The sequence below is a fragment of the Amblyomma americanum genome, chromosome 4, assembly GCF_052857255.1.
Source record: "Amblyomma americanum isolate KBUSLIRL-KWMA chromosome 4, ASM5285725v1, whole genome shotgun sequence".
Taxonomy (NCBI): Eukaryota; Metazoa; Arthropoda; class Arachnida; order Ixodida; family Ixodidae; genus Amblyomma; species Amblyomma americanum.
This window is the reverse complement of record NC_135500.1, coordinates 41,829,037-41,971,670: the sequence shown is the minus strand read 5'-3', so window position 1 is coordinate 41,971,670 and position 142,634 is coordinate 41,829,037. Positions and strand designations below refer to the sequence as shown.

At 46.0% G+C, this 142,634-nt stretch overlaps 5 protein-coding genes and 1 long non-coding RNA gene across 16 annotated transcripts; 3 read left to right on the top strand and 3 right to left on the bottom strand.

Moving 5' to 3' along the window:
• Positions 1–36,240: 36,240 nt before the first annotated feature.
• LOC144127901 (uncharacterized) lies at positions 36,241–49,455 on the bottom strand. 2 transcript variants are annotated; one of them, XM_077660880.1, is made up of 4 exons: positions 49,115–49,455; positions 48,608–48,839; positions 45,914–46,191; positions 36,241–38,358 (listed from the first exon to the last, which is right to left on the bottom strand). In XM_077660880.1, the coding sequence occupies exons 1-4, from the start codon at positions 49,262–49,264 to the stop codon at positions 37,993–37,995; spliced, it is 1,026 nt and encodes a 341-aa protein (XP_077517006.1). In that variant the 5' UTR covers positions 49,265–49,455; the 3' UTR covers positions 36,241–37,992. The 2 variants fall into 2 exon arrangements, with proteins under 2 accessions (XP_077517006.1, XP_077517007.1); XM_077660881.1 differs by lacking the exon at positions 48,608–48,839 and having other exon boundaries at positions 45,914–46,270; positions 49,082–49,455.
• A 10,067-nt stretch (positions 49,456–59,522) lies between these two features.
• Positions 59,523–60,922, bottom strand: LOC144130091 (uncharacterized). 6 transcript variants are annotated; one of them, XM_077664116.1, is made up of 4 exons: positions 60,689–60,922; positions 60,556–60,626; positions 60,314–60,484; positions 59,523–60,230 (listed from the first exon to the last, which is right to left on the bottom strand). In XM_077664116.1, the coding sequence occupies exons 3-4, from the start codon at positions 60,350–60,352 to the stop codon at positions 60,012–60,014; spliced, it is 258 nt and encodes an 85-aa protein (XP_077520242.1). In that variant the 5' UTR covers positions 60,353–60,484; positions 60,556–60,626; positions 60,689–60,922; the 3' UTR covers positions 59,523–60,011. The 6 variants fall into 6 exon arrangements, with proteins under 6 accessions (XP_077520242.1, XP_077520244.1, XP_077520241.1 ...); XM_077664118.1 differs by having other exon boundaries at positions 60,314–60,463; XM_077664115.1 differs by having other exon boundaries at positions 60,556–60,922.
• Positions 60,923–61,106: 184 nt separating this feature from the next.
• LOC144127899 (uncharacterized) lies at positions 61,107–100,808 on the top strand. 4 transcript variants are annotated; one of them, XM_077660878.1, is made up of 4 exons: positions 61,107–61,204; positions 82,652–82,812; positions 88,805–89,164; positions 94,290–100,808. In XM_077660878.1, exons 2-4 carry the CDS (start codon positions 82,652–82,654, stop codon positions 94,591–94,593), a joined length of 825 nt encoding a protein of 274 aa, XP_077517004.1. In that variant the 5' UTR covers positions 61,107–61,204; the 3' UTR covers positions 94,594–100,808. The 4 variants fall into 4 exon arrangements, with proteins under 4 accessions (XP_077517004.1, XP_077517003.1, XP_077517005.1 ...); XM_077660877.1 differs by having other exon boundaries at positions 61,113–61,247; XM_077660879.1 differs by lacking the exon at positions 61,107–61,204 and adding an exon at positions 70,563–70,611.
• On the bottom strand, positions 61,387–70,558 carry LOC144127898 (uncharacterized). The gene is made up of 8 exons (XM_077660875.1): positions 70,393–70,558; positions 68,412–68,611; positions 68,309–68,335; positions 67,297–67,359; positions 67,123–67,194; positions 66,852–66,926; positions 66,275–66,337; positions 61,387–65,765 (listed from the first exon to the last, which is right to left on the bottom strand). The coding sequence occupies exons 1-8, from the start codon at positions 70,476–70,478 to the stop codon at positions 65,437–65,439; spliced, it is 915 nt and encodes a 304-aa protein (XP_077517001.1). The 5' UTR covers positions 70,479–70,558; the 3' UTR covers positions 61,387–65,436.
• A 20-nt stretch (positions 100,809–100,828) lies between the features above and the next one.
• On the top strand, positions 100,829–101,664 carry LOC144127900 (uncharacterized). Its single transcript, XR_013313613.1, has 2 exons — positions 100,829–101,059; positions 101,596–101,664. It is a non-coding gene; the product is annotated as an uncharacterized LOC144127900 (long non-coding RNA).
• An 11,583-nt stretch (positions 101,665–113,247) lies between these two features.
• On the top strand, positions 113,248–128,736 carry LOC144127897 (uncharacterized). 2 transcript variants are annotated; one of them, XM_077660874.1, is made up of 5 exons: positions 113,647–113,903; positions 114,727–114,770; positions 116,177–116,290; positions 118,785–119,062; positions 126,619–128,736. In XM_077660874.1, exons 3-5 carry the CDS (start codon positions 116,188–116,190, stop codon positions 126,982–126,984), a joined length of 747 nt encoding a protein of 248 aa, XP_077517000.1. In that variant the 5' UTR covers positions 113,647–113,903; positions 114,727–114,770; positions 116,177–116,187; the 3' UTR covers positions 126,985–128,736. The 2 variants fall into 2 exon arrangements, with proteins under 2 accessions (XP_077516999.1, XP_077517000.1); XM_077660873.1 differs by lacking the exons at positions 113,647–113,903; positions 114,727–114,770 and adding an exon at positions 113,248–113,441.
• The last annotated feature ends 13,898 nt before the right edge of the window (positions 128,737–142,634 follow it).

Genomic DNA, 142,634 nt, shown 5'->3' with positions numbered 1-142,634 from the left:
CACCAGCATATAATAATGTCCAAATTTTTCTCTAGCTCGGAGAAATCTGAAAAAATGAAGCAATAAAAACATAATACAGGCTGAAAGTTGATGCACATTAATCAATCATTCTAAAAGGTACAAAAGCATATATGCACACGCAAAAGCAAACGCATGTAAAGAGCAACCTGGGTGCCAAAAGAAAAGACGAGGTGGGCGTACGATACAGATACGCGATTTCAGGTCACGGATTTTCTGCAGGTTGAAACCTCCCTCTCGCTTCGCCTCTCGCACGAGCCTCGGAGTAAGCTTCAGCTACGTGTTATCAGAACAGGAAGAAAAAGTTAATTCTACTAGGCGAAAATAAAAAAAATGGCCATAAACCAACATACCTTGACGACGTCGCCAACGAAAACCCTGGGATGAAATAAAATGCTGCAAGAGCTGCAACTATATATATGAATTCAACGCAGCCTTCTGTCCTGCGCCTTCTCACGGCACAGCGAACGCTCAAACATACGCGTTACAACCTCGTTACACTCCCGTTTTATTTTCTTGTGACTAAGTGTGGAGATAAGACTGCTTGGAGCCGGATGGAAAGGGGGGACGTCTTGAGGTAGGAGCCCTGTCGTGCCGCACCCATGGTACAGCAGACGGCGCGTGTGGCACAATACGGCGTGGGAGGCGAGATCAAGGTGATCAAAGCACAAGTAATCCGGTGAGGTGGGTTGGGAGTCGGCGACGCGAACACAACAAAAACTATCCCGCTGCGACAAGACGGCAATGTAGGTAGAGCAGGTTAATCCATGGGCACTCGCAGCAAGAGTGTGGTGGGCCTCCGAAGATCTCTCCCGCCTATGACCGCAGTGGACGGTCACGCTGCTACCAACAACACGCCACAGTCGTCGGAGGCGCTGAGGAATGCAAAGTGCGCGCTAGGAGTCGCCCATTGCCTTGAAATCCGCTGCCGCGAACGGCACCTGGAAGAGCGCCATTATGGTGTACGGCCGTGAAGCTGCGTAAAGGACTTGCGATGCGCCGCGCGCCGCTGCATCAGTTCCAAAAAGAATTATGGGGGCACACCGAGGTGCGCGGGAAAGCTGCCACGAATCCCTAGGTACGAAGTTCACGACATCCCAGTGATGAGAGCAAGAGCTGCCGTGCGCTGGGGTTTGCGCGCGAGCGGCTAGGGGCTGCGCAAAATACGTGTGCGCAAGATGGCTTCCGTCCAGCGAAGAAGCCGGGCGAGCGAAGGGAGGAAATTACTGCGCCTCTGCTAGACAGTGGCGCAATTAGGACTGCTGATAGCTGTAGATGCCTGCAGGGACCGCCGCACCGTGCTGAAGTTGGAAACACTGTAGAAGACGGGCACGTTGGTGACCGCCGCTTCCGGCGGCTCGATGAAAAGGCAGACCGCCGTCGCCTGCCTGCCTGCAGCATGGAGCCGACGGCCCACGAGAGAGAGATGCGGGGTTAACTGCGCTTCCTTCGGCTGTTCGAACGAAACTGTTTGATCTCTCAAAACGGCAAGTGCAAGAGCAAAACCTTCTCTCCCCGCAGCTTTTGGCGTGAGGGAGAGAGAAAAGAGAGCGAGGAGTCAATTTGTATTTTTTATTGAAAAGCATTGGTCCCAAAAACGTTCTCCCCAGTTACCTTTCTGGGACAAAAATTCTATGATTTGCTTTTGTTTCTGCTTAACACCGTCGAAAAACGTTTCTAGACCAGTAGTGGGCACACTGCCCTTAGAGCACGTGTGCGGCGTCGCAGGTGTTCCTTTGTTGTTAAAAGGCGGGTGGTGTCTAGTTCTATGGTGAAGTCTGTGGCTGAGAATATTCGAGTGTGACATTTGGCATAGCAGCTGAAAGACAATAACAATTGCAGGGGAATTGAAACCTGGAATGGTTCCCTGCCTGCACTGTTATCCATCTCGTGAAGAAAGCTGACAGATGGGGAGAAGTTCCACTTCTACTACGGCCCCAGATGACCGCTGATGTGAGCCTCTGTATCATACCTTTAAAAACAGAAAAAGATAAGACTCTGGAAGAAAGCATAAGAAGCCCTCGGTAAAACACTTCCGTAGTGGTGTAAGAAATTCCGCTTCCTTGCAACAGCATGTACAAATTATACAGAGACTGACACTCCACACTTAAGAGAAAAAGGCATGTCTCGCACTTCTGGACAGAGCATATATCTAGGTAAGACCCCCGGCAACAGCAAGCAACGCCATTCATGGCAACGCTAAAGACAAAGTGGGCGCCTAGATGATGTTGTACGACTCAGAATTCCACCTTTCAGCAAAATACCCTTTGAATAATAGCATGAAGACAGGCACTGTAGAAAGCGAAGAATAATGTGGAGCTTGCAGCTGTCATCACGCCAGTTACAGCGAAAAATTTCGAAGGAAAGGGATGCAGAAACAGAAAAATAGAATGATGTATGCAGCGACACAACTAAAAAAAAACGCAGAAAAATAGGGCTCAAAAAAAGAAATAAAAGTGGCCAACATAAAGAAGGCAAGCAGCGCTAAACGCTGCTACATCTTTAAATTCATAACAATGAAACGTTCAACACATACAAATATTTAAATCACTAAAAGCAGGAACCTCAACACAAATGACGACAAACTAGTCAACAAGAAAATCACAAAAGTATTGCTATAACTTGCTCTACCAGGTATTGCCCTTCTTAACAAAAAAAAAAAGCACCTATTCATGTTAAGATGCAGAGCAATGCGATATGAGACAGTCCTTTTAGTGAGGCACAAGTACCCCTCCTTTCTGGTAGTTCTGAACAGTTGTGCATAGTGCGTGCAAAATAAATGCCTCTTTCTTGCTATGCCGCTTTTTCCTACGTGCAATGCAGCAAGGTCCAAAAAAAAAAAGGTCACGTTTATGCATGTCTTCTTTCGGTTTTCATTACTTTGTACTTGATCTTTTATCTTTCTGAGCAAGCGCAATGCAAGCGCAATTGAGTGGGCGTGGGGACAGCGTCGTCATGCGGTTGTTTCACGGAAAGCGTTTCTTCAGGCAGATAACGGCAATGCTTCAACTCAGCGCGGGACCTATGGCACCAGCTGATGCCATTCCGGCTACGCCTGTGACTGTCAACGTTCAAGTTGGCAGCGTCGAAATTGGAGAACTCTGGCAACCCTGCTACACTATGGCTCCATCGTACAAGTCCTGCGCATCGTCCACATCACCTTTCCATCTGGATAAAAACGGGCTGCAGCGGCCTGCGCCTTTCAGTGGGCGTGGGGACAGCGTCGCAATGCGGCTGCTTCACGGAATGAGTTTCTTCATGCAGGTTGGTTGGTAATAAGGAATCCATGTTTGCTAAGAAATCGAGCAACATGTGCCTGCTCCTGTTCCCACGCCCGGGAGTGCTGCTGATTTTGCTCGCCCAGTGCTTCGATGTTTCTCGTCAACTACATTTGGTGTCGGGGGATGTTGAGCTTAACCCTGGCCCTGGGGTGGGCTCTGGCGCTGCCACGCGGTCCAAAGACAGCGCTGTTGATATTTCTCTGCAGGAACAGCTTAACGACATGTTGTCTCTGTTAGAAGGCGTTAATTCAAGGACCGCTAAAATGGAGTTAGAGCAATCACACTTAATAGCCTCTATAAGTGAAATGAAACTAAATCAGGAATCTATGATTGGAAACATATGCCGATATTGACGCGAGGCTGTCGGCAGTCGAATCTAAATAATCCGCCAGCGATGCGGCGCATGGGGAACTGCGGATTTTGCGGGAGCTAACCGATCAGCTTGTCAATGAAAATAACAAGTTACGTCTTGGACAAGCTGAGCTGGAAGACCGGCAGCGCAGGGACAATCTTCTGTTCTTTAGCGTACCCGACAATTTGTCCGAAACGTGGGATGAAACGGAAGAAAAATGATTGAACCTTGTTTCAGGCTGCTTTGATCCTGCTCTTACGAATGACATGTTTGAACGAACACACAGAATTGGTGCGTTCTCGGATGAAAAGTGTCGTCCGATCGTTGTGAAGTTCCGGTCTTTCAAAACAAAACAACAAATCTTAGTGCAGTCTGCCAAACTTATAAATAAAAGGTCACTGTAAGTGAAGATTACTCTTTGCAGACATGTGTCGCTAGAAAGAAGCTTGTGCAGTTCGCGAAGGATGCTGACTTTAAGTATAAGTTGAGGTATAACAAACTTTATTTAAACAACAACGCCGTAGAGATACAGGAGGGGCAGTTGACGGGCGACTGGAGATAAGACAGCGCTTTCAATTCTTTTCACAAACATCAGAAGCATAATATAAAAGCGGGAAGATCTAAACTCTGTCATCAACTCATGTGATGCCGATGTTGAATTGCTGACCGAAACGTGACTCTCTGCAAAGATAGAGAGCAAGGAACTGTTCGATTGCAAGAAGCGCTACAATGTTTATCGTTCTGATAGAGGTCACAGAAGTGGAGGAGGTGTTTTATTAGCCATCGCCGATAATATTGTGTCTTCACCCATAAGTTTTTCTAGCACTGTAGAGTTGGTTTGGGTAGAACTTCGTTTTCGTTTCAGGAAACTGATTCTGGGCATATGCTACCGTTCCCCGTCTTCGTGTGCAACTTTCGTTGAAGATTTGCATGATGCTCTTAACACGGTCTCAGTACGTTATCCGGGTGCGGCAATCCTTCTTGCTGGTGACTTCAATTATCCCAGCATCGTATGGGCTAATACATCGCCGTATCCTCGCCCCTTTTTTACCGAATGCAATAACTTTTTGCGAACCTGTTTGGATTTCAACCTTTCGCAGCTAGTTACTAAACCAACTCGAGTCACGCCACCATCTTCCAATATATTAGACCTTGTGTTAACCAACGCGCCGGATCTTATCCCTTCAATCTCGTACTTACCTGGTCTTAGTGATCACTCCTTGCTTCATTTCGATGTAAAAATTATAATTCCTAATCGCCGGAGCATCTTCAAGTTTATTAGAAATTACAAACGGTTGGACTATGATGCCATTAATCGTGAATTAGCTCTTTTCTTAAAAAGTTATTTACCAGAATTTTCACAGCGTTCTGTCCACACTGACTGTGAATTGTTTAGGGACACTGTTGAACGTCTCACTAATACATTTGTGCCACTAAGACTTTTGCGGTGTAATAGACAATCACGATGGTTTAATATAATTTTAAAAAGGCTATCCAATAAGAAAAAGCGTTTGTTTCGCCCGGCCAAATCATCCAATTCGCAACAAGGATGGGACGGTTACATTTCTGCGGCCGCTGAGTACCAATTAGCTTTGAAAAATGCTAAGGACTCCTTCTTTAACAGCACTTTGCCTGCTCTGCTGATTAATAACCCTAGACAGTTTTGGAACACTGTGAACATGAAAGATAGTTCGTCAATACTACTTACATCTTCTGACGGCGTTGCATATTCACCTAATGAATGCGCTAGTGTTCTTAATAGTGTTTTTGTTGCTGCTTTTTCTGGCAATGTTTGCCTTACCAATCAGGAGTGTCCGGTCTTGGATGCTTTTCCCATGGATCCAATTCTTTTTGACACAACTGGCATCCTGAGAATAATTGAGAACCTTAAGATTTCTTCCTCCTGTGGCGTCGATAACATTAATTCGAAATTTCTGGTTAATACAAAGATGTACAGTTCAATGATCCTTACCAAACTGTTTGACCAGTCTCTGGAAACAGGCTGTATTCCCAATGACTGGAAGGTTGGGAGGGTGATTCCGCTGCACAAGTCTGGCGATACCTTCGCAGAAATTTTTCTGTGCACCAAGTTTATTAAAACTACTACTTCTTCTACTAGTTCTTCCTGACGGGACTGTGCAGCCTCAGCGTCGTCCACCCCGCTCTGAGGTTGTGCACGTTGTCCGCATGAAACCCTACTTCACGCGGTAATGGATAGTACGCTCAGTGTTCTGCTAGTTTTCGCGTGGGACACCTTCGCCCACCTCCCTTGTACATTTTTGTGTGCTTGTGCTGTTTTTTTTTTCTCTTTCCACTGCCCATACTGCAACCCCGCTTTTGTTTTTCTTTTTTTTTGGAGGGGGAGTAATGCCACCTGGTGTTCTCAGGTGGCGCTGAAGTGTCTTCGAAGACGTTGAAGTGTCTCGCGCTGGCTGGCTGGCTGCTTGCTGTATTCTGCTGGTTAGCGACCTGTCTCCCTGTTTTCCGTTACAATATTCAGCACGGTCCTAGTCAACCTGTGCTTAGGTTTGATATTTTCACAAGTTTGTTTCGTCATAAGGTGCAAGAGCAAGAAAAATGCGGCCGTCACGAACGCCAGCTAAAAATTTGGCCGACTGTACAACTTCCAGCTCCTCGTTCACTGTGCGAAAAAGTGACCACGACGAGAATAATAATAATAATAATTGGTTTTTTTCGGGGAAAGGAAATGGCGCAGTATCTGTCTCATATATCGTTGGACACCTGAACCGCGCCGTAAGGGAAGGGGATAAAGGAGGGAGTGAAAGAAGATAGGAACGAATAGGTCCGTAGTGGAGGGCTCCGGAATAATTTCGACCACCTGGGGAGAAGAATGCCGGTTTTTTGCCTTAATCCTACGTTTGATTAAAACGATTGAAACCGCTGTAGCTTTTATTTTACTTGAACCTGAACATAATTAAGGAAAGCGTTTACAGCAAGGCGTCGAGTCTTCTTTTCTAGGTTAGGCCCATAATGCTGTGCAGAAAGGCGTCCAGTTTGCAACAGAACAAACGGGCAAGCAAAAAGGCTACAGGAAACAGGAGAGATGAGGCACTGTGCTGTTCATTTCCCCTCGGCATTGTGAGAGGTTCTTGCCAGAGAAGAAAAATGCATTCTACATCAAGTCGCTAACAAGCTGTCCTATCTGTGCTAACAACGAATGAGTTGAGATACTAAAGCCATGGTGTGTGCGCAGATGCGTTGTTCGACGCGATTGTGCGTTACACCCTGCACATGTTTTTCAACGCCACCATTCGCCCGCGTCGCTTTGCTCATACCGCGCAGCTTTGTTCAGCGTTGGATTATCCGCCACGCGCGTATATGCGTAAATAGCCTCTTGATGTGGCTTCTTGAGCTTAGAACACACCTATGCGAGCCGATTACACTGGCTGCTGAGATGTGGTAATGCTGTTCCCGGTATGCTTTCGATGCGGCTATCCGCTCGCCGCAGTTGCCGGTAGCGCTGGTCATTCGGTTTCTAGCGTTCCATATCAGCTACGCGAGTACGTGTCCGGGCTGGGCAGCCAATTTAATCTTCTTGCTCAAGCATAATACAAGCATAATCAGTCATATCATCATGCTAAATCGACGCGTATTTGCAGAAGCGCATTATAACATAAGAGCCCGACGACACGCGCCACTGGCTACCGTACCGGGCGATAGCCGCATTAAAATCAAAAGCACGGTAAACAGGCGGCCCTTAACGCTGGAAAGTCGGTGTAGTTGCCTCGCAGACGTTTGTTGCAGCTCCAAAAGCCGCTGCAACAAGTTATGTGGACGCACATTTGCGTATAGGAAGGAGTGATGCGGTTTCACGAGAGAGGAAAAGAAATTGAGAATTGGTTTCTAAGGAAAGTAAATGGCGCAGTAACTGTCCCATATATCTCAGTGGACACTCGAACCACGCCGTAAGGAAGCGATAAAGGAGGGAGTAAAAGAATAAAAGAAGAAAGCTGCCGTATAGGAGGTCTCCCGAATAATTTCAGCCACCTGGGGATCATTAACGTACACTGACATCCCACAGCGCACGGCCGCCTTTTGCGTTCCGCCTCCATCGAAACGCGGCCGCAATGGTCGGGATCGAACCCGCGTCTTCTGGCTTAGTAGCCTAGTGCCCTAACTACTAAGAAACCGCGGCAGGTCAAAGAGGAAAGTGCCTTCTTGATTATGTGTGTAACCTTGTTAGCGTTGCCTGCAGCTGTAAAATGCTTTAAATGACTGGGAGTTGCGAAGAAAATATCGGTACTTAATGTTAACAGAGAACTCGCATGATGAAAGCAGCGCTTTGATGCCTTTCAATACAGCCTTTTGAAATCAAATCAGGGCAGTGCTTAAAGTGGAAGCTAATGTGAGCAAGTGGGCTATGTGGTTATACTTTAGTCTGCTCAGACATTGGCTTCTGTTTGCGCAAAATGCCAGCAACGCGAATAGTCAGCTGTAAGTGTAAGGCATTCCGGGGATTTCACCTTCCGGAGCATGCACTGCTGAAATATAATATTATGCAGAAGCGCCTGCTGTTCAGAAGCGAAGAGGCCTGGAAAGCACTATTAGCAGAAAAAGAGTCTGCACTGCCCAGATGTGGGGCTGCTCTTCTTGTCTAGCTATTGCTCTTCACCGTGTACGGCAGAGCACATCTATGTATAGTGTCTTCTACCTTGTATTTTTGTAGACCTCGATGTTGAGATCAGTGTGTTGCGCCGTCTGCTCTGAACCACAATGTGGATGGCATAAGTTTTCTCTCCCCTGTACGAAATATCTATGCGTCGCTTCTCCATAGGTCGGCATCAAATACTGCCCACTTGAAGCTAAGTATGAAGTTGTGTGGAAGAGCGTAAAATGCACAGAGGGTGGGGCCATCGAGCGCCCAACATGGACGCAGGACAAGACGTAAAAGGTACAAGAAATAAATCAAATGTATGTCCAGCGGTGATGTCTGTGCGCCTTCTCTCTTTTACCCTGCCTTCGTTATCGCTAGTTCCATCTTCTATGAAGTGGCGGGCTACACGGGAGCATTTTAAGGCAATATGACAGCAAGAGGACAACCCTGTTATCTATCTACTGCAATGCTTGTGGTTCTACTCCTAGTAGAAAATTGTAACTAGTATAATCCTGTCATCCTTCTTCTGTAATGCCAGTGTCACATGGCACTCCTCAGTGACCAGTCCAACAAAGCAACTCATTTCCCTTGAGTGGAAAGATATGAGGGGTATTAGATTACAACTGTGAACGCTACTCAAAGGTGAAACAACATCCGCCGGGGTGGCTCAGTGGTTCTGGCGCTTGTCTGCTGACCTGAAAGACGCGGGTTCGATCCCGGCTGCGGCTGTCGAATTTCAATGGAGGCGAAATTTTAGAGGCCCGTGTTCTGTGCTATGACAGTGCACTTTAAAGAACCCCGGGTAGTCGAAATTTGCGGAGACCTTCACGGCGGCGTCCCTCATAGCCTGAGATACTTTGGGACGTTAAACACCGATAAACAATAAACCATAAAATCAAAGATGAAACAGTAATTGAACTCTATGCCTTACTCGGGCTTTCTTTGGTGACAACTTTCCTCGTAAGCAAGCACATATTTTATTCTGGCTACTGTCGCCGCCCATAGTAGTGGGAATAGTTTACTGCTCCTAAATCTGAATACTAAGTAAGCGCTGTCTGCTGCAAACTGCTGCATAATCAGTTCTTATATCGCTTATGCCCAAAAAGGGTAAAAGTGGTGAATGAAAATGGTGCATGTTTAGTAGCCATAACTTCATCACTGCGTGTTTTCGACGAAACATTCCCTTGGATAATTTTGAGACCTCTCTTCCCGTTTCACTTTCCTGGTGGTGACACTGTGAGTCCAGGAAATGTACTTGCCCTAATACACATATGAGAAATTTAGAGCGCGTAATGACTAACTTGACTCAGACTTACGACATGCTAGCTGCTAGCTTTGATAAAGAAAGCTAGTAAAGAACAACATAGAACACATGCCTGCATGCTGCACTCGCAAATTTTTGCATCATCAGTTTGCCTAACTACATAGCTTTTCATTTCATTTCATTTATTTACCCTCAGTGCCGTTAGGCGTTACAGAGGGGAGTGGGAATAACATACAAGTACAAAAAACAAAAACAGCAGCTAAAAAATTTGAATATAGTTACAGCACACAGTGGTTTAATATCAATAACATCACTAGCAAACGGCAGCATAACACAAAACAAACCACAAAAGAAAACAGCAGCTAATAAAATAAAACATTGATACAGACAGAGACTTATATAAAATTAGTAACAGCGTTACGAAAGGCAACAGTATCAGTAATTTCAGCAATATCGTGGGGAAGGTGATTCCAGCTGACACAAGTTCTGGGTATGAATGAATCGTGAAAACATCTCGTGCGACAAGGAGGGATCTGAACTTTGTGGCGGTGATCAATGCGTGCTGAAATATACGATGGTCTTTTTAACAACCTCTCTTTAAGATAAGGATTATGATAAATTTTATGAAAAGTACATATGCGATGGGAAAGAAGCGGGAGGCAAAGGTTAGCTTTCATGGCAGTTACACTGCTAGTACGATGATAGTTGGAAAGTATGAAACGTCAACCCCGGTTTTGAGCTAGAGATTCGACTCCATGTTTCCACACCGATGAAGCATATTCCAATTTAGAGCGGACTAAAGTTTTGTAAAGTAGTAGTTTTAATAAACTTGGTGCACAGAAAAATTTCTGCGAAGGTATCGCCAGACTTGTGCAGCGGAATCACCCTCCCAACCTTCCAGTCATTGGGAATACAGCCTGTTTCCAGAGACTGGTCAAACAGTTTGGTAAGGATCATTGAACTGTACATCTTTGTATTAACCAGAAATTTCGAATTAATGTTATCGACGCCACAGGAGGAAGAAATCTTAAGGTTCTCAATTATTCTCAGGATGCCAGTTGTGTCAAAAAGAATTGGATCCATGGGAAAAGCATCCAAGACCGGACACTCCTGATTGGTAAGGCAAACATTGCCAGAAAAAGCAGCAACAAAAACACTATTAAGAACACTAGCGCATTCATTAGGTGAATATGCAACGCCGTCAGAAGATGTAAGTAGTATTGACGAACTATCTTTCATGTTCACAGTGTTCCAAAACTGTCTAGGGTTATTAATCAGCAGAGCAGGCAAAGTGCTGTTAAAGAAGGAGTCCTTAGCATTTTTCAAAGCTAATTGGTACTCAGCGGCCGCAGAAATGTAACCGTCCCATCGTTGTTGCGAATTGGATGATTTGGCCGGGCGAAACAAACGCTTTTTCTTATTGGATAGCCTTTTTAAAATTATATTAAACCATCGTGATTGTCTATTACACCGCAAAAGTCTTAGTGGCACAAATGTATTAGTGAGACGTTCAACAGTGTCCCTAAACAATTCACAGTCAGTGTGGACAGAACGCTGTGAAAATTCTGGTAAATAACTTTTTAAGAAAAGAGCTAATTCACGATTAATGGCATCATAGTCCAACCGTTTGTAATTTCTAATAAACTTGAAGATGCTCCGGCGATTAGGAATTATAATTTTTACATCGAAATGAAGCAAGGAGTGATCACTAAGACCAGGTAAGTACGAGATTGAAGGGATAAGATCCGGCGCGTTGGTTAACACAAGGTCTAATATATTGGAAGATGGTGGCGTGACTCGAGTTGGTTTAGTAACTAGCTGCGAAAGGTTGAAATCCAAACAGGTTCGCAAAAAGTTATTGCATTCGGTAAAAAAGGGGCGAGGATACGGCGATGTATTAGCCCATACGATGCTGGGATAATTGAAGTCACCAGCAAGAAGGATTGCCGCACCCGGATAACGTACTGAGACCGTGTTAAGAGCATCATGCAAATCTTCAACGAAAGTTGCACACGAAGACGGGGAACGGTAGCATATGCCCAGAATCAGTTTCCTGAAACGAAAACGAAGTTCTACCCAAACCAACTCTACAGTGCTAGAAAAACTTATGGGTGAAGACACAATATTATCGGCGATGGCTAATAAAACACCTCCTCCACTTCTGTGACCTCTATCAGAACGATAAACATTGTAGCGCTTCTTGCAATCGAACAGTTCCTTGCTCTCTATCTTTGCAGAGAGTCACGTTTCGGTCAGCAATTCAACATCGGCATCACATGAGTTGATGACAGAGTTTAGATCTTCCCGCTTTTATATTATGCTTCTGATGTTTGTGAAAAGAATTGAAAGCGCTGTCTTATCTCCAGTCGCCCGTCAACTGCCCCTCCTGTATCTCTACGGCGTTGTTGTTTAAATAAAGTTTGTTATACCTCAACTTATACTTAAAGTCAGCATCCTTCGCGAACTGCACAAGCTTCTTTCTAGCGACACATGTCTGCAAAGAGTAATCTTCACTTACAGTGACCTTTTATTTATAAGTTTGGCAGACTGCACTAAGATTTGTTGTTTTGTTTTGAAAGACCGGAACTTCACAACGATCGGACGACACTTTTCATCCGAGAACGCACCAATTCTGTGTGTTCGTTCAAACATGTCATTCGTAAGAGCAGGATCAAAGCAGCCTGAAACAAGGTTCAATCATTTTTCTTCCGTTTCATCCCACGTTTCGGACAAATTGTCGGGTACGCTAAAGAACAGAAGATTGTCCCTGCGCTGCCGGTCTTCCAGCTCAGCTTGTCCAAGACGTAACTTGTTATTTTCATTGACAAGCTGATCGGTTAGCTCCCGCAAAATCCGCAGTTCCCCATGCGCCGCATCGCTGGCGGATTATTTAGATTCGACTGCCGACAGCCTCGCGTCAATATCGGCAATGTTTCCAATCATAGATTCCTGATTTAGTTTCATTTCACTTATAGAGGCTATTAAGTGTGATTGCTCTAACTCCATTTTAGCGGTCCTTGAATTAACGCCTTCTAACAGAGACAACATGTCGTTAAGCTGTTCCTGCAGAGAAATATCAACAGCGCTGTCTTTGGACCGCGTGGCAGCGCCAGAGCCCACCCCAGGGCCAGGGTTAAGCTCAACATCCCCCGACACCAAATGTAGTTGACGAGAAACATCGAAGCACTGGGCGAGCAAAATCAGCAGCACTCCCGGGCGTGGGAACAGGAGCAGGCACATGTTGCTCGATTTCTTAGCAAACATGGATTCCTTATTACCAACCAACCTGCATGAAGAAACTCATTCCGTGAAGCAGCCGCATTGCGACGCTGTCCCCACGCCCACTGAAAGGCGCAGGCCGCTGCAGCCCGTTTTTATCCAGATGGAAAGGTGATGTGGACGATGCGCAGGACTTGTACGATGGAGCCATAGTGTAGCAGGGTTGCCAGAGTTCTCCAATTTCGACGCTGCCAACTTGAACGTTGACAGTCACAGGCGTAGCCGGAATGGCATCAGCTGGTGCCATAGGTCCCGCGCTGAGTTGAAGCATTGCCGTTATCTGCCTGAAGAAACGCTTTCCGTGAAACAACCGCATGACGACGCTGTCCCCACGCCCACTCAATTGCGCTTGCATTGCGCTTGCTCAGAAAGATAAAAGATCAAGTACAAAGTAATGAAAACCGAAAGAAGACATGCATAAACGTGACCTTTTTTTTTTGGACCTTGCTGCATTGCACGTAGGAAAAAGCGGCATAGCAAGAAAGAGGCATTTATTTTGCACGCACTATGCACAACTGTTCAGAACTACCAGAAAGGAGGGGTACTTGTGCCTCACTAAAAGGACTGTCTCATATCGCATTGCTCTGCATCTTAACATGAATAGGTGCTTTTTTTTTTTTGTTAAGAAGGGCAATACCTGGTAGAGCAAGTTATAGCAATACTTTTGTGATTTTCTTGTTGACTAGTTTGTCGTCATTTGTGTTGAGGTTCCTGCTTTTAGTGATTTAAATATTTGTATGTGTTGAACGTTTCATTGTTATGAATTTAAAGATGTAGCAGCGTTTAGCGCTGCTTGCCTTCTTTATGTTGGCCACTTTTATTTCTTTTTTTGAGCCCTATTTTTCTGCGTTTTTTTTTAGTTGTGTCGCTGCATACATCATTCTATTTTTCTGTTTCTGCATCCCTTTCCTTCGAAATTTTTCGCTGTAACTGGCGTGATGACAGCTGCAAGCTCCACATTATTCTTCGCTTTCTACAGTGCCTGTCTTCATGCTATTATTCAAAGGGTATTTTGCTGAAAGGTGGAATTCTGAGTCGTACAACATCATCTAGGCGCCCACTTTGTCTTTAGCGTTGCCATGAATGGCGTTGCTTGCTGTTGCCGGGGGTCTTACCTAGATATATGCTCTGTCCAGAAGTGCGAGACATGCCTTTTTCTCTTAAGTGTGGAGTGTCAGTCTCTGTATAATTTGTACATGCTGTTGCAAGGAAGCGGAATTTCTTACACCACTACGGAAGTGTTTTACCGAGGGCTTCTTATGCTTTCTTCCAGAGTCTTATCTTTTTCTGTTTTTAAAGGTATGATACAGAGGCTCACATCAGCGGTCATCTGGGGCCGTAGTAGAAGTGGAACTTCTCCCCATCTGTCAGCTTTCTTCACGAGATGGATAACAGTGCAGGCAGGGAACCATTCCAGGTTTCAATTCCCCTGCAATTGTTATTGTCTTTCAGCTGCTATGCCAAATGTCACACTCGAATATTCTCAGCCACAGACTTCACCATAGAACTAGACACCACCCGCCTTTTAACAACAAAGGAACACCTGCGACGCCGCACACGTGCTCTAAGGGCAGTGTGCCCACTACTGGTCTAGAAACGTTTTTCGACGGTGTTAAGCAGAAACAAAAGCAAATCATAGAATTTTTGTCCCAGAAAGGTAACTGGGGAGAACGTTTTTGGGACCAATGCTTTTCAATAAAAAATACAAATTGACTCCTCGCTCTCTTTTCTCTCTCCCTCACGCCAAAAGCTGCGGGGAGAGAAGGTTTTGCTCTTGCACTTGCCGTTTTGAGAGATCAAACAGTTTCGTTCGAACAGCCGAAGGAAGCGCAGTTAACCCCGCATCTCTCTCTCGTGGGCCGTCGGCTCCATGCTGCAGGCAGGCAGGCGACGGCGGTCTGCCTTTTCATCGAGCCGCCGGAAGCGGCGGTCACCAACGTGCCCGTCTTCTACAGTGTTTCCAACTTCAGCACGGTGCGGCGGTCCCTGCAGGCATCTACAGCTATCAGCAGTCCTAATTGCGCCACTGTCTAGCAGAGGCGCAGTAATTTCCTCCCTTCGCTCGCCCGGCTTCTTCGCTGGACGGAAGCCATCTTGCGCACACGTATTTTGCGCAGCCCCTAGCCGCTCGCGCGCAAACCCCAGCGCACGGCAGCTCTTGCTCTCATCACTGGGATGTCGTGAACTTCGTACCTAGGGATTCGTGGCAGCTTTCCCGCGCACCTCGGTGTGCCCCCATAATTCTTTTTGGAACTGATGCAGCGGCGCGCGGCGCATCGCAAGTCCTTTACGCAGCTTCACGGCCGTACACCATAATGGCGCTCTTCCAGGTGCCGTTCGCGGCAGCGGATTTCAAGGCAATGGGCGACTCCTAGCGCGCACTTTGCATTCCTCAGCGCCTCCGACGACTGTGGCGTGTTGTTGGTAGCAGCGTGACCGTCCACTGCGGTCATAGGCGGGAGAGATCTTCGGAGGCCCACCACACTCTTGCTGCGAGTGCCCATGGATTAACCTGCTCTACCTACATTGCCGTCTTGTCGCAGCGGGATAGTTTTTGTTGTGTTCGCGTCGCCGACTCCCAACCCACCTCACCGGATTACTTGTGCTTTGATCACCTTGATCTCGCCTCCCACGCCGTATTGTGCCACACGCGCCGTCTGCTGTACCATGGGTGCGGCACGACAGGGCTCCTACCTCAAGACGTCCCCCCTTTCCATCCGGCTCCAAGCAGTCTTATCTCCACACTTAGTCACAAGAAAATAAAACGGGAGTGTAACGAGGTTGTAACGCGTATGTTTGAGCGTTCGCTGTGCCGTGAGAAGGCGCAGGACAGAAGGCTGCGTTGAATTCATATATATAGTTGCAGCTCTTGCAGCATTTTATTTCATCCCAGGGTTTTCGTTGGCGACGTCGTCAAGGTATGTTGGTTTATGGCCATTTTTTTTATTTTCGCCTAGTAGAATTAACTTTTTCTTCCTGTTCTGATAACACGTAGCTGAAGCTTACTCCGAGGCTCGTGCGAGAGGCGAAGCGAGAGGGAGGTTTCAACCTGCAGAAAATCCGTGACCTGAAATCGCGTATCTGTATCGTACGCCCACCTCGTCTTTTCTTTTGGCACCCAGGTTGCTCTTTACATGCGTTTGCTTTTGCGTGTGCATATATGCTTTTGTACCTTTTAGAATGATTGATTAATGTGCATCAACTTTCAGCCTGTATTATGTTTTTATTGCTTCATTTTTTCAGATTTCTCCGAGCTAGAGAAAAATTTGGACATTATTATATGCTGGTGCCATAATGCTACGCACATTGTGTGTTAAATGGTGCATACATATGCGTCTCCTGTTTGTATTCATTTAAATGCAAAGAGCACATCTAATAAACTAAAATTACATTTGTATTGCGCTGCTATTTCCTGTTATATGGGCGGGATCGGGCGACTTTTTGAATTCATATTTCCTTTGTGTGTGAAATTCTAGCATATTTCATGTTCTTGTGGCGGGAGCAGCGCAGCACGAAACAAAGAAGAGAGAGGCGGGAATCGACGCTGACTAACAAATTTTTAATGCACGTTCGTAGAATATATACATCCCGCTCGTGCAAGAAGGAAAGGACAGAATCATGACAAACGGGTAAGATGTACACGTGGTAAGAGATTAGGACAACGCACGCATATAATCAATTTCACTGTCACGAAACCCTATAGAAGGTATGCTGAAGCATACGTCGCTCCTTTGTCGGATGTTGACGGCTTCTTCAATCTCCCTGGTCCGTTGATCAAAATATGACGTGATGACAATTGCGATGATAAGCTGCAGGTCACATTCATGCTCTCTGCAATGTTTTGCTAGTTCACTGCTGATGGCGCCCTTTAAGGATCTTTTTTACTCTCGAAACCGTTCATTCAAACAGCGCCCTGTTTGACCAATGTAGGTGCGTCCGCATGATAGAGGTATTTCATTAACCCCACTTTTCACACATTTCACATGTTTTTTTTTCCGGTGCTTTTTCTTGCATTGGTGTTTTCTTTTCTCGCTGTTGACTTTGGTGCACAGGCTTCTTAACTTGTTGGGTGCTGACATGAGCACTTTTACACCAGCTCTTGCGCCTACCTTTTTGAGGCTGTGGGAAATGCCGTTAATGTAAGGAATGACCGCGTACGGCTTCCTTTCTTCTGATGTGGTTGTGATGTATTTCCTGCCTCTAAGTGCTTGCAGAACCCCTTCTGCGACACTGGATAGCAGTCTCGTCGGGTAACCTGCTGCTTTCAGCCGACCGTTCTGGGCGTCAAAACTCCCTTGACCTTCATGATGAGAGGATCTCGTCAATGCGGCTCTCATTGCTGCTTTTGCTAAGGACTAAAATGACTAGAACTAGGACTAGAAATAACAAGTGAACTGCCAGAAAACAACGTTATGCGATTTCTTGACTTGACGCTAACCTTTCTAGGCGCTCACATATGCTGGCGGTATGGACCACGAAGCTAGAAGAGACTGCTCCCCTACACACCTGCGCACTCCAAGGTCATCAAGCAGGGGTAGAAAAAAACAGCAATGAGAGCCGCATTGACGAGATCTTGTCAACATGAAGTTCAAGGCAGTTTTGGCACCCAGAACCGTCGGCTGAAAACAGCAGGTTGCCAGACGAAACTGCTATCCAGTGTCGCAGAAAGGATTCTGCAAGCACTAAGAGGCAGAAAATATGTCACCACCACATCAGAATAAACGAAGCCGCACGCAATCATTCCTCACATTTATGGCATTTCCCACAGTCTCAAAAAGGTAGGCGCAAGAGCTGGTGTAAAAGTGCTCATGTCAGTACCGAACAAGTTAAGAAGCCTGTGCGCCAAAGTCAACAGCGAGCAAAGAAAAAATCAATACAAGAAAAAGCACCGGAAAAAACATGTGAAATGTGTGAAAAGCGGGGTTTATGAAATACCTCTGTCATGCGGACGCACGTACATTGGTCAAACATGGCGCTGTTTGAATAAACGGCTTCGAGAGCACGAAAGATTCCTGAAGGGTGTCATCAGCAGTGAATTAGCAAAACATTGCAGAGAGCATGAATGTGCTTCTCAGCTTAGCAACACAATGGTCATCATGTCATATTTTGATCAACGGACCAGAGAGATTGAAGAAGCCTTTAACATACGACAAAATAGCGACGTATGCGTCTGCATGCCTTCAATAGCGCTTCGTGACAGAGAAATTGATTATCTGCGTGCGATGTCTTAATATTTTACCACGTGTTCATCTTATGCGTTTTTCATGTTTCTTTCCTTTCCTTCTTATACGAGCGAGATGTATATATCAATCAATCAATCAATTTATTTTTCGCATGGAAAAATACAGCGAAAAAAAGGTGACTGAAGAAAAAGCCGCTTTGTTGCGGCTTGACTAAGCTCCAGTCACCCATCACCCATTAGCAGCGACGAACAATGCTCTTATGTGAAAAAATACACAGCGGAAAGAGAGAGAGAGAGAAGCATACATCAGAAATACTGGAATGAAAAACAAAACAAAAACAGCAAAAAGCAAACAAACAAGGCATATTACATTAGTGCAATATGTAGTGGTAGCAGTATACAAAATTTATATGAACAGCTCGGTAATACGGTAATATTCGACGAATGTGCATTTAAAAAATCTGGTTGTTAGTCATTGTCGTGACCCACCTCTCTTTGTCTCTTGCTGCGCTGCTCCCGTCGCAAGATTATGCACCAACCAGTCCAACTTTTCACCTTGTTAAATCACATTTCATGTAAACAGGTAAGTCCGAATGGCCGAGCCAGCATGCATTCACGCGAGTGGATAGATGTATTACACCACCTGCAACGTAAGCATGTGCCTGAAATTTGGCACATATGTGCGCTTAGATGCCTGAAATATGCATGAAAAAGAAGAAATAATTTTATTCAGCCAGAGCCGAGAAATCGAGCATTAACCTTTTGGGGCTTTCCCTGGGACGCACAACTTTTTGAACACGGTAAGTTGCGGGGACGTTTTTGGGATGTGTTCAGGAAAAATGAGCACCGCCTGGGGAGATTCCAAATGTCCTGATGGGCTCTTTCTGGGAGATTTTGAGGAGGTTTAATGTTTGTTGGGAGGCAAGCTCAATTTGGGCTGGCCCACTCATTTCCCACAGGGGGCACAGATAGGTGGTCTAGCGGTTGCCCCAGCCCCACTTCGTCATGTGGGACCCACTACAGCCCCCACTTGTGTGCTACTTGGGGCACTTCTGCCGACCACGTATGATGTCCTTCTTGCCAAGAGAGCAATACGAATATCCATAATCTTCATAGAATTTTCTGTCTAAACTTTCAATCTGCTCACTGATATGGCGGCCCATGTTTCTTGAGCGTGCTGTAAATACTCCTCTCGTTGACCTGATTCTCAAAGCAGCGCTTGCTTGTCGCTGTGAGGAACCAAAAAACTTCATAAATTTTTCTCTGGACCGGGAATTTTCTCTGGACCAGGTGCGAAAGTAAAAATTTGTATCCTTCTCGCTGCTTTTCTTGCACAAATTTTTTTCTTTGAGATCTTGCATCAGTTATGCGTAATCACTCAAGGTAAGGTCAGCACGAATTTCAGTCGGAGATGCCGATGTGCCTGAGAGGCCAAGGTACGAATACATTTTTTTTTTCAGACGCTCCTCTGAATGCTCCTGGCTTTCTGTTTGGGGTGCACCACTCGAACCTTTCGTGCGCGTTTTCTGTTAAGAGGGCGTCCGCCGACGGCTGCTGGCTCCTGATGCATTTATTTACATATTCATCGATCACTTCAGGGTCACTGTGATTTGTGTGCTCTCCACTCTTGGGCGTGAGGGGGGGGGGGGGGGGTCAAAAGTTGCCGTCTTTTGTATTCCGCAAAGGTACGAACACACTAGCGAAAAAACGCGCGGCACTTTCTATCGCTCCCCCCTTTCTTTCCCTCTCCCTGTCCTCTTATTCCCGCTAGTCGCAGCTCAGGTGCTTCAGGTTCCGAAGGCAGATGCCGCGGCTAGCAACATATTTTCCTTCCATTGTTATTTTATTAACAAATAGCCGCTAACAACAACAAACAAGGAAAGGCGCGAAGAAGCTGAAATTCAAATTTTGACTACAGATAACTCAGCTTCTACAAAGCGCAATAAAAAATTCTTTCTGAACAATACTCGTGAAGCGGCTTGCTCTAACGTCCCAGGCATACCGCCACTTCATTAGAGCCCCTTTCAAAGCCCCTTTAACATTCTCGGTGGCAGGTCCTATCCCCTGGAATAAGGCACAACGAAGGGTGAATGCTCGCAACTGCCATTGTTGACTAATCTCTGCCCGCGGCGTTTCTTCACGTGTTAAAAAAATGGGTTGCAACACCACTTCGACGCCAGGCACGTTGTGTACTTTTTCACATAAATTTTATAGTGGTGAGTACATACGTTTACAACATCTTCTGCTTTCTTAGGCCGAAATGCCAAAAGGCGGCGGTCTCCTACTGGGAGATTTTCGAATTTCACAATGTGTTCGCCCTTTGGTATACATGGTGCTATGACACCTTCGTGGTCCTAGCTAACATGGAGGAAGGTCACAATCTGAGATCAGAAATAAAAAGTTGTGATCGAGGCGTATGTTCACCGCGTAAAAAATTCTGTAAAATATCGAAATAAATTTATTTTCACGAGCACTATCTATTCGCAGTTCAGTAGAAACTTGTGCTGCCTCAGTTTGCCATGCTTAAAATTCAACAACACACAAGAACAACAGATATACACGAATGTTGAGATAAAGGCTGACTAGTGAGGTGCCTCTTAATGCCTGCAGCATGACCGTGAAACGCTAACCACATGAGACGATAATTAGCGGCGACACGCAGTACTATGCCACAACGAGGTGGGTTGGCAGCCACGTAAGCACCGCCGATCATTGCTTCGCTCACTTTCTGGGCTTCCAGAAAATTGCGCCCATTGCCCGGAAGCAGCTGGCGAGACTAGCCAAGAGCAGAAAGTTTTGGGGCCACTTAACTTCCTATCTAGTTGTTCTGCGAACGAAGTATGTTATTTCGAGCGCCGTTTCAGTGAAGGAGCTGCCGAACAGGTCCATGCTGCCAACGCTCGCTTTGCCTCGGATAGATTGGTGGACGAGGAGCTGTCATGATGAGCCATGCATAGGAACAGCTCACTAAAAGCCTGGTTGGAATAGGAGAGCAGTTTGGTTTTGTTTACGGGGTTTAACGTCCCACAGCGCCACAGGCTATGAGAGACGCCGTAGTCGAGAGCGCCGGAATTTCCACCACCTTTACCGTGCACTGACATCGCACAGCACACGGACCTTGCATTTACCATCCATCGAAATCCGACCGCCGAGGCCAGAATCGAACCCGCTTCTGTAGGGTCAGCAGCTGCATGAGCACCATAACCACTCAGCCAATACGGCGGCTATAGTAGAAAGTGAAAAGATACGTGGCCTATACCTCGATCAGTTATTAATAGTATCAGCACCTTAAAATATATTAAGTGCCACTGCGCTTGTGCATTATCAGAGAGGTATTTTCATCATTGATTTTATCAACCGTGATGGGGTACTATAGTGGTGTCATACATTCTTGATAACGCGAGGCGACTGAGTTTTGAAGCAGTTTCAACGGATGCTACAATGAAAACGCACTTTTCTATAGCCGAGGCTCTTCGCTTCGTGGCGTGTGGCAGCGGCACACACGCACCATAGTACGTCGCGTCGCGAGGAGCACAGCCTCATGTAATTACCGTTTAACGTATGGTCTTAAATTACGCTTATAGCCGGAAAATAACTTAAATATGGTGGCTCTCCTCCATGACGATTTTCAAAGGCTGCAGACTGACTTGCTTGCATAGGTGCTTGTGTTGTCTCTATAACCACTGCCGAAGTCGTGAAGTAGCTGGTGTCTTACTTTACAGCGTGCAGCCCAAGGCGGATGCGCAGCCTACTAAAGCCACCTTGCTGCCGCTATCACAACATCGCTTCAGCGCTGCCTGGCGATCGGCCCATGTAGCAGTGGGGACGACAGAATTTCATTTCCCTACGTCACGCGTACTCAGCCACTGCGATTAAGCTGTCGCGACAGTAGTCGTGGCACCGTGGACCGATTTTGATGTTCCAGCCAGCCATCAAACAGGCTTCGTTGACGACACAAAGCCCCGGGCAGCGTATGACCCTCGGGAACCGGTGAAAGCATGCCGAGCAGTACAGTGGCGTTTCGGTGCAACCACGGCTCGAGGTGCAGCGCTGAACTTCATTTTTTTTTCTTGTTTAAAACAAAAAAAAGGCTCCGATAAAAAACACTGAGCAAAATTGAATGCAACTAGTTATCAATAGCGCTACAATTTATATTTTTACTATGAACGCCTCTGTATGAAAATTATGCTCGAAAACGCTGCACAGCGCACTTTCTTTAAGTTCCGTTGCTCCCATTTCTCCAGAATAGGCAGCCCACTCCTCACCCCCCCCCCCACCCCCCAAGTCTTCAACTTCTTGCAGTCAAATCAGATTCCTAACAAACGCTTCAATTTTAGGACGTTATTAATGTAAAGCACACTGGGGCTGAGCTTGTTGGCTTCATAGCAAGCCTTAAAACCTTTATTTCAGTAACCTAAATCAATCATGTCCCAGCAGAAACTGTTAATTGACTGAGCTTTGTTCATGAGCATGATTACTAGCTTTGAAATAGCTGTATGAACAAATTTTTTTTAATGCAGTCGATCACGTACAACTTTGTATATATTAGGTTGCCCGTGACAATTCAAGTTTTATGTCCATTACAAATACGCTTTTGAACAGCGAAGTATCAAAATATAGACAAAAAGTAAATAAAATTGAATAAACATTTAAATAAAACATAAAATAAACAACTAAAAAACTCCAAGACCAGTTTCAACAGCCGAACGGTGGCTGTGACGTCAAAGTGTGGTTATACTGAAGAAGAACAGCATATTGGGCGAGTTGGTTTTCCATAGTTACTCATAAAACAGCGCTACGGACACAGGACAGAGAAGAAAATGACCAGAGGTGGGCAAATGCCCTCATTTTCACTTTTCCTCCCTCACCCTCACTTTTGAATACACGGCCCTCCCTCGCCCTCATTTTGAAAAGTTGTCCGGCCCTCCATCGCCCTCATCCTCACTTCCAAAAATTTTCTGGCCCTCCCTTGCCCTCACCCTCACATCGTCGGCCCTGCCTCATCCTCACTAAGGGTCATTTTAAAATTCGAGTTATATTTCCTAGTCTGCAACTTCTGGCGATATTATTGAGTAATAAACAAACAAGATACGCCCTCAACGCTCTACTGAACGAGAGGCTAGACGCTTATACTGTTGTGTGTGTGCGGGTACGTGTGTGTGAGCTGTTTGAGCTAATACGTGAGACAAAGCCGAGACAGTTAAGAGATGGGCCCTAAAATATCACTCTGCCTTTACTTCTGGCAGGCACTGCATGCATGCATGTAACCTACACTTATAACATTTCATTGTTATCTATGTTTATTTTGCTTATACTGCAATCCCCACTGGGGGTTTTAGCATGCTGGGATACAGATAAGTAAACACGACGTAGTAACACAGGCAATGAGCACAAGAACAATCTAGAACAACGTCGCTTGAAAATTTTGGAAAATAAGCATACAGAACAGATTTGTAAACAATACTGGAAAGAAATGTCGACAGAGATCATTTTGAAACGTGGTCATTGGTTAGGAGATTCCGTTCGATTACTGTTCGAGGAAACAAAGAATACTTACAATGGTTATTACCCGTTGTAAATGGCGTTACTGTGCGGCTATTTCTTTGCCTAGTGGCGTGACCAGATGAAAAAGGAATTATTCTCGTGAGTTCTCTCTTATAGTGGCCGTTATTAAATTGAAAGAGGAATTTCAGTCGCGACACCCGGTTTATTTGCGATAATGGGGGCAAGGCGCTTTAGTTAACACTTCTGTCACTGACATACGTCCGAATCTATTATAATTGAAGCGAGCTGCTTTTCGTTGCACCATTTCTTTCTTATTAGTGCAAGTCTTAGTGGAAGTGTCCCAAATAACGCATGCACAGTCTAGTATCAGCAGAATTATTTTTGTATGCGAGCAGTCGGACAGAAGGAGTAGAAAGTCTCAAAGGTCTCCTCAGAAAGAACATCTTGCGATTAGCATTAGCCAGTACGTAGTCAATGTGCCTAGTCCAACTGAGGTCATTAGTCATCAAAAGTCCGAGATACATATAATGTATCTCGAGAAAAGCTCGAGAAAAGTATCGATAGGATGAATATTTAAGTTTCTTATCTAAAGCGGCGTCTGCAGTAGCGAGCAGCGCATCTTTGTGGTGCGATCTTATATCTACTATCTGGCTATTTCTTTTGGCAGTAATTGATCCGCTAACAAGAAAGAGGTCGAGCATTGATTGAGAATTGCCCTGAAATATTGTATTTTCTTCTGCATTCTGCAATAAGTCGAAGGCAAAAGCATGCTCAAAGCAGCTTCACCTGGGGGGTCATGGTTTTGAACTGAAAAATTTGACCAGTCTACTTCAGGCAAATTAAAATATCCTGACAATATAATACGATTGTCGGGTTTAACATTCGTGCACAGATATTTTTTCAGCTCGTCTAATACGGCAACGGTATAGTTGGTGGGTCTGTACATTGCTCCAATAATATATCTAACGTCTCCATAGAACGTTGTGCAAAAAATGCACTCTACATTGGATACATCAAGCACTGGTAAAATTCTTTCCCCTCTTCTTCAGCGCTTTTCCATTGTTGTTTCCGTATTTCGCTAACTCGTTTAGAAAAATCTTCAGCTAATGATTTTGAGCTTTTTTGGCATTTGGATTTTGAGCTGATTTTGGCCTTCTTGAGCCAATAGCATGACCGCCATACTGAAATTTTTTCACAGAAGTCGAGGAGTTTCAAAACGACTAGTCGCGCCTTATTTATTTTCTTTTTACCCACCCTGTGGCATCTTTCGACACCACTCACTGTTCAGCCTTGTTCCAGAAAAAAAAAAAAACACCATCAACTACTTCCTTTCCCATTTCCTCGCTAGCCTCCTCGCTAAGCTCTTTTATTCCGTAAATGATCAGGTTATTTCTCCTGCCTCTCTTCTCTAAATCGTCTATCTGGTTCCTAATTGTACTAAACTGCTCCTGAAGTTCCGATATTGCTGATTCCATGTATTCTACTTTCGTGGCTAAAACATTTAGGCCAGACAACTGTTTCTCAGTGCCATCAATTCGCTGAGTTAAACCGGAAAATTTGGTCTCAGTTATATTTTGAGACGCCTGCAGGCCCTCCGTTGTTGAATTAATCTTGCTCTGGCACTCCTTGGTGATGAGCTCAGCAAATACCTCGCGTCTACTGCTTTGTTGCTGTACTTTTGCGATGTGTTTATGTCGTATCCTAAAAGCTTGGTAAATTATTTATTTAATGCAAATAAAATATATTTTCAATCTTATAAATGTCATACTAAAAAAAAGCTGTGGCGAAGGCGTAGTGGTCTGAAGCAGCAGCCAGCGGAACTGATTTTTTAGCGCCGCCGTGGGTTCGGATCCCGGTCCCCCAGCTATGAAGTTTTTTTTTATTTCTTCAATGTCTTCCCCCTGTGCGGTGCCGGCTTTCCGCTGCAGTGAGGCTCTTAAGCGGTCGCTTAAAATAAAACATTATTGAGGGCGCTTGAAAATCAAACGGCTCGCTAAAATGCAGCATTTGAGCTGAATAATGGTAATCACTAACTCCCCGAGTCCGGAGTGAACGATTCCTGCGGTTGCCATTTTAGTGATCTAGCGCTTCCAATCCGCAGAAAAGTGATTGTTTGTTTGTCCGAAGCATGCTTCTTGCAAGTGGGCCGCCTTGGTCACGTGACGTTGTGACGTCATCATAAGTTGCCCATCGGATTGTGAGCAAACTGCCCACCGTGGCAGTTCAGTTTAATGATTAGTGTCGAGAGATTCCGCAGGAACAACATAGATCTCACAAAGCCACACCGATGGCAGCACCTGCCATTGCAGGGCAGTGGCGCGTAGCTTAACCGGTGCACCTCTGCGCGTGGAGCAGAATCAGGACTCCCAGGTATCTGTGAATGTAGGGAATGACCAATTCTACCGCAGTACAAGTCTAAAATGATGAAATAATACGCAAACTTACATCCTATGATATATCAACCAAGGTAAGCATGTTCAGGCCAAGCAACAGAATAGAAAGTCAAGATAATTAAACCATGCGAGACAGGACTAACGGTGCTAGCGCACGATGATCCATGGTTAACCCCAAGCGAAACCACCCGTGATATTTTTACTTGCACGTCCACGACTTACTCAAACGCTCTCGATTACCTACCATGCCTCCTAGAAATTTGGTTCATAAAATCAGGCTCGCGATTACGCCGTCACAGGTCTTATCAGGGACAGAAATAAACCGATAGATCTTGATGTTATGTGGAGAGCAGTACAATTTTTCCTTTTTAAGCACATCGCACAATGCAAGGCGTAACGAGCGATGATTCAGACCAAGGAGGTCAAGGTGCTGCTTTATTTTCAGGGTAAGACTACAGTGGTCGCCCTTGCCCACCGCATTGCGGCACCGCTTTCCTATACCACAGTTCCAGAGAAAATGGAATATAGAAAGAAGATATGGCTGTATTGAACTACACACAGCATGAGTAAAAAAAATCCACACCAACGCCGCCAACAGGCTTTGATTTGACAGTGGAATTTCGCAAAAGCATTTTTGCGCTGCAGCCGATTCTGTGAAACCTCACTGGACTGAAATCGGACTTCGTTCCAACAAAGAAGGCCTAGAAATAGGGAATTCAACAGCCTTACTAGGTATAATTTCTTCGTGTTTTACTCTACACTCTGATCATCCGACAGACTCGGGGCTGATAATGAAAATGTTGACTGCGGTACCATGGTTCCCATTGGACTGGCAGCCAGCCGCACGGCCTGGCCAGTGGGCTGTTGTTAGCGCACTATACAGGGTGTTTCACCGAATACTTTACACGCTTAAAAAAAAAAGTTTTTTGAGTTAGAAGAGCGCTTTTTTCGGCGGTGTAGTACATCACGGGGACCGAGATGGTGTGCTGCACCCGCATTTCGTGTTCGCCTCGTGTACATCCAGAGTGCAGAAATTACGTCTTTCCCGGGAACCCTAAGAAGTAGCGCTTTAAAGCGGGAATTTATAACGGACAAAAGTAATAGCCCGGAGTACGGTCTACCATAGTCCTCCATAAAGTTAGCGATAAAATTCCAATAAGGCAGGGCATCAGGCAGGGAGACACGATCTTGCCAATGCTATTCACCGCCTGTTTGCAGGAGTTATTCCGAGGCCTGAATTGGGAACAGTTGGGGATACGAGTTAATGGAGAATGCCTAAATATTCTGATTCGCTGATGACATTGCCTTGCTGAGTTACTCAGGAGGTGAACTGCAAATCATGACCAATGAGTTAGACAGGCAGAGCACTACGGTGGGTCTAAGAATTAACATGGAGAAAACCAAAGTAATGTTCGACAGTCTAGCCAGGGAACAGCACTCAACAAATGGCAATGAGGTGTTGGAAGTGGTAACGGAATTCGTCTACTTAGGTCAGGTGGTGACAGCTGATCTGGATCATGAGAGGAAAATAACTAGAGGGTTAAGAATGGGGTGGAGCGCATATGGCATGTTCTCTCAGGTAATGAATAGAAGGTTAGCAATGTCCCTCAAGAGAAAAGTGTACAACGTCTGTTTCTTACTGGTACTCACCTACGGGGCAGAAACGTGGAGGCTAACGAAAAGGGTTCAGCTTAAGTTAAGGACAACACAGCGTGCCATGGAAAGGATTATGATAGGTGTAACGTTAAGAGACTGGAAGCGGGCAGAGTGGGTTAGGTAACAAACGCGTGTTAATGACATCCTAGCCCTAATCAAGAGGAAGAAATGGGCTTGGGCAGGGCATGTACTTCGAAAGCAAGATAACCGATGGTCGTCAAGGGTAACGGAGTGGATCCCAAGAGAATGCAAGCGCCCCAGCGGGCGGCAGAAGGTTAGGTGGGCGAATGAGATTAGGAGGTTTGCAGGCATAGGGTGGGAGCAGCTGGCAAAGGACAGGCTTAATTGGAGACATGGGAGAGGCCATTCCACTGCAGTGGGCGTCGTGAGGCTGATGGTGATGATGGTGGTTGGGGCCACCACTCTCGCCCTCAAACAGTGAATTCTGCCCTCCATCGCCCTCGCCCCATCATGTCTTCCCTCTTTCGCCCTCACCTCACCATGTCTTCTCTCCCTCACCCTCACGTATTTTCATCCCTCCATCCTCCCTCACCTAGTGAAATCTTCATGAGGTGAGCGTGAGGGCGCCTTCATGAGGGTTCGCCCTCGTGAGGATGTCCATCTCTGAAAATGACACACACTGCTCAGCGCAGTGCGTGTCATTTTCCTCTCTGTTCCGAGTCCGTAGCGATGTTTTATGAGTAACTAGGTGTGTCCTTATCACGCGAGGCATGAAGAAAACTGCGATGTAATCGCTGCTTTATTGTTTTAATTCACTGCAGTACTCAAGTCAGCCCTCCTCAAGAGCCGGAACGACAACGAATGCAGAAGTAGCTATTAGGTATGTTGCACATCCTCATGCTTGACGTGACCTTTAACCACACTTTGACGTCCCAGTCATCGTTCGGCTGTTGAAATCGAAACCCAAACAACACGAGAAAGAAATTCAATTAAGAATGTTAGCTCTTAATACTTACGTTTGTCAAGAACGCGTGTCTGCAATGAAGGTCAAATTTACCAAAGCGACACCACGTAACAACACTAATCACATAGCAACAGTGGGTGCACAGCGCCTCAATTGATACCTATACTTTCGATCCATTACATATATACGCGTATAGCGGCCATCTAAGTGGTGTCAAATGACGGCATGTTCCTGAGGGTAAAACTACTAATTCAGATGAAGCCCGAAATATGTGTAGGAGTCGCAACGACGACCTTTCCGCCCCCAAACCGTGAATTTCGAGGACCTTCAGACGGCCATTATGGCCAAACAGTTTGTCGCAGGGGGTTCTAAATGGTTTATGGGAGTTTAATGTCCCAAAGAAACTCAGGCTATGAGGCACGCTGTTGTGAAGGCCTCCTGAAATTTCAACCACCTTGGGTTCTTTAACGTCCACTGCCATCCCACAGTACAAGGGCGTCTAGAATTTCGTCTCCATCGAAATTTGACTGCTGTAGCCGGGATCGAACCCCGTATTTCGGGTCAGAAGCCGGGCGCCATAACCACTGAGCCACCGCGACTGCGTATGATCCGGATAGTGTCAAACGATTCGACGTGTTGTGATGCACGTGTTTCAAAAATTTAACTGCTATAACGAGAAAATATGCCGGATATAGCGAAGGTGGCTGTAAATCCCAATAGTAGTGCAAAATCCATGAGGTAGATGGCGTTGTTTGTGTCTTAAAAGTTTGTGTCTTATGAAGAGACCCTGACAGTCGACAGATCGTATAAATACCTGGGCATAAATTTGTGTGCTGAGACTGACATGTTCAGACTGCACGAGGCCAAGGTCCGTCAATCTGCACTTCGAGCGCAATGCATCCTCCGACGTCGGTTGCTGTGGGGGTGCCACCAGTACACCATGGTCCGCGACCTCTGGAAGCTCGCGCACGTGCCAGGACTCACATTCGCCAACGCGGTGGTCTGCCTCCCATCAGCCACTAGAAATTGGTTAGAGCGCAGACAAACAGAGGTCGGCCGCACTGCAGTCGGATGTCATGGACGGGCGGCCAATGCATCCATTCAAGGCGACCTGGGATGGTCTAGTTTTGAGGCAAGGGAGGCATGCAGCAAGGAGTACCGCAGTCGACTGCAGTTCATGAGCCGCAACCGATGGGCAAGGCGGGTCTTTGAATACCTCGCTGCGACATGCCTACGCACTACATGGGTGAAGCGCCTCCACAAGATAGAAGGCAAGTATGGACTTTTCCAGACACCCATAAGTGCCGAATCGGCAACGGCATGGAAACAGGAGGCATGGAGACGGGTCCAGGAAAAAGAGAATCGCCAATGGCTGCAGGCGCTCGCGGAAAAACCGACACTGGCTGTGTACCGAGAGTGCAAAAACAGCATCGGACCCGAAAAGATTTTTGAAAACGGCCTGGGTAGCGCATTGCTGTTTGAGGCCCGTGCCGGAGCGCTGCGAACACTGGTGTACCGCCGTCGCTTCGATGCAACACCAGAAGCACAGGCAGCAATATGCCGAGCGTGTGGCGACGCGGAGGAGACCATCGAGCACCAGTGGTGATGTCGTGCCAGAGACTCCATCCGATGCCGACAGAGGGCACCACATTCCCACAGGCGCTCGGGTTTCACGGTCCTGCAGTGGACGACGAAGGCGACAGCTCCAAGGTCAAGAGCGAGGGGGTGCTGCGAACCAAGCGTCGACTAACACTTTGGTGGAGCACTGTGTCTAAAAGCGCGAAACCGCAGAGTCGGAAGTGAACGAGGTCGGTGAGCGAACCCCCCACCTCCTGATTAGCCTTTGCGTGTTTTTTTTTGTTTTTTTCTTCTTTTTCCTTTTTTGTGCGTTTTATCTTTCTCTCCTTGTGCGCTTCCATCTTCTTGTTATTTTTTGTTTTTGTTTTTGGTCCGGGTGCCCAACCTAGTGGTGCCCACCCGTTACAAAGGGCAAGGCCTCAAGTATCTGTCTATCTATCTAAGCAGAGATTGACATCCTCACGAGGGCGATCGAGTCCTCATGAGGGCGTCCTCAACCTCACCTCATGAGGATTTCACTCGCTGAGGTGAGGGAGGATGGGCGCGTGAAAATTCGTGAGGACGAAGGTGAGGTGAAGGCGAGGGAGTGAAGACATGGTTAGGTGAGGGCGAGGGAGGAAAGTTGTGATGAGGTGAGGGTCAGGGAGGGCAAGATACACTGTCTGAGGGCGAGAGTGGCGGCCCGCACCGTACTCCGGGCTAACTTTTTTGTCTGTGCAACCCATTATGCGTGCCCGTTTTAAAACGCTGTTTCTACGGGTGTAGGTTCCCGGGACAGACGTAGTTTCTGCAGTCTGGAGGTACACAAGGTGAACACTGAATGCAGGATCAAGCCGCACGCCTTCTTCGTCGCGATGCAGTACACCGCTGTCAATGCTATGCGGAAAAAAAGCGCTCTTTTAACTCAAGAAGCTTTTTTTTTTTAGAAACTCTGTAAGGTCTCAGGTGAAACACCCTTCATAGTGCACTAACAAGAGGTCACTGGCCGGGCCGTGCGGGTAGCTGCCGGTCCGACGGGAACCGTGGTACCGCAGTCAACATTTTCATTATCAGCCCCGAGTCTGTTAGAGTGTGGAGTAAAACATGTATAAATTATGCCTAGTAAGGCTGTTGAATTCCCAATTTATAAGCCTTGTTTCCCGAAGCGAAGTCCGGTGTCAGCTCAGTGAGGTTTCAAAGAGCGCAAAAAGTGCGTCTACGAAATTATACTACCAAATCAAAGCCAGTTGGCGGCGTTGGTGTGGAATTTTTTTCATTCACACTGTGAGCAGTTCATTACAGTCGTAGCTTCTTTCTATTTATTGCTGGAATCGCGATATAGGAAAGCGGTGCCACAATGTGGTGGGCAAAGTCTTGCCATGGAAATAAACAGCAGCTTAACAACCTCGGTCTGAATCATCGCTCGCTCCAACTTGCATTGTACGACGTGCCAAAAAAGAAATAAGTTGTACTGCTCTCCAAATAACTGGAACATCTCGGTTTATTTCTGTCCCTGGCGAGACGTGTGAGCACGTAATAGCGCTCCTGATTTTATGAAACATATTTGCAGGCATGGTATGGAATTGACACTCACCGTTCGGGCAATGCTGAGACGTGAACGAAAAAAAAAGTCACGGACACTTTAGCCAGGGGTTAACCACGAATTATCGTGCGCTAGCACCATCGGATCTGGTTTTTCATGGTTTTTCTTGACTTTTATGCTTTTGCTTGACCTGAACTGGCTTGCTTTTGTTGATATATCACAATATGTAAGTTTGAGTGATATTGCATAATTTTAGGCATGTACTGCGGTAGAATTGGTCATTGTCTGCATTCACAGATCTCAGGAAGGCCTGATTCCGCTCCTGAGCAGAGGTGCTACGCGCTACTGCCCTGCGATGGCAGGTGCCACCATCGCTGGGGCTTGTGGCACCTACGTTGTTCCTGAGGAATCTCTCGCGACTAATAATTGAACTGCCACGGTGGGCAGCTTGCTCACAATCCGGTTGGCAACTTGCGATGACATCACAACGTCAAGTGACCAAGGTGGCCCACGTGGTAGAAGCAGGCTTCTGACGGACAGACAACCGCTTTTCGACGGAATGGAAGCGCTAGGGCACTACAATGGCAACCACAAGAATCGCTTACTCCAGACTCGGAAAGTTAGTGATTACCATTATTCAGCCCAAATGCTGCATTTTAGAGACCCATTTGATTTTCAAGAGGCCTGCATAATGTTTTATTTTAAGCAGCAGCATCAGAAGCTCACTGCACCAGAAAACCGGTGTAGCAATGGAGGAAAACATTAAAGAAATAAAAACTTCATAGCTGAGGGAGCGAGATCTGAACCAGCGGTGGCGCTAAAAAATCAGTACCGCTGGCCGCTGCTCCAGACCACTACGCCATCGCCACAGCTTTTTTTAAGCATGATAGTTATTACATTGAAAATATATTCTATTCACATTAACTAAATTATTGACAAACGTTTTAATAAAGTGCACGAAACACATTGCAAAAAAAATGAGCAGACGCTGAGGAAGCGATCGAATATCGAATCCCTGCCGTGAGCTAGACCCTAACTTAACTAATAAATTTATGGTGCACGAAATGCAAAATCGTATGCCACCATCCCAAACACTCTGTGACAAACAGTTGAGCCCCAATGTTCATATGAAGATTCGTAAAGGCAGGACCAAGTGGCCCGACTTTGACGCCTGCCAAACCGGAATATATATTCATATTGCTCACAGCGCAACAAAGACGGCAGGAAAGACGAATGGGATATATATGCTAGATCGAAATAGTTTAGTTCTGAGTTCTACGGGCGTGCGAATGTTCGGAAATTTCGAATACCGAATCGAATATCCTTGTATTTGATTATTCGAACGAATCAATCAGTGTATGTTCAAAATTATTCGAAACTAATCGAATATGCACTCAAGTTTTCGAATACTTCGCGAATAATTGGCGCGAGGTTCGAATAAGGCCAGCAGTACTTTTCTTCCATGACTTTTCCAAAAACAGGGACCATACACGCCGCATTACCACGCTGCCGCGATCGGTATGCACGGGATGGAAGGTCCAGCTCCACAGTGCGGTCAATTCGCGTGGCGGTGTTCGTAATCCTCATACATGGCCTCAAAGATCAGATGATGCAGCAGGGCCCAGGCAGGTTCAGCAAACCCAGCCTTAAAGGGACACTGAGGAGAAATTGAAGTTGGCTTGTATCGATAGAATAGCAGCTCCTGATCACAAAAATGCCACTCTTACTGAAAACAAAGCTCTTGTAATGTAGAAAATAGCAAAAACCAAAATACAGGTATCGCCGCCACAGGCCAATCTCGCAAGTACAAGCGTGATGACTTCCTAGGACAAGAGGCGCCACTTTGGAGGAATTTTCCTTACTTCCTGGATGTCGCGAATCTCTGAGGCTGGCAAAGGAAGGTTGCGCACCGCACCGCTAGCCGTCAGAAATCACGGAGTCTGCGTTTACGTCACGTGTCACGTCACTCCGTTCTGAGATGTCATAAGAGTTGCCGTGGCGTCATAAGAGTTCCCTGAGTTTGAATCAGAGCGGCGGGAAAAACTTTTTCATCTTCGAATCCAAATTTCTTTGAAATAAATGCATATTTCGTGCCCGGACAAGCTGCAACGAAGCCATGAAATGCCGAATTATCAAATTTTGCTAACAAAAAAAAATTGATAGAATTCTCCTCAGTGTCCCTTTAATGTCTGACCTCGGAGGCCAAGCCTAATACGTAAGCCCTCGTCCATCTCATGCACTCAAATGTGGCGCTAGTTTATTATCTTCTGTTATCAAGAGCTAAAGGTACATTTTCTGTGCGCATACATGTCAATCATAAAGTTAACACATTTACTTTGTTGGACGAACCCCCGGATTGAGATCAGTCTTGCCTCTTTTAAAAGATACAGCTATAGCTGCGAAGGCAGCGCCGCGCAGCGCGTCGCTGTTCCTCACAATTGCTCGTTGAATATTTGCACAAGTAGCGAATATTTGTCAAAATATTCGTATTCGATTAGGTTGCCTCATTATTCAATTCGTATGCAATTCAGTTTTCTGCCAAGCTATCCGGATTCGATTCGGTAGCAATGCAACAATATATTCGATTGGGTAGCAATAGCACGGTAGAGCTATTCGCACACCCCAATTGAGTTTTGGTCCTCGGGCATCACGCGGCCGCCTGTTATTATTTGAGTCCATTATGTAATCACCTCAGTTGCCATTGCAACCACTGGGTGACGGTTTGCGTTATAACACATAACGCTGAGACCCGATACGCAAGAAGTAGAGCTTAGCGCTCTAAAAGACACAGCTCGGTAAGGCTCAGCACATCGAGAGGGAGTGCCACTCTGGTTTGAAACCGGTCAGTTCATACACTTCCCTCAGATGAACAATCAGTTGGGCGAAATCTTAACATCCTGCCTGAAAGAACTGCCGAGCGCTTGAGCTGTTGTTGAATTGTCGTCTTCGTCACACACCCGCATTCACGCATGTTAAACTACCAGTCTGTCATGCTGTAATTTGAAAGTATGGTCTTCGTGATCTTGCATCCGTGTGCCTGGAAGCGTCATCAGGCAAGCATGCAGCAAACTGCGCTAAATGGTGAGAGATTAGAAGCAGTGAAATTCAGAAGACCCAGTGCTGTAACAATATCATCATGTAATGGTAATTAAGTGAACTGCAAAATGTCCTTGCTCCGAGTCTATTCTGTGCTTAGCACTTATTGTTATTTCGTGGTAAGCGCTACTGCGATGTTTTTTAAATACTTTTGGCGTACATTAGTTTTTCTACACGCACACAAAAATGCACTGACTCATTTTAGCAGTGCATATAGATGATAAAGAAATGTTATAAGTGCAGGGCACATGTATACATTCAGTGCGTGTGCAAAGGAAAAGCAGAGTGATATTTTGGGGCTCCATTCGTAACTGTCTCGGATTTGTCTCATGCATTAGCTCAAACAGCACACATACATGCACACACACAGCAATATAAGCATCTGCCTTCTCGTGCAATAGTGCCTTGAGGGCTTGTCTTTTATGTTTATTACTCAGTAATATCGCCAGAGGTTGCCGACTACAAAAATTGACTTGTTTTTCAACGAATGTTAGTGAGGGTGAGGGAGGGCCATGGATTCAAAAGTGAGGGTGAGGGAGGAAAAGTGAAAATGAGGGCATTTGCCCACCTCTGCTTAGAAGGGATGTAAAAGGAAACATCCGCAGATGTTTGGATTTGGTCTGCTCCACGTATGCTGGGCACACCGATGTAAACACTTGAAGCTCCTGTAGCTAACGCTTTTAAGTTGAACACTGAGGCAGTGTTGGAGGAGAATTTTGAAGCAAAACTACACTATGCCAGGTAAAGCCTACGCTAGTTGAAGTCGCTCTTTGCATGGCACTGAATGTGACCTTTGACCTTGAACAGAGGAGAAACCACATGACAGCGCTAGCTATGACTTTACTCAGCCTGAGCGCTGTTTCTATAGGCAGTGGCATTCCTGTTCATTGGCATTGACGTTCTAGACTCCGATGATTTTGAGAAAAGGAAGGGCGCATAACTTGCTCTCTGGGCCAGTGGATGCCTCAATCACACTTTGAGGTACCTGGCTGGCAGTGGTAAGAGAGAGAGAGATGTGGGCAGCATGCATTAGCGCTGACATTGTGGCAGACACGCCGCGCTGCAACAATAGGCCGCAGCGTTCATTGAGTGACCAACCTCTCACGATCAAACATTAATTTAACCACCACATCCCACGGTGGCAGGGTGCGCACCACGTTGCCTATCCAGTGTGCGGGCCGCACTTAAAGTTACAGACGTGAAGCCACGTCTACTTGCCCGATTCACCACAGCTTTCACTCTCTAACCAGGTTCAGCAGTAGTTATACTGCAGCTAATTTTTTCCTTTGCTCAAAAGTGCCCCGCAGACGCCCCACGAGTGCCATAGCGCAAGATCGCCATGGCTCGCAGCTGCTGTGAAAGTTCTTCTAAACCAAATCACTCATGATGCAGTTGTTAGTCTTTTCTTTGAATTGAATCCTATGGGGAACCAACCAATTGTACTACTTCCTAACTTCAACCACCCATCTGACTCTGCTGGCCCGTGCAACTTTTGTATTCACAAGGAATATATACCTGCAGGGTATTAAACTTGAGACCTCAATCTGTCAAAGCTGCAGAAAAGGAATGACTGCTGACAATGCACAGCCAAGTTTATTCCCATGAACTTTCATATGCCATGTTGCAGAACCACTGCTGTGAAGCATTAAAACCATGGCTGCTAAAAAAACAACGGATGGTACTGCAGTGCACTGGTGGGATGCTCCATCTCCAGTAAACACTGCACGAATACCCTGATGACAACACTCTGCCAACAAAATAGAGTGGCCTACAAATGCTGAATGGCACCATGTGCTTCTACATGCCTGGACACAAATGCAATGGTACTGGGGATCCACAGGGACAAGAAAATGGTGTGGCCATCACTCTGGACTACTGATGCTTGGAACACTGGTTTCATCAGCTCTGATGTTAATGCAGGCCTAGCCAGGGCAATGGAGACTTTTGTGCACATGTCTAAATTTGCTCCATGTTCACATCATTTTATTAAACCACTTTGAGGCAATAGCTGCCAGTAAACCTGAATATGGAGTGTTCACTGGGACAACCTGAAAAGCCAAAATAAGCTAAGTTCAGCCACAAAGTGCTAGGTAATATGCTATGTGCATTTGGCATATGAAGACTTTACTTATATTTCACAGTGTTGTCACAAAGGATGCCAAACAGGAAAGTGAAAGTCGTTATGACTTGAGACAACTTCTCATTTCCCTGCATTTTGGAAACTTGGGTGTTTGATAACTCCAGCAGACATTCATTCATTTTCTATATGCCATTCTGTATTCTCTCCTAGACCCTACAAGGAACCGATTCATATTTGAACAACGCAATAAAACCACGGGACAGAACGAAGAATGGACACCACAAGCGCTGTACTCGCAGCTAGATTTTTTTATTCATGGCAAAGGTCTCTTAAATACTAGGAACAACACAAACGTTCTGTCCCATTGTTTTATTGCGCTGTGCAAATATGAATCAGTACCAACTTGCCCAGTTCGCAGCCTTAATAAGGAACCGGTATCAAGCACAGAAAGCACTGCTAGCTTTTTCTAAGCAAAACAGACAATGCTTGCATCACATTCATTGACTGAGCTCAAGCAGCCAAGCTCCAGAAATATGCTTTGCTCACAGGCACAAATTAGATCTGTATGACGCACCTTCATTCAGGCAAACACAACACTTCATACTACTTGGTTGCCACTGCAAGCCTTGCACAGGTGTACGAGAGCTGCTGTGAAGCACTTGAGTAGAGCAATTTTCTGTTGAGTGCATTAGACGCACTCTTTAACAAAGTGGCTTAGTGACTATGTGAAAAATATCTCTGTACAATACTTGTGCGTGTAGTTGTGTGCATGGAAAGGAAAAAGGTTGCAGCATCGGGAGCACACATGAACTGGGCCCTTGAAACTACCTCGTTGCACCCAACAGGCTGCAGCCGGAACCAACTTTACCCTGCCTACTTCACTGCTGAGCAAAAGCTCAGCCATGTATGCACAAAGTAATCAGTATTCAAGGCTGGCACAGCAAGTAAGCTTGTTTCACTGTACACTCATTCACATGCTGCACTTCTTTCGCTCCTAGATGAACCAACGACATTTTCAGAACTGACCTTGCAACCAAACAACACACTGCCAAAGGAGGGCAAATTCCAAAACAATGAGAACCAACGTCCAAAGTTCAGCAATGCCTGAACTGCACTACCGAAAACTTGTCTGGGACCACAGCTTCTGACGCCAGCCAATGTTCCTTCCTGGCCTCTGGCAGATGAGATGCCATAGAGAATGTGCCCAGCAAACCAGGCAGCTTTCAATGAATGTGACACAGAGCAGTCACCGATGTGCGGTAGTCACTCGTGAGTGTGCAGTGAGTGGCTGGCGTTCAAGCACACTCAGGATCCTTCGAAGCAGGTTCATCTGCTCGGCATGCCTGAGGTCTCTGCGATGCTCACGCTCGTCCCTCCGCCGTTCACGCCGCTCGTGCAGCTCCTGCAGCCGGTCCAGTAGCTGCTGCTGGTCCAGCGCTGAGCTGGCCCCCCGCTTCCTGGTGGCCCGCCGGCTCATGTGGTGCTCCTCGTCGCCCATGGCGGCCAGCTCAGCGAGAAGCTCAGGATCATTGTCCTCGGCCTCCTCCTGCTGTTGCTGCTCCGCCTGGGGCTCAGCCTCGTCCTCCTCTCCCAGCGCCATCACTTCTCTCTCCTGGGCATTTTCGAAATGCACAGGCATCACCCAAGCGGAAGAGGTCGAGGGGTGCGCTACACCCATACTGCTCAGGCGTAGAAAATGGCATTGCATTTTGGAAACGGCACAAGAGGGAACAAGACACAGAAGGCATACAAAAACGACAGGACCAGCGCCGTTTATTTACCATATTTACGCGCATAATTTGCGCCCTTGCATAATTTGCGCACCCTTAACTTATCACCGGGCTTTACAAAAAAACATTTTTTACTCGCATATTTTACGCACCACGCTGTGCTAGACCACCATCATGCACGCGGGCTCTACCCTACGGCTCTACCCAGTAGCATTCGGCTATTCCGCATGTTTGTTCGGAAGGCGTTTTGAATCTTTTGTGCACTGGGCGTTCATGGTGGTGTCAGAGGCCGCTGTCACAATCGCGGCGGCACCAGCGGCATCGCCACTCGGAACGGCCAGCAGCACTTCCGGGGAGGATTGCCAGCTGATAGAAGAGTCAACACCGCTGTTTGTTTGGCTGATGCATGTGACTTGACTGCCGGCTACGCTTTTCTTTGTGGCTCTGACTGCTTGCGTTTGGTTGTTCGGTCGTGTCTTGCGATGGGATATCACAACTAGGGCCCTAGAAATACTTGCTAGTCTGGCGTACTCCGGCTGCGGCGGGGTCTGCTGCTGAATGACCGCCGCGGTGGCGCTGCAAGCAATCGGTGTGCCTTGACAGCCACGGCGTCTGCAGTAGACGCGCACGTTTTGCCCCGCGAAACGAATTCCCTGGGTGTTTTCAGATGACTTGCGCATGCGATTGCACTGATTTTTTTTATTTCAGCTTAGCCGTGGTTTTTCAATGCGCAGTTCAGTCATCGGCGTAGCGACGCAAACGATTTTTTTTTGCGAGCAAATTTTGTGCGCGTACTCCAGAGTCTGAGGCGAAACGAACCCACTTATTTTTACACCCTATTCCCCTTTCTGAATACTGCTTCCATGCCGTATTATGTACCGTCTTCTGAGGAATTTAAATAAAAATATCCTTGCATCAAAAACGTTACCCACGATTCTAAACCACATGACCGTGTGTGCACGCAACAGAGCGCTATTGACAGCGGCATTTTCATTCATACTATTGATCCGATCTCAACTCCTACGAACTCTGAAGCTATAAAACACTGAACACTTCTAGATGCACACACAATTAAAACATGTAAGATGAGAACCTGAGTCCTGTAAATCATGTGCTTTAGGCAAACTGCAGGAACGCATTCCTTAGTGCTTAGGCAACCGAGTTACAGAAGTAATGAACACAAGCATGCATTCTAAGCAGTTCTTAGAATCCCGTGCTTGGTAAAATATCATTATTAGCCCATGCTGTGTAGGTCAAATGACCTGTCAGGGAAAAGATACTCAAGGATCAGCAATGTATAGCACAAAATAAAAATCATTGTTAAACACATTTATTTCCATCACTTTCGCACTCAGGCTGCCGACATTTTTGTTTGCACCACCTCCTGGCATCTTCTCATCTTTAACAGCTTCGGCTGCTATTTTTTGGCAGCCCTCTCAACATTGATTGACTTCATGTAGAAGCGCAGGTGAAGCAGAATATAGAATTTGATTACAGTGTTAACAATTTCACGTCCATGTTTCACACAGCCCAGAGGCGAAAAATGTACATGTGCTAAAAAATCAGCGAAGTCAACTATGCTCTTCTCGTGCAACTTGTTCAGACTAAAATAAGTAGTGAAGCTGTCTTCAAGGCCGGTGATAATTATGTTATTCAAGGGGCCAGACGGATACAGTAAGCCACCATTATCAAATTTTGCAGTGAAAGCTGCAATCCGATCATTTTCTGTATAGCCACTGCTTTTAAGTCGTCAAGGCTAAAGCACAGTCTATGCACTGGCTTTTTTTCAGTGGTTTTCTAGCCCGAGATACCATAAATTAACATCTCGTGGCTTTATTCCTGTCACACAGGCACTGTCGTCAGAGGTAATACTTGTACGTGGCGCACAAGAAACCAATGCAGTTTTTACATCATGAGCGCTCCTTTATCAATTCATCTGTCGAGTCTAGGCAGCATATTCTCGCTGCACGGCTGTTTCTTCGCCACCCAAACTAAGGAATTAAGTGACCACTTCTGGAGCACAGTTTCCCGATGGTGGTAGTTTCGCAAGATTGTAGAATGTGAGTACATTAACAGTAACCAAATACTGAGCGGCATTCCGATGGTCAAAGATCCTGATGATTGCCGAACAATGCTAAATACGCTTTCAAGTCTGTCTTGGCTCAAGTTTGCAGTCGTCACATACTTAAAACGATGTGTGCCGAGATCTGCATCTGCGACTAATTAAGTGCGCTCTGAATTGAAACACGAAGTCCCTCTGCTATGCTGTTGCTCAAAAACCCGCCGACTGTGGCCTTTGCATGAATTTCCGACTTTGTGAGGTTTTCAAGGAACTCCTTTAAAATAAAAATTTTGTTAACTGCGGGTATAACGCTGCTTTTGGCACACGCGCAGTCATTATCCTGATAAGCTTATTTATTCTTTTGCAAAGGATTCAGTGCCTTCCACGAAATCATAAGAGCGTCCTAACGGGGTGCAATAAATAAAAAGACCTTTAATCATATGATCACCAAATAGCTGGAATGCTGGAGCAACTCTCGTTTTCTCAAAAGAATTGGGATTCAGGTGCATGCTGGTGATCTTCGGCATGGCTTTAAGCTAAACACTCGATCTGGCTGTCCATTTTCTAAGCTTCTCGGATCGGTTTGAGCGTGCACCCGGCCCTTAGGTGCATTAAACCATTTGCCTGCAAATGCATTTCGCACGTTTTTAACTAGATGGTGGAAATCTGAAGGAAAGTCAGATGGCGAATTGAGCTGGCAAGATGTGGCGCTTGTCACGTTGTCTAGACATGACGCGATCACACATACATAAGAACACACAAACTAACACACACGCGAGTCAGCGTTCATGGATTTCGCAAAAAAACAAAAAAAAAACACCAGTATTATGGGCTCGCGACCAAGGAGCAGCGCGCACCACTACCGCAGCCACGGCACGACCGCTCCTGCAGGCATGACGTTCCGAATGTGTGCAGCGCCCCCTGCGCATTCATCCGAGGCGCGGCCAACTGGTTCCGTAGAGAGCCCCGCGCGAACGGCAGACTAGCAAGTATTTCTAGGGACCCTATCACAACTATACGGCAAGTTTCAAACTGCTTGCGTCGGCAAACTTGTGCGCACGTGGCTATTCTCGCTGGCTTCGTGGCTCCGCGCCGTGATAAGGCGCCGACAAGCAGTTTGGTCGACGCTCGCGCGGTATTGTTAAAGAATTGTGTGGTGTGATAATTGATTTGATTCGTGCTTGCTATCCCGGACGAAGTTGCGAAAGCAAACTTACGGAATCCGGAACTACCGAACAATTGGCTGGGCAGAAAGCAGTTTTAAAGCAGACGCTGTTTTAGCGTCTTATTCAGCTTCATGCATGCACCTTCACGCCATCCCGCAAGGGGGGGGGGGGGGGGGGGGGAAGATGTGCGGCTTTTCATTTAGAGTGAACATTTTTTTCGGGGGGCGGCCAGCGTGGGGTGCGGGTCCGGGTGCTGACGTATACGCAGCAACATACACTATACCTATATTGTGTGTTATGACTTTGTGGAGTTTTTTAAGTCGTACTCGCGAAATCCCCGCGTAATTTGCGCACCCCCTTCTTCGAACCCTAATTTCTGAATAAAAAGTGCGCAAATTATGCGCGTAAATACGGTATGTTCCTTCGGTATGTTCCTTCCACATTCTTGTTCCCTTTTGTGCCATCTCCAAAATACACTACAATGAACCAGCTAATCCAAATCAGGGTATTACAAGAAAATGGCAAGGACATCTCATGTTTGATGCCACTAAGTGTGTAATGTGAAAAACCCATAGCTGTGTGCAATCTTTTTGAAGCGTGCGTAATGTATAGGCACCCCAAAATAAAGAATAGTGCCAGATATACTTACGCATCATTGTAAGCACGCTCACAGTGTCCTGCAATTGTCCCACTAATACAGCCGCCTTCTTGTCTTGGCTGATTAGTTTGTGGGGTTCAACATCCAAAAGCTATGAATAGGCTAACAGAAATGCCACAACAGAGGGCTCAAATTAAGTTCAACCATTTGGGGTTCTTTAACTGCCATTGCACAGCACACATGCATATTTTGTATTTCACCTCCATCAAATGTGCCTTCTTCAGATCTTAGCAATACACTGCAGTGAAGTAGAGAAAATTTAGGCTTGACAGAAAATTTACACGAAAGCATATGCACACACAGCAAGCAATGTCAAACCTTTTGTAGGAATAAGGCCATCAAAATTTGTCATGCACTAGTGACACACAGTATTTCATTTCTGTATGCACATGCAGCTATTGCTTTCATTTCCATGCAAGCAGTAAGCATTGCCCATTTCTCTGCAAAGGCACCCCTTCCCCAATAGACCAAAAATTAAGATTAGGTGTTAAAAAAATTAACAAAATTTCCTCACCCAGACCCCCCAATAAACAGTGTACATCAAAACTCAGTTTTCCGTCTCACCGACAGCAAGCAGAGGTCTACCCCACTAAGCACCTATTGCAATCATATCAAACTGCTGCTGCAAGCAAATAAATGATGTTTTTTAGCAAAAAGAGTAAACAGCACACATCAAATACTAGACCAAAGAAGCAGTACCGAAAGATATGGGCAAAAAGAGACACAAAGCAAACACAGGCAATTACTAAAGGGGAGTACCGTGAAAAATCTCAACAAGAAGACAGAGCGTTAAAATGCAGTTCTGTATGTGTCATATCTTTACGCATGAGTGATTTTTAACTGAGCTCCGTCTTAAACACTTGTCAGACCAACTTGCCCAAATATATACAGTGCTAAGTCACTGACTTCCAACTACATGTCAGAAGACAAACTAGCTGCTTATAGCAGACAGCTATTATTTTCACGAGGTATACTCTTAAGCACACGAAACAAATGTAGCATGTTAAAAGTAACCATTTAAAAATGCCATTTTCTTTCCTGAAGTGTTTGCAAGGGTATCCTGAAACAGCTCAGGTCAGCCCTTTCGTCGCAAAGTCCCCCAACCAGGCTTCTCAATTTTATGGCTGTGGCTTCCCAGAAACTGGGCTTCAAGCTGCAGCTTGAGGCAGCCCCGCTCAGTGTTGCTGTTCACAGCATAGCAGCATCTGTGTGCATGCTCAGTGGAACACCAACTGATTTGGCGGATGTAAATCTGGTCACGTACCAGCGGTGGATTTGAAAATCGAGGGGAGGGGGCAGAAGGGAGAAATTTCCGGTGGAAGAACTGCACTGGCCTCCTCCCCCATTCCCCCTCCATTTGTGCTTGATGAAGGAAAACTAAGAAATGTATTGTGCAAATATGACAGCACCCTCCTCCCTCCAAAACATGCCCATTGAGCCACCCTTTCCACAAGTACAGCTATGCGGGGCGTTTCACCTAAGATATTACACAACTTTTTTAAAATAGGCTTTCTGAGTTAGAAGAGCAATTTATTCGGCATGCCATTGTCAGCGGTGTAGTACATCAGAATATAGCTAAGACGTGCTAACTAGCCGGCTGGTAAATTAAAATTGAATAGTTAGCTTTTTAACTATTACCGCAAGGCTCCTAATTACTGAGAGGATTGTGGCGCATCGTGAGTAATATGCATATCAATTTTTAGAACTTCGAAAACGCGATTACCCTCGGCGCGGTGACCAAACAAATTTTGGCTACATCGCGCCAAAATACATGCACTTTCGAGAAACTTGCAGGCAAAGCAACCTCTCCAGTGCATGTAAGTCGTCGAAATCCCAAAAATTTGTTGGGCCACAGCACACAGGGTCACCGCATTTTCGAAATTCTAAAAATGGAAATCGATATCATCAGAGTCCTTCAATAGCTATTGAAGGACTCTGAGTATTTACGGTGGGCAACATGCCCCTCAGTAGTTAAGGAGCCTAACAGTAATAATGAAAAGTTAACTATTCAATATTAGTTAACCAGCCTGCTAGTTAGCATGTCTTAGCTGTATTCTGATGTACTACGCTGGTGACAATGCTATGGCTGAAAAAACACTCTTCTAACTCAAAAAACTGAGAAGACACCCTGTATAGCTGCAAGAATAACCAACCACTCTATGGGTTCCTGAACAGTTACTCAAAACTGCAAGCTCATTTTCTTTACAGTGAAAGAGTGTTCAGTGCATGTCTCCTGCCTGGTTTTACATACTTTATGTCTTAAGAATAAACTGCACTTCTACGTTGGAAACAAGGCAACAGCGGGCCACAGTTACCTTTGCACCAAACAAATCTAATGTTATCAACAGGACAGTAGTGTTTGTGTGGTTTGGAAGGTGACAGAAATGACGACTACAATCAGGTGCACTTTGCGCTACATGTGAGCTCCCAAGGACATACTTGACTCATTTTTTTCCTTCTTTCCTTTGCTTTCCACCTGTGCTATGCATAAAATTCCACTGCCATATAAGCAAGCAAGCTGCATCGGCCAGGCAGGCCAGTGTGTCAATAAAAGAATTGCACTGATGCGGTAACTTGGTGGCATCTGTGTAGATGACAGCCAATGCTCAGAGACACTCATAGACAAAACCATGCAGCTGAAGATGGAGCCTCACCACATTACGGGATCACAGACCCATGCATCACCCAACCTCTGCTGCAATGAGCAAAAAAGGAGCTAACATTTTCTCATTACTCTTGATGCAGCGATGCGTTGCATGGTTGTTAGCTTTTTAAGGGAACTGGTTTCATACTATATAAGGGGCGTGCTTTACTACAATTTCAACACTGCCATTTGCCTGGAAAAAGAAAGTCAGTGGAGAGTCTCTCAGATTGCTAGTTAATGTTTATTCGTGCTGTTCTTTCACTCGAAGCATGTTAGCTCGCAGCTCCATGGATACAGTAGTGCACCCTTTAGCTACCATCTGCATGCACCTCCACCTGGTGTTGAAAAACCCACCAGTCAGGAGAAAGCCCTGTATGATGCCCAATGTGAAACCGCAGTAAAACAAGTAGCTTGGTTTGCTGGCATCTTGTTTTGGTCAGCATACGAACAACAAGCCTCAACAAGCCAACACGAAAAGAGTTCTTGTCTGTGCTGCGCCAAACTGTAATATACATTGAGCAGGTAAAGTGAAGGGTAGGGAGGTGATGAGCTCATTTTGATGTACAAACAAGAAAAGCCAACAGTCAACGAAACCAAAGAAGGCATAGGTGAATGTAAATGTAAGATGCATGTAACTGTAATGGTAAGCTCCCTTATGCTATCCAAAATAAGGCAAGCATAGTAGGAAGGTGGCAGGTAGTCATGTGGTTGAATGAGGCTAGAGGGTTTGTGCAGATCAGGTGGCTTCAGCTGTCAGAGAACAAGGTTGATTCGAGGTCACTGGGAGAGGCCCTCCTCCTTCAGTGGACGCAGTAAGGCTGATGTCAATGATCATCATGAAGCTTCCCTTTGTTTCAATGACTCTGGGCTTCTTTCATTGGTACAAACTACAAAAGATGGCACTCACTGTGCCCTGTTCCTCTTCCATGGTGCTGCTGAGCAGGATGTGAGTTGTGCCAAGGTTTGTGAGCTCCGCACAGCGCCGCTTCCGGCGCTTGATGGTCTTGTAGCGATTCTCGCACTGCTCTGCCGTGCGTTGCTGGCCTGTCTCTTCGAGGAGGTGCTCAGCGATGCGCTTGAACATCTCCCTCTTGCTGCGGAACTTCTTGTCTGGACCAACGTGCTGCACATAGCGCACATAGTGCTCCAGCAGGACCTTGCTCTCGTTGCTGTTCCACTCGACGCCTGCACAGAACACGCAGCCAGACATTATGGGGCGGGGGGGGTGGGGGTGAGATGCTACTAGCAGTTGGTAATTTTATGCCTGAAGGAATATTATTGCACGACTCATCATTCAGGATGGCTATAACCTCATACATGCCCTGTCATTTGGAAACAAAGAGCAGATGAATATTAACTTTCTACTGCTCAAAACACTAATCTCATCCACAGAAGAACACTTGCCAAGAAATGTACTCAACTACAGTAAAAAAAAATCCAGGTCAACTGCACTATACTCACCAGCCCGTGCATAATCTTAAAGACAGAAGATGCAAGGCCACCATGCGTAGCACAGGCATCACACACGGCACCTGAAGCAATTATCATTATCAAAGAATGACCACCAGTAAAAGGAAAAAATAGAAAATAAGCCATTCATTGCACTGCCTCCAAGTCAAGAGCTCACCTTGTGGGTGTAGCAACCCTCTCCCTATGGCAATTACGAGAACTGACAATAAGCGACAATCTCTCACACAATGCTGACACTGCACCAGAACCAGGCAAAGCTACCCCTCCTACGAATCTGTAGCCCCAACTGCTTCTCCTTTCGTTGATCCACTATGAATAGCGTTAAGAACACAAAACTGGGCAACTCGACGGCCATTAATATTTGCACAGGCCGCAAAAACACGGACAAGAGGCAGAGATATAAAGACATTACGAGTGCTGTTACAGTGGTGGCCCAGCCATTTCAAGTTCTGGAGTAATTTTTGCAGCAGAAAAATACTCATTTCGGAGCACCTTTGTATCAGAACGATAATTCAGGAGCAGCTCGAAGCAGCACGAACGGAATAAAGGAGTCACCCAGAATATTTTGTCACTAACGAGATCACATTCAGCCATGTGTAGCTAGGAAGAAAAAAAAACAGAAGAAAAGGTGCTCACAAAAAACAGTGATATTTCATTAATGCTGGCACTGTCTTGCACACAAGTTCAACCAAGCATGCTTGACTAAAAGTCCAAAGGACACATCCTTGAACCATTCTTTTTTTCATGTTGGCACTATCTCAACGCTTCTTGGAATTATTTTACAAATTCATCAAGCTCACAAAGCGAATCAGCAAGGCTGAAATTCCCTTGTTCCAACAAAGCTTGACCTCGTTGGACCTGCTCCAAGCTTTTGTTCTTCGAACCAGAAGATGTGACCCCTCCAGCCCACAACCTTTTGATGCAACTGACATCATGCGCGAACATGGAGGAAGGAAAACTCGAGAGATGTTCTCGCTATTCGAGCTGCTCTCCACAAAGTGTGCCGGAAGTCATGCGCTTTCACATGGACTATGGGAGTCTTTGTTGGGCAAAGGTGCAGCCAATAGTGACGCCGGGCGCAGTGGTGCTGTCTTCTGCATTGTCTGCTGCGCATGCACAAGCGCGCTGAGACAGCGGCCAGGTGGGGGGGGACGGGGAGTAGACTTCAAAAAATGTGACTTAACCGCCACACCCGAGTTTTTTCCTTCCTCCATGTGCGCGAATGAACTGGCTGCTAAATTCTACCACAAGCCAGCGCACCCTGGACTGACGTCCTTGTTTGCAGAAAGGAGTGATTGTACCATGAACACATGGGCTGTTGTTGCTGGTTCCGTTGAATGAACCGACGATCCTACTATTGTGCCCCCTTTGTAGTCGAAGTATGGTTTTATGTGGATCTCATCGATCATCAGGGTCACTGTCTTCTCGTGGTCTTTCATTGATTTGACTCGTTCTCGGATGTAGGAGAGACAGTGCGGTTGATTTTGCTCCACAAGAGGGTCAGCTTTGTAATTTGAGCAAACACGGCGCAGTGTGGAAGGATGGGGCAGAATGATTCTTGATGCAGCTCTTGTGAAGTGATATGCGTGAGGAGAAATTGAATTCAAAATACTGGCGAATACCAGCAGCTCTGCGCTATACACATGCTGTTTCGCGAGGAGAAGCTCTATCTGCTCAACCAGAAATTTCAGCAAAGAAGACTGTTCTTTCGTCGTATCACTGTCCTCAATGAGGTCTGCAAGCAGTGAACCGACAAACTGCAATACTTTAGTATGTTTCGACTCTTTCGTCACCTCAGGTATATTATGCAAGCCTATCTCGAGTTCTTCTAGCAGCAAGGACAGGCTGGAGGTGTCGCATACTTGAGCTGGCAGAATCCTGCCTGAAGGAAGCGACAGAAGCTTCACTCCATTCAAGAAAACAGAAAGTGACAGATCAGGGAGAACTACCAAGGCGCATTTCACATTAGGTGAAGGATCATTCTCGATGAGAAGGAACCTAACGCACTGCTCATCGACAGAAACGGTCCAGAATTTCGTGTTGCAGATTCCAGGCAACTTAGATTTGAACTCCTCGTAAGATGAAACTTTGTTTCTTTTCTGTTCAAGCTCATTAGACTGAAGTGACTTACTCATAGCCTCCTGCAAAGCAGCGTTTTCCCTTCTTGCTTTTTTCGTCTCTGGCGATTCACTCCGTCCAGGCGTTGAGGACAAGTATTTTGGGCAGTTTGGAAAAACAGAAGGCGCAGCATCAATCTTCAACTGTAGCCTGTCACGCTTCACCTCTATTATTTTCCCTGTCAGTTCATCTTGGTGTGACAACGTCGTAATGAAGTCGCCTGCGTGGAAGTGCAGTTCACACACCTGCACGAGAAAATGAAGCAAGGCCATTCGCCATGACTCTCCATTGCCTAAAACACTAAGTAAAAAGAGTCTGAATAGTGAACAGCTTTTACATATTTACACAGCTTTTACACAAGCCTTATGCACATCCACAGAACTAAATGCTTCCTGGACAATTCATACATAAGTGTAAGAAGTGATATCATTGCCTACAAAGACAGCATGCCTTTCCGGGAGCGACAGCTCACAACTAAGATAATTACCAGCGCCTATTAAGCAATATTTCAGAGTCTTACCCTCGAATGCTCTGTAGGTGTGAAATCCTTCCGTGGAATGGCTCGCAACCAGGCTTTTCTTCGTACTTCGTCTCTTGGGAAGCAATAAACACGTACTTTGGGACCATTCTGGTAGTTCCCGCGGCACCCGGGAACACAGCACCGGCCCATGTTTCACGAAGTTGCACTCGCTACACGGCAGGCAATCAGTTTCCCATTCGTGCGCTAGCACAGGTACGCACGCCACACAAGAAACGGCCACACGAAACAGACACAGCCGTGCGAGGAGCGAACGGAAATGCACCCAACGCCAGGCTGAAAGACTCAAGCAGCAGCTAGACGCTCACTGCAAGACTGCGTTCGTGTCTGTGCTTGCCCGGGCAAGCGCGAGCACATCGAGGGAGACAACCGAGCGGAGCGGAGCCGCGCTTGGTGAGCAGCCTGACCGGACACTTGGCGTGACGTAGCGCGTGTGGAAAGGAGGGCCTGGAGAGGCCTGAAGAAAGTATTTAGAGGGTGTTGCTTACAAGCGTTTCGGTGCAGGCGGGCTGGAAACGCTGATTGGTCAAACAAAATGTGACGTCACGTCTAAAACGTCACGTGACGTCATGGCCACGTGACTTTTAATGACGTCGTGTTCGGTTGGGAAGAGACATATTTTCCCTAGGTTTTTCTCGGAATTCCCCACGTTTTTGACAGCGCGCGCGGGTTCAAAAAGCGCACCTGATGCGCCGCGCTTTCACACACTGCATGCGCGTTTCTATATTTTTATTATATATGATATCCTTGAACTGCTGGTGTATTATTTTAGTGCGCTCGAACGGCGCGCTTCGTTGTGCATTTATTATAATCGCCACTGCCTGGCGGACCCGATACAGCTTTTGCAGACCTGAGAGGTTAAACACGTACTATCCATGCAAAGCCACGCAAATGCGCCTGCAGGTGACCACGCCCGTCTATCAGCGTTCCGTCGAGTGCCTGCATTTACAATCGAGTGCTGTAGGACTATGAACCTGACCTAGAGCATACATATTATAATTTTTCCTTGTATTCTATATTCTCTACATGCAGGAGACTACACTCATAGCTTTCGTTAGTGCAGAAATTTCGTACAACCGTGTCAAAATTTGGCGGTCCGGTTTTGTTCTACACGACGTTTTGGAGGAGAAAAGCATTGGGTCTTTGAAGGACGACAGTCTATATAAACTCCTATTCACTGTGTCGTCGTACCTATCGTAATTAATGACGACATATAAAGGCTTTTGATACAACTCTCGTGATTTAAAACAAAACTGTTCGTTTCACTAACCCGCGAAAAAATATTGCGCGCAATCATTCGCCACAGCCCGTTGCTGCGTAATTTTTGTTTTGTGCGGATTTTCTTTTATAATATGACAGCTGCACGCGATAGCTTATATATATAGTTGCGCAGCCGACCACTGCAGGTACCAGTAAACACGTACCCCGTTTAGAATGAATTTAAAAACGCGGTCGGGAGTTGGAATTATTTGTCCGGGACGCTGCGGTCAAAGTTCGCAGTTTTGAAAATTGAAACACGGAAATTTTTGCGCATAGCTAGTCACTCTTGCATAAGTAAATATCTTATTCCTACCCATCATCCCTTTGTCAGAACACATATATTAATGAGAAAAACGACCCATTTGATGCAATTAAGTTCACAGTCCTACAGGGTGGGTTCCACAACAAAGAGAGCAACGGGAGTCGTACTTTATTTACAAATTTGTAACAATTGCTCACGGCATTAATGAAAGTCCGGGTTTATTGACCTCCATCGCCCCTTTCAGAGCCAGTGCTGACCTTAGGAGTGCCGGCGCGTCAAACCTCGGTCGTTTGCCGCCAGCGGCATCTTTTTCAAGCTTCGCTGCCCGTCCGCTTACACAAAGCTCATAATTCATCCCCCACCCCTGTCTTCCCAGTTCGACGTACCACCTTGTCGAGCGGGGTGCAATTGAAGAACCAAGAACCCCTGATTAAATGCTCCTGCCATTCACCTTTACCCCCCCCCCCCCCCCCACAGGACACTTTCGCGAACTCGTATGTTTTGCCGCCTTTTTCTTTTTCTTTTTCTTTTGTGTGTGTGTTTCATGCACAGTGCACGTGTGTGTAGTTAAGCTAACTGCGCCGCTGATTCCGCCTTCACTATTCGTACCGAAGACGCTCCTGGAACGTTTCCTGCCCTGTCTGAATTTATTGTTTATTTGTTTGCTCGTTTTGGCCGGCGGCACGGGCAGCACATGCATCTATGATTCTTATCTGCTCCGGGACTCCGCCAAAGTCTGTCATTGTTGCTTTGAGGGCCCGGATGCCCTCCCTCCCCTCGTTATTCCTTTTTTCCCCCGAGCTGGCCTCCCGCGCAAGCTCGCTGGGCGGCAGGGACAAAGCGTTTTTCTTTTTCTCTTTATTTCTTTCTCCTTTTTCTAGTATTTTTCTTTTGTGCCCATCAAGGGTTCTTGGTCCTTCAATTGCACCCCGCTCGACAAGGTGGTACGTCGGACTGGGAAGACAGGGGTGGGGGATGAATTATGAGCTTTGTGTAAGCGGACGGGCAGCGAAGCTTGAAAAAGATGCCGCTGGCGGCAAACGACCGAGGTTTGTCGCGCCGGAATTCCTAAGGTCAGCATTGGCTCTGCAAGGGGCGATGGAGATCAATACACCCGGACTTTCATTAATGCCGTGAGGAATTGTTATTAAGTTTGTAAATAAAGTACGACTCGCGTTGCTCGAGATCTCTTTGTTGTGGAACCCACCCTGTAGGACTGTTAACTTAATTGCATCAAATGGGTCGTTTTTCTCATTAATATATGTGTTTTAACAAGGGGAGGTAGGGATAAAATATGCGCGCGGTGGTTATTAAAGCGAATTCGTATAAAGTTAACGGCCTGCCCAATGTACTGCGTACTGCACACACTGCATCCTAGGAGGTATATTACGTTGCAGAAATCCCAATCAGAGTTGTCATTAATTTTCCATTTGAATCCTGAAGCTGTGCTTATTTCACAGCTTGATGTTTGTAATGTGTTTGCAGACCTGGAATCTACTTTTTCCACAAGGTCGACACACCAAAACCGGCTCTTTATGTGACTGAGTGTATTAGAATGTTTCGAATGTTTTTCGGTCGTCTGTAGACTGCATGAGGGAGAGCAGTGAAAATTTTGGCGAGGCGCTAGCTCGCTTTGTTTGAGAATGTTGAAATGTTTTTTTGAAGATTTTGTTTACGTACGTTAGGCGGCTGGGTTACTGGTGAAGGGAAGTACGAGATTTGCCTGATGGTCTGTTTGCTCGCTGTATCAACGTCACTCCAGTATTTGCTCTCGGTTGGGTTTAGATGTCCTTTGAATGGCATCGTCGGCAATGGCGACGGGTATCGCTGCTTAATGAGGACTTCTTGCATGCGTTTGGAATTTTTTACGAAGTCTTCATCTTGGGAACATATTCCTTCAGATCGATGTGCCTGAGAGTATGGGATGCTTGTTTTAGAGTGACGAGGATGGCAGCTTTGGAAGTGTACGTATTGTTGACGGTCCGTCGGTTTTCTATATACACTGGTGGTGAGTGAGCTTTCGTTTACCAAAATCTCAACATCTAGGAAGTTAATTGTGGTGTGGGCGCACGTGTAAGTGAAAGATATGTTGGGGTGGACGAGGTGTGTCAGTCCAAATTAAAAAGATGTCATCCAAGTAGCGTTTGTATAGGGTGGGCTTAATGGGACAATCTTTCAAAAATTTAGACTTATTACTATGCATGAAGATGTTGACGTAGGTGTGGGCCATCCTTGTACCCATGGCTGTGCCGTTAATTTGTGAATAGTGTTGATTGATGAATTCGAAGTTGTTTTATTCGAGTACGATTTTCGACAGTATTTATAAAACACGTGGAGCAGGGGAGCATCAAAGCACACTCCAAGGGAATGTTGAAAATCCGCTGCAGCACGAAGAGGCTCATGACTGAAAAAATGCAGATGCAGGAACCATTGGAAGCAAGCTGTTGTCAATGCACAGTGTTTAGAGTAAATGGTACCACAGGCCCACAAAGCGCAGATTTTGTTTAAAAAATCGGCCGTCTTGTTAGCATCAATGCCGCTGTGTCCAGGTATCCAGTGAAAGCGCATTTCTTTAACATGTAGTGGAATGAAAAATCTTAGAGAATGGCCCAGAAGAGCGTCCTTCGAGCCTTCGAGTGAGTCAGGACAGAAAGGCTGTCAGCAAGTATAATGACATCAGTAACGATGCAAGAGACCTTATCTATAGGGCCAACTGAACCCCTAGAAAATGAACAGCGAATATAGGTGTATAATCAGGGGCCCGAAACGAATAACTGCAATCTAGAGCCAATAGCTGCCTATAGGCGACTTCATGCAAACATTTAAAGCGAAAGCCTTTAATGGCTCTCGTTATCCATCCGTCCGCGAAATCTGTCACACTATGACGTCATCAATGGTATAATAATTGATATAACCCATATAGTCTTAGCAATTAAGAAGTAATTGGTGATTAGAAATTGCGCATTAGTTTGTAATTACACATTAATTTGTGAAGTAAATTAATAGCTCAAAACGAAACGTTAAAAATAAAAATAAATAACAATTTTAAAGAAACAAAAATAAAAAGGAAAAATTAACTTATGTGACAATGCAGTTTCAGAAGCGAAAAATTAAAAATAATTAAATAAAAATTAAAAGAAGCAGCCACAGTGGGCGCAGAAAGGCTTTCGCCTCGCGCACTTTACATCGCCAAAGTGACCACTGAATTTAAAAAAAAAAGTGCCTCTTCGTACAAGCGATTAATCGCCTTTTCCCGGTTCGCCCTGCACCTTCGAGCAACAATTTCATCCTATGAAGTTGTCCGACGCAACGCCAGAAACGAGCTGATCACGAACAACAGTGTTCACGGAATTGTCGAAGTCGCAGTTCTACGCAGGTTCGCGTAACTGAGCAATGTAAACCTGCAGCTGACAGGCTCGCCAGGGTTCTGTAAACATATCTTGAACCGCGGCAGCGTTCCGTCGTGGCTGAGGACAGACGGTTGCAAGTGCTGAGCGCGGTTTGAAACGTATCTTCGCCTTTCGTAACTTCACTTATGGCGAATTCCACTGGTGGATCTGAAGTGAGGCGCTCGAATCGCAAAAGAGCGCCCCAAACCGCCTCGGAGCAGATCCGCCACTGGTCGGCGTATCAACCTTGTGAGCTCCGTTGGAACGGAGTTGCTCCAATCGACCAGCGGAATTCGCGCGGTCGGTCCAGGTCGACCAGTTGAACTCGAATTCGTCGTCGCGGAGCAAGAAAAGCTGCTCCAGCACGACCAGTGGAAATCGCCATTAATTTAGGTCCCTGCTCCTTCATTTTGCGCTCGTGGCAGGAGGCGTTAATTGCGGAACGACGCTGACCTTCGACGCCGCGCGACTGCAAAGGCATGGCTTTGCGCCGGGTTGCAGCAAACTCAGGCCAGACGCCTCTAAGTAGGTAGAAAACAGTGCCTTCCACTGGTTCCATGGTACTGGTGACTGGCCCGGTGTTTCTAGGAATGTACGAGGGGGCGTAAGATCCCGTGCAACTCATAGTAACTGTTTACCTCGTCGACACGTTGTTGTATTGTAGATGCAAGATCGAACGACACACCGGAGCGACCGATGTCATGATGACGCCAAGTTTCCGCCGAACCCCCCCCCCCCCCCCTCTACTTTTCTTGCGTCACGTATACGTGGTGTCAAGAGACATGCATGTGACTGAAACTCTGAAGAAGCGAAACTGAAAGTAAGACAACCGAAACTGAAAATAAGAGAAGAGAAACTGAAACTGCCGCACAGTTCATTGCCTGATGGACACATGCAGTGTCACGTATTATTTAACGTCTTCATAAAACCGCTGTTTGTTCTTCTATAGGATTAGCAGCATTAGTATATGTTTGCTATTAATGACACCCAGGTAATGAACATGATTTACCAACTTAAGTAGTGTTGGTTCTGGTGTAACACACGAAAAATTTATAGGCATGCCTTTGTGTATACGCCAGAAATGAAATTGTGAAGCAAGCCTTGAAACTGCCTGTGCATTTCTCATAAAAAAAAAAGAAAAACATTATCTTGTTTTCAAAGCATGCGTGTCATCTATATCAGATGTGACTAATGTTGAGCTATAACTTTAAATGGCTCATGCTGGCTGCCATCAAAAATCACTTTTTTTTATTCAACAAACCTCATAACTCATTTCTGTCACGAAAGCAACGAAATGCTTCACTTATATCTCATTGCTTTGGTGCAGTCATGGTTCATTATGCAATGTAAAATCTGATTCACGAATATTTTTGTTACTTGTTGCACGATACGTTTGTTCCTGAAATTCAGCACATCCACCAGTATTGCGTTCCCGCGCGGCTTTCTTTTTTTTAACTGAGTACAGGTGAATAGCCACCGGATTCTTGGCTGATCGCCCAGTGTAGGTATGTGCCATCTTTTGATAGGCTAACAACATCAACAAAATTCGTCTTTCACTTCCAATCATGTGTGCTGCGGTATACTTTTTCTTCGACTTTGTATTGATTCCATCCGTAGTAGGCATGGGAGGCATTGGCCACGCTATCAGCTTCCGCAAGTTAGGTTCACGCAGAATTTGTTAGCTCCGCTTCAAGTTGATCTGATCTCCTTGCAACGAGTTGCTGAAGAAAACGGGTGGACGGGGCAGTGCGGGAAGAAGAGTCGTCGAAGGAAGACATTTGTAATGTTTCTTGAATATAGCCAAAGTTTCTGTTACCGTTATTCAGTTTTTGTCCCCCTGTGATTTATCAGCTATTATTCGAACCCCCAAAGTTTAAAGTTCAAAGTAGTAGCATTACTTTTAAATTCAGAAGAAGCTACTAAACATTACAATTGGGATATATTCGCAGGATCTGGCTTGGAGCTATTCTGTTTGTATCCCTGATTATACTCCTATATTCTTCGTAGATTTTTTGGTTATTTTGGCTCTTCTCTTAATTCCCAGGCATGTAGCTTGAGTTCTCATTCTTGCAGACTGCCTTTCAGTTCTAGTCTCCAAAATTCCGGAAAATCGTTATTGAATTGGTCGCTTAGGTTTTATGTTCCGTGCACAGTGCGTGAGATCCACTTGGTCTGAGTACCTGCCTATTCGGGTGTTTATTTTAACGAGGTGGCTGATTTATTGGCAAGGTCAGCTCTCAGCGCTCCTGTAATCTTTCCTGTCCTTCACCTCATTATGTTGGAAACTTCACGTTTCCAGCGGTTCCAACATATTTCAGCCAGCTTGAGTGATCCGTTGCTCAATACCGTGGATTTTCACCACTTAAATTACCCATGGAATGTCCAGTGGTGTAAATCAAGGCGTTGCGAGGTGTCAGTGACGCTTCTGCGATGCAAAATCCCTCACTTAAATTTATACTTGCGCCGATGCGGGTTCGCTGCGACAAACCTTTGTGTCTCATGTGGGCAAGTTGAAACAATAGGTCATTTTCTCGTCTCTTGCCGGCGGTTCGCAGTTCAAGGAAAGCAGTATTTGGAGGTCCCTCTTTCGAGGTTAGGCCTCCCTCTATCTCTTCCAGTTCTTCTCTCGTTCGGTGCGAGCGCCAAGGAATTCCCGTTAAGCAGTGTTTGTGGCTACCTTCATGATCGCATAAGTGCGACTGATCGGTCACCTTGTTAGCTGCATACAAAATTCTGTTGCATGTCTAAAATGCTTGATTCTATTCTCGGTAATTCATATTTCTTAAATTTTATTGAATTTTCCAATTTTTATTCTGATTCAGTCTTCTACGCCGCCGCCTCACGTCTTTTTTTTCCCCCGTGCAAATATTTCATTGGCAATCTCCACTGTACCTTGGCAAATCCCCCCGCGTGGGTATGTGCCATATATATTTACTGACGTGAAGAAGAAGAGTGTGGGCTACAAACACTGTCTGTACTTGTGCTCTTCCTTTTATTTGTTGTCTGTTTGCATTGTAAGGCATTAATAGGTAGAAAGGCATGCACGTAATGGGCATACCCTGTGCGCATGAATGCGGAAGATGGTCATGGTTGTCCAAGCATTGCCATCAAAGCAACGGGACCTTCAAGAAACAGCTAGGATATGGTTGTGACCCCTCACATGCAGTGATACTCACACAATTTGAAAATGTTGCAAGTTACAGCAGTCCCGTGGTTATATTGCTGCAAAACAATTAAGCTAGCCCATTCCATTCATGCGGAAATATTTTTAGAGGCTGCCAAAAAGGAACATGTCAAAAAGTTACACGTCCTGTTTCATTGTGTTTGAAATGAGGCTTAAGATTAAATTAATGTTACAAATACGCGCTGAAGAAATGAAACGATTAAACTCTCATGTGAAGGAAATACAAAAGGGTATATTTACGAAAACTTATTTACAAGCTAAAATAGCATCGCACACACACTCTCACGGGTTCCTTGTCGTCTGTCACTTGACTGAGTCGCCTCCAAGCGCTGCAGGCTACCGCGCACCTGCAGTGCACCGGAAGCGCGCACACACACAAACACACACACTCTCACGCGCACACGTGCATGGGTCCACTTGAAAGGAGACGCCGCACGGCTCTCCGGTTCGTACTTCTGGCAGCGGCGGCATTTCCCGCGGTCCTAACGACCACACCAATAAGCTAACGAAGCGGGCGCCCATCGGTCCGTTCGCAGAACGGAGGGTGCCGCCAAGGACGCACTCCCGCACCGAAAGCACACATGCGGGCACAAAAGAACGCTCGCTGCGCAGAACGACACTCGCAGAGAAACACATGTATATGAGAAATGGCCCCTTCTTACAAATGATGGTGGTAAACGAAATGAACAAGCAACTGCTGTGCAATCCATGCACTGTCATGCAGTACTTACACAATCACAGTCCAGTGACTGCAGAGCGGTCTGCAACCAGTAACTTGCAAAAAAACTATACTATGCAGCGAGCTTGTTTGCACGGTATTTGTTACATTTATCGAACGATCACATGAAATTGGTATGGCTATTTCTACACAGTGCATTTCCTAAAGACTCCTTTCTGCCATACTGTACTTTTTACCCAAAATGCTTCTTACAGAGTCATAAATTGTTACGTACGCGTATAAAGATGTTTGTAGCAGGTGTGTGAGCCTGAACAAAAAAAAAACCTTTTATTTTCCTTAATTCTTCAGTATTCCTGATTATGACGACATATGGGCATTTATATGTTAGTACAATTTTTTTCACGCATCACAATTAACTGATGCACCGATGTGTTTGGTACACATTCATCTTCAGACATTTCATGTCTGTTTGGTCAAAAAAATACGAAATAATAGTTGACGGCATTAGTTTTGACTACCATCACACAGCATGCTCTTGAAATTCCTCTAGCTGTTGTACAGAAGTCTGTAATTGGCTTCATTGCATAGCTTCATACTTGAACCATTTAAACTCTGCAAACTGTTCTTTTTACCGCACATGGCATGCGAAGCCGCGTGGGAACGGGCGAGGAGGATTCGGAGGTACAGCTGCAACTTCGCTGGAATCCAAAGACAGCTAGGCACTTGTCACGGTTAATTTCGGAAAGGCGGCTATGCCCCAGTAAAGTTGCGTAAGGTCTTTCCTTGCAGACCTTACTAAGTTCCTTCACTTCGCACCAGAAATGCTCACCGCCCGATTTTCACGGCAATGAATAAGCTTGCAAGGAATGTTATCGGCGGTCGCACGTGCATGACAATCCTTTCGACATGCGTGACGATGCCCACCGAAGGCATTTCAGGCTGTCGAAGGGACTTGTACGCTGGCTAAGCGAAGAGCGCGGAACATGCGTCACTGACAGCCCCCTTCCTTTCGCCGTCTTGTCCATCGTGCGTCGCGCCGAGCCCGACAAAGAAAAGGCCGTCACCCCCCCCCCCCCCCCTTCCCCTTCTGAATCGAGGGGCGTGGGGGGGGGGGGGGGCGGAAATTCCGCAAATAGTTCCCCAGAGGCATCCTTTTTTTTTTCATGGGGTCAAGGAAGGTGGCCCAAACAGTGCGAGGCAACGTTCTCTGTTCATTCTAGAGAAGCAAGCTTACACTGCAAAATTAAACCTTGTCTTTCTCTTCCAAATGCAATTAACTAGGAGTCCTGTCCAAAACCATTTCAGGTTATGTGGGCACCCCCAACCTTTTTTATTTCCGTATAACTCCAGCACTTCTTCACCTTTGTCATTGTAGCCGCTATTGTTCAAGTACCATGCAACATCTTGTTATTAAAGGACCTTTTTAATTGGAAATGAGAGCATGTGCACAGGGTGGAAAGCGCGTGATCTGCCAGGAAACACTAAAGCGGCCCCGAGAAGGGATCTTTATTAAGGATGCCAGCCATCTTGGGCCTCTCCACTCGGCAACGACGACAAAGCGTGTGCGCTCCCTATGGTTAGGCCCCAGCTGTGGAAGCCATCCTCGGACACGACCATGACCTTCGACATCTGATGTTTTTATTTAAAAACACAGGGACCAAAGTCGTGCTGTATGCAGTGCAATCGCCATGTGGTTCCATAATCATCCATTTAGCCCGGCTCTTTGGACGGATTCAGGAAACGACTGAAAAGAACAAAAGTAACGAGCAAACAAAGGTGCGCTGCATAAAAGTTAGAACGTAAAGAAACGAAGGCACGCTGCGCTAATGCTGTAGCGAGGTCTAACATGTAAAATTTCGCGGCTGGCGTCGATTTCTACAAAGCGCGAGTAGTGCCTACGGAAATAAACAAAGGCGCACTGGAGATGGGTAAGTCTATACAAGCACGAGTTTTTGTCTCTACCAGCGATTTACTAGCTCACACCGCGCGATTTTGATGTCTGGCGTCGATTTCGACAGAGAGGGAATACGGGCACGAAACGGGACGCTCGCGATCTGCCAGGAAACAATGAGGTGGCCCTAAAAAGGGCCGTTTGCAGGAGCACTTCAACCGCGACCTGCAGCGGCGTGGCGGCGCGGTGAGCAGTAGGCCCAGCAGTGGTCCGTCTTGTGCCCTTTGGCTCCGCACCGACGACACCGGTGCACGACGTACACCTCTCCTGGTCTTGCCCTTGAAGCCGACGCTATCCCTGGTCCGTAGATCTTGACGAGGGCCGCGACGATAATCTTTGACATCTGGTCGATGCCCCGGTCCAGGAAACGATGCTGCAAAAAAAGTTACGTTACAAGCGCCGCAATTTGGCGAGTTCTGCACGAGAAAACTTGCGAAAACGTTGTTCAACCCTTACCTCGTGATTGAGAACGTGCACGCCAGACAAGCGCTTCATCGTGGCTGTCAGACGGCGGTTCAGATGGCGACGCCGGCGGTCCTCAAACCGCACCTTATGTGGGTCGTCGTAATGGAGTTGCAAAATTTTGAACACCAGCACGACGTGCTCCTGCAGCAAGAAAACGAGGTCCTGGAATGCGCAAGGCATGTAGGTAAGCGGTACAGCACTTCATGAAGCGAAATTTGAGATAAAATGCGTACCTTTATGTCGCTGGCGATTTCTCGCGGGTCAGCGCCTTTTGGGGGTCATCGCAATGTCGTGGAAGCAAGAACTGTACAGAAATTTCAGCTGGCTGCGCCGACGAGCGCACCACGCAAAAAAAAAAAGCCATACCTGGACAGCTTCCGAAACGCGCGCGCCGCCGCCTACGCTCACGAAGAGAATGCCCGCAGACCACGCACGCCCGGCGGCCGGCCAGCCGGCCCTAGCGATTCCCTAGGCACTCTAGGGACAGGCCGAGAGAGGCGCGGCGAACCCACGTCCGGTTGAGAACGAGGGAGAAGCAGAAAAACGTCACGGAGAAGCGCATCCCATCGACCAATCAGCGTTTCCAGCCCACCTGCACCGAAACGCTTCTGTTGCTTGAGCCACCGCCCGATTTAAACGGTTCAGCCAAGGGTGTGACATTCCCGTAGAGCCAATGGGGACGATTTTGAAATGCGACGGTGGCGGTGCCTGGGAGTTGGCGGTAAAGGCATAAATTGCTCAAAACTTTTTGAAACAAGCTCAGCCAAGCCAATCCAGAAAATCCAATATGGCGGCGTTTGTTTACCCGGCTGGTTGCGGGCGGTTGCTCGCGCGTTCGTGGTGCTGGCGGCCGCTAGCTCGATGCAAGCTTCGTAAATACTGGTGATTTGCTGCTCCCGCGCTGCATTCCCGCTTGATTTCCTAAGTACTTACGACATCTGCTTACCCGCTTTTGCATTTCGATGTGTCTGTTGAGGCAGCACGGTGCATGGTGGCGAGCGGCGCGGCCAGCGCGGCTGATTAGCAGCTGCTTAGGGCGCTCGCTCGAGTACCAAAAACGTAAATAGTTTTCTCCAAAGAACAGTTTATTAAAGGAAACATCAGTAGTGACAATCGATGTACAAAAGTGATTTTAGGCATCTTGGGCATTGCAATATCAGTGACAATCGTTCTAAAAATCAAAATTAATAAATTCCATTATGGAAACCTAGAACACATGAGCGAGTGCACAGAGAATATATACAGGGTACAAAGAGGTAAGGTACTATCAAGGTAGGTCCGGTACATATAAGCATGTGCTACATTCATGTAGCATATGCTTTTGTGCAGGTTCAGATGAACAGCAGTGAAGTACAACATCCGAGATGTATTGAAATGTATCTGTCTGTGGCTATGCATACACACATACAGAGAAGGGCAGCGAAAAGTTTCAGCCTTTCACTCGTTGCATCAGACTAAGGACAACATAATATGCTGCAGTGCTATAACTTAGTAAACAGATGCCATGAAAAGAACTTAGGTAACCTTGGGCACGTTTAGCTCTTGGCAGATGAGTTACAGGCTTGCATGCTTTAGGACACAGCTCGTCTGCCATGCCCTATTTTGGTTTCTTTGTTTTGTAGATACCAAGGGGAGGAAGATGCAACCAGGGCAGGCCGAGAATTGTGTGGAGAAGCGACTTTATGAAAATTCTCTGAACAGTTGTGGCCGTGGCTGGTGACGAACAGTAATTGGAGGTCATTAATTCAGCTTGCGATGACACATTGGGGTGTAACAAAATATGCGTGCGTATAAATAACTCATCTGAGAAATGAAAACGCACAGGGTTCGTAACAGGCCAGTAATGTTTCTCTATGTGGCGTTATACTGCATCTACCACAATGTCCAGTTATTATATTACTGAATGGTAAATTGCAAGTGGTCCGTGTACTGTACAGTATCTGCAAACGCTTATGGACGCCACACAGTTCAGCGTAATGCGCCGGCCGCTGCTATTGTGCCCCTCATGACCCATGTGTTGCTCCAAAAGGTGAAACCCCAAACGCTACAACTTCCAGAAGGAAAAAAAAAGCAACTACAAATAGCACCGCAGCATATTTCGAGCACGCTTGTATTGGACACCAGCAAACATGTCAAACATTTTTCATCTTATGCGTACACCCCTCTTAAATGTTACAGAGCCGAGCACCTGAGCCAGTCCGCGTTTGCTGCCTGTGGGTTCTGCTCTCTGTTTCATACATCAGGTGCAATGCTGTCAAAGCTAGCGCTCTTGTTTGCGCTGCCTGCATCCATGACCAAAAAGTAGTGCGTTCCTTGTGGTGAGCGAAACATGGTGAATGCTTTGCCTACAGGCTTACTACATGACGCATTTGTCATGAGCTTGATTAAATGCACTGTTATTGCTGACGACACGCTGTTGCTTTGTCAATCCTCAGACCACTCGGCCACAAAACAAGCACAGAATAACATACCTCCCTTCATTTTTCCTTGCTGATTACTTTCGTACATTTCACTGTGTTGTACCTTATGTATGAAATGAACTGTAGCTATCACCAATTTTCCCAGCAGCATAACAGAGGGCAAGCCATGACCAGAGGTTGCCAAGTTATATACCACAAGAACTCCTGGGTTCCGCAGAACACTTTTTGGTTTTTTCGAGCACCTGAATCGATGTATGCTTCAACATTATGGTGTGCTTCACAAATTTACTTTTTGCACAAATGGCACTGTTACTGATCATAAGAACTATGGTTAGCATACAGCCAGTCATTAACTGAATTCTGGCATTCCTTGAAGGGCACTGAGCCTGTATACTTGTCACGCAGGAAGAAAGAGAAGCCAAAACAAAACGGTTTCCCTAGCACCTCTTGTAAGTTGTTAGCATTCAGCAATATTAATTTGAGAACCAATGGTCATAGCAATGCTCATACTAACAAGGCACACAAGGCTTCTAGAAGGCAAACTTGTACTTTGTAAAAGAAGTAACGCAGCAGGAGCAAAAGCAGTCAGTACAGTATATGTGCAATCGGAGCAGAATTACGGATAAACAGGTACATAAATACTTATATACATAAAAAATAAATAGTACAACAAAAAGTTAAAGAGAGAGCACATGTGTAGTAAGTAGGCAGCATTAAAAATCCAAATACAATAATATCCTAACACAGTGCCTCATGAATTTAGCCGGCTAATTTGCGCCTCTTTCTGGCGGGAGCACTCTGTTTTGTTTTTGACGTCATGCTCCTGTTTAAAAAGGAAAGGTGCCAATGCAGCCTTGTGCGGCAGAATAATTTAAGGAATTTAATTTTGCAGCCTAATGAACAGAAAACAGCTTGCTGGTTAGGCATCCTCTCAACAAGATTCCTGGACACATTGGACAAATGAGCACAGCAAGAGATTTCTTTTCTGAAGGCCGAATCCAATTTCTTTATATAATTTAGACATGCCTCAGAAGTTGCGGCAATTGACTGGAAAAGGTGCTCGGGAACACCATTCTCCTTGAGTAGTGCAAAGAATTGGTGTCGTCCATGGAGAGAGCCACCGTCTGCTGCAAGGAGTGTTCCCTCACATGTGCATTCTGTGGTTCTCTGGTCAAGAAAGCTCTTCACAAGAGTGCCAGCGACATGGTACACAACATTTTCGTATACTATGTCAGGGGCATCTTGTGAAGACGCCTGCAAGTCAGATGAACCTGAGCCTTGCTGCCTGCTGTGGCTTGTGCTTGGAGTGCTGCTTGGTGACAATACTGCAGAAACACTCTCCAAGTTGGTGAGGAACGCATGTGTTGTCACTTCGCAGTTTCCTTGCGAAAGTTTGAAAAGTTGGCCAATCCAAATATGTTTTACAGCAGCCACGAATTGGTACACATTAGGTGTCTCATTGCAGCCATGTTTTTGACGAACTATTGCAAAAAAATTTTCCAACGGATCCTGCTGCAACCGACGAGTGAAAAGATGAGTGTAATCGAAATCTGCCTTTAGATCTGTCCACAGCAGAAGTAAGGCTTTGATTGTAATCTGCCAACCTTTGATGGTGTGTGGTTGCTTGTCCAGAGGACCACCAAAATGCCATTGGGCGATCCAATCTATGCACGACTCAAGGAAGACATGATGTTCCGAGCCTTCTGTCATTGCGTACCGCAACTTGTCGTCTTGCTTTTTCAGGGCCGAACTGTTCAGGCAGTCAAAAAGCTTATCCATCCTTTCCGTGAACTCTGCTGTAAATTTTGCATCAACAGGAAGCTCTTGAATGGCAATGAGAGTGAGGAGTGCCACAGATACGGATTCGCTGAACACTTGTGTGGCGTACTTCACTCTCATGTCAGCAAAGGGCATCCTGTAGATGTGTTGCTCTTTTAGTTTTTTTGCCAATCTGCTTTTGAGATGCTCAACTGGTGTTTTGGAGGCCCGATCAATGTGACGAGTTTTTTTGTAAAGGGTTTCGATGTGTGTCCAGTCAACAACCTCAGAGCCAATGGTGAGCTTATGTCGTCGCAAATTATTTCTTGTGCATTTGATTAGGTGTGGGGTGTCAAACATGAAGTATATTTTGCGGTTGTTGACAACAAAATATGGTTCATGGATAGAATGGATGAGCATTCTTGACAGACTCACATTGTTCGACCCTTGATCACAAATGACCGCTTTCACCAGAAGACCTTTGGTTTGAAGCTGCTGAATTAAATCTAATAGCAGCTTGCGCATTGCAAGAACTGAAGTTGCATTGTGGGACGCTGCAAAGGCTACTGGCTGCATCCAACTTCTTGATATGCCAGACACCGCCATAACAAGGGCTATGTTTGCCACACGAGAAGTCCTAGTATTCCCATCATCTGTGAAGCCAATTACAATATCTTTTGATTGATCATACATCAAATTTTTTTTCAAGGATATTTCATCGAATAAAAGACAGCATGCTTTGTCTTGTAGTGGCCAATCTTTTGTAATTGATTCTATTGCATCCATGGCACCTGGAATGATACCAGGTGTCATTGGGATGTCTGCCAGCCAGCGCCTTAGCGTCCTCACATGTGGCAAATGGAGCATTTCTCTGAGGAAGCGATAAGCTTTTGGAGAGTGAAAGAACAAATTGAGAGCGAATTGTTTCATTTGTTTTCACCAGTGCTTTTTGGATTTCGGAAATGAGCAGAGCCTGATTTGAGCTTTAACCAATTCAAAAAGGTCTTGTGGCAAATGCGGTTCAAGCTTGTTGAGAGCCTCCTGCTGCGTTACTCGCCTTGTGTCGTGCCTTTTCCTAATCAGACTCAGTGCCTTTCGGTACCTGTCGCTTCGAGAATGCAACTTCTCGAAGCGCTTTTTGGTGCGAGGGGTGTACACAACTGCGCCCTTCCTCCGCCGACTCTTGGGCGTTCCTGATGCTGGTGTCATCACTGGCTGTCTGACACTCTCTTTGGCACCGCTGAGGCCACTAGGACCAGCTTCAGCTGCAAAAAATATATAAAAAAAGCATATTTATGTTTGCCTCAGAGCAAGACCTACATCTACATCCCTCACAAAATCAAGATTAGGGTGCAGTCACAGGGCTACAGGTTGCCAAACTTGCAGGGCAATGTTTTTGTGTGAAATGATGAATACAGTCGTGCCCCGTTAATATGATCCTCGCTGATAGGGACAGTTTTTTCTGGCGACCAACTTTACGCCTCGCTTAAATGGAAACTAGTTGCTCGTAATACAGACAGGGTAATAGTTAATGGATCTCATTGTTATCCATGTGTTTTGCCTGCTTAATATTCAGAGCAATTTTTCATGACAAGCTTGAGTTAAGCAAATGGAAAAAACCAGAAATATTTATGTGCAGTAAAGCGATACCTACACGCTGTTACGGGCCTGCCGATACCCATCATGAATATATCAAGGTTACCGATGCATACTTTTTCATTGAAGTGGAAGGTTGTAGTTTGCAATAAATTCTAATGTTTTCTTGAGTACTTACCATAATCAGGTGAGTCCCATGATGCTGATGCAATCACTCTGATGGGTGTGCTTTGGGCAGCACCTGTCAAATAAATAAACACACTGTGGGAGGCTTCAACCAAGCATTTTAATTCTCAGGTGCACATTTTTAGCCTGGCTACGCAGCGTGTATGTGAATGGTAAGCAACAGGCTAGTGAAGCAATTTCCACAACAAGTACCTGAGAAGGCTATCCAATGTTTTCATTGAGCTGAATGAAAAATTACCTGTAAATATAATTCTGTACAGATAACACAGGGGTCCACCACGTAAACAATGCATTCATACATATGCACACAGAAAAATATATGAAATACTAGTTGGTGAGCATAAAGTTAACACTTGTTTCTTCTCTTCTGAAACAAATGTCTGGCATCCGAAGTAGTGGTACAGTAAGATGTGCCGACGTGCACCTAATTATTGCACACCACGACATAATTGCACACTGCTGCTATTGCAGAGGGTTAATTTATTACGTGCAAATCTGCAGCAATAGTGCTGCAGTCCATTGTTGAATTTTCATAGATTATCACTGCACTATTAGTGCATTGCACCTACCTTCTTCGTCAGCTGGGGGAGGGGGCGTAGTCTGCACATCAGTGAGCTGCGGGGCACGTGAAGAGTGTGGGTCGTCTGCAATTAAACGACCACTTAGACACTCCCAATCTAAAGAAATCAGCCAGCAAAGTAATTACATATGTTTATTTTTTTGTGCTATGACAGAGCCCTCAGCATAAGTAATACTGCATTACAGGGTTAGCCTGAACCAAATGAAAAGTTCTTCATTTCAAGCTGTAATGTAAAACAGATCCTGACTTAGTGCACCTACCTGTGTCATGGACAGCAGAATCTGCACCAGCAATTGTGCCTAGCCCAAGTGTTGATGGCAACGGCAAGTAGTCTGAAATATAGGTACCACTTAGTTACTCCCAAGGAAAACAAACCAACTGGTGTAGTGAGACATTAGGAATGTTTTCCTATGCAAGATTGCAGGAAGACTTACCGTGACCAAGCATGACTTCCACTGGTGCAGCAGTGGACTGTAGTGGTGAAGCGGATTCAATGCCTATGCGAACAAGGAAAAAAAGATAGCCAATCAAGCTCTGCATAGCAGCACCTTCTGCTCAGTGCACAGTATGGCCTTGATGTTCTATTTGGAACGGTTTCTCTTGCTGGGAGTTAGTGTGATCTTAAATTGGGCTTAAATCGTTTTTGTGAGTTTGTAGGCAGTTACGATTAAAAAGGAAAAATTTGTGCAATCAATATACCGCGACATACAAAATAGCGCAGCAGCACACAGGAAGAAGAATGAAAACACACAAACGAACACTTTACTGTGAACCACGAGGCCATAAATTCACTTGATGTGCATTGTAGGAAATACAAATCAAACTGCAAACCTATCTATGAAGCGTGCAATGTCACCACTATTAATGCTTGCAAACTTATTCCCGAAATCATTCAGGAAGAAATCAGATAGCCTAAGTGACATGTGCATCGCTAAATATCCTGGCGGGTTGCTCCTCAAAGAACCATTTTTACCTTAGAAACCGGTAAAATGTTTACCCTCCATGCTTGCACAATATGCGACCACTTCATGTATAATTACCGCCTCGTGTGTCACAATAAGCTGCTGGCAGTTTGTGCGTGTGTGTGTTCTTTCTTGACCCTGTGTGCTATTTTGGAGTGAATTCGCGCAGTCTGCCCTCTATTCACCGCAGCGAACAGTAAGTAATAATGACAAGAATACTAAACATAGAGTTGTAAAAATTATTTTCCTCACTGCTGCTGGAGTGCACTATCCAGCATCTGATTGTTAATATGGTTAAGAGAAATTTAAGCTACAACATGGTACACAACTGCAGTCTGATGCAACTGAAACAATGGCCACATGACATTGAAGCAGGAAAGTTTTGTGCCCGGGAAGTGATGTTTGCAGTTAGCCTCTATGAATGCAATTGTTCCCTTTGGTCTTACATTTACAGGATGGGTTTTTCTGAAAATAGTGCCCTCACCTTGTGCCGCACCTTCTTCATAGAAATCTGCAACAAAAAAGCCACAGGATATACTGAGGGATCAAGCTTGGGAAGAATTTACTGGGAGAGGAATTTTGCTTACCCGGGTGCACCAAGGCTCTCAGACGAGGCTCATGCACCTTCACGGAAGGGACTGCTTCATGCGTGAGCCTTATGCAGGCATCACTAGTGAAGCAATCCCTCGTGAAGTGCTTTGAGCAGAGCCTGTATGTTTTGTAGACCTTTTCCCTTGGTGTCTCCAGGAGTTCAAGCCTATTGGCATATTTCAGCCAAATGGAGAATCTGAAAAACAGCCAAATAACATGATTTCATACATTTTAAAGGTTTGCATACCTCACTTCAGGAATGCTTATTAGCATCTCCTTACACAGCAAAGGGGTACGAACATTATATAACATATATGCGTGAAAACAACTGTGGCAGGATGCAAGCAAAATAAGACAGCAGTTTGTAACAATGTGCCACAGCCTGCTAGTCTATTGCTATGCTGGCCAATCGAAACGATGAATGAAATCACCTTTTTAATGTCTGGCTATGATCGACAAGCCAGAACCTTTAAAATTCTTGAGCTTATGTTTTCTTTTGTGATCTGCTTTTGGTTTAGGTAACAATAACTAGTTCTTTGTTCCAACTGCTTTTTGGGTGCGGCATAATTTTGTGCAGCAGATAGAAATGGGGACAGAGCTTCACTGCAGACTTAAGCTCTATCTGATCATAGCAATTATTCCACTCACACTTTTCTCTAGGTAACTGCATACTAACCACCACCCATGATTCGTTCTTTTCTAATTCCTCCATTAAACACAAGTGCCAATGTAGCTATGCTATGGCAGACAGCTGCTTGCCCACAAATTTGAAGTCTGGATTAAGAACAGCAGGTAAATGAACCAGTAGGCACAGTTTTTCATCTTTTGCTTTCACTGTGATCAAATGGGAAGTGTGAAAGGGATGTGAGCAGAACATCAACAGGAAACACTGCTCTTTCAAGAAACTGAAGGTGCAGGCAAATAGCATGGGTCCAGAAGAAGGGGAAAAAAGTGCTTAAGCAAGGGAAATGTCCCAAAAAAGACACAGACAAGAAGAAAGCGACCTTCGCCTTCCCCTCACCCACCCGCCGGAAACGAGCGTTTCCGGCGTACTAGGCGAAACTATTTGCGAGCTTCCCAAAAGCTGTCAAGGACAAGGCGCGAGATAAGTGACATATGTGAGGAGATGGGGATAATGCGGAGAGTTCAGAGCCCTCCAAGGTCAGTCGTGCGCCCCGCGAGCGAGCAGAGTAGAGGACAGCCGGGGTGGAGTGTGGAGCGAAATTTACAATGCTGGAGCGGCAGCACTACGGTAGGCAATAGTTTCGAGAAACGCTTCCACGGAGTACATGGGTGGTTGAGCGCGGATATCGCGAGGAAAAGCTCCGGTAAAAGTAAGAAAAACAAGACCGGCGGACTTTCTATATGCGGCTCACGGCGTGCAATGGACTTTCAGCGCGGTGTCCAACACTAGTGGTGTTAGTCTGAACAGCTCGATAATTTATGTGACGTGCATCACTGCTGCAGAAACCATGCACGAACACGCAAGAAATAATATTCAAGCGCGCTGAACTCCGTAAAGAAACAGCCAAACTGAGCATTACAATTACTCCGCTGACGACGCTATAGGCACAGAAGTTAGAATATTCATATTTAAAATACACTCTGAGGGCACCGGAATCTGCGGGGAATAAGCTTTTAAAGGCAGCGAGAAAAGTCAGTGAGTCAGACACACACACACACACATGCGAACAAGCAAGCAAGGTAACTAACGGTCCCACGCTTATGAGAGGCAACGGCTGTTGGGCCATCTCAAACTGCAGCACCTTCCCTTAATTTTGCTTTAATGTCCTTAAACGTACTTATCAAACTCATCTCGCAAAACCAAAGCCACTGCAGTAAACAGCGCCAGGTAAAACTAGTTCTATTCCGTCGGCAATTTCAAATGGTAACGACCAAGGGCGGTCAAAACAAAGGCACAACGGTCGCCAACGGCTATGCAAAGAGGGATACGATAGTCAGTGAATTCATAAATACCTGTGGTCAGAAGGAAATCTGAAGAGATGTTCTCCACTCTTGCCGGATGTGCTGCACCACTTCGCGCAACAATACATATGCGACATGACGCTGAGGACGGTAATCACGCTGGTCCAGTGCGCTGTCTCTTCGCTCGGACCGATTCAAATCTGAGTCTGCGAAATACAAACTAGTCACATGACAGTCACGTGATCGGTGGCTTGGAAGCAAGAACATAAAGTAAGTTTTTATAAAATTCATGAGCTTTTTAATTGCAATCTTGTCAGGAATCATGATCTAAAATTGACTTCTAGGGCGGGCCGGAGCTGCGGAGGAACTGAAGAGCTGAAGTACACGCAAAGAAAAGGCGGGTTCCTACGCTTCGGTATCTGTCGCTAGGCGACGGCCGTGCATGTGCCGAACGGGCTTTTCACGCGGCTACTTCCTCTCTCCACTCCAAACTGTTGCCGGCGGGATATTTGTGGCGCAGTCAGCGCAGTTTAGCGTGCGCAGAAGTAGCTGTGCGTGGCTGCAGCGTTTGATAGCTACTGTCAAGCTTTGGATGATCATTTGAAGCGACCAGTGCTTCCCTGGAAATCGGGCTGCATTTCCCTGGTTTCCCTCCTTGCAAGGTAGCGTAAGTGAGCGTCTGTGGCAGATTGGTGGCGTCTGTCAGCCAACACGCATCCGTCGGCGGTGAAAAGGGAGTTCCCTGTTTATTGCAACGCTGTACTCAACTTGGGTCGTGTGCTGCGCGGCGGAGTGAAAACAGTACGCTTGTTTTGTCTGGGAGGTGACGTCGATGGTGGTGCTTTTTTAGTCGCAAAAGCAGCACGATCGACATTCTCACTTTATAACTGCGTGGTTAACTGTTGTAATCCTTGCTTTAAGAACTTTTGACGGGCTACTTGGTTCGTAAGCATCAGGAAGCCTGCAGCGGTAAACAAGGCACATGCAGAAGAAAAGAAAATAGAGGCGAACGCAGTGCTACAACTATTTGACAACTTCATTTATCCAGAAAGGGAAGGGGGGCAAGAGAGGTCCTACGCTGGGAAGGCCTTCGCTACCCTCCGAGCACAATCCATGATGTCCTGGAGACCAGGCGATGGGCTGCGTAGGGCAGCCTCCCACTGCTCCTTCGAATTCAGGGATATTTTTTTTTTTTCGGTGGGGGGGATACGTACACAATCCCACATAATGTGGTCGAGGTTGGCTCTGGCCGGGCGGAAATTACATGCTGAGGAGGAATAGACAGCTGGGTGGATGAGGTGGCGGAAGGTACGTAGGAGTGGGAAAAGTTCTAGTCTGAAACTAAAGCCACAGACCTCGCGATATCGAGAGGTTTTGCAGTGGGCAGTGGGCTATTCAAGGCGACCGAGGCAGTAATGGTGACATCATCATCAGCCTGACTACACCCACTGCAGGGCAAAGGCCTCTCCCATGTCTCTCCAATTAACCCCGTCCTTTGCCAGCTGCACCCACCGTACGCCCGCAAACTTCTTAATCTCATCCGCCCACCTAACCTTCTGCCGCCCCCTGCTTCGTTTGCCTTCTCTTGGAATCCACTCCGTTACCCTTAAGGATCTTACCTTCGCATTATATGCCCTGCCCAAGCCCATTTCTTGCTCTTGATTTTAACTAGGATGTCATTAACCCACGTTTGTTCCCTCACCCACTCTGCCCGTTTCTGGACTCTTAACGTTACACCTATCATTGTTCTTTCCATACCTCGTTGCGTTGTCCTTAACTTGAGCTGAACCCTTTTCTTTAGCCTCCACATTTCTGCCCCGTAGGTGAGTACCGGTAGGATACAGCTGTTGTATACTTTTCTCTTGACGGATATTGGTAAACTGCGATTCATGATCTGAAAGACCCTGCTATGTGCGCTCCACCCCATTCTTATCCTTCTAGCTATTTCCATCTCATGATCCGGATCAGCGGTCACTACCTGCCCTAAGTAGACATATTCCTTTACCACTTCCAGCACCTCGCTACCAATTGTGAACTGCTGTTCCCTCGCTACATGATGACATATATGTAATGAAAAGAGAGGAGGCGGTCCAGTGCAGTAAGCGAGGCCACGTGTCCGAAGGCGGACTTCATGGCCGGCGTCCGCAAAGCGAAACCTCGGACGCAGGCGTGAGCCACCTCGTTACCGGCTAGGCTTGCATGTACGGGGGTCCAAAGAAAGGTGAAGGAGTGGGTTGGGGGGGGGGGGGGGGGTTTAGGAGGAGGAAAAGGGCTGGACGTGATATCCGACCCCTGTTGAAAGTGTGAATGGCTGATTTAGAATCACTGGCAAAGGTGGTAATATCACGAGTTGTCAGTCAAGGGCTGCCACCTCCTAAGAGGTGGTGTGTATAGTGACAGCCATTTATGGCGGCTGCTAGAATAAACATCAGAAAGGGCATAGGAGAAGCCGGAGGGATATTCAGCCACATCGACCTAGAGCACATCTTTGTCGTTGGGCAGCTGTTTTTGGAGGGCTTCCGTCCGTTTTTGACATCATTCTGGATGGTGAACAGGGTGCATGTTCCTGGGTAAAGGGATGATCTATAGGAGTTGATGATTATTATAGGGGATAGTGTGCTTGGACTGAGTAATTGAAAGTACAGTCGATGGCAAGGGTTGAAGTATATTCCGACCAATGGTGGTACGGGCAAGACGGACATAATGTGAGGTGAGATAAGCTTATACAATCTCAGGGAGGGTATTGAGGGTACCAGTTTGAAGAAGACATTCGATGGATGCATTAGAGGGAATGCCAAAAGTGCATTTATGGACATGGTGGGAAAGAACACCCACAGCGTTGATTTCCACACGGGAGAGGTGAAGGTACAGTAGTTAGTGCATAAGTCTGCTAAGGACAAAGGCCTGGACAAGACGAAGAAGTTCTGACTCACGGAGACCTCTGTGCTTGTTGGACACGCACCCTATGAGGCAGAGGGTGTGATCGACAGCCATACAAAGGGTTTGAGGAGCGTGAGTGTTCAGTAGGTTAGCCTGAATGAAAAGGCCAAGTATCCGAATTTGAGAGACCTTTTGAATGGTGTGATCATTAATGTGAACAATGACAGAGGGAGAGTGTCGATAACGGCCCTGTGAGGGAAGGAGCAGGAGCTCAGACTTGGAAGCGGCACAGTGCAGGTTCATGGGAGCAGCATGCTCTACTACCATGTTTGTAATTTATTGGAGAGTGTCTTCGATGTGACCATCAAAGCCTCAGGATACCGACAGGGTAATGTCATCAGTGTAGAGAGAGAAATTTAGGGAGGGGATGGAATGAAGGGAAGTAGGTGTGGGCAATATAGCCAGATTAAAGAGGAATGGCAAAAAGACAGGGCCTTGGGGAGTACCGAAACTTCCCAGGGTACAGGAGGGGGATTGCTCTGAACCGAAGACGAGGCTAGCAGTACGTGACGAGAGGAATCTACTGATGTAGGACCACTGATGTCAGAGTAACGAGAAAAGAGACAGCCGAAGCAAGTACAAAGAAATGCTCGAGGAAGTGAGACAAAAATTATGGTGGCCTCAGTGACATCCTTCGTGACATTGAGTATAGAAGGGATGCTGACGCTCGAATTTCTCAGCCTCTCGTTTGTGTGACATTTGGGTCCTCTCAACCATCCTGGCTTCAGTGTCTTGCCATGCTGGTTTTTTAAACGGCCGCACAGTATCTGGCTGTATCTGGCCCTCTGTTGGCCACAGCAGAAGAATGTGCAACCTTCTGCGTTCTCTACCCCACTGCGTTACCAGTGGAGACAGTTGCTCAGCTTTGGCAAAAGGGAGGGAAAATCACCTCTCATGTCCCCAAAACACCATTCGTGCAGCTCTTGGCAGCGTTGTGCTCATGCACACCCTGAGCTGCTTTCCATTGTTTTAAGTAATCGTACAAAGGAAGCGTGCACACAGCACGTGCAAGCAGCTGGAGAGCCTTTCATTCTTTTTTCGTTTCCGAGCTTCACCGCAAAAAGGGGTCTCCAGCATGAGACTTCCTCAGAAGAAATTAATGAACAAGTGGAGGCCACAAAAAGACTGCAGTTTAAACGTTTTTCTTGCAAGTGTTGGTGGCAGTCTTTGGGTTAATTAGAAACTTAGTGTTGGGAGCTTGAAAGATAATATTAGGCACTTCATGATGTCCATATAGGACTGTCCTAGACAGGTGAGGGCTCTATCGACAGCCAGGAGCACCGAGTTCAAGCTTTGGACCAGGTCATTTTTACAGCATGAGCGAATCATTCTGCAGTAAGCAGTGTCATCGTTGGTGTAATATGTCATTATAGAAAATACTGTTTGGCCGCCATGGTGGCTGAGTGATTACGCCGCTCAGCTGCTGACCTGAAAGACGCGGGTTCGATCTTGGCCACGGTGGTCGCATTTAGATGGAGGTGAAATGCTAAAGACCTGTGTACTCTGCGATGTCAGTGCATGTTAAAGAACCCCAGGTGGTCAAAATTTCGGGAGCCCTTCACTACGGTGTCCCTCATAGCCTGAATTGCTTAGGGACGTTAAACCATAAAAAATACTGTCCGTGCTGTCCATGTCGACAACATGGGACTTTGAGTGCATGCTTTTGAGAACGTCCCATGTGTGGTATCATGACCTAGACAGTTTTTGGCGAGTGTCGACATTCTTGTGAGCGTGCAACACAATGGTCACGGTCGCTCTGCAGCAGGGAAGGGCGAAAAACACGCACAGGTTCTGCTTTCTTGCAAACCGTGAAGTTTGCTTTTCAGAAGCTAGAGCACCTTCCTGTACGGCCAGATGGCTATAATTGGTCGGACAGCAGATTTTCTTCTGAAGGAACTCCGTGCATGTTGTGTATTTCCTCAAAACAAAATTGTCCTGCATGTTCTTATCATATTGTGCTATTAGCCCATAAGCAAGGACATATTACTGGCAGCAGTAGACACTGCATAGGCCCGGGCTTACCCGAAAGCCTTGGCCCGGGCTGATTAACATTGATTCTGTTCGGGTCTGGGCCAGGCCAGGGCCTATCAAAAAGTCTCGCCCAGCCTGTGGTTTAAGCAGCTTTTCCTCTAGGCCCAGTTTAGTCCCTACTCATTGAAATCTCTCTCGTCACACCAGACAATGTCCCATTTTTCATCGTGTCGGAGGCTATTCAGGGGTGAGGGGAGGAAATGAGTTGACCACGCACTCCTTTGCCCCAGTAAACTTACCCGCGTTTTGGGACAACTCTTTTCAGTTCGGGTTTCTTTTTTTTTTTTTTCTAGTGATAGCTACACTATGCCACCTCTTCGAGCCTTCAGCATGGCCACCCCTGGTCACGAGGTTGGTCACGTGACTTGCCACGTGGTTGGTCACGTGGTGCAGAGCAGCTGCTGCTGCCGGTGGCGCGGCGCTGTGGTGAAACCGAACTGCAACAGCTGTTCGCATGCGCTGTGTCAAGTGGGGCGAAGATGAAGAAGGAACGCCCAGCGAAACGGAGCGGCGAAAGACTGACTGCAATTCGACTGAGCGAGTTCCACTCGGCCAGATGCTATCGTGTCACTCCAGGTTTAACCACAGCTAAACCACAGCCAATTTTTTTTCTCCGGTTCTTTGAGAATAGAGGGGAGAAAGCGTTTACTGCTGCGGCTGAGGATGCTCAGGGATGAGGCGACTGTGAGAGTGTCAGGGTGGTGACAGGAGCCGGGGACTTCGTAGGAATGGGGAAAACAGCCGTCTTTTTTTTGTTTGCCCATCGCATCTGCGTGTGCTTATGTGTGGGTGCAGCTTTCAGCCACCAAGTGCAGTTGTTGAGCTCTTTGACCGAATTTCGCAATGCCGCTGCCCAAGGCAAAAAGGAAGAAAAGGAACATAAAAGGGAAAGAAATAATGGCAATTACGCGTGGTAATGCGGATGATGAATGCTAGTTATGGAGACACAGATACGTTTCAATCCCAACTATTCATTGTCGACACTACTCATGCAGGTTGCTCGAGCCTTCCTCTGTTTCTCATCCTCGGCGCATTTGAATTCCGCGAAAGCTAGTGCGCGGGGACTCAAGATAACAGGACAAAAGCTATGTTCTGGAGAGTTCTCCAACGTATTCTTTCAAAGCCAATATCCCTCCCCCACCTCCACCCTGCTCCCACACTTCCAAATGGCCCGTACGTACGGGTGCCTGCCCGTGTATATACGGTTACACTTTTGAACTGAGCACCTTGGTTGGTAGGCACTCTTACTCGCAGATGCGTGGTGGCTGTGGCGGCTGCTTCGAAGACCAGGACGCTTGATGTCCAAGCCCCTGGCTCCCTGCTGGGTCGATGGTCATTGAGAGGGTCGTGGATTTCATGGGCACTCCTTTGCCAAGTGTGTCAAAAATGTTTTATAGCTTTCGTTCCCAGTTCTTCAAAGGCTATGGCATTTGCGCGCCGTTCCTTTACATCTGTTTTCTTACAATGCAGAGCACTGCATTGTCCGAACACTAGTTAAGCTAGCTGGAGCAAAGTGCGCCGTTCTCGAAACTATGCAACACCTGAATCGGCCTCAGTGCGGCTGCACGAGGGAAGCTTTGGGGGAGGGGGGGGTCTGTCATAATGAATGGCCACGCCATGTACTTAAAAGCTGTCGCGTGTAGTTGTAATAAATTCTGAAGGGTGGATGCGAGCTGCAACAGTAGCGAAGGAGGGGATAAAAATGAAAAGCACAGAGCAACAGAGAAGTTGGTAAAGGACAGGAATAACTGAAAAGAAGACGAAAGCAGACATGTCACCATGAAGAAAGCAAAACGACAGATCAAGACAACAAAGTGATGTCGTCAAGAGGGGTTAAGGCTAATAGGAGAGGATAAAGTCATTTTATAACAGCAGCGTATTGAGGTTGAGGGAAATGGGGCACCTTTGTATTATTGCAAGGAGTTCTACACCTAGGTTTCAAGACTGCCTTGTTTCGTGCACAGTGCCGTCCTTGCGGGCTCTCTTTTCCTTGTGCTCCAATATGAACCCTGCAAAGGTGAAGGAAGGACTTTTGTCAGGGCAGTTCAAACTTGTGGCAAAGAATGCTGACAAGAGTGACGTTTGGAAGAGATTTCTTGAAGTTGTTAATGCAACCACGTTGGCACCAGTGGGACATGTGCAATGCAGTGAATGCGAAGCTTACCTGAGGTACAATTGCAGCAAGACAGGAACCTCGCGCCTAAGTTGTCAAAACTGTGCGCCAAAAACTTTTTAATGAGTGAACATCACTTCTTTTTTTGCTGCTAATAAGTCCAGAATTCCAGTGAGCATTAAAGAGAGCCTGACAGTGGCTTGTGTGGGCTTGTGCGTCAAGGGTATGTGGCCATTTGATTTCATTCATGGAGAAGGATTCATTGAGCTTGGAGAAGAATTGATGAAAATTGGCGCCTGTTACAGAAACGTTCCTGCCAGTGACCTGCTTCCACATCCAACAACTCTGACTCGAAAAGCCGCTGAGGCAGCCAATGCAGTGCAAGCTGCCATGAAACCCTCCATTGAAGCTGCAATGAAGGAAAATCGGTGTGCAGTCGCAACTGACATGTGGACAGACGTCTTTAAGAAAGTCGCCTACAGTACTGTGGCAGTCCATTTTATTGACAATAACTGGGTCCTGCAGAGCAAAGTTCTGTTCACCTGCGATTTCCCGAATGGAAGGAAGATAGGTGAAAACATACGGAAGGAAATAGTGTGCAGATTCTCCAAGCGTGATTTTTTGAAAGACATCCTAGAGAATGTAGTGTTTGTGACGGACCAAGACGCTAATATTATAAATGCAGTCCGGCTGTACACCAGGATCATTTGCATGGCTCACATTCTGAATACAGTGCTCCGAAACACTTTTGATGAGTTATTCATCACGGCAGACGTGCCCACTATGCAGGACATGAGTAAGAATGAGAAGGTAACCTTTCTGAAGTAAAGTGGACTTGCTAGGCAATTGCCCCGTGCCGCGTACCAGGACCTGCCCACCAGATGGAACTCGAAACTGCCAATGGTGAGGTCCGTATACGAAGAAATTGAGGCTCTTTTGGAATCGAGGAGCAACTGTCTGCTAGATGAGGTGAACAAATCTACCCTGAACGAAATATATTTTTTGGAGCCTTTTAAGGAGGCAAGTGACAGGCTAGAGCTAGATAAGCACCCCCCCGTGCCATTTGTGCTCCTGTGCTTTGCCAAGCTCTCAAGACACCTCAGTGTGAATCTTAGCAACACCTCACTGATTGTGAAACTTTAGGACAGAGCAAAGACATTTCTCGAAGACAAGCTCCAACTTGAACAAGATGGTAACATTCTTGTGCTCGCAATTTCGTCAGCTTCGCATGCTTCCTGACAGGGAGAGGAACGCAGTGTGTCGGAGAAAAGCTGGCAAACGAGACGGCGAGAGAATGCGCTGACATGAAAGACAACTTAGCCTCTCCACCAAAGCGTGGGTATGTGGATGAGTTCCAAGAATGGTGCGATGTAGAAGCAGTGCCGGAGCCAATGTACGAAATAGAGCAATACCTATCTACCCAGTATCGCGGCAGTGCTGGCACGACTGACGTACTGCAGTGGTGGTGGTCTCGTCAGAAAGGTGCTATGCATACCAGTGACAAGTGCCAGCAGTGAAAGAAATTTCAATGCAGCAGGGCATGTGATCAGATCAATGAGAGGCGCACGTGCTTGAAGCCGGAGTCCCTGGACCTTTTTGCGGTTTTATATTATGGCTGTAGATTAACTAGTTTGTACATTGTAGGAGTTATTATGTTCACTACACATGCAATTTCATTTCTGTGTATACTTTTGTGCATGTGATTTTTCTAAATGTGAGACTGATTGTACACAAAACGTCTTGCTGACCAAACAGGGGCAGTCGCCCCCTAAAGCTGCTTTGACAGCAGCTCCTTGTTGAAATGAAATAAATAATTTGACTCCATTTATTCTATATATGTATATAGCAAATGAAATGAGGGGCTCGTTTGACAAACATATGGAGGAAGCGAACAGTCACCGAAGCCAAGGTGCAATCAATGAGAGAATAATACTTCGATTAATCTGTCGCTTAAAGAAAGTTCCTTATAAGCCAGCAGAAAAACAACCATGCCGCCGGTGGGATCCAAACCCACGACCTCTGAATATCGTCTGCTGCTATGGACGAGGGTGGCGCTTGTGAACACTCCCAAGGTTCGCTTACACGCATAACATAAATACCCACGAAAGCAGCAGATTGGACGGTCACCGCCGTAGCTCAGTTGGAAGAGTATCGGACACGATATTCGGAGGTCGTGGGCTCGGATCCTACCGGCGGCATGGTTGTTTTTTCTGCTGCTTTATAAGGAGCTTTCTTTAAGCGACAGATTAATCGAAGTATTATTTTCCCATTGATTGGCACTAGAAATTTTTTTAAAATAGAAACATTCTACTATGCACTTTGGTTTCGGTGACTGTTCGCTTCCTTCACAAACACACACACATATATATATATAGAGAGAGAGAGAGAGAAAAAATTTGGCAGAGACACTTAGGTCTGCTTATGTGTGGGACTGCCCTTGGGTGCATTAACACCCACACACACACAAGTGGGTATGACACCACCTGAAACGCTGACGAATGGTTGCATCACAATTTTGATACGAAATTTGGTTTTTGAGGAAAGGAAATGGTGCAGTAACTGTCTCACATCTCGGCACATTTCAGTGGCATCTTAAGGGAAGAGGTAGAGAGCCTGGGAAGGTGCTCAAATTAAGGTTGATATGTCATCAGCTCGAATACCTGTCGCAAGCTAGCCTCCAACTTGACCACCACATATAAGCTGCATACAACGAGAAATCATATGACGCCACACGGAATGCTGTACGACAAACGCTTACAGCACAGTTTTTTAGCGACTGTCGGGAAAACTGGCGCCACGTTGCGTTCAGCCAGTGGAGAGTATATATGGACAAACAGCACGCATACAAGTGTCTGAAATGGCAGTGTTCGGCTTGCTGTATGCATCATGCAGTCGCCTGATGACATCACCCGATTTTTGTTGCCATCGCTGGGATTTTCTGTACCATCTGTGAGTACACACACTAACAGATGTCAGCTTATCTTGTAATGGCACTAGTAATGCTTTTGCATCAAAAAACGACCATGCAAAGTGAAGTAAAGCAAAACAGTGGATTTGGTGTGTGTGTGTGTTTGAATGTAGCATGATGTGCCGTGCCACTCGCATGGCACAACTCACAAATGACGCGAGAAATGAAGAGAGTATGCATTAGGCTGACACAGAAGTCGGGCATCTCTGGATGGATTTATGTTGAAAATGGATGGGCTCGTACATACATAGAGACCATATTGCTAAAATCTGAGCAATCAGCATAAATGTCACTAACATAAAAACAAACTCGTCATTTTTTCCATCTCAGAAGTCTGAATGCTCAGCCTCAAGGAGCTGCAACCACTGGGAAAACTGGAGTGTGCAGCAAAGTGTGCTCAGTCCATCCTTTCATCTTCTTTATCATTTATCATTCTTCATCTCATTGTCATGATGCTGCATTCGGTAATAGGGAAGCCCAGAAATAATGTTATCATTATGTCAGTAAAGAAGTCATCATTGGCTGGTATACTTGATGGAGAGGAAGGGAGAATACACTTGCATTTGTATTGTGCACAGAGTATGACAAAAATGTAGCTTCAGCACAGGGGCACATCACATGCTGTAGCGACTCCTGTATGTACACTGCACTGAGTGTGTTCTTGTACCTCCAGCACACTAGTGATAGTGAGAGGAGCAAGGAAACCTTGAAAAGAAGGAAAGTGAGTGCTGGTTCATGAGTCCTTCATGCTTTCAAGCGTGCGTGCTTTCTTTCACTGCCCGCTTTACCATTGGTTCTAAGGTTACACATCCAGCCCCTGGCCACAAGTTTCACCGTTTAGTTCACTTCTTGGCATACCTCGGCAAAGTCAAAAGTGCTCATTCAGGCCCACTCGCAAAAGTTTTGTCAACCTACGGGCTCACTCAAACTCACTCACACAGGACCGGGCTTACTCAAACTCATGAACTCAAATGCATTTAGGGTCACAGCTCATTTGACTGACTGCAACTCGCAACTCATCTGAACTCGCTCACTCATTTCGAGATTCGCAACTCATCTTGACTCGCTCGCTCATTTGGACTCACAACTCATCTTGACTCGCTCGCTCATTTTGAGACTCTTGAGTCATTTGGGCTCATTCACTGACTTCGAGTCAAGGCACACATGGGCTCACTGAAGCATTTAAGTGTCATGCGTATGAGCCAGTAAAGATGCTTCACAAAGCAGCGACATGTTGAAACTCAGTTAAAGCTTTCAACACATCCTCATGCAGCTCATTGCCGCACCTGCAACTACGTAAGCTAGCAAAGGAGAAGAGACAAAACACTGTCTACCTTGCTTCCGCAGAATCCTCTTCGGTCGCCCACATATGTTGCAACGCTGTCTTGCCCTCAAGCATCCTTGTTCGTTGCAGTAAATCTTTCCTGCCCTTCACTGTCTCCACACGAGGAGGTAAAATATATATATAAGTGCACATTGCGTCGTGAAAACACAAACCATGGCCTGAGCGTGAGCCCGGACTCGTGACTCCGATCATGATGTGAATGTGAGTCTGAACTCACTGACGTCTCTGATCTTGATCTTAACGTGAGTCCGCTATGTATGTTCCTTGAGCACTAGTTTTTTTGGCGACCGCAGCGGTAGCCGAGTGGTTGAGCATCCGCCTCGCATGCTCGGGGGGTTCAATCCCCAGTGCCTCCGGGTACCTACCGATGATACACTGGGTACAAGCTTTCCCCTGGCCTGGTGCTCGGCTTCTTTAGGGTGAAATGCTTGGGAAATGGGTCTTTGACCCCACCTTAAGCAATCGAAAATACCTTGTGCCATGGCGCTCTTTGGCCATAGATGCCCTTGTGCCATAAAAATCCATCATCAAGTTCTTTTGGCGGCTTATTTCTGGACATGTTTATTGTGGCTATACCGTGCAATGGACCTCCCTCAGGGAGGTGCAAAGAGTTGTTCCTGTAAATTCTAAGCCTTTAAAACACAATCAGAATGTAAGACAAAAGTAACCATTCTGCAAAAGTTGCCGACATGTGTGATGCTTCAGTGAGAGGTTGGGAGTTGGCTGAGGTCGTGTGTGGGAGCAAGCAGGCCGCAATGCATGCTGGCCCCAAGGTGGACAGGACTGCATGCATGTGGTACAGGCATCATGTATGAACCAGTGGCGAGCATGGTGGCGAGCACTGTGCAGTCATAGATTGTTTCGTGTGTTGTTTTTCTCAAAGCACATTGTGTGCACTCTACCCTTCGTGCAGATGGCAGCCACAACTTGGGAGCCCAGTGGCAACGATGCTCTGGCCGTACAGTTGCTGAAGACCAACACCTGGAGCTGCTACTGTGGGCCTTCCCTGTGGAACTTCAGTGCTGACCGGCTCAAGGACACAATGCATGAGCTCCTGCTAGAGCTTCCCAAAAGGTTATTTTTCCTAATGATTTGAGCTCTTGAAGCCTTTAAATGCTCTTGCCTTTAAACCTTTTGTGTTGCACATCCTTTGCTGTTAGGCATCACGTGTAGGCGACCCGCTGCCTAATGCACTGGTTTTTTTAATTTAACGTGTTTCGCTTGAGAGGCTACTTAAGATTAGTGTAATTTCATGTCACACTAACACCTTTCCTGACTTGTCCATACAACACACATCAAGAAGTTTAAACTGCCTTCCCCCTTTGATGGCCATAATTACAAAATATTTACTGCTTTGAAATGCTCTTCACATTGCAGTAGATTAACATGCAGTAATATCGTAATATGTAGAACAATGTTTGTTATTAGTATTCTCTTTGAATGTGCATAATCATTTATTACCGTTTGTCTGCTTTAATTGCAATTTACTTAATTTATATACTCATCCCCTCTATTCGGACACTTGAGGGTCTGAATAAATTCATCATCATAAATTAAATGACGCTGTTATTAGAGTTTTAGTATAGCATCAAAGTGATGGTGGGCATGAGGGGAATTGTGTTAGTGTGCCGCAGCAACTTACTCCCACAGAGAGCTTTAGTATAGCATTCTGAAAAATGTTAAAGGGGCTGCGAAACAGTGCTTGAATGGATGTGGACTCTACATCAGATGGATTCTTTATGTCACACAGATGCTGACTCAAAAAGAATTACAGGAATCGATGAATGGGAATGGGAGTTATTCAGTGATGAAATTTCAAAATAAAAGCAAACAAAATGCTACCCTCAAATTGGTTTTTGCGGGTTTCCCATTCCCATTTCACTCTCCCAATGACGACACTGGGCAGGATCAATCAAAACAGCCTATCTGAGCATGTCGCAGAAGTTTGCACACCATGGTTCTTGCCAAGGCTGGTAGCGTCGTTTTCATGGTTACAACAACAAGCACGTGAACACCAAGCTAACCCAGCGATGCTTCATCGTCACGTTGGCGGCGTAGAAGGGAGCACTGATCAGTGACGTACCCTGACTTATGGATCTGAACTCGAGCATGAGCACGAGATACTGCGACGGAGTGACGGGTGACGGCCTGTGCAAGATATTAGAGACCTTTAGCCTAGCGCGTACTGCTACTGCTTACCACATACCATAGCCCGTCACTAGGAACGCGCTGATTGGTCACGGCGAGCAAGGTGCGCGTGCTGTTGACGGGAACGTGGCACCATCTGGTGCCGCCACCCGGTCATCCTCCACAAACTGACGATGTGCACTACTAAATGTGAAACGAACGGCTTTTTTTTTTTTCATCTTTCCTTGAGACCGAAGCGAACACTTGTAGTATGCAATGGCTTGATCGAATCGATTCCGCAAAGCCTTTCTCAGATACGTAGACAGGCGCTATAAGTGCTGTGTGCTAGGCCATAGGATGTGTACAGAGAGGCACCAAGTCCTTCGATGCAAAAAAATAGCCAGAGCCTCTGATGGTGTATTTTTGTTTTACTTGCTTTACAGTGCTTTTATCTAAGGCAAACAATTTGGTTTTGTTGATGTAATATAAAATGCAAAAACTTGATGAAAAGTATCTCTATTTATTAACACAATTTGCACTATAGTATTTACTGTTTGTCCCATCATCAAGCTCTCGCCCAATGATGTCATATCCACTGCTAAAAACCGCCACTGTATGGTGACACCGTCAGTGCCATGAATTTGTTTTTGTGAGCTAATTAAAATATTAAAAACTGGGGTATATGCGGTACGACCGATGCTAGTAGCATCGGCATAATTCATTCTATGCAACCAACAGTCAAAACAATGCACTATATGATTATATGTCAATGATTATATGTCTCGGTTATATATGATTATATGTCTTGAGGCCCCTTTAAATGCGATCTACGTCACATGGAGGGAAAAGGTCTCTTTAATATGGGCGCCACTGCTGCTAATTTGCCAAGATATTATATTTCAGATTCTTTTACAGCCACCTAATTCAGTAATGCTTATTTTCGCCAGCAAAATGCCCAAGCAATTCCTTTGCTATTAAAATTGCTGTGTTAAAATAAGCTTAAACACAGTGGCATCATTTAGTCAAAGCTATGCTAAGTACAAACCGCACGAACTTGAATACTTCGATCACACGACATATTAAGCTCAAAACAGTTTTGTAATTTTAATTTAATTTGCATAAAGCATGGTGTCAAAGCTCAAAAACTACTTTTGTTACGGTCCAGGCGGTTGTGTTACGGTACGTTCCGAGCAGTTGCAGACGGTTGCTGTGTAGCTTGAGGGCCCATTAGGCCCAGGAGCACCAGAATTGAAATTTTATCTCAAAAACTGGGCTGAACTACAGCTTTCACCTTGTCGACAAAGTTAAGTCAGCCATTGCGAAAGGCTACAACATCAGCAGTTACCGGTAAACATGCTGACCGGAGCCGCAACGACTACTTGTTCGAATGAAGCAGGTGGCTCATGCTTTGCAGGATGCCGCCATGTTTTCACGCTAGGTGCGCAAAAGCTGCAAGTCTAACTTCTGAATATTGCGCATGTATGCTAACACTACTTCCTTGCTGGCGTTCTGCGCATGTGCACTCGAGACCCATTATTCTGCTAAGCAAGCAATCACACAAAGCCATCAATGCTAAGACTCTACATATTCATACGTCAGCATTAGAGGGATCTGTGCTAGTGGAAATGGCTACTGCTGTCACGCATGACAGGCAACGCAGTGTGAAGCTTGTGGCATGACCACTACCTGCTTACTCTGGCAGATTGGGAAGAGCAACCTGGGTCTCACAAGCCCCACTGGTGGTGGTCTGAAACAGCCACTTGATGGGGCAGTGGCTTAACCGCTGCACCAGGAGTGGTACAAGGACTTCCAGCAATCAATTAATGTAAAGTGGAGAATGAGACTAATTCTGCATATATGAACATTAGCTACAACAGAATGAGCAGCAAGAGAAAATGCTAGCGCATTCAAACAATCCACTGAGGATCGCCCAAGAGTGCTAGCCCTTGTAAGGCTTTTTGCAGGGAGCATCTCTTGCCAGCAGCCCTTTTTTTTTAGTGGTGGTGTGTAATGGAAGAGGTGGGATGGTTTGACCCCATTTAGCTTGGATCCGCTTGCATGCTTTCTTCTCGCTGCTCACCCCCGCTTTTTAAAGGCAGCTGTGGGAGGTGCAAACATATAATAAAGCCCTGTGTCGCAGCAGAGGTCCTTTGACTACATATTTTATTAGGCAGGGTTTATTTCTGATGCTTGTTTTGGCAGACATAGCAATGATTGCCTTGTGCAGGATCATCTCGAGATTATCCATACGAAGTACGAACCTTTGTCACAACAATTTATTCATTCTTTCTGCATCATGAGCATTCGTCCTGGCCTGGTGCTCAGCTTGTTTAGAGTGAATTGTTTAGGAAATGGGTCTTTGACCCCGCCTTGAGTAGACAAAAACACCTTGTACCATTGTGCTCTTTGGCCACAGATGCCTTTGCACCATTTTGTGCCATAAAATATCTTCACCATCATAATCACCCGCCAGGACATAGTGTAATGCAGCTGTGCAGGGTGGTGGCACAATTTGTGAATGTCTCTGCACTGAACAAAGAACTCCGCATGGAAGCTGGGGAGAGGGCGTAATATTCAGTCTGAGTTTGTGGGCTCCTTGTCCCACACAGACTAGTTGCATCCACCATTCAGCTACTGAAACAGAAACCAAACTACATGCGAGAAATTCAACTAATTATTATTTGAGCATAGGTGGTTCTCACAAGGTCATCCATGTTTAATGGAGGCTTATGCATCATTCCAAAGCATAAACACTGTAAAAAATTTGGTGGTGTCTGTACCCCTTGAACAGAAGCCTTTCTTTCTGTTATGCTTGTGCTTTTATGAATATGAATACACTATGATCTCGGTGATATGAATCCCACGGGGTCGCAAAAAAATTCGTATAAACCGAATTTGTATCATTCAGAGGAACAAAATTCTTATGTAGAAGCATAGGAAATGTATTCACGCATATCTGTTTATGGCTGACGGGATTTATTCATGGCTGTGCGGCCACAGCTCACTACTTACTGTACCTACCGCGCGGCTGGCAATCACAACGTCCACGATGTGCGGGCCACACTGCCACTCGCTGCTCCCGGTGCGTACCGCACGGTTAGTGATTGCGGCGTTGGTGACGTATGGGCAGCGTTTAGTGCTCGAGAATGCAGCTGTGGCCCGTGTGTTCGTATCATTCATAGTGGCATGGGAAACATTTGGGAGCATCCAGAATTCCTCACATTGAGCACAGTGCGCTCCAGCCAGGGAATTTTATAAATTTGTACTATCGCGAAATTATATCAGTCTTGTTCGTATTGCCGAGATTCTCATCCGAGCAACATAACAAGCTTGGTACTGCGCGTAGGAAAAGAGAAACTCTAGAGAATAAAGTGCAGAGGGAGGGAGAAAACGCATACAACAGGCAGCTGAGCTCATCTTCAGGCTGTCCATATTTCTGTGCTATCTCTAATTTGCTTCCTTTTAGTTACAAAGCAAGCATCGCATTAAAATGCTTGGTAGCTATTCAAGAGGACAGCCTGTTTCTCTTACAGTGAGAATGTATAGAGCGTGGATGGTAAAGGAAGTGGGAGATGGCGCATTGTATGAATGCCACATTCAGAAACTTGTGCACAAACTGCTGTCACTGCACGCTGGGAAGGCCAACTTTTCACTCCGTTTACCTAAACCTGCGCTGAGAGCATTTGCTGTTGAGTTGTGCGCGCTTTGCTAGTATTGAATCTGGGTTCCTTTGACCAGCGAAAACACACACCTCCCAAAGAGCTTAGCAGCACTCAACAGAGTGGTGGTTTAGAGACAGAGGGCTCGAGACATTACGTTCACGCTTGGCTGTGAAACTTGGGGTGGGTAAGCTGCTGTTGATGTTACATAGAACGTTGGCCAATGTCTCTGGATAAGGCTCGGGTTGTGTCTGATGGAAAATTCTCTGTAGGCCTCGTGCTTAAAAATCTAACCGACTGATGGGCAAACCCACCGCGCTGGCTCAGTGGTTATGGTGCTCAGCTACTGACCTGAAAGATGCGGGTTCAGTCCCGGGCCGCGGCGGCTGAATATCGACGGAAGCAAAATTCTAGAGGCCCGTGTACTGTGCGATGTCACTGTGCATTAAAGAATCCCAGGTGGTCGAAAGTTCCGGAGCCCTTCACTACGGCGTCCCTCATAGCCTGAGTCGCTTTGGGATGTCAAACCCCCATAAACATAAACCAAACCGACTGATGTGCACGTTGCTTTGATGGCAGTGGGAGACAAATGAAATGTGAATGCGTGCTTGAGACAGAGGGCTCGAGACATTACGTTCATGCTTGGATGTGTGAAACTTGGGGCTGGTCAAAGCTGCTTTTGATATTACGCAGAATGAAGGCCAGTGTCTCTGGGTAAGGCTGGGGTTGCGTCTGATGCAAAAGTCTCTGTAGGCCTCGTGCTTAAAAATCTAACCCACTGATGTGTAGGTTGCTTTGGTGGCTGTAGGAGGCAAATGAACTATTAAGGCCTGCTCGGAAGTTATGAGGAAGCACCAGAACTTTTGCAGAGTTTGCTACTTGCCAGTGACTGGCTGTAGTAGTTGCTCGGCCTTTGAATAAACTTTTTGTAATGCTATAGACGAAAAACTCTGACAATGGATATTTGATTTCATTGTTTCATTCCGAGACAGAACTCGGAGCGAGAGGAAACTGCTGAATGTGTGATGATAGCGCATGCTGCTTTACACTGTCAGTCAATCGGTTGAACTATGTTGCTAAAGGTTGAATTGGGAAGAGATGAAAGTGCCACGAGGAGTGTGAAGGAAGAGGCATGAGGAGGCAAAAGCCAGTTAGTATCTTGGAATAAAGAAGAGCTATGCAAACATGTGTTTAAAGTTTTCCTTTACATATGTGTTGATGGCACCTACCATCAGCACAACAGCAATGTCTCCAGACGAAGCGTCTATTTTACTGTGCAGTGGCAGACACCGGCTTCGCCTTCTGTTGCGGCCGTGCAACCTGCTCGGCTGTCTTCGGGGACGGGCCGAGCAGGCCTTCTTCTGTGTGGCGACCAAGCGTGCAGAGCGTTCCCACGCTGCCGGTGTGGTTCTCAACGATGAGAAGCATGTGCTGGTGTTTCTGTCAGGGCCATCTGAGCTGCGCATTCAGCTGGCCGTGTGGCTGGGCGCTGAGTTCAAGACCAGCCTGCACCGTCTGGAGCTGGCTCCCTGGGAGCTGTCCATGACCGCAGGCCTGGGTGTCTCGCTGCTCAACCTGGGGCAGAACACCCAGGAGTACTGCCTGGAGGTTGGCATGGGCGACATGAAGCTGAGATTCAGGTGCGGCCTCTGTTTGTTGCGAAAAACTACATGGGCTAATCTTTTGCTTAACACAAACAAATCAGCGAAAAGATGAGGGGGAGCCACATACGCCTGCATAATGGTCGCGGCTTCTAAGAGGCGGCTAGGACCCACTGCCTTCTTCGTGCTGAAGGAATTCGAAGCAGAGGGGTGAATGATAGTGACCACTAATAAGTTCAGTGCATTAGGCTTAAACGATCAAGAGTCTTCATTACACCAATGGAGAGCAGGTGCAACACTACAACACTATCGCTCTAGATCTAGCACAGGGTTAAAATGGTAACTGTGCCAGTTTTAGTGCTCAGAGTGAATGAGCGCACTTAGTGCAGTAAGCAAATTGGTTTTGAGGAAAGCCAAGACACAGTAACTGTCTCACTTCTCTGCAGACACCTCAGCCGTGCCATGGGGGAAGGGATGGAGGATGGAAGAGAGAAATGGGTGCCATAGTGGTGGGCTGTGGAGAAGTTTCGACCACCGCCTGGGCTTTTTAAAATGCACTGTTGAGTGATCTATCCTCTTATTACATATTTTCCGCACCATAGGAGATTTTTCTGAACACATTAGATTTGCCACTTATTTCACTCTAACCCCATCCACTTCAAAACTGCCATTGAATGACTTTTCCTGTTCATGTCTAGCCCACCCCTCATGTAGAACCCTCATGTATTGAAAATAAATAAATTAATTAATTTGTGGAACACAGGCATGCGGTTCTTAAATAAGCTGTGACTAATATTCCAGAATAGCTGCCTGTTCTTTGTGATGTGTCCCTCCTTTCACCTGTACCCATCTTAAAATTTGGTCATCTCGCAGCCATGAACTGGGCAAGCCCAAAAAGAAGTTTTATACTGACTAGCAGCTCTGAATACCAGCAACAGGCACCAGGCAGTTGGAAAGCTCACAGGGAAGCACTGCCTGGGCATCATGAGGAAGTGTGTCTGGTGGAATAAGCCTTGTACCAACAAGTCCAGTTCTTTTAGGAGCTCATAGATTAGTCAGTCAGTGATCAATGACTTGGAACAGGCAAAGCAGAATGGTAGGTCTAAAAGTGAATACTGTAAAATCTTGTTAATTCAGCCTTGAAGGGACCAAGAAAAATGTCTGAATTTTCGAATGGCCCTCGAAAGACTGCTGAAAACCGTTTGCATCGCAGTATTTTTATCTGATGAATGCTTGAACAATGGTTGTCTACGTTCGAGATGAAAACTAAGCAACAGCAACAATTTTTCATGGTTCTGTCAAACGCTTTGTTTTGCGCACACAGTTGGAACTGTCAAAGAATTGCTCCGAAATCATAAAGGCCTCCGCGGCCCTTTTTGCAGTGCGATGCAGTAGCAGTGATGCCTCCTCACAAATGGCCCTATCGCATTTTGAGGATGTTTCACCGCACGGACTATGAACAGTACGTTTCAGCATACTGGAATAAGCATGTGGATGCTAGCGGGGGGATATATGTAGGAACCTTGCCAGGCATGTTAAACGAAGACTGGCACTACAGAAAAAGACAAGGACAAGAGCAAGAGGGTACTACACACAAATCTATGCCTTTTTCTGCCACGCCATTCTTCGCTTAATATGCATCACCAACTTTCCCAAACCTCTACACTTCTTTGCCAGGCATCTACAGTTGATCAGTACGTGATGTTGTTTGCTGTGCAGCCGACCCTGTCTCCTTCATTGCAGTGAACACCAAACAATTTCGAAACTCCTTTCCTTAACCATGTAATACCCAAGCATTGAAAACATGATATAAAAGTTGTGAGCTTCAAGGTTAATCACAGATAATCACAGAGGGAACGGAAGAAGCTTGTGAAGAGGAAGTCCATTAACGAGTTAGCGGTAAGAGGGAAAATACAGGGATTCAGGATATCGCTGCAGAACAGATATTCGACTTTAACTGAAGAAGACGATCTTGATGTCCATACAATGAACGATAATCTGACAGCTATCATTACGGAGTGCGCAGTAGAAGGAGGCTGTAGGACGGTTCGAGAGAATACCGGCAAGCTATCTCAGGAGACGAAAGATCTCATTAAGAAACACCAAAGCATGAGGGCATCTAACCCTACCGACAGAATAGAACTGTCAGAGCTATCAAAGTTCATAAATAAGCGCAAGGTAGCCGACGTAAGGAAGTTTAATATGGAGAGAATCGAGCATGGTCTTAAGAACGGAGGTAGCCTAAAGGGGTGAAGAGGAAACCAGGCTTAGGTAAAAACCAGATGTATGCGTTAAGAGACAAGCAGGGCAATGTCATTAGCAATATGGATAAGATAGTTAAAGTAGCTGAAGAGTTCCACACAAATATCTACAGTAGCCAATGTAATCAGAGCATTATTGAGAAAGGCAGTAGTGCACAGCAATGTGTCATCCCGCCAGTAACAAAAGATGAAGTAAAGAAAGCCTTAGGGGCAATGCAAAGGGGAAAAGCAGCTGGGGAGGATTAGGTAACAGCAGCAGCTCTGTTGAAGGACAGAGGGTAGATCGTGCTAGAAAAACTAGCCACTCTGTATACGTTATTTCTTATGACCTCGACTGTACCAGAAGCTTGGAAGAATGCAAACATTATCTTAATCCATAAGAAAGGAGATGCCAAGGACTTGAAAAACAACAGACCAATCAGCTTACTGTCCGTTGCCTTCAAGGTATTTACTAAGGTAATTGCTAATTAACCAAATCAACCAAATGATCCGGCAGGCTTTCGTAAAGGATATTCCACAATAGATCATATTCACACTATCAATCAGGTGATAGAGAAATGCGCAGAACATAACCAACCCTCAAATATAGCCTTCATTGATTACGAGAAAGCATTCGACTCAGTGGAAACCTCAGCAGTCATACAGGCATTGCGGAATCAGGGTGTAGAAGAGCCTTATGTCAAAATACTGAGGATATATATAGCAACTGCACAGCGACCGTAATCCTCCATAATGTCAGCAATAAAATTCCAATAACGAAGGGCGTCAGGCAAGGAGACACGATCTTGCCAATGCTGTTCACCGCATGTTTGCAGGAGTTATTCTGAGGCCTGAATTGGGAACAGTTGGTAATAAGAATTAATGGAGAATGCCTAAATAATCTGAGATTCGCTGATGACATTGCCTTGCTGAGTCACTCAGGAGGTGAACTGCAAATCATGATCAGTGAGTTAGACAGGCAGAGCAGAACGATGGGTCTAAATATTAACATGCAGAAAACCGAAGTAATTTTCAACAGTCTCGAATGTGAACAGCAGTTCACAATTGGTAGCGAGGTGCCGAAAGTGGTAAGGGAGTATGTCTACTTAGGGCAGGTAGTGACAGCTGATTCGGATCATGAGAGGGAAATAACTAGAAGGATAAAAATGGCGTAGAGCGCATATGGCAAGTTCTCGCAGATCATGAGTGGCAGTTTACCAATATCCCTCAAGAGAAAAGTGTACAACAGCATAATCTTACCGGTACCCACCTACGGGGCAGAAACGTGGAGGCTAACGAAAAGGGTTCAGATTAAATTAAGGACAGCGCAGCGAGCCATGGAAAGGAAAGTGATAGGTGTAACGTTAAGAGACGGGAAGCGGGCAGAGTGGGTGAGGGTACAAACGCGTGTTAATGACATCCTATTCGAAATCAAGAAGAAGAAATGGGCTTGGGCGGGGCATGTAATGCGAAGGCAAGATGACCACTGGTCCTTGAGGGTAACGGAGTGAATACGAAGAGAAGGCAAGCGTAGCAGGGGGCGGCAGAAGGTTAGATGGGCGGATGAGATTAAGACGTTTGCAGGCATAGGGTGGATGCGGCTGGTGAAGGACAGGGTTGGAGAGACATGGGAGAGGCCTTTGCCCTGCAGTGGGTGTAGCCAGGCTGATGATGATGAATTCCTTTGTTGTAGAAATGTACAAGACTGGGAGGTAATTACAATAAAACATTGATGATTTGAACCTCGTTAATTTTAAATCCCAGATAATTTGAAGAATTTCTGCAATCACATAACTTTTAATGTAAATTTGACTGGGTAATTCGAAGCGGCGGGCTGCACTGGTTAATTCCAAGTACTAGGGTGCTGTGCGGGAATGCCGTATCCAGATTTCGCCGCAAACCAATGAAGCGATGGTCCCTCGGAGCTGCACGGCAGCACTGCAGAGCAATGCTGATGCTTGATGTGCAAACCACCCCAGCCCCGGTTCTCCCAGCACAAACCAGTCTTTGGTGTGGCTTGCAGACCGCTGAAGCGCGGCCTGCAGAGAAGACGTGCTTCACTTCAACACAGCCATAGATACTACTGGTTTCAAAGTAACATGTTCTTGCTTCATCAGAGCATGACCAGACTGGAGGCAGCAGTCCGTGTGCTCTTTGCTTCTCGCCAGCCCGGTCAAGACAATGTCTAGAGAAGACGCTGACATCAAAACACCTGCCACCCTTAGCAGCGGCAGTGCGTGTCCCGCGAGGCAACCATCCTTGCTCTATGCCAGTGGTGGGTTGACAGTGCCTAATGTCAGCCTGTGCAGTTTATTTCAGTGATGTGCCATGGTTAGAAGGTTGGGTTACAAGCATCTCGACTACTTTTATGATCCATCACATATAAGTCGACCTTTCTTCATAAAAACGCTCATCTGAAATTGGGGGCTTGACTTGTACGCCAAGCCTACCTTTTTGTGGTGCCTAAGGTTAATCTGTAATGCTAATAATCATCATCATCAACCTGACTACACCCACTGAAGAGCAAAGACCTCTCCCATATTTCTCCAATTAAGCCTATTCTGTGCCAGCTGCTGCCACCCTATGCCCAAAACTGGTAAATCAAGAAAAATTTGAAACTGCTCCATCACGTGCCGGTGCAACATTGCAGTGACAGAAGTTTTAGGCTGTTTTGTCATTTGGGTCAGATTCTGCATGAATTTATCTCTCTAGTTGGCCTCCTTCATCTCTGACCTTCCTTTAATGAATATGCTGAAAAGGACTGTTTCTTTGAGTATGCTAGCAATTCGTGTAGTTCAGTCAGCATAAATTAAAATTCTGTCACATTTTTGTGCTCTGCATTGCACACGATGGGCATTACACAGAATTAATATGAACTGTAGTCAGTGGCTGCTTCTTCATTTTCTGCCTTCTCACCGCTGCAGTGAGGAGGTGGTTGAGCAGCTGGCGCCACCGGCACTCTTGACAGAGAACGGCAGCCGGGCGCTGCTGCTGGCACTGTGCAGGCATGCGCACAGGCACGTGCTTCCAGTGCCCTACGAGGAGATGCCGCTGCACAGCGTGAATCTGCCGTCCCTCTTCTCTGTCAACCATGAGGGAACAGTGGAGGTGCATGCGTCTGCGCCCATCCCCCAGCTAGTCAAGTGCCTCTCAAATGCCGCAGAGCACACGCTCTTTGGCATCCTGCCACTAGTGTTCGAAGAAGAAGACACTGAAAGCATGCAGTGAAGTTAGGCTACAAAGGCTGTCTGTGCGGAAGTTTTTGTTTTGCTGTGAAAGTGACGAACAGTGTTGCAGAACGAGTATGACTGTTTCTGGAAGCGAGTAGACTGTTTTCATTTGCTGGTAGAAGGGTACGATGGTACTGAGGCACTGTGTACAATGTGTTCCAAGATCCCGAGGCATAGTCTACAATATGTATGATGACCCCAAGGCACTGCTTACAATGTCTGCAATGACCCTGAAAGAAAGCTACACCAGAGTCTTGAATGGTTCTTGAAATCCCCCTCCGCCCCCACTTCCCCCAAATTGGTCAGCTGCAGTGCCTTGAAGTTCAAATGGGGAGAAAACAGTACTGACACTTGAAACAAATGCCAGGACTAGTGCAGCCTATCTATCATGCTTGCTGGATTTATTTGAGAACTAAACACTACTTCACACTTATCACTTTGGGTGCAGCATAGTGTGTTGAACAGTGCCAAAATGAGACTGAAGTGTAGCTAAAGTTGAAAGCTTTTATCTTGTGAACACTGCCTTCTGCAGCTGCCTTTCCTTGCACATGTGCTTTTTAGACAGTCGTATAGGATTGGGGACATTTAGCATTTGTGCAGCACAAGAACACGAGGGATATAAGCTGCCTTTTTTTTTGTGTGTGGTGATGTACAGTGCCCTATGAGCCAAGCCCCATGGCATGGGCATTGTGATGCAACGTGATGCATAAAATTTGTAATCTCACACCCTCATATTCATTGGCTACATGATTCTCCTGTTAAAGAATAGGCTTTAACGGAACTCGCAGATTCAAAAAAAAAAAATTCCTGCTGTAGAGTACAAACTAAATGTTCCGCGTTAAATTACTCCACACTGTTCTGGCAGAATGCCCACAGTTGGGTCCTTTGCAGTGATGTTTCGAGAATCTGTTATGTCCTGTCTCTGTGTCTGAGTGCATCCATTTTTTTTTTATCTTTGCCAACAGATGCAATGTTTTCCTTGGTCAAATTGCAAAGTTTCTTTGTGGCAGGCCTATTTAGGAAATGCTTCCTAGCTGTTTTTATGAAGATTTTTATTGTGTTATCAAAATGTGAGTGTGTATTCTTTAAAATGTGTACATATCTTGTTCCTCAGCATCTCATTGAAATCATAGCTAACATAGTTTACCACTGTCATCTATTGACTTTTATGGCAGTACTATAACTGACAAGCAGTCCTTTTCACTTTTAATGACCGATGCAAGGTATTGCAAAAAACCAGGGGTAGCTGGATTTTTTTCTTTTTCTTTTTAAAGAGCGCACATAAGGGGGCAAGTGTGTTCTGAGGAAAGTTAACTCTAAAATGTTTCTTCGCTCAACCATTGCGTTTTTTAGGAGGTCCCTAAGATGGAGTACAATTCAATGAAAGGAATGGATGCCACTGACAGTTATGAAGCTTAAAAGATACTGCTTTCTGAATTTGTTGCCCCTGCACTGTTCAGTTGTTTCACAATGTTTTACCAGTGATTTGCTCTTGTTATGGGTTCATTTGAATAAAGAAACTTCAAATGCACCTTGTCACAAAAGATTGCCATTGAATGAGTGAAGCTTAAGTGTGCTTTTCGTATGCATTGGCCAGAACAAACTTGTAAAGGGCAACAGACCAGTTAATGCCCTCAAAACTGGCCATGGTAAAGAGCTTTGTACAGTGCAAAAAACCAAATTTTAGAGTAGAAGCACATACACACCAGTACTGTCTCAGAACTGATGTTATGCAGAAATACATAAAAGATGTGGCTAAAGCACATGCATGATGTGTGCAAAGACGTCTGTGAGGGAAAAAAATCATTAGCAGTAGCCAACAGTAAGGATAAAAGGTAAAAACCAATATTACCCTGCAGTAAAATCAGTGTCAAAGAACAAACTCTTCTGAGGTTTAACGATGGTTTGCTGATGCAGTGATCTTTGTTCTTGGCAATGTGGCACTGAAGACTCTCTGACAGCTTCCATGTCACTTTCATTTGGGTTGCATTAGCCGCGACATTGACCGTTAATTCTTGAACATCTTCTGCCAACTACAAGATGGGTTAGGTAGGTAAAGGATTATCCAATTCTAAAGTGAACAGAGGCACTTGTGAGGGAGCTAAATCAGAGCTACTGAGGGCGTCACACTGGAATGACATGCATTTTAATGCGCAGATGCAAGAAGTGCAGGAACCATCACGACTCCCCGCACTAACTGTGCTTGCTTGTCAGTTCGCTAGTCTCCACCATAAGGCATGTTCTTATTCACTCTAGAAGTGAACGGCTGTGTACTAGGTAGCAGGCGAATGGAGGACTTTGTTATGGCTTGTCGATGTATGATATCGATGCCATTGCAGCATGTTGTAACCAGTGGTTGCTGTATGACAGATTTTCTCCAGGGTGACTGATGTCGCCGAAGTGGTTTGTCTGATCTGAAAACTGTTGCGTTCTCCCGCTGTGTAAAGGCATTGCCCTTAATCATACTTTACAGCCCCATAAGGACGTTCTCAAGGATGTATCACCTGTGGTCGTGTAATATGGGTCACTGTTGGACCCTGTGCATTAGCGGCACGCCCGACTCTTAAGAGGGTTAGAAGCCTTTTTTTTTTAATGTGATATCAATTAGGTTGCCGTCTCACAAGAAGTTTCAGGCTTCTCTGTCATGAAATTCCCTGATTAGTAGATAGAGGTCACATGGCCTTGTGACATCATCACAGCCTGCCCTGATGGGCCACCGATTGGTTGAGAGTGGTCATGAGACCTTGTGACATCATCACAACCTGGCCACCAGTTTGTGAGCAACGTACCAATCGTGGCAAGTGACAATTAAAAAAATTATTGGTCATGAGACCGCCACAATGTGTAATTGACTTTGATTAAGACAATTGCATGGAAATGGCTGAACTGCATGTGTACTGTGAACAATAAATAACTTGCCATGAACTAATTGCTCTCGCATTTTCTTCGTCAAGAATGTGGGTAAAGAGGCCCTTAAGTGTTTTTTTTTGTGTGGCATGGTGCAGTAGAAATTGCAGTTCTGGCCACGAGTCATCACTCCTGGACCCTGGAAGTGGTAACTCAAGGCTCAACCGTGTCTCTACTGTTTAGTGGTGGCGCGAATGTGCAGAGAAGTGTTGGTGCAGACCACTGGTTGACAGCCACGAATACAGCAAGGAGGTTTAAAACATCTTGTGAACTGACTGTGGATTTCCAGGTAGTGGGAGATGTTATGAAAACAAGCAATAGACTATACAACTACTACTTTGTTTCATGCATTTACTTAAGACAGTGAAAAAGAAAAAATTTACTTCAGTTCATTTTTTTTTTGTCTTCTTAAGCTGTCCCACTGCATTGCACTTCTCAGTCTGTGCTTGAAGGGGCTCTGAAACACCTTTTGAGGGGAGTACATAACCAACTCAATCACTAGATTCTGTCGTCATGAACATCTTAGCCAAATTATTACACTTCTACATGCAGTAGAGAACCCACAATCGCTCGCAAAAGTTGGAAAGTCCTTTCCGGCGACTTTTTCGTGCTCACGCCCTCCTCCGTCACACGCTGTTGCATAATTCTGTCAAGAGATGGCTATTGGTTAGATTCTTGCAGGCGTCCCGAAGCTACCATGACTGCTGTCAATCAGCAGCGTCGCTCCGGCGGGTCAGGTGGCTCCGTCCCCTGGGGGATTCCCCGTGGTGGTGCCCACGCCGGAGGAGCACCTACCTTCCGGCATGCAAAAAGTGACGAGAGGTGAGGGAAAGGCACGTAGACGCTGAAATTCATATTTTGACTAGACATAAATTAGCTTCTACAAAATGTATTTAAAAAATTCTTGCTGAAGGATATTCATGAAGCGACGTCTTTTAACATCCCAGGAATACCACCCCTTTCAGAGACCCTTTACCAGCCGGGTCACTGGAGACGCACGTTTCAATTTATGTACTGAATTTGAGTACGCACACATGGCTCAATTCATGGTTTTTGTCTGTTGGGAAAACACGAGAAGAGGGGCTTTAGTGAGCAGCAACAGGTTCAAGGACCTTGAGAACAAGGGCATTTCTTTTGCGAGAATGCGACAGTAATATGGTGAGCTGACGTGTCTGCTGCATGAAACGCCTTGTAATGTACAGAAAAGAAGTTTGTTTAGCATAAAGCATCAAATAAAGGTGGTTTTGTACCATTAATAACCACTGGTCTGGCTGTTGTTTATTTTCTCCAGCTGCCATAGAGAACCAGAAGGGCACACCAGCAGTTTTGGGCTTGGTATCCCATCACTTACCTTTCCTATTGTTTACCATGCTTCCCTGCAATTTGCAGGAAAGCAGTGTCTAGGTCCTTTCTCATTTCTTGACTGAGGATTGGGAGCGACATACAAAAGGCTCTTTAATGAAAAAGAGAATTCAGCCAGCGAATAAAAACTGCTGACATGCTACTTTGCATTGAAGGGAGTTTGAGAGAAATTCATTAAGATAAGGGTGCACAGAACAGTTTAAAATAATTTAAAAGAAAATAAAAGTATGCAGTCATAGAATAGTGCTGAATGGATATCAAGGAGGGATACAAAATGATTTTAGTTTGTTAACAAGACTAATGTCCTGCAGATGAGCAAACAAAAAATTCAGTGCAGGGTGCTGTACCTGTTACTAAATGATTCTCTTGTCGAAACTTTGGCAAGCACCTTGGGACTTTCCCCACCCTTGTTCACTTTGCGAACACAGCCATCTGCTAGCTTTAGGATGTCTGGCATCTGCGACTAGCGGCCAGTCAGCCATGGGTCAACATGCAAGCAAAGCAAGCGAAAGTAGCGAAAGCAAGTAAATAAAGCCAGTTCATCGCTTTTTGAAGCTACGAAAAGGGCTCTGTGAACAAAAATTTCGTATAGGCCCAAATTTGAAGAAGTGGATATTTTGTGCTTTGCCTGTAAAACGGAAACAGAGACCAAAGAGCACTCGGTTTTGAGGTGCGCAGAACTTCGCCCAGCCCTCCCCTAGGGAACAGTTCTTGGAGTCCTCTTGAGTGCCCCTGCTCTCCCACTGGAATGTGCGGGGTTTACTGGGGTGGGGAGTACGGAGGGGAGGTTAGAAGATTGGTAAAGGGAATCTAGAGAGGGAAAAGATATGGTCATATGGTGTCCTCGGCTGAGCCGCGCTGCCTCCGTGCCGGTGCTTAGGAAGTGACGAATACCACACGAGTGGCACGTCCACTTGCACCTCAGCCGAACGTGCAAAACATTCTCAGAGTGCCGTTGCTCTTTCTGCCCTCTGTTCACCGTGGTCAGAGGCCATTTTTACGAGCAGTCAGCAATTTGTACCTCTTCAGTAACAGCGCGCAGGACCGGCGTTCATCATGGTCAATTCGGGAACCACGACCATGCTCACGAAATACTGCGACTGTGCTTGTGTAGGTTTGTCAGACACACCACGGCGTTATGCTCGCTGGTTTTGATGCATACGCTTTAGAGCAGCTAGAGTGACTTCCGAAAATATCTGCCGACGATTCTCAATCCAATCTCAGCTCCCCACATTGTCACTGTATTGATATATCTTTTAACCTATGCTCACGTTGACAAAAAGTATGTCATAAAGTTCAGGCGCGCCAGATGAACCGCATTTGCCGTTCGCCGCACTAAAAATATTGACGAACCTATAATTTTTTCAAACGGTCAAGGCACTGCGCTCGCCGGCCGGTGGCTGCATGACTGCAGCGCGAATGCATTGCAGCCGCTGCAATATTCAACATTTCTTTAAAATATGCCCACTTGTGATGCTTCGCGTTTTTCCTCTTCGTCGATGCTTCCTATCGGCCACTGTGTAGTGATATTGTCTGCGCCAACAGCGTCGTCCGCCCGCGACGTCTGCTAGCGCGAGCTGCACGACGGGATTGCACCGCGCTCCACCGTCGGTCTCCACGGTGGCGCGGTGGCGCGCTCTCATGTCGTGCTCGTCCCAGGCGAACGTAAGGCACTGCACGAGTGGCATCCCGCCGAACGTGGAGCACCGCACGAGTGCGTGGAAAACTCCACGAGTGCCGTCAGCCGAAGACACCAATAGTCAAACTAGACATTTTAAGAACGAAATTGAAGGAAAAGGGATAAAAATCAATTAACAATGGGGCAAGTGTAGGCTAGGCAGCGCAAGTTGCCGCCCGATGCAAAGGATAAAGCCGTTATCATTCAAGCTAACCAAGCGGCCAAGCCAAGCCGAATTTGTTGAGCCACAAATTCAATCGCCATCGCATCGGCTGCAGTACTATGGCTGCGTTCCAATACTCCCAAGTAGACGGCTACTTAGACGTCTAGCCGGACAGCCGCCATCTTGGGACGCGTTCCATTTCTCGGCGAAGCAGTCTCATAAGACTGCTTCGCCGAAGTCCACATCGATGCAGGCTAACTTGCTGTCTAAAGATGGCGGAGCTGATATACGCGGATGAGCGAGGCGTGCTCTTGCGGGCGTCGGACTGTACACGGAGTATAAAAAAGGAAAAATGTGAGTCATTCCATAATGTTATTTGGTACGCAAACTAGTGGCTAATTAATCTTCGTGGACGTGCGATTCCTAGCAGTGAATCACGCAGGAGAAAATCGTGCAGTTGAGAGCTTTGCTACAGCAGCGGACGCTGTAGGTCTGTTTACGTGATCCGGACGATGCCGGATCTTAATTAGCACTTGATTTTAGGGAATACTCGTCGCTGTCGTTGGCTTCCTCGACGGGCGTTAAGACGGCTGGCGTGACGGTTAACAAATGTGTTCTTCTGTTGCTGTATTAGTTGCATCAACTCTTTCGCGTGCATTCTTTTTTATCTCTACACTCTCAGAACAAATACACCGGCATGTTGCGAATTGATTTTAGTCGTTGCAGGATTAAAGATCGCTGCTGTATTTAGGTCTCTCGCTGTCTCCGAGTGCCACGTAGGGCAGACAGCGGGTTTAATGTCACGTATGTGTTTTCCTGTTGCAGTGTATATTAGCCGTATCGTATTTCGCGCATATTAATTACAGTCTTTCGTATTCTTATGTTTACAGGACCGTCTGGACGAGCACGTTCGAGGAGCATGTACAGTTGAGCATCAATAATAAAAGAATAATCGCATATCTCTTTAGCGTCGTCTTCGGAGAGCGGTCCCGTCTGCTACAAGTAGACTGACCGATAGGCACATCCACCAGTCCGGTTTACGCGCAAATTCATTCCAGAAGAAATGTGTAAACTTGTTGAAAACACGTTTTTAATTATCTTTATTGCTCAGTTTGTGAAAAATAGTAGTACAACTGTTCATAAGCTTTAGTTACATTATTATGCCGCGAGGCGGCGTGAGCACTAGACAAGTTCCAATACATGGACATGTAGACTGCTTCCTAGACGTCACACTAGACGTCTTGTTAGACGTCTAGAGTATTGGAACGCAGCCTATACCGGTGCGATGCAAGTCGTCGTACCGATATGGTGCAGTTAGCCGTTGCTTCTCGGCATAAAGTGTTCTAGCTCTAGGCCCGCGACTGCGCGTACGCGCGTATCGTAGCAGGCATGCCTCAAAAGTGCTTCGTGCCGGGCTGCCCTGACACTGTTCCGGACGGCGAGGTGCGCCATTTCTTTCGGGCTCCGAGGGATGCGGCCCTGCTCGACGCCTGGCACGACGCGATCGCCAGGCCCGACAACAAGAGAATGGACGCCAAGTCCCGGGTGTGCCACGTCCACTTTCACGCGGAGGACATCATGAGGGAGTTCGTGCACAACGTCAACGGCGACGTGGTTGTCATTCCGCGCGACAAGTGGGCACTCAGAGAGGGGGCCATTCCACTGCTGTTTCCCTCGTACCCCAAGTTCCTGTCGAAGCAGGCCTTCCATCAGCAGCGGCAGACGCGGAGCTCAGCCCGGCGGGAGCCGCTGCTCTTCGAAGACCCCGACGATCCTTCCGGAGCCATAGCCACCGCGCCGCCCCCGCCGCCGCCGGCCCCGAGCGCGGTCGAGCAGGCCAGGGAGGCCGCGCGACATCAGCTGTGCGAAGAGCTGTCGGCGCTGCCGCGGCGGACTGAGCGGTTTCACGGCTGGTCCGTCGAGCGGGGCGCCGACGAGTCGGTGGTGTTCTTCAAGCTGCGTGTGTGCGACCAGGTGGCCCAGGTCGAGCGCGCCGTCATTGTGGCTAGTGACCTGAAGCTCTGCCTGAATGCTGGCGGCAGGAAGGTTCCGTCGAGGACGTACGCGAACGCGGATGGCTTGCTGTTCACCTGCCTGGACGGGCTCCGCTGCTTCCTGGACTACGTGGGCAGCCTTCGGGTATGCGCGGGCTGCCCCGCCGAGCTGTACCCGCACGTGTCGCGCTCCTCGACGGCCGCGAGGCACGGCGCGTCGTGGCACCACAAGACGTGCGCGGTGCTGGGCACGCGGCCTGTGTGCCCTGCCTGCCACAAGCTGCGCATGACGTTCGCCAAGCGCGCCAAAGGCCTGTACCGCGGCTCGGGCGGGGACGCGGCGGCCGCCCGCGCTCTGCGCCGCAAGGTGATCCGGGCCACCGTGCGCAGGGAGCGCATGAAACAGGAGCTGCGCGCCATGAAGAAGGAGGTGCAGAACGTTAGCAAGCACATGGTCGACAAGGTGCTCGAACTCTTGCCGCGCGAGCAGAGAGCTGCCGTGGCCACCGCTTTTCGCAAGGCGAGCTGAGCGCCTTGGAGAACCCTGCAAGCGCCCGTGTCAACCTCACGAGAAACGCCAGACGTTCGAGTGGATATCAGGGCCGGTGCACCCGTGTTCAGATCTTCTGCCTACTGGGTTTGCTTATTAGCCGAGAAATATTTTCCTTGGCTGTTCAAAAATAGGCAGTCTTTTTGCCTTGCCTGTTCACTAGCGAACAGACTACCTTGGCAACCTGATTTAGGTGTTGCCAAAAGTCCTTGGCATGGTTGGAAGCCAACCTTTCATGTTTTAGCGTATTTATGTGCAGAACTCTTGGCACCCTTTAGAAGTTGAAGGGCACACTGCGGACAAAATTAAAGTTGGCCCATAATGATGGCTCACAATGTTCGAGGACAGAGGTTACTCTGAGAAATCGGAGCTTTTTATAAACTAGAAAAAGTGAAGTACGAGTGTGGGCAGCAAGGACCTTTTTATAAGCAAATTCGACATGTCAGAAAGTTGATTTTTCACAGATTACTGAGACTACGTTACACCATCTTTTCCAAACAGTGGTCACGGGCTCCTTTTTGATCTTGACATCATGAGTTTGAATTGAGTGGTGGGAAAGAGAATTAATGTTCTGTTTCTAAATTGAATCTAATGAAATTCTAAACTACTGAATGCATATATGCTGCTGAACAAAAATGCCAGCATAGCCAGACAGAGCCAGCCATCAGTCGATTTTTGCTGAGACCAAAGACTGAATGGAGTTGTTCACGGTGTTCCTTTACGGCTTGATTGGAACCAGAGGTAGCAGTAAATGTTTTGTAATGATACCACAGCCTAAAACACTTAACAGATGCGTCCACCTCACTGACTTCTGGACTTTAGCTTTGGGCTTATTTGGCTCTACATGCATTGTTTGGATTGTGTGTCTTGCCTAAAGAAAAGTTTCTAGGACATTATTCTGGAAACTGTTTTTAACTTGATTTTTTTTTATATTGCTTATTAGTGTGTTGCCAACATGTTCCACTCGTCTCGCATTTGTTCATAATGTATATTTATAGCATTCATACAGTGCACTCTCTCTTAAGTCAAGGTGTATTCTTTCATTAAAGCTGTTTTTTGGGTCAATGATGTGGCCGATGTCTTGCCAGTGCATTTGTTTGTCAACTGCTTAGCATGCTGGATGTTGAGAAGCCAGAAGGGCAGCCAAGGCTCATGTTGCAGTGCCATTGAAGCATGTACAATTACATGACATGACTGGTGCCAGTTGCAAAAGTCTTGGCCTGTGAATGACATTCCCTCTGGCTAATTGTGCATGGAAGAGCTCATTTAAAAAAACAATCAGTTCTTTTTTTTTGTTGTTGGTGTGTAGAGTACCTTTTCTGCATTGGCACCAATGCTACCCAACCACATACGTTGCTCTTTACTGTAGGTCTGGTAAAGGCCGCAGCTCTCTTGGACGTCTTGGTTATGACAACCCGTTTCTGCTTCCCCTTTTGTGCTGCACCCTTGGTAACTGAGAGAAAACACAGGGTCTGCTGTCACTGCCTTTTTCACAAGTTTTAGAATGCTGGGGTTTTACAGCCTGTTCATTTGCTTGTAGACAATTTCACTGATGATGATCCCAACTTACTTGTGAATCTATAGTTTTTAACTGCAGATGGTTTTGCAGCAGTGTGCTGGTCCTTAAGGGTGACGGAGTGGATTCGAAGAGAAGGCAAGCGTAGCAGGGGCCACAGAAAGTTAGGTGTGCAGGTGAGATTAAGAAGTTTGCGGGCATTTGGTGGGCGCAGCTGGCAAAGGACAGGGTTAATTGGAGAGACATAGGAGAGGCCTTTGCCCTGCAGTGGGTGTAGTCAGCCTGATGATGATGGTGCTGGCTAACTAGTGTCACATGAAAAAATGTGTTTGCAGTCACTGACCAAGTCAAGCAATGAGGAAAGACGTTTCGGAACTCGTACGGGTTCCTTGTTCACAATGAGGTGGTTCACATGGTTCACATGGTTGCATACGAGAACCCCTCGACGACTGAGGGACGTTCATTCTACGTGGTTAAATGGAGGCCTTGTATGCCTTGTGGAAAATAGTAAACAAAATAAAGAGTGCCCGTGTCTGCGAAGTGATATGCAAAGAGAACCCCAGGCCGCTGAAAGGACCCATTAGTGCTATTGTGTTATACTTAATGCAGAGCTTAAGTCTCCCCCGAGTTTTCTCTATATTAAATGTGTCTTTTGCTGACGGATATAAATCACCAAAGCCAGAAAGAGTTCATTTAAACGATGTTTTCCTCAGCATCCCTTTAAGACATAGTTGCATTTTTCTGAAGTCTTGGAGACTCCTAGCTCTGAGTGTAAAGAAAAGTCATAGAGAAAGAGCCATTGAACCTATTATGGCTGCAAAATTTTATACGTTAACGGGAATTCCGTGCAGGTTTTAGTTATATATTTTTATGCCCAAGCTGACAAACCGAACCGAACCAAGCGGTCCTAAATATTTTATACTGTGCTTCCACTAAGGCCCCATTAACCGATTTCGCCGATCTTTGCCTGAAACCTGACCTTGAAACCTCCTCGAACCGAGTGTGAAATAAAACACGATGTGCTAGCATGCATACATGCATTTGGCCAGGTAAGCTAAATGAGCTGTAATTTTTTTGTTAGTATTGAAGACGCATCAGTGCTGTAAATTGCTTTTTTATTTTTCTTGTTTTGTATAACCTTACCCTCCCACTGTTTGTCATACATGGCACTGTGGGTAGCAAAATAAACAGAGTAACATCGCTGCCTTTGTCTTGAAGAGTATTATGCAATGGGACGAGCAAAAGCCAGTGAACCTAAGGAAATATGTTGGCTTCATATAGTTCTCACACCAGTGACCAGGAAGGAGACAAATGCAACTCTGTGGTGAATACATTTGTTGCCCTTTCCTGGTCGTGCATATTAGTGTCTTGCACTTTTATTAAACTAGGTGGTTCCCTTTTTCCCTTCTTTCACTCCGTCCTTCTCTTCCCTCACGACACGGTTGAGAAGGTTAAGGTGTCTTCCGAAAGTGAGACAGTTTATTTATTAATGCGAAAGCATTGGATGGCTCATCGATATGCAAACCCGTCGTAGCCCAAAACATGGCGTTACAAAACTGGCAATTGGTCGAAACAGTGATAACATCATCAAAGGTGGGAAAAAGCCTCTTTTTTTGGCTATGAAATGTGGGGCTCTAGTGGGATGAGAATAAAAATAGAATTTAAAAATGCCAGAAAAAGGTCGCTGTTTTTTATTTTCAACTGTTGTTTTACTTCGAAATGCTAACCAGTAATAGTCAGTACTTACAGAACTATGCCAACTAAAAAGAAATAGAACTACAATGTAATTGGAATAAAATTGGGATAGAATTGCAAATGCCTTCAGAATACTTGCATATAAGTTCCAATTAAGTCCTCCTGGTAATCTATTTATTCATTTACGTTCACCTTGCATGCCTGTAAGGCCATTGAATAAGGCTGTTACATAAACAATAAACACAAAATGGGAAGAGCAGCAAAAAACCATTGGGACCTATTGAGAATCCCAAATGGAACCAGTTGAATGTAGCATTCCAATCGGTTCGTCCATTTAGATTATGCAACAGGTATTTCAGATTCCAAATGGTTTGAAAAATTCAAATTGGTTTCAGAGATTCCACTTGATGTCATGTCTCCAATTGGGAGAGACTACATCAGTTAGATAAATCCAACAGTTTCTTAAGATTCCAATTCGGGCATTCCAATAGGTTGTCACCCGCGGCGGTGGCTCAGTGGTTAGGGCGCTCGGCTACGGATCTGGAGTTCACGGTTCAAGCCCGACCGCGGCGGCTGCGTATTTATGGAGGAAAAACGCTAAGGCGCCCTGGTGATAGGTTTCCAGGATTCCAAGTGGTGTCCCTGTAAAAAAAAAGTGAGCGCCCATTAGGCTCTCTGATTAGAAAACTCACAATTGTGTAGTTGAAAGCAAAACTGGAAGCTCCAACTGGAATGCAAATTGAATGCCTTGAGCATTGCAAGTTGTTCCAAATACCATTTGCAAATTTTCCATTTGGAAGCAAATGATTTCCTTCTCTCTGCTTTTTCATTAAAGGGTTTCTCTCTCACTGCAGTGAACTAATAAGGTATTTGTAAAAAAGACATTAGCAGCTTTATCTCTTGAATTATTTTTATCGTTTCCATCATCACCGCAGTTTTGATTAAATGAAATAACTTCACTTAATGGACAAGCACCACTGGCTCCAGCAAGATGATCCCATGAATGGAGTATATAAGTGAGCATAGGTGCCAAATTTTCAGTCTGCCATGGGTGGGGAGGTGAAGAAATTATTTTGAGGTCCATAAACTTTTTGCATAACATTTGCAGCGGCAACCTTCTTGTTATATTTTGTCATGATCAAGTTTCACGGTATGTCTGCCTCGTCCCCGGGAGCGAGGTTTTGCTGAGCTTCAAGAACGGGGGAGAAGACAGCAAAACTAGCGTTTAGAGATGCTCATCATGTAAAAAGTGAAAGGTGGAGTTGCAGACGGCTTATATTGAGAGGTACTTTCATAGTTGATGTTTCAGGTCAGTACATGATTTGGGTGTTTGGGGAGGGTTAGAAGTCTTGAAAAAGACTGCGCACCAAAGAAATAACTTGCTGTCGTGAAGTGGCCGCTCATTTGCTACCGCATACACACTTGTAACTGGAGATGTTCGGAAAGCTACCGTTGCCGGTCGGATATTTTGATGGTAAACTGGATCAACTCTTAGTGTTGTCATCGTTTTACCATTTTTAGAATGTTACATTTATTTTGTTTGAATTATTTTACGATAATGTTAAGGAAAGGTTATGTGAACATTTATGTGAAGCATTACAAGAATGATAGAAATAAAGGACATTGACATTGGAGAGGGTACAGGGTTAATTGGAGAGATATGGGAGAGGCCTTTGTTCTGCAGTGGGCATGGATAGGCTGATGATGATGAACATTGAATTAATGACCAGAACAAAAATGTAAACCTGCTGTACATGTTTCGATGTTACCTGGGTCTCCTTTCATGGTGGAGACAAATCTATGCAACCACAACAGCTTAATTAAGGCTTTCAGCTTTTATGCAACTGTAGTTCTTTAGTCGATTTTGTCCAAAACCATACAAAAGAAGACATGCTGCCCCCTGATGCCATCACTCATTTTCTGGAGAGACGCAGCCCGGGGTTGGGGGAGCGGAGGCATGAGCCCTCCAGCCGCGCCCGGGGGTCGGCCTCTATGTAAGTAGAAGCAAAAGTGTGTTTTGTGGGTATATATTCAGCTTATGTTCCTTCTGTTCTCAGAAAAACAGTCCAGTTGCACGAACACAATTGAACAGAGTTCTTCTGTGTTCAGCAATTTGTTCCGGTTAGGGACCAACAGAATTTTGGACACCTTTGAAATAAATTGTGTGCAAGAATCACTGGGTGACAGTTGTAATTTCCAATCTTTTTTTAATTTTTTTACTGAAAGATTAACAGGTTGTAAATAAAAACTTGGATTATAAATAAGATACAATGTTCTGACTTTGCACCTTTCCTTTTATTTATTCATTTATTACAAATATCTACAGTGCCCATGAGGCATTATTGTAGGGGTATTAACAACATATGATAGCCCACACAAAGAAGACATTGGGAACATGTCAGCAAGGTAATACAATATAAGAAAACATGAAGAAATGAATTCACAACTAGTTAGTATCAATGATAATACAACATAAGGTGCATCAAGTTATCAATAACTGTGAAAAATGGGTGCGCAAAGCACATTGTTCGGAAGAAGTCAAGAATTGTGTTAGGAAAAAATGAATACATTAATAGATTACCAATTTTAATTAACTAGACGCCAACCTTATATAATTACAGCAAACTGCGTGTCTGAATTTTTGTTTTACGCCGCCACGCCAAGTGCACGGCGTCGTGTGGTGCATTTACACACCGTGTTTCGTTACGGGCCAAAGACAAAGGCCAGCAAGCTGACAGCTCGCGCTCGAAGGTACTAGTGAAGTTGTCCACGGGAACACTTTTCGAACACCGCGCAGTTTCGATAAATTTGTAGCAAATGTCTGAAAAGTAAATATAAGAGCAGATTTATTCCCTTGAAGAGGAACACGGTTGCTGTAGTGCAGTCGCACTCAGCGAATTATCCGCGCTGCTGGCTCGCCCGTTCGTGCTTGAACCCAGAACAACCGAAGTTGAAACCATGGTTGTAACTGTTGGAACCGGAGCTTTAGTTGGAACAGTTCTCAAACGGTAACGGCTTTGCTTCGGAGCAGCTAGCGAACACCATCAGTGGCCACAATGTGTTGCGCCACCTCCACGACCCTCCAGTTTATTTTGCAACATTTTCAGCCCAGTCGTGCCTGCAGAGCTACTCCCGCTCACTGCAAAGACATCGGCCGGGACACTGCTTTCCAGTACAGTTGCACCACGATTTGCCCAACCAACTGTACCTGCTGCACTGCTCAGGTGTGCTTGACTGCCTACTTTCGAGCACTGATTCTGCTCTGTTTCCGTGCTGCTACCGCTGCTACTTCTGCTGTCGTTGCTACTGTTTTCACTACTAATTAATTAATGCAGACCTTATAATTGAGTTCCATGTTGCTCCTGCCTGGTTTTAGAAATGACTGCTTTTCAAGTTTCAGTTTAACGTTAACGTAACCACAAGCCCAGCCAAATAAATGCAATTTTAGAATTATAAAATGCTAATTTTGATGCGGTTATATCAACGCAACAAACATCCACTTTTAATAGAGAATTCATTTCGGGCTTGGACGTACATTCTCAGATAGGACATATTCACTATATATAATAAAATGATAGCTGCTTTGTCCACATGATACATATATGCAGAAAACTGTCCCGCTTCCGGTTTGCACTGGTGCTCAAGCAATGGGAAGAGTGATTCAAAGGGACCGTGGCGGACGCCTTAATGGTGTCACTGCAGGGACTGCGGCTGCCTGCCAGTCTTTGAGAGCTGCTCAGTGATCACGAATAGTGGTCGCTTTACCAAATAAATAACTGAAACCGTTCAAATTACCTCTACCGCATCAGCGAGCCCTCTCTCGTTCTCACAGAAAGGGAAATGTCGTTTGTATCCGTGTCTGCGGGCGTACGTCTCTAATCTGTTTGTCTTTTCCCATAGTTTTATTTATTGCCATCTTTTTCCTGCTTAATGAGTGCTTGCTTCATTGTATTTTTTTTTCGCGCTTCCCTTTTCTTTCGCCGCCGTGATGACCGATCAGTGGTTGTAGTGCGCGCTCGGCTGCTGACTCGAAAGTTCCGAATTGGATCCCAGTCACAGCGGTCGCACGCACGCATGTACTGTGCGATGTCAGTGCACAAAAAAGAACCTACCCCAGGGTTTCTAAATTATCCAGAGTGGCTGCGGTGTCCCTCGTAACATGAGTCACTATAGTCCCAATAGCGACTCAGGTTACGAGGTGCACTAGGTTGAACTTCATAAAACCAATGCAAACGTTTCACTTTATCGTTTCGAAGGCCTCCGTTCGTTCCTTTTACTCTTCGTCCACACCCTTCCATTCTTGCTTTACCGTCGTGTCGTGCTTTTGCCGAGTGGTTTCACATCCATTTCATTTAGCCAATCTTCTTTCGCTTCTTCCTCGAGCGTCACTGCTCATCGCTTGTAACTGTTCGTCAACTTTGCCCGCATTCGCTCGTCGTCTACTTGCTCTGCAGTGCACTTTCTGCCCCAGATGGTTTTTTGCTCTATATGCCTTTGGTTGGCAATGCATCATACAGCAGGGTGCCCCGCTCAGGCGAAATGTTCGCGGTCGGCTGGGTGTGGAGTAGTACCTGCGTTTTGTAGACTTTTTGCATATTTTTATGTCTCCGAGGGACGAGCTTACCCGCTTTTGTTATCCCAACGAGGTTAAAGCGCCACCCTTTCCCAACGACAACGCTCAAACACGCTGAATGCAGCGATGCAGCGACGCACCAACTCAAATGGACGGCCAGCTTTCCCCCTCCTGGATGGATGGATGGACAATGCTGAACCGTTTAAATCGGGCGGTGGCTCAAGCAACACCCTCTAAATACTGGCTCAAGCCACCTAGCCATGACTTATGAAATTTTACTCTTGTCTTGATTTTAGCCACCAATCAGATAACCTTCGCTTGGTTACTTCTACCCGCTTAAAATCTACTTTCCCTTCACTGTCCTTAAACCCCAATGCCTTGGATAAATCAGCCCCGCTGCTTTGCACTGTAGGGTGAAGCTTAATTTTTACATAAAAGTATCAAGTGTTCACCCGTTTCCTCCTCCTCTCCGCACACAACGCACAACGTGTCTATCTCGTGGTACCTGACTCTATACGTCTTAATAATAATAATTAATAATACGTCTTAGTCCGCAAAACTGCAGTCCTGGCCTCAAATAACAAAGAGCTTCCCCTACAATTATCATAGGTATTTTCTTTGGCAATTTCCTGTTTAAAGGTCCGGTATGTTCTCAGTGCCGATTTCGTCATCCCTGTTTTCCACAGAGCTCTCTCTGTTTCTTTAACCTTTTTCTTAACCGATAATTGCCGATTTGCCCCCTTACTGCTGTCCAGATATTTGCTTGTCAATTTTCTAATTCGCTTTCTCCATTTCGTGTCAACGTCAACATTCTTTATATACAGGCATCTGAAAACTTTCCTAGCCACTGCTTTTCCCCCATTTTTCTCAATCGTTCCTCAAATGCTATCTTACTGCTAGCCTCTCTGCTCTCGAAAGACGCCCATTCCATATCACCCTGTACCCCCGGATTTGGTGTATTGCAATGTGCTCCTAAAGCTAATTAACCTCCCTACTCACCGTTGTTCAATTTCTAACCTTGCTTGAACATCTGGTCTCATGCACAGGACCGCATTACCGAAAGTCAGGCTAGGGACCATCACCCGGCCCTTTCCAGATATCTCTCTTAGCACTTCATACCTATTGTAATTCCACAGTGCCCTATTTTTCATGACAGCTGCATTCCTACTAGTTTTATTCATTACATATTTTTCATGCTCTGTCAGATACTCAGCACTGTTATTTATCCGCACCCCAAGATACTTGTACTCCTCCGCTACTTCTAGCATGAACTCCTGTATTCCATGCTCACCGCCCTCTTCAGTAAATATCATGACTGCAGATTTTTCCTTACTATACTTGAAACCTAATCTATCTCCCTCTGTACCACATATGTCTATCAACTTCTGCAAGTCTTCCTTGTTGTCAGCCATTAGCACTATATCATCCGCTTATATTAGTCCCGGTAATGACTGTTTAACCTATTCCACTTGCTTGAAAAAAGAAAGGTTGAAGCCTAGTCCGCTCCCCTCTAGTTTGGTCTCCAACCCTTGCTGGTACAACATGAACAACAAAGGGCATCCTTGCCTAAGCCCCGGCTGTATCTCTGCAGGCCCTGATACATTTTTTTCCCATTTTATGAGCACTCTGTTACCTTTATATATATCTTTTAAAAGATTAATTACTTCATCTTCCACATCCAATGTGCCCAGTATGTCCCACAATTACTCCTGAATAACGTTGTCATAGGCTCCCCTAATATCCAGAAACATGGGTGGATGGATGGATACGGCTGAACCCTTTACATTGGGCGGTAGCTCAAGCCACCTAGCCATGTCTTGTGAAATTTTACTCCTGTCTTGCTTTTTGCTACCAATCAGATAACCTTCGCTTGGTTACTTCTAACCTCTTAAAATCCACTTTCCCTTCACTATCCCTAAACCCCAATGCCTTGGGTAAGTCAGCCCCGCTGCCTTCCACTGTAGGGTGAAGCCCTTTACAGAAAAGTATGTGTTCAGCCGTTTCCTCCTCCTCTCCGCACGCAATGCACAAAGTGTCTATCTCCTGGTACCTGACTCTATACGTCTTAGTCCGCAAAACTCCAGTCCTGGCCTCAAACAACAAAGAACTTCCCCTACAATTATCATAGATATTTTCTTTGACAATGAGCTTCCGGCAGCGCCGCGCGCGGCCAGCGCTTATTTTTGCTTTAGCGCCTCCCTTCGAAACCCGCTCAGAGTGGCCAAACAGTGCAGGTTCGGAGCTGTGGTGGGCAATTCCCTGCACTTGCCTAGAATAGGCGCTCGCTATACGATTTTTTGTGCTCCGAATCCCGCGTTTTGGAAACGTTTGACGTGCTTTTCTCCGGCTGGTGATGGCGCAGCAGCAGCAACAACAACAGACTTCGCTGTTAAAAGTCCGCGTGGAAGGTGGGTTGCCCCGAACGCTTTAGGTCGGTTCGGGTGGTGCTCAGTACGCCATGGCGGACGCAGCGTGTGTCGTTCTATTGGGCGCCCGTCGGCCGCGTCTGCTGTACGCCAGTGTCCATCCAGAGTCGCAGAGTGCTTGTGTGCACGGTCGTGCTGTTGCGCACCTTGCGGGAGCAGTGTCACTTGGACCGCTCCGAACAGGTCGAAGCTAGTCATAAGCCTGCTTCAACCGCTCCTCGTTCAGTTCAGAACCGTTCTGTGATCTCGGTACTGCGTTCTGGCCACGCAGCGAGTATGCTGAAGGGTCGTGTAGCGCAGGTTGCACTAGAGTCTCTGGAAAATTATCCAGTGACTCTAGGTTGCACAGCAGGGCGCGTGCATTTTTTATTTGCGAAAAGTAATGTTAATAGATTGGCTTGAGACGGGGGGCATTGGTGAACGTTAATCCATTCGGTCTGTGGGGTACGCGCTACTTTTTGAAATGTTTGAAATTTCGTTTTTGTATTCATAACTCTGGGAGACACGCTGGTGATACAGCGGACATGCTGATGATACAGCACGTTGTTCAGTTCAGAACAGTAGTTTCGTAGATCACAATGGAAAGCATAACAGAAACACGGTCATGTGTGCTTTAGAGCTATGTATTAATGGTTGAACAATGCATACTGACATCTCGTTTTTTCAGTGGCAGGCTTTGAATAGCAAAAGCAATCACACGGCATAACAAATATATTGCCGCATTGTTATGCGGTTGGCATGTTTACACAGTTGCATTTTCCCAGTGCTTTTGTTTGCGTAAGAGGGAGTTTTATTCAGTGAGCCAATTCCGCATGGAAAGAATAGGTTTGCCTGCTTCGGTTCTTGACAAAGGAGTACAACGTATCATGGAGTTTTTGGATCTCTCAGCTTTTTTTACGTCTTTTAATCTGTACAGCGCCGTTAAATGCCTCCATAAAAATGGGTTTTGTAAGCAGCCAGAATTCAACATTTTTATTCTTACTGAGAAAAATTGTATTGCTTGAATCTGCATTGGTCTAGAGATGTGTGCATATGCAAGAAAAACTGAAATTCAGCCTTAGGGTTAAATTTTGTTTTTGCAATAATTTCAGACTGCCTGCATTAAAATTTTTCGCAGAAAAGCATTATATTCTCATTGAATTTGCACTAAATTAAAGCTGGTGTGAGAACAGCACTGAATTTGTGAGTTGGACTGGCCAGCACTGCAGTATACTGCTCACAAAACTAGTATAATGACTCTGAAGCCAGTGTTTTTTTTTTTTTTTAGGTGCAGTTGTCTAGCAGCTTTGTACACCCACTTTCTATCCAAAGGTAGGCCTGATTGTGCCATGCCATGTGGTAAAACCAGGGCATTCTTTTAAGTTTTTGGCATAACTTAGTATGCTTCTAGCATCCATGGCAAAGATGGGAAGTTTAGGTTGGGCCATATGTTAAGTGCAGTACCCAAATTAAAAAATTATATAGAATCCTAGAGAAACTGCGACATCACCGTTCGAGCTTTGGAGGCCCTGTGCATTGAGTCTGCAGCAGTGCAATCTATGCTTACGCTGAGGTGGCATATAAAAGCTAAGGCACTAGCCTGCCATGATGGCATCCTCTGCCCTACCAGGTCGCAGAACAGATACAGCAGTGCGGCATGCTTAATCACAGACAGAAGGACACAGACCAGCACTGCACACAATGCTGCCAGTGCTGTCTGTGATGATCTGTGTGGTGGCATTTTGTCACCTTTGCAATTACCAACAAATTTGCCCGTGAGCAAGTTCTGTTTATGTCCCACCAAACTTAGTGGCAGCACGTTAGTGAAATATGCGTGCCATTCCTTCTCCTTATGCGTTTTTGCCTACTAGCTGAGCTTGTCACCATAGCTAAATGTAGTCAAAATCTGCATGCGAAATAATATTGCAGCCGACACAGTTTGGGCACTGTGTTTCTCTAGTGTTCATGAGAAAGTGTTGCTGTCTCTACAGCTGTGGCAAAACCAGAGTATGCTGGAGAGTTGGTGTACTATGCTGAAAATTTATGCTGCAATGTTTTGAGTGCTGCAGGAGGCTGAAGGCTTATATAGCAGAATAGAATAAGCAAGGTGGTTACTGCAAGTCGGATCAATATGGATGTCTCTGCTGTCATGCCTAGTCTTGTGCAGTCTCTCCGTGGTGGGCAGCATGGTTTCTTAGGCTCTCGCCGATCTTATTACAAAGCTAGCTTTATATTATGTTGGCTCACATCTTGCTAATCACTTCCTGACAAACTCTGAAACCTTCTTGTGTTTGCATTTAACACGTATTCGCTCCAACTCATTGGCTATGTGTTTTTAATCTTTTAACTACTTTCTGCACTTTTTTTTTTTTAACAGCTGTTCTCTCCCAGATCCCCTCCTCAGCACAGCGTAGCATGTCACACGCTGTTTGGTTTCAGGAAATACAGTTGCAAGCTTGCACTCTTGTCCCGTCTTGTTTTGTGCAGTTTTGTTGAATAAGTCGCTTAACCAACTGGCCCCACAAACTGCACTACTGAGCGATTCTTAGACTGCAGCTAAAGCCTGTTTTTCATTAAAGAGCCTTTTCTCTTCCCTCTATTCATGCAAGAAATAGTGTTATGTTTCTTAGTGTTGTCTTTTGCCTTGGTTCTACAAATCTGTGCTGCTTTTAGTGTCATGTGGGTGCTCAGGCGGGAAAAGCCAAGGGTGGAAAGGACAGTGTTCTCTTCTCACGCAGGGGAGAAGGAAATGGTGATCCACGTGGAGCCAGCAGAAAGCCTGGAAGGCAGCGCGCTGGTGCCCGTGCAGGTGATCCCTGAACTGACTACGCCACCTCCTGCCCGCAGTGGTGGTGAGTGAGGAAGCCCCTTCTCTTTCTCTCTCTGGCATGCCAAGCAACGGGTGCAGGGTGCCAGCTGAGGAACAAGGCAGCGCATGGTCCATTGACACTTGGCATGTGAGGTTTTTTTTTTACTTGCGCACACACAACACACCTCTCTCTCTGTGTGTGCATGAGCTTTAACACGACGGCATTGGTCGCCGAAAAGCTGTCATCGTTGTCGGCGTCTGTGGTTTGCCCCCGTAGTTGGCGTCGGTGTTGTTGGTCGTGAGCGAAAAATCCCCAGAGAAGCAACCTAAGTGGGCCACCAAGATGCCAGGTGGGACATCTATGTCACGTGACTTTGTGGCGTTATCAAACCTGCCCTCCGGATTGTGAGCAAACTGCCCACCGTGGCAGGTGAAATGAATGATTGGGCGAGAGAGGCTGCTCAGGAAGAGCAACCTGGGTCTCACGAGCCCCACCGGTTGCAGCACCGGCCGTTGCAGGGCAGTGGCGCATCATTTAACGGCTGCTGCAGGAGTGGTGTGAGAACTCCCAGGGATCTCTGAATGTAAAATAGAGAACGACCAATTCCGCATATATATGGGCATTAGCCCATTAATGCTATCGCGTCATACCCTTAAGGTGGTGCTTAAGTGTCCCCTTCAATTTTCTTATTCTCTTTTATAAAATTGTTCCCTTCAATTTGTTCGCTCTTTTTGTAATTTTTTATTCTATCAGCAGCTTATACATTTCATTGTTTTTTGAATAAAAATTTCAGCTGATAGTAACAGCAGTGGTGCTTCATCTGCTCCATTTGCACCATACTGATACATTTGCATTTTGCTACTCCAGTCTGCTCCAAAAGCGGAAAATTGATCAGTATTGCGCCTTAGCTGTGCCAAAAGGAAGACGCGGTCGCAGTTTTGGAACCATTCAGGCTTTCCCTGCTAAAACGTTTCTGCAGTTGGCAGTCCAGGGTGCGCTGGCTTGTGGTAGAATTTAGCAGCCAGTTCATTCGCGCACATGGAGGAAGGAAAAAACTCGGGTGTGGCGGTTAAGTCACATTTTTTGAAGTCTACTCCCCGTCCCCCCCCACCTGGCCGCTGTCTCAGCGCGCTTGTGCATGCGCAGCAGACAATGCAGAAGACAGCACCACTGCGCCCGGCGTCACTATTGGCTGCACCTTTGCCCAACAAAGACTCCCATAGTCCATGTGAAAGCGCATGACTTCCGGCACACTTTGTGGAGAGCAGCTCGAATAGCGAGAACATCTCTCGAGTTTTCCTTCCTCCATGTTCGCGCATGATGTCAGTTGCATCAAAAGGTTGTGGGCTGGAGGGGTCACATCTTCTGGTTCGAAGAACAAAAGCTTGGAGCAGGTCCAACGAGGTCAAGCTTTGTTGGAACAAGGGAATTTCAGCCTTGCTGATTCGCTTTGTGAGCTTGATGAATTTGTAAAATAATTCCAAGAAGCGTTGAGATAGTGCCAACATGAAAAAAAGAATGGTTCAAGGATGTGTCCTTTGGACTTTTAGTCAAGCATGCTTGGTTGAACTTGTGTGCAAGACAGTGCCAGCATTAATGAAATATCACTGTTTTTTGTGAGCACCTTTTCTTCTGTTTTTTTTTCTTCCTAGCTACACATGGCTGAATGTGATCTCGTTAGTGACAAAATATTCTGGGTGACTCCTTTATTCCGTTCGTGCTGCTTCGAGCTGCTCCTGAATTATCGTTCTGATACAAAGGTGCTCCGAAATGAGTATTTTTCTGCTGCAAAAATTACTCCAGAACTTGAAATGGCTGGGCCACCACTGTAACAGCACTCGTAATGTCTTTATATCTCTGCCTCTTGTCCGTGTTTTTGCGGCCTGTGCAAATATTAATGGCCGTCGAGTTGCCCAGTTTTGTGTTCTTAACGCTATTCATAGTGGATCAACGAAAGGAGAAGCAGTTGGGGCTACAGATTCGTAGGAGGGGTAGCTTTGCCTGGTTCTGGTGCAGTGTCAGCATTGTGTGAGAGATTGTCGCTTATTGTCAGTTCTCGTAATTGCCATAGGGAGAGGGTTGCTACACCCACAAGGTGAGCTCTTGACTTGGAGGCAGTGCAATGAATGGCTTATTTTCTATTTTTTCCTTTTACTGGTGGTCATTCTTTGATAATGATAATTGCTTCAGGTGCCGTGTGTGATGCCTGTGCTACGCATGGTGGCCTTGCATCTTCTGTCTTTAAGATTATGCACGGGCTGGTGAGTATAGTGCAGTTGACCTGGATTTTTTTTTACTGTAGTTGAGTACATTTCTTGGCAAGTGTTCTTCTGTGGATGAGATTAGTGTTTTGAGCAGTAGAAAGTTAATATTCATCTGCTCTTTGTTTCCAAATGACAGGGCATGTATGAGGTTATAGCCATCCTGAATGATGAGTCGTGCAATAATATTCCTTCAGGCATAAAATTACCAACTGCTAGTAGCATCTCACCCCCCCCCCCCCGCCCCATAATGTCTGGCTGCGTGTTCTGTGCAGGCGTCGAGTGGAACAGCAACGAGAGCAAGGTCCTGCTGGAGCACTATGTGCGCTATGTGCAGCACGTTGGTCCAGACAAGAAGTTCCGCAGCAAGAGGGAGATGTTCAAGCGCATCGCTGAGCACCTCCTCGAAGAGACAGGCCAGCAACGCACGGCAGAGCAGTGCGAGAATCGCTACAAGACCATCAAGCGCCGGAAGCGGCGCTGTGCGGAGCTCACAAACCTTGGCACAACTCACATCCTGCTCAGCAGCACCATGGAAGAGGAACAGGGCACAGTGAGTGCCATCTTTTGTAGTTTGTACCAATGAAAGAAGCCCAGAGTCATTGAAACAAAGGGAAGCTTCATGATGATCATTGACATCAGCCTTACTGCGTCCACTGAAGGAGGAGGGCCTCTCCCAGTGACCTCGAATCAACCTTGTTCTCTGACAGCTGAAGCCACCTGATCTGCACAAACCCTCTAGCCTCATTCAACCACATGACTACCTGCCACCTTCCTACTATGCTTGCCTTATTTTGGATAGCATAAGGGAGCTTACCATTACAGTTACATGCATCTTACATTTACATTCACCTATGCCTTCTTTGGTTTCGTTGACTGTTGGCTTTTCTTGTTTGTACATCAAAATGAGCTCATCACCTCCCTACCCTTCACTTTACCTGCTCAATGTATATTACAGTTTGGCGCAGCACAGACAAGAACTCTTTTCGTGTTGGCTTGTTGAGGCTTGTTGTTCGTATGCTGACCAAAACAAGATGCCAGCAAACCAAGCTACTTGTTTTACTGCGGTTTCACATTGGGCATCATACAGGGCTTTCTCCTGACTGGTGGGTTTTTCAACACCAGGTGGAGGTGCATGCAGATGGTAGCTAAAGGGTGCACTACTGTATCCATGGAGCTGCGAGCTAACATGCTTCGAGTGAAAGAACAGCACGAATAAACATTAACTAGCAATCTGAGAGACTCTCCACTGACTTTCTTTTTCCAGGCAAATGGCAGTGTTGAAATTGTAGTAAAGCACGCCCCTTATATAGTATGAAACCAGTTCCCTTAAAAAGCTAACAACCATGCAACGCATCGCTGCATCAAGAGTAATGAGAAAATGTTAGCTCCTTTTTTGCTCATTGCAGCAGAGGTTGGGTGATGCATGGGTCTGTGATCCCGTAATGTGGTGAGGCTCCATCTTCAGCTGCATGGTTTTGTCTATGAGTGTCTCTGAGCATTGGCTGTCATCTACACAGATGCCACCAAGTTACCGCATCAGTGCAATTCTTTTATTGACACACTGGCCTGCCTGGCCGATGCAGCTTGCTTGCTTATATGGCAGTGGAATTTTATGCATAGCACAGGTGGAAAGCAAAGGAAAGAAGGAAAAAAATGAGTCAAGTATGTCCTTGGGAGCTCACATGTAGCGCAAAGTGCACCTGATTGTAGTCGTCATTTCTGTCACCTTCCAAACCACACAAACACTACTGTCCTGTTGATAACATTAGATTTGTTTGGTGCAAAGGTAACTGTGGCCCGCTGTTGCCTTGTTTCCAACGTAGAAGTGCAGTTTATTCTTAAGACATAAAGTATGTAAAACCAGGCAGGAGACATGCACTGAACACTCTTTCACTGTAAAGAAAATGAGCTTGCAGTTTTGAGTAACTGTTCAGGAACCCATAGAGTGGTTGGTTATTCTTGCAGCTATACAGGGTGTCTTCTCAGTTTTTTGAGTTAGAAGAGTGTTTTTTCAGCCATAGCATTGTCACCAGCGTAGTACATCAGAATACAGCTAAGACATGCTAACTAGCAGGCTGGTTAACTAATATTGAATAGTTAACTTTTCATTATTACTGTTAGGCTCCTTAACTACTGAGGGGCATGTTGCCCACCGTAAATACTCAGAGTCCTTCAATAGCTATTGAAGGACTCTGATGATATCGATTTCCATTTTTAGAATTTCGAAAATGCGGTGACCCTGTGTGCTGTGGCCCAACAAATTTTTGGGATTTCGACGACTTACATGCACTGGAGAGGTTGCTTTGCCTGCAAGTTTCTCGAAAGTGCATGTATTTTGGCGCGATGTAGCCAAAATTTGTTTGGTCACCGCGCCGAGGGTAATCGCGTTTTCGAAGTTCTAAAAATTGATATGCATATTACTCACGATGCGCCACAATCCTCTCAGTAATTAGGAGCCTTGCGGTAATAGTTAAAAAGCTAACTATTCAATTTTAATTTACCAGCCGGCTAGTTAGCACGTCTTAGCTATATTCTGATGTACTACACCGCTGACAATGGCATGCCGAATAAATTGCTCTTCTAACTCAGAAAGCCTATTTTAAAAAAGTTGTGTAATATCTTAGGTGAAACGCCCCGCATAGCTGTACTTGTGGAAAGGGTGGCTCAATGGGCATGTTTTGGAGGGAGGAGGGTGCTGTCATATTTGCACAATACATTTCTTAGTTTTCCTTCATCAAGCACAAATGGAGGGGGAATGGGGGAGGAGGCCAGTGCAGTTCTTCCACCGGAAATTTCTCCCTTCTGCCCCCTCCCCTCGATTTTCAAATCCACCGCTGGTACGTGACCAGATTTACATCCGCCAAATCAGTTGGTGTTCCACTGAGCATGCACACAGATGCTGCTATGCTGTGAACAGCAACACTGAGCGGGGCTGCCTCAAGCTGCAGCTTGAAGCCCAGTTTCTGGGAAGCCACAGCCATAAAATTGAGAAGCCTGGTTGGGGGACTTTGCGACGAAAGGGCTGACCTGAGCTGTTTCAGGATACCCTTGCAAACACTTCAGGAAAGAAAATGGCATTTTTAAATGGTTACTTTTAACATGCTACATTTGTTTCGTGTGCTTAAGAGTATACCTCGTGAAAATAATAGCTGTCTGCTATAAGCAGCTAGTTTGTCTTCTGACATGTAGTTGGAAGTCAGTGACTTAGCACTGTATATATTTGGGCAAGTTGGTCTGACAAGTGTTTAAGACGGAGCTCAGTTAAAAATCACTCATGCGTAAAGATATGACACATACAGAACTGCATTTTAACGCTCTGTCTTCTTGTTGAGATTTTTCACGGTACTCCCCTTTAGTAATTGCCTGTGTTTGCTTTGTGTCTCTTTTTGCCCATATCTTTCGGTACTGCTTCTTTGGTCTAGTATTTGATGTGTGCTGTTTACTCTTTTTGCTAAAAAACATCATTTATTTGCTTGCAGCAGCAGTTTGATATGATTGCAATAGGTGCTTAGTGGGGTAGACCTCTGCTTGCTGTCGGTGAGACGGAAAACTGAGTTTTGATGTACACTGTTTATTGGGGGGTCTGGGTGAGGAAATTTTGTTAATTTTTTTAACACCTAATCTTAATTTTTGGTCTATTGGGGAAGGGGTGCCTTTGCAGAGAAATGGGCAATGCTTACTGCTTGCATGGAAATGAAAGCAATAGCTGCATGTGCATACAGAAATGAAATACTGTGTGTCACTAGTGCATGACAAATTTTGATGGCCTTATTCCTACAAAAGGTTTGACATTGCTTGCTGTGTGTGCATATGCTTTCGTGTAAATTTTCTGTCAAGCCTAAATTTTCTCTACTTCACTGCAGTGTATTGCTAAGATCTGAAGAAGGCACATTTGATGGAGGTGAAATACAAAATATGCATGTGTGCTGTGCAATGGCAGTTAAAGAACCCCAAATGGTTGAACTTAATTTGAGCCCTCTGTTGTGGCATTTCTGTTAGCCTATTCATAGCTTTTGGATGTTGAACCCCACAAACTAATCAGCCAAGACAAGAAGGCGGCTGTATTAGTGGGACAATTGCAGGACACTGTGAGCGTGCTTACAATGATGCGTAAGTATATCTGGCACTATTCTTTATTTTGGGGTGCCTATACATTACGCACGCTTCAAAAAGATTGCACACAGCTATGGGTTTTTCACATTACACACTTAGTGGCATCAAACATGAGATGTCCTTGCCATTTTCTTGTAATACCCTGATTTGGATTAGCTGGTTCATTGTAGTGTATTTTGGAGATGGCACAAAAGGGAACAAGAATGTGGAAGGAACATACCGAAGGAACATACCGTATTTACGCGCATAATTTGCGCACTTTTTATTCAGAAATTAGGGTTCGAAGAAGGGGGTGCGCAAATTACGCGGGGATTTCGCGAGTACGACTTAAAAAACTCCACAAAGTCATAACACACAATATAGGTATAGTGTATGTTGCTGCGTATACGTCAGCACCCGGACCCGCACCCCACGCTGGCCGCCCCCCGAAAAAAATGTTCACTCTAAATGAAAAGCCGCACATCTTCCCCCCCCCCCCCCCCCCCCCCTTGCGGGATGGCGTGAAGGTGCATGCATGAAGCTGAATAAGACGCTAAAACAGCGTCTGCTTTAAAACTGCTTTCTGCCCAGCCAATTGTTCGGTAGTTCCGGATTCCGTAAGTTTGCTTTCGCAACTTCGTCCGGGATAGCAAGCACGAATCAAATCAATTATCACACCACACAATTCTTTAACAATACCGCGCGAGCGTCGACCAAACTGCTTGTCGGCGCCTTATCACGGCGCGGAGCCACGAAGCCAGCGAGAATAGCCACGTGCGCACAAGTTTGCCGACGCAAGCAGTTTGAAACTTGCCGTATAGTTGTGATAGGGTCCCTAGAAATACTTGCTAGTCTGCCGTTCGCGCGGGGCTCTCTACGGAACCAGTTGGCCGCGCCTCGGATGAATGCGCAGGGGGCGCTGCACACATTCGGAACGTCATGCCTGCAGGAGCGGTCGTGCCGTGGCTGCGGTAGTGGTGCGCGCTGCTCCTTGGTCGCGAGCCCATAATACTGGTGTTTTTTTTTTGTTTTTTTGCGAAATCCATGAACGCTGACTCGCGTGTGTGTTAGTTTGTGTGTTCTTATGTATGTGTGATCGCGTCATGTCTAGACAACGTGACAAGCGCCACATCTTGCCAGCTCAATTCGCCATCTGACTTTCCTTCAGATTTCCACCATCTAGTTAAAAACGTGCGAAATGCATTTGCAGGCAAATGGTTTAATGCACCTAAGGGCCGGGTGCACGCTCAAACCGATCCGAGAAGCTTAGAAAATGGACAGCCAGATCGAGTGTTTAGCTTAAAGCCATGCCGAAGATCACCAGCATGCACCTGAATCCCAATTCTTTTGAGAAAACGAGAGTTGCTCCAGCATTCCAGCTATTTGGTGATCATATGATTAAAGGTCTTTTTATTTATTGCACCCCGTTAGGACGCTCTTATGATTTCGTGGAAGGCACTGAATCCTTTGCAAAAGAATAAATAAGCTTATCAGGATAATGACTGCGCGTGTGCCAAAAGCAGCGTTATACCCGCAGTTAACAAAATTTTTATTTTAAAGGAGTTCCTTGAAAACCTCACAAAGTCGGAAATTCATGCAAAGGCCACAGTCGGCGGGTTTTTGAGCAACAGCATAGCAGAGGGACTTCGTGTTTCAATTCAGAGCGCACTTAATTAGTCGCAGATGCAGATCTCGGCACACATCGTTTTAAGTATGTGACGACTGCAAACTTGAGCCAAGACAGACTTGAAAGCGTATTTAGCATTGTTCGGCAATCATCAGGATCTTTGACCATCGGAATGCCGCTCAGTATTTGGTTACTGTTAATGTACTCACATTCTACAATCTTGCGAAACTACCACCATCGGGAAACTGTGCTCCAGAAGCGGTCACTTAATTCCTTAGTTTGGGTGGCGAAGAAACAGCCGTGCAGCGAGAATATGCTGCCTAGACTCGACAGATGAATTGATAAAGGAGCGCTCATGATGTAAAAACTGCATTGGTTTCTTGTGCGCCACGTACAAGTATTACCTCTGACGACAGTGCCTGTGTGACAGGAATAAAGCCACGAGATGTTAATTTATGGTATCTCGGGCTAGAAAACCACTGAAAAAAAGCCAGTGCATAGACTGTGCTTTAGCCTTGACGACTTAAAAGCAGTGGCTATACAGAAAATGATCGGATTGCAGCTTTCACTGCAAAATTTGATAATGGTGGCTTACTGTATCCGTCTGGCCCCTTGAATAACATAATTATCACCGGCCTTGAAGACAGCTTCACTACTTATTTTAGTCTGAACAAGTTGCACGAGAAGAGCATAGTTGACTTCGCTGATTTTTTAGCACATGTACATTTTTCGCCTCTGGGCTGTGTGAAACATGGACGTGAAATTGTTAACACTGTAATCAAATTCTATATTCTGCTTCACCTGCGCTTCTACATGAAGTCAATCAATGTTGAGAGGGCTGCCAAAAAATAGCAGCCGAAGCTGTTAAAGATGAGAAGATGCCAGGAGGTGGTGCAAACAAAAATGTCGGCAGCCTGAGTGCGAAAGTGATGGAAATAAATGTGTTTAACAATGATTTTTATTTTGTGCTATACATTGCTGATCCTTGAGTATCTTTTCCCTGACAGGTCATTTGACCTACACAGCATGGGCTAATAATGATATTTTACCAAGCACGGGATTCTAAGAACTGCTTAGAATGCATGCTTGTGTTCATTACTTCTGTAACTCGGTTGCCTAAGCACTAAGGAATGCGTTCCTGCAGTTTGCCTAAAGCACATGATTTACAGGACTCAGGTTCTCATCTTACATGTTTTAATTGTGCGTGCATCTAGAAGTGTTCAGTGTTTTATAGCTTCAGAGTTCGTAGGAGTTGAGATCGGATCAATAGTATGAATGAAAATGCCGCTGTCAATAGCGCTCTGTTGCGTGCACACACGGTCATGTGGTTTAGAATCGTGGGTAACGTTTTTGATGCAAGGATATTTTTATTTAAATTCCTCAGAAGACGGTACATAATACGGCATGGAAGCAGTATTCAGAAAGGGGAATAGGGTGTAAAAATAAGTGGGTTCGTTTCGCCTCAGACTCTGGAGTACGCGCACAAAATTTGCTCGCAAAAAAAAATCGTTTGCGTCGCTACGCCGATGACTGAACTGCGCATTGAAAAACCACGGCTAAGCTGAAATAAAAAAAATCAGTGCAATCGCATGCGCAAGTCATCTGAAAACACCCAGGGAATTCGTTTCGCGGGGCAAAACGTGCGCGTCTACTGCAGACGCCGTGGCTGTCAAGGCACACCGATTGCTTGCAGCGCCACCGCGGCGGTCATTCAGCAGCAGACCCCGCCGCAGCCGGAGTACGCCAGACTAGCAAGTATTTCTAGGGCCCTAGTTGTGATATCCCATCGCAAGACACGACCGAACAACCAAACGCAAGCAGTCAGAGCCACAAAGAAAAGCGTAGCCGGCAGTCAAGTCACATGCATCAGCCAAACAAACAGCGGTGTTGACTCTTCTATCAGCTGGCAATCCTCCCCGGAAGTGCTGCTGGCCGTTCCGAGTGGCGATGCCGCTGGTGCCGCCGCGATTGTGACAGCGGCCTCTGACACCACCATGAACGCCCAGTGCACAAAAGATTCAAAACGCCTTCCGAACAAACATGCGGAATAGCCGAATGCTACTGGGTAGAGCCGTAGGGTAGAGCCCGCGTGCATGATGGTGGTCTAGCACAGCGTGGTGCGTAAAATATGCGAGTAAAAAATGTTTTTTTGTAAAGCCCGGTGATAAGTTAAGGGTGCGCAAATTATGCAAGGGCGCAAATTATGCGCGTAAATATGGTAAATAAACGGCGCTGGTCCTGTCGTTTTTGTATGCCTTCTGTGTCTTGTTCCCTCTTGTGCCGTTTCCAAAATGCAATGCCATTTTCTACGCCTGAGCAGTATGGGTGTAGCGCACCCCTCGACCTCTTCCGCTTGGGTGATGCCTGTGCATTTCGAAAATGCCCAGGAGAGAGAAGTGATGGCGCTGGGAGAGGAGGACGAGGCTGAGCCCCAGGCGGAGCAGCAACAGCAGGAGGAGGCCGAGGACAATGATCCTGAGCTTCTCGCTGAGCTGGCCGCCATGGGCGACGAGGAGCACCACATGAGCCGGCGGGCCACCAGGAAGCGGGGGGCCAGCTCAGCGCTGGACCAGCAGCAGCTACTGGACCGGCTGCAGGAGCTGCACGAGCGGCGTGAACGGCGGAGGGACGAGCGTGAGCATCGCAGAGACCTCAGGCATGCCGAGCAGATGAACCTGCTTCGAAGGATCCTGAGTGTGCTTGAACGCCAGCCACTCACTGCACACTCACGAGTGACTACCGCACATCGGTGACTGCTCTGTGTCACATTCATTGAAAGCTGCCTGGTTTGCTGGGCACATTCTCTATGGCATCTCATCTGCCAGAGGCCAGGAAGGAACATTGGCTGGCGTCAGAAGCTGTGGTCCCAGACAAGTTTTCGGTAGTGCAGTTCAGGCATTGCTGAACTTTGGACGTTGGTTCTCATTGTTTTGGAATTTGCCCTCCTTTGGCAGTGTGTTGTTTGGTTGCAAGGTCAGTTCTGAAAATGTCGTTGGTTCATCTAGGAGCGAAAGAAGTGCAGCATGTGAATGAGTGTACAGTGAAACAAGCTTACTTGCTGTGCCAGCCTTGAATACTGATTACTTTGTGCATACATGGCTGAGCTTTTGCTCAGCAGTGAAGTAGGCAGGGTAAAGTTGGTTCCGGCTGCAGCCTGTTGGGTGCAACGAGGTAGTTTCAAGGGCCCAGTTCATGTGTGCTCCCGATGCTGCAACCTTTTTCCTTTCCATGCACACAACTACACGCACAAGTATTGTACAGAGATATTTTTCACATAGTCACTAAGCCACTTTGTTAAAGAGTGCGTCTAATGCACTCAACAGAAAATTGCTCTACTCAAGTGCTTCACAGCAGCTCTCGTACACCTGTGCAAGGCTTGCAGTGGCAACCAAGTAGTATGAAGTGTTGTGTTTGCCTGAATGAAGGTGCGTCATACAGATCTAATTTGTGCCTGTGAGCAAAGCATATTTCTGGAGCTTGGCTGCTTGAGCTCAGTCAATGAATGTGATGCAAGCATTGTCTGTTTTGCTTAGAAAAAGCTAGCAGTGCTTTCTGTGCTTGATACCGGTTCCTTATTAAGGCTGCGAACTGGGCAAGTTGGTACTGATTCATATTTGCACAGCGCAATAAAACAATGGGACAGAACGTTTGTGTTGTTCCTAGTATTTAAGAGACCTTTGCCATGAATAAAAAAATCTAGCTGCGAGTACAGCGCTTGTGGTGTCCATTCTTCGTTCTGTCCCGTGGTTTTATTGCGTTGTTCAAATATGAATCGGTTCCTTGTAGGGTCTAGGAGAGAATACAGAATGGCATATAGAAAATGAATGAATGTCTGCTGGAGTTATCAAACACCCAAGTTTCCAAAATGCAGGGAAATGAGAAGTTGTCTCAAGTCATAACGACTTTCACTTTCCTGTTTGGCATCCTTTGTGACAACACTGTGAAATATAAGTAAAGTCTTCATATGCCAAATGCACATAGCATATTACCTAGCACTTTGTGGCTGAACTTAGCTTATTTTGGCTTTTCAGGTTGTCCCAGTGAACACTCCATATTCAGGTTTACTGGCAGCTATTGCCTCAAAGTGGTTTAATAAAATGATGTGAACATGGAGCAAATTTAGACATGTGCACAAAAGTCTCCATTGCCCTGGCTAGGCCTGCATTAACATCAGAGCTGATGAAACCAGTGTTCCAAGCATCAGTAGTCCAGAGTGATGGCCACACCATTTTCTTGTCCCTGTGGATCCCCAGTACCATTGCATTTGTGTCCAGGCATGTAGAAGCACATGGTGCCATTCAGCATTTGTAGGCCACTCTATTTTGTTGGCAGAGTGTTGTCATCAGGGTATTCGTGCAGTGTTTACTGGAGATGGAGCATCCCACCAGTGCACTGCAGTACCATCCGTTGTTTTTTTAGCAGCCATGGTTTTAATGCTTCACAGCAGTGGTTCTGCAACATGGCATATGAAAGTTCATGGGAATAAACTTGGCTGTGCATTGTCAGCAGTCATTCCTTTTCTGCAGCTTTGACAGATTGAGGTCTCAAGTTTAATACCCTGCAGGTATATATTCCTTGTGAATACAAAAGTTGCACGGGCCAGCAGAGTCAGATGGGTGGTTGAAGTTAGGAAGTAGTACAATTGGTTGGTTCCCCATAGGATTCAATTCAAAGAAAAGACTAACAACTGCATCATGAGTGATTTGGTTTAGAAGAACTTTCACAGCAGCTGCGAGCCATGGCGATCTTGCGCTATGGCACTCGTGGGGCGTCTGCGGGGCACTGTTGAGCAAAGGAAAAAATTAGCTGCAGTATAACTACTGCTGAACCTGGTTAGAGAGTGAAAGCTGTGGTGAATCGGGCAAGTAGACGTGGCTTCACGTCTGTAACTTTAAGTGCGGCCCGCACACTGGATAGGCAACGTGGTGCGCACCCTGCCACCGTGGGATGTGGTGGTTAAATTAATGTTTGATCGTGAGAGGTTGGTCACTCAATGAACGCTGCGGCCTATTGTTGCAGCGCGGCGTGTCTGCCACAATGTCAGCGCTAATGCATGCTGCCCACATCTCTCTCTCTCTTACCACTGCCAGCCAGGTACCTCAAAGTGTGATTGAGGCATCCACTGGCCCAGAGAGCAAGTTATGCGCCCTTCCTTTTCTCAAAATCATCGGAGTCTAGAACGTCAATGCCAATGAACAGGAATGCCACTGCCTATAGAAACAGCGCTCAGGCTGAGTAAAGTCATAGCTAGCGCTGTCATGTGGTTTCTCCTCTGTTCAAGGTCAAAGGTCACATTCAGTGCCATGCAAAGAGCGACTTCAACTAGCGTAGGCTTTACCTGGCATAGTGTAGTTTTGCTTCAAAATTCTCCTCCAACACTGCCTCAGTGTTCAACTTAAAAGCGTTAGCTACAGGAGCTTCAAGTGTTTACATCGGTGTGCCCAGCATACGTGGAGCAGACCAAATCCAAACATCTGCGGATGTTTCCTTTTACATCCCTTCTAAGCAGAGGTGGGCAAATGCCCTCATTTTCACTTTTCCTCCCTCACCCTCACTTTTGAATCCATGGCCCTCCCTCACCCTCACTAACATTCGTTGAAAAACAAGTCAATTTTTGTAGTCGGCAACCTCTGGCGATATTACTGAGTAATAAACATAAAAGACAAGCCCTCAAGGCACTATTGCACGAGAAGGCAGATGCTTATATTGCTGTGTGTGTGCATGTATGTGTGCTGTTTGAGCTAATGCATGAGACAAATCCGAGACAGTTACGAATGGAGCCCCAAAATATCACTCTGCTTTTCCTTTGCACACGCACTGAATGTATACATGTGCCCTGCACTTATAACATTTCTTTATCATCTATATGCACTGCTAAAATGAGTCAGTGCATTTTTGTGTGCGTGTAGAAAAACTAATGTACGCCAAAAGTATTTAAAAAACATCGCAGTAGCGCTTACCACGAAATAACAATAAGTGCTAAGCACAGAATAGACTCGGAGCAAGGACATTTTGCAGTTCACTTAATTACCATTACATGATGATATTGTTACAGCACTGGGTCTTCTGAATTTCACTGCTTCTAATCTCTCACCATTTAGCGCAGTTTGCTGCATGCTTGCCTGATGACGCTTCCAGGCACACGGATGCAAGATCACGAAGACCATACTTTCAAATTACAGCATGACAGACTGGTAGTTTAACATGCGTGAATGCGGGTGTGTGACGAAGACGACAATTCAACAACAGCTCAAGCGCTCGGCAGTTCTTTCAGGCAGGATGTTAAGATTTCGCCCAACTGATTGTTCATCTGAGGGAAGTGTATGAACTGACCGGTTTCAAACCAGAGTGGCACTCCCTCTCGATGTGCTGAGCCTTACCGAGCTGTGTCTTTTAGAGCGCTAAGCTCTACTTCTTGCGTATCGGGTCTCAGCGTTATGTGTTATAACGCAAACCGTCACCCAGTGGTTGCAATGGCAACTGAGGTGATTACATAATGGACTCAAATAATAACAGGCGGCCGCGTGATGCCCGAGGACCAAAACTCAATTGGGGTGTGCGAATAGCTCTACCGTGCTATTGCTACCCAATCGAATATATTGTTGCATTGCTACCGAATCGAATCCGGATAGCTTGGCAGAAAACTGAATTGCATACGAATTGAATAATGAGGCAACCTAATCGAATACGAATATTTTGACAAATATTCGCTACTTGTGCAAATATTCAACGAGCAATTGTGAGGAACAGCGACGCGCTGCGCGGCGCTGCCTTCGCAGCTATAGCTGTATCTTTTAAAAGAGGCAAGACTGATCTCAATCCGGGGGTTCGTCCAACAAAGTAAATGTGTTAACTTTATGATTGACATGTATGCGCACAGAAAATGTACCTTTAGCTCTTGATAACAGAAGATAATAAACTAGCGCCACATTTGAGTGCATGAGATGGACGAGGGCTTACGTATTAGGCTTGGCCTCCGAGGTCAGACATTAAAGGGACACTGAGGAGAATTCTATCAATTTTTTTTTGTTAGCAAAATTTGATAATTCGGCATTTCATGGCTTCGTTGCAGCTTGTCCGGGCACGAAATATGCATTTATTTCAAAGAAATTTGGATTCGAAGATGAAAAAGTTTTTCCCGCCGCTCTGATTCAAACTCAGGGAACTCTTATGACGCCACGGCAACTCTTATGACATCTCAGAACGGAGTGACGTGACACGTGACGTAAACGCAGACTCCGTGATTTCTGACGGCTAGCGGTGCGGTGCGCAACCTTCCTTTGCCAGCCTCAGAGATTCGCGACATCCAGGAAGTAAGGAAAATTCCTCCAAAGTGGCGCCTCTTGTCCTAGGAAGTCATCACGCTTGTACTTGCGAGATTGGCCTGTGGCGGCGATACCTGTATTTTGGTTTTTGCTATTTTCTACATTACAAGAGCTTTGTTTTCAGTAAGAGTGGCATTTTTGTGATCAGGAGCTGCTATTCTATCGATACAAGCCAACTTCAATTTCTCCTCAGTGTCCCTTTAAGGCTGGGTTTGCTGAACCTGCCTGGGCCCTGCTGCATCATCTGATCTTTGAGGCCATGTATGAGGATTACGAACACCGCCACGCGAATTGACCGCACTGTGGAGCTGGACCTTCCATCCCGTGCATACCGATCGCGGCAGCGTGGTAATGCGGCGTGTATGGTCCCTGTTTTTGGAAAAGTCATGGAAGAAAAGTACTGCTGGCCTTATTCGAACCTCGCGCCAATTATTCGCGAAGTATTCGAAAACTTGAGTGCATATTCGATTAGTTTCGAATAATTTTGAACATACACTGATTGATTCGTTCGAATAATCAAATACAAGGATATTCGATTCGGTATTCGAAATTTCCGAACATTCGCACGCCCGTAGAACTCAGAACTAAACTATTTCGATCTAGCATATATATCCCATTCGTCTTTCCTGCCGTCTTTGTTGCGCTGTGAGCAATATGAATATATATTCCGGTTTGGCAGGCGTCAAAGTCGGGCCACTTGGTCCTGCCTTTACGAATCTTCATATGAACATTGGGGCTCAACTGTTTGTCACAGAGTGTTTGGGATGGTGGCATACGATTTTGCATTTCGTGCACCATAAATTTATTAGTTAAGTTAGGGTCTAGCTCACGGCAGGGATTCGATATTCGATCGCTTCCTCAGCGTCTGCTCATTTTTTTTGCAATGTGTTTCGTGCACTTTATTAAAACGTTTGTCAATAATTTAGTTAATGTGAATAGAATATATTTTCAATGTAATAACTATCATGCTTAAAAAAAGCTGTGGCGATGGCGTAGTGGTCTGGAGCAGCGGCCAGCGGTACTGATTTTTTAGCGCCACCGCTGGTTCAGATCTCGCTCCCTCAGCTATGAAGTTTTTATTTCTTTAATGTTTTCCTCCATTGCTACACCGGTTTTCTGGTGCAGTGAGCTTCTGATGCTGCTGCTTAAAATAAAACATTATGCAGGCCTCTTGAAAATCAAATGGGTCTCTAAAATGCAGCATTTGGGCTGAATAATGGTAATCACTAACTTTCCGAGTCTGGAGTAAGCGATTCTTGTGGTTGCCATTGTAGTGCCCTAGCGCTTCCATTCCGTCGAAAAGCGGTTGTCTGTCCGTCAGAAGCCTGCTTCTACCACGTGGGCCACCTTGGTCACTTGACGTTGTGATGTCATCGCAAGTTGCCAACCGGATTGTGAGCAAGCTGCCCACCGTGGCAGTTCAATTATTAGTCGCGAGAGATTCCTCAGGAACAACGTAGGTGCCACAAGCCCCAGCGATGGTGGCACCTGCCATCGCAGGGCAGTAGCGCGTAGCACCTCTGCTCAGGAGCGGAATCAGGCCTTCCTGAGATCTGTGAATGCAGACAATGACCAATTCTACCGCAGTACATGCCTAAAATTATGCAATATCACTCAAACTTACATATTGTGATATATCAACAAAAGCAAGCCAGTTCAGGTCAAGCAAAAGCATAAAAGTCAAGAAAAACCATGAAAAACCAGATCCGATGGTGCTAGCGCACGATAATTCGTGGTTAACCCCTGGCTAAAGTGTCCGTGACTTTTTTTTTCGTTCACGTCTCAGCATTGCCCGAACGGTGAGTGTCAATTCCATACCATGCCTGCAAATATGTTTCATAAAATCAGGAGCGCTATTACGTGCTCACACGTCTCGCCAGGGACAGAAATAAACCGAGATGTTCCAGTTATTTGGAGAGCAGTACAACTTATTTCTTTTTTGGCACGTCGTACAATGCAAGTTGGAGCGAGCGATGATTCAGACCGAGGTTGTTAAGCTGCTGTTTATTTCCATGGCAAGACTTTGCCCACCACATTGTGGCACCGCTTTCCTATATCGCGATTCCAGCAATAAATAGAAAGAAGCTACGACTGTAATGAACTGCTCACAGTGTGAATGAAAAAAATTCCACACCAACGCCGCCAACTGGCTTTGATTTGGTAGTATAATTTCGTAGACGCACTTTTTGCGCTCTTTGAAACCTCACTGAGCTGACACCGGACTTCGCTTCGGGAAACAAGGCTTATAAATTGGGAATTCAACAGCCTTACTAGGCATAATTTATACATGTTTTACTCCACACTCTAACAGACTCGGGGCTGATAATGAAAATGTTGACTGCGGTACCACGGTTCCCGTCGGACCGGCAGCTACCCGCACGGCCCGGCCAGTGACCTCTTGTTAGTGCACTATGAAGGGTGTTTCACCTGAGACCTTACAGAGTTTCTAAAAAAAAAAAGCTTCTTGAGTTAAAAGAGCGCTTTTTTTCCGCATAGCATTGACAGCGGTGTACTGCATCGCGACGAAGAAGGCGTGCGGCTTGATCCTGCATTCAGTGTTCACCTTGTGTACCTCCAGACTGCAGAAACTACGTCTGTCCCGGGAACCTACACCCGTAGAAACAGCGTTTTAAAACGGGCACGCATAATGGGTTGCACAGACAAAAAAGTTAGCCCGGAGTACGGTGCGGGCCGCCACTCTCGCCCTCAGACAGTGTATCTTGCCCTCCCTGACCCTCACCTCATCACAACTTTCCTCCCTCGCCCTCACCTAACCATGTCTTCACTCCCTCGCCTTCACCTCACCTTCGTCCTCACGAATTTTCACGCGCCCATCCTCCCTCACCTCAGCGAGTGAAATCCTCATGAGGTGAGGTTGAGGACGCCCTCATGAGGACTCGATCGCCCTCGTGAGGATGTCAATCTCTGCTTAGATAGATAGACAGATACTTGAGGCCTTGCCCTTTGTAACGGGTGGGCACCACTAGGTTGGGCACCCGGACCAAAAACAAAAACAAAAAATAACAAGAAGATGGAAGCGCACAAGGAGAGAAAGATAAAACGCACAAAAAAGGAAAAAGAAGAAAAAAACAAAAAAAAACACGCAAAGGCTAATCAGGAGGTGGGGGGTTCGCTCACCGACCTCGTTCACTTCCGACTCTGCGGTTTCGCGCTTTTAGACACAGTGCTCCACCAAAGTGTTAGTCGACGCTTGGTTCGCAGCACCCCCTCGCTCTTGACCTTGGAGCTGTCGCCTTCGTCGTCCACTGCAGGACCGTGAAACCCGAGCGCCTGTGGGAATGTGGTGCCCTCTGTCGGCATCGGATGGAGTCTCTGGCACGACATCACCACTGGTGCTCGATGGTCTCCTCCGCGTCGCCACACGCTCGGCATATTGCTGCCTGTGCTTCTGGTGTTGCATCGAAGCGACGGCGGTACACCAGTGTTCGCAGCGCTCCGGCACGGGCCTCAAACAGCAATGCGCTACCCAGGCCGTTTTCAAAAATCTTTTCGGGTCCGATGCTGTTTTTGCACTCTCGGTACACAGCCAGTGTCGGTTTTTCCGCGAGCGCCTGCAGCCATTGGCGATTCTCTTTTTCCTGGACCCGTCTCCATGCCTCCTGTTTCCATGCCGTTGCCGATTCGGCACTTATGGGTGTCTGGAAAAGTCCATACTTGCCTTCTATCTTGTGGAGGCGCTTCACCCATGTAGTGCGTAGGCATGTCGCAGCGAGGTATTCAAAGACCCGCCTTGCCCATCGGTTGCGGCTCATGAACTGCAGTCGACTGCGGTACTCCTTGCTGCATGCCTCCCTTGCCTCAAAACTAGACCATCCCAGGTCGCCTTGAATGGATGCATTGGCCGCCCGTCCATGACATCCGACTGCAGTGCGGCCGACCTCTGTTTGTCTGCGCTCTAACCAATTTCTAGTGGCTGATGGGAGGCAGACCACCGCGTTGGCGAATGTGAGTCCTGGCACGTGCGCGAGCTTCCAGAGGTCGCGGACCATGGTGTACTGGTGGCACCCCCACAGCAACCGACGTCGGAGGATGCATTGCGCTCGAAGTGCAGATTGACGGACCTTGGCCTCGTGCAGTCTGAACATGTCAGTCTCAGCACACAAATTTATGCCCAGGTATTTATACGATCTGTCGACTGTCAGGGTCTCTTCATAAGACACAAACTTTTAAGACACAAACAACGCCATCTACCTCATGGATTTTGCACTACTATTGGGATTTACAGCCACCTTCGCTATATCCGGCATATTTTCTCGTTATAGCAGTTAAATTTTTGAAACACGTGCATCACAACACGTCGAATCGTTTGACACTATCCGGATCATACGCAGTCGCGGTGGCTCAGTGGTTATGGCGCCCGGCTTCTGACCCGAAATACGGGGTTCGATCCCGGCTACAGCAGTCAAATTTCGATGGAGACGAAATTCTAGACGCCCTTGTACTGTGGGATGGCAGTGGACGTTAAAGAACCCAAGGTGGTTGAAATTTCAGGAGGCCTTCACAACAGCGTGCCTCATAGCCTGAGTTTCTTTGGGACATTAAACTCCCATAAACCATTTAGAACCCCCTGCGACAAACTGTTTGGCCATAATGGCCGTCTGAAGGTCCTCGAAATTCACGGTTTGGGGGCGGAAAGGTCGTCGTTGCGACTCCTACACATATTTCGGGCTTCATCTGAATTAGTAGTTTTACCCTCAGGAACATGCCGTCATTTGACACCACTTAGATGGCCGCTATACGCGTATATATGTAATGGATCGAAAGTATAGGTATCAATTGAGGCGCTGTGCACCCACTGTTGCTATGTGATTAGTGTTGTTACGTGGTGTCGCTTTGGTAAATTTGACCTTCATTGCAGACACGCGTTCTTGACAAACGTAAGTATTAAGAGCTAACATTCTTAATTGAATTTCTTTCTCGTGTTGTTTGGGTTTCGATTTCAACAGCCGAACGATGACTGGGACGTCAAAGTGTGGTTAAAGGTCACGTCAAGCATGAGGATGTGCAACATACCTAATAGCTACTTCTGCATTCGTTGTCGTTCCGGCTCTTGAGGAGGGCTGACTTGAGTACTGCAGTGAATTAAAACAATAAAGCAGCGATTACATCGCAGTTTTCTTCATGCCTCGCGTGATAAGGACACACCTAGTTACTCATAAAACATCGCTACGGACTCGGAACAGAGAGGAAAATGACACGCACTGCGCTGAGCAGTGTGTGTCATTTTCAGAGATGGACATCCTCACGAGGGCGAACCCTCATGAAGGCGCCCTCACGCTCACCTCATGAAGATTTCACTAGGTGAGGGAGGATGGAGGGATGAAAATACGTGAGGGTGAGGGAGAGAAGACATGGTGAGGTGAGGGCGAAAGAGGGAAGACATGATGGGGCGAGGGCGATGGAGGGCAGAATTCACTGTTTGAGGGCGAGAGTGGTGGCCCCAACCACCATCATCACCATCAGCCTCACGACGCCCACTGCAGTGGAATGGCCTCTCCCATGTCTCCAATTAAGCCTGTCCTTTGCCAGCTGCTCCCACCCTATGCCTGCAAACCTCCTAATCTCATTCGCCCACCTAACCTTCTGCCGCCCGCTGGGGCGCTTGCATTCTCTTGGGATCCACTCCGTTACCCTTGACGACCATCGGTTATCTTGCTTTCGAAGTACATGCCCTGCCCAAGCCCATTTCTTCCTCTTGATTAGGGCTAGGATGTCATTAACACGCGTTTGTTACCTAACCCACTCTGCCCGCTTCCAGTCTCTTAACGTTACACCTATCATAATCCTTTCCATGGCACGCTGTGTTGTCCTTAACTTAAGCTGAACCCTTTTCGTTAGCCTCCACGTTTCTGCCCCGTAGGTGAGTACCAGTAAGAAACAGACGTTGTACACTTTTCTCTTGAGGGACATTGCTAACCTTCTATTCATTACCTGAGAGAACATGCCATATGCGCTCCACCCCATTCTTAACCCTCTAGTTATTTTCCTCTCATGATCCAGATCAGCTGTCACCACCTGACCTAAGTAGACGAATTCCGTTACCACTTCCAACACCTCATTGCCATTTGTTGAGTGCTGTTCCCTGGCTAGACTGTCGAACATTACTTTGGTTTTCTCCATGTTAATTCTTAGACCCACCGTAGTGCTCTGCCTGTCTAACTCATTGGTCATGATTTGCAGTTCACCTCCTGAGTAACTCAGCAAGGCAATGTCATCAGCGAATCAGAATATTTAGGCATTCTCCATTAACTCGTATCCCCAACTGTTCCCAATTCAGGCCTCGGAATAACTCCTGCAAACAGGCGGTGAATAGCATTGGCAAGATCGTGTCTCCCTGCCTGATGCCCTGCCTTATTGGAATTTTATCGCTAACTTTATGGAGGACTATGGTAGACCGTACTCCGGGCTATTACTTTTGTCCGTTATAAATTCCCGCTTTAAAGCGCTACTTCTTAGGGTTCCCGGGAAAGACGTAATTTCTGCACTCTGGATGTACACGAGGCGAACACGAAATGCGGGTGCAGCACACCATCTCGGTCCCCGTGATGTACTACACCGCCGAAAAAAGCGCTCTTCTAACTCAAAAAACTTTTTTTTTTAAGCGTGTAAAGTATTCGGTGAAACACCCTGTATAGTGCGCTAACAACAGCCCACTGGCCAGGCCGTGCGGCTGGCTGCCAGTCCAATGGGAACCATGGTACCGCAGTCAACATTTTCATTATCAGCCCCGAGTCTGTCGGATGATCAGAGTGTAGAGTAAAACACGAAGAAATTATACCTAGTAAGGCTGTTGAATTCCCTATTTCTAGGCCTTCTTTGTTGGAACGAAGTCCGATTTCAGTCCAGTGAGGTTTCACAGAATCGGCTGCAGCGCAAAAATGCTTTTGCGAAATTCCACTGTCAAATCAAAGCCTGTTGGCGGCGTTGGTGTGGATTTTTTTTACTCATGCTGTGTGTAGTTCAATACAGCCATATCTTCTTTCTATATTCCATTTTCTCTGGAACTGTGGTATAGGAAAGCGGTGCCGCAATGCGGTGGGCAAGGGCGACCACTGTAGTCTTACCCTGAAAATAAAGCAGCACCTTGACCTCCTTGGTCTGAATCATCGCTCGTTACGCCTTGCATTGTGCGATGTGCTTAAAAAGGAAAAATTGTACTGCTCTCCACATAACATCAAGATCTATCGGTTTATTTCTGTCCCTGATAAGACCTGTGACGGCGTAATCGCGAGCCTGATTTTATGAACCAAATTTCTAGGAGGCATGGTAGGTAATCGAGAGCGTTTGAGTAAGTCGTGGACGTGCAAGTAAAAATATCACGGGTGGTTTCGCTTGGGGTTAACCATGGATCATCGTGCGCTAGCACCGTTAGTCCTGTCTCGCATGGTTTAATTATCTTGACTTTCTATTCTGTTGCTTGGCCTGAACATGCTTACCTTGGTTGATATATCATAGGATGTAAGTTTGCGTATTATTTCATCATTTTAGACTTGTACTGCGGTAGAATTGGTCATTCCCTACATTCACAGATACCTGGGAGTCCTGATTCTGCTCCACGCGCAGAGGTGCACCGGTTAAGCTACGCGCCACTGCCCTGCAATGGCAGGTGCTGCCATCGGTGTGGCTTTGTGAGATCTATGTTGTTCCTGCGGAATCTCTCGACACTAATCATTAAACTGAACTGCCACGGTGGGCAGTTTGCTCACAATCCGATGGGCAACTTATGATGACGTCACAACGTCACGTGACCAAGGCGGCCCACTTGCAAGAAGCATGCTTCGGACAAACAAACAATCACTTTTCTGCGGATTGGAAGCGCTAGATCACTAAAATGGCAACCGCAGGAATCGTTCACTCCGGACTCGGGGAGTTAGTGATTACCATTATTCAGCTCAAATGCTGCATTTTAGCGAGCCGTTTGATTTTCAAGCGCCCTCAATAATGTTTTATTTTAAGCGACCGCTTAAGAGCCTCACTGCAGCGGAAAGCCGGCACCGCACAGGGGGAAGACATTGAAGAAATAAAAAAAAACTTCATAGCTGGGGGACCGGGATCCGAACCCACGGCGGCGCTAAAAAATCAGTTCCGCTGGCTGCTGCTTCAGACCACTACGCCTTCGCCACAGCTTTTTTTTAGTATGACATTTATAAGATTGAAAATATATTTTATTTGCATTAAATAAATAATTTACCAAGCTTTTAGGATACGACATAAACACATCGCAAAAGTACAGCAACAAAGCAGTAGACGCGAGGTATTTGCTGAGCTCATCACCAAGGAGTGCCAGAGCAAGATTAATTCAACAACGGAGGGCCTGCAGGCGTCTCAAAATATAACTGAGACCAAATTTTCCGGTTTAACTCAGCGAATTGATGGCACTGAGAAACAGTTGTCTGGCCTAAATGTTTTAGCCACGAAAGTAGAATACATGGAATCAGCAATATCGGAACTTCAGGAGCAGTTTAGTACAATTAGGAACCAGATAGACGATTTAGAGAAGAGAGGCAGGAGAAATAACCTGATCATTTACGGAATAAAAGAGCTTAGCGAGGAGGCTAGCGAGGAAATGGGAAAGGAAGTAGTTGATGGTGTTTTTTTTTTTTTCTGGAACAAGGCTGAACAGTGAGTGGTGTCGAAAGATGCCACAGGGTGGGTAAAAAGAAAATAAATAAGGCGCGACTAGTCGTTTTGAAACTCCTCGACTTCTGTGAAAAAATTTCAGTATGGCGGTCATGCTATTGGCTCAAGAAGGCCAAAATCAGCTCAAAATCCAAATGCCAAAAAAGCTCAAAATCATTAGCTGAAGATTTTTCTAAACGAGTTAGCGAAATACGGAAACAACAATGGAAAAGCGCTGAAGAAGAGGGGAAAGAATTTTACCAGTGCTTGATGTATCCAATGTAGAGTGCATTTTTTGCACAACGTTCTATGGAGACGTTAGATATATTATTGGAGCAATGTACAGACCCACCAACTATACCGTTGCCGTATTAGACGAGCTGAAAAAATATCTGTGCACGAATGTTAAACCCGACAATCGTATTATACTGTCAGGATATTTTAATTTGCCTGAAGTAGACTGGTCAAATTTTTCAGTTCAAAACCATGACCCCCCAGGTGAAGCTGCTTTGAGCATGCTTTTGCCTTCGACTTATTGCAGAATGCAGAAGAAAATACAATATTTCAGGGCAATTCTCAATCAATGCTCGACCTCTTTCTTGTTAGCGGATCAATTACTGCCAAAAGAAATAGCCAGATAGTAGATATAAGATCGCACCACAAAGATGCGCTGCTCGCTACTGCAGACGCCGCTTTAGATAAGAAACTTAAATATTCATCCTATCGATACTTTTCTCGAGCTTTTCTCGAGATACATTATATGTATCTCGGACTTTTGATGACTAATGACCTCAGTTGGACTAGGCACATTGACTACGTACTGGCTAATGCTAATCGCAAGATGTTCTTTCTGAGGAGACCTTTGAGACTTTCTACTCCTTCTGTCCGACTGCTCGCATACAAAAATAATTCTGCTGATACTAGACTGTGCATGCGTTATTTGGGACACTTCCACTAAGACTTGCACTAATAAGAAAGAAATGGTGCAACGAAAAGCAGCTCGCTTCAATTATAATAGATTCGGACGTATGTCAGTGACAGAAGTGTTAACTAAAGCGCCTTGCCCCCATTATCGCAAATAAACCGGGTGTCGCGACTGAAATTCCTCTTTCAATTTAATAACGGCCACTATAAGAGAGAACTCACGAGAATAATTCCTTTTTCATCTGGTCACGCCACTAGGCAAAGAAATAGCCGCACAGTAACGCCATTTACAACGGGTAATAACCATTGTAAGTATTCTTTGTTTCCTCGAACAGTAATCGAACGGAATCTCCTAACCAATGACCACGTTTCAAAATGATCTCTGTCGACATTTCTTTCCAGTATTGTTTACAAATCTGTTCTGTATGCTTATTTTCCAAAATTTTCAAGCGACGTTGTTCTAGATTGTTCTTGTGCTCATTGCCTGTGTTACTACGTCGTGTTTACTTATCTGTATCCCAGCATGCTAAAACCCCCAGTGGGGATTGCAGTATAAGCAAAATAAACATAGATAACAATGAAATGTTATAAGTGTAGGTTACATGCATGCATGCAGTGCCTGCCAGAAGTAAAGGCAGAGTGATATTTTAGGGCCCATCTCTTAACTGTCTCGGCTTTGTCTCACGTATTAGCTCAAACAGCTCACACACACGTACCCGCACACACACAACAGTATAAGCGTCTAGCCTCTCGTTCAGTAGAGCGTTGAGGGCGTATCTTGTTTGTTTATTACTCAATAATATCGCCAGAAGTTGCAGACTAGGAAATATAACTCGAATTTTAAAATGACCCTTAGTGAGGATGAGGCAGGGCCGACGATGTGAGGGTGAGGGCAAGGGAGGGCCAGAAAATTTTTGGAAGTGAGGATGAGGGCGATGGAGGGCCGGACAACTTTTCAAAATGAGGGCGAGGGAGGGCCGTGTATTCAAAAGTGAGGGTGAGGGAGGAAAAGTGAAAATGAGGGCATTTGCCCACCTCTGGTCATTTTCTTCTCTGTCCTGTGTCCGTAGCGCTGTTTTATGAGTAACTATGGAAAACCAACTCGCCCAATATGCTGTTCTTCTTCAGTATAACCACACTTTGACGTCACAGCCACCGTTCGGCTGTTGAAACTGGTCTTGGAGTTTTTTAGTTGTTTATTTTATGTTTTATTTAAATGTTTATTCAATTTTATTTACTTTTTGTCTATATTTTGATACTTCGCTGTTCAAAAGCGTATTTGTAATGGACATAAAACTTGAATTGTCACGGGCAACCTAATATATACAAAGTTGTACGTGATCGACTGCATTAAAAAAAATTTGTTCATACAGCTATTTCAAAGCTAGTAATCATGCTCATGAACAAAGCTCAGTCAATTAACAGTTTCTGCTGGGACATGATTGATTTAGGTTACTGAAATAAAGGTTTTAAGGCTTGCTATGAAGCCAACAAGCTCAGCCCCAGTGTGCTTT

What these genes read in the sequence shown, in the direction of transcription:
- LOC144127901 (XM_077660880.1), bottom strand. Translation starts at nt 49,264, where the DNA reads ATGGGCCGGTGCTGTGTTCCCGGGTGCCGCGGGAACTACCAGAATGGT. An exon ending in CACCTACAGAGCATTCGAGG is followed by an intron (nt 48,840 to 49,114) that starts GTAAGACTCTGA and finishes TTTCTCGTGCAG; the next exon opens with GTGTGTGAACTGCACTTCCA. An exon ending in TGCTTTGCAGGAGGCTATGA is followed by an intron (nt 46,192 to 48,607) that starts GTAAGTCACTTC and finishes TGTTCTGTGCAG; the next exon opens with GCGTCGAGTGGAACAGCAAC.
- LOC144130091 (XM_077664113.1), bottom strand. Translation starts at nt 60,502, where the DNA reads ATGCCTTGCGCATTCCAGGACCTCGTTTTCTTGCTGCAGGAGCACGTC. An exon ending in TGCACGTTCTCAATCACGAG is followed by an intron (nt 60,231 to 60,313) that starts GTAAGGGTTGAA and finishes CTTTTTTTGCAG; the next exon opens with CATCGTTTCCTGGACCGGGG.
- LOC144127898 (XM_077660875.1), bottom strand. Translation starts at nt 70,478, where the DNA reads ATGTCGCATATGTATTGTTGCGCGAAGTGGTGCAGCACATCCGGCAAG. An exon ending in AGATTTCCTTCTGACCACAG is followed by an intron (nt 68,612 to 70,392) that starts GTATTTATGAAT and finishes GCTGTTTTTCAG; the next exon opens with ATTCTCCATTTGGCTGAAAT. An exon ending in TGAAGAAGGTGCGGCACAAG is followed by an intron (nt 67,360 to 68,308) that starts GTGAGGGCACTA and finishes TTGTTCGCATAG; the next exon opens with GCATTGAATCCGCTTCACCA.
- LOC144127899 (XM_077660878.1), top strand. Translation starts at nt 82,652, where the DNA reads ATGGCAGCCACAACTTGGGAGCCCAGTGGCAACGATGCTCTGGCCGTA. An exon ending in CTGCTAGAGCTTCCCAAAAG is followed by an intron (nt 82,813 to 88,804) that starts GTTATTTTTCCT and finishes TTTACTGTGCAG; the next exon opens with TGGCAGACACCGGCTTCGCC. An exon ending in GACATGAAGCTGAGATTCAG is followed by an intron (nt 89,165 to 94,289) that starts GTGCGGCCTCTG and finishes TCACCGCTGCAG; the next exon opens with TGAGGAGGTGGTTGAGCAGC.
- LOC144127897 (XM_077660873.1), top strand. Translation starts at nt 113,387, where the DNA reads ATGGCGCAGCAGCAGCAACAACAACAGACTTCGCTGTTAAAAGTCCGC. An exon ending in ACCTCCTGCCCGCAGTGGTG is followed by an intron (nt 116,291 to 118,784) that starts GTGAGTGAGGAA and finishes TGTTCTGTGCAG; the next exon opens with GCGTCGAGTGGAACAGCAAC. An exon ending in TGGAAGAGGAACAGGGCACA is followed by an intron (nt 119,063 to 126,618) that starts GTGAGTGCCATC and finishes GAAAATGCCCAG; the next exon opens with GAGAGAGAAGTGATGGCGCT.